At 43.5% G+C, this 140,599-nt stretch overlaps 13 protein-coding genes, 3 long non-coding RNA genes, 1 other non-coding gene and 1 pseudogene across 44 annotated transcripts; 12 read left to right on the top strand and 6 right to left on the bottom strand.

The window, feature by feature from the left end:
* Positions 1-7,762: 7,762 nt before the first annotated feature.
* Positions 7,763-10,844, top strand: LOC107281153 (uncharacterized). Its single transcript, XR_001546315.3, has 3 exons — positions 7,763-7,901; positions 8,279-8,352; positions 10,710-10,844. It is a non-coding gene; the product is annotated as an uncharacterized lncRNA (long non-coding RNA).
* On the bottom strand, positions 8,385-11,255 carry LOC107275954 (uncharacterized). 3 transcript variants are annotated; one of them, XM_066310754.1, is made up of 12 exons: positions 11,065-11,255; positions 10,865-10,980; positions 10,686-10,780; positions 10,533-10,590; positions 10,209-10,403; positions 9,930-10,009; positions 9,762-9,844; positions 9,545-9,599; positions 9,382-9,450; positions 9,131-9,217; positions 8,988-9,052; positions 8,385-8,894 (listed from the first exon to the last, which is right to left on the bottom strand). In XM_066310754.1, the coding sequence occupies exons 2-10, from the start codon at positions 10,974-10,976 to the stop codon at positions 9,152-9,154; spliced, it is 813 nt and encodes a 270-aa protein (XP_066166851.1). In that variant the 5' UTR covers positions 10,977-10,980; positions 11,065-11,255; the 3' UTR covers positions 8,385-8,894; positions 8,988-9,052; positions 9,131-9,151. The 3 variants fall into 3 exon arrangements, with proteins under 3 accessions (XP_066166851.1, XP_066166850.1, XP_066166852.1); XM_066310753.1 differs by having other exon boundaries at positions 10,865-11,115; XM_066310755.1 differs by having other exon boundaries at positions 9,382-9,446; positions 10,865-11,115.
* LOC136356583 (uncharacterized) lies at positions 11,201-15,679 on the top strand. The gene is made up of 3 exons (XR_010741553.1): positions 11,201-11,449; positions 11,543-11,653; positions 15,375-15,679. It is a non-coding gene; the product is annotated as an uncharacterized lncRNA (long non-coding RNA).
* On the bottom strand, positions 15,249-18,571 carry LOC4338935 (uncharacterized). The gene is made up of 11 exons (XM_015785352.3): positions 18,329-18,571; positions 18,098-18,192; positions 17,928-17,985; positions 17,594-17,788; positions 17,166-17,245; positions 16,982-17,064; positions 16,800-16,851; positions 16,606-16,674; positions 15,999-16,085; positions 15,853-15,917; positions 15,249-15,774 (listed from the first exon to the last, which is right to left on the bottom strand). The coding sequence occupies exons 1-11, from the start codon at positions 18,456-18,458 to the stop codon at positions 15,624-15,626; spliced, it is 1,065 nt and encodes a 354-aa protein (XP_015640838.1). The 5' UTR covers positions 18,459-18,571; the 3' UTR covers positions 15,249-15,623.
* An 11,117-nt stretch (positions 18,572-29,688) lies between these two features.
* LOC4338934 (protein TRANSPARENT TESTA 1) lies at positions 29,689-32,081 on the bottom strand. Its single transcript, XM_015785256.3, has 2 exons — positions 31,163-32,081; positions 29,689-30,526 (listed from the first exon to the last, which is right to left on the bottom strand). Exons 1-2 carry the CDS (start codon positions 31,841-31,843, stop codon positions 30,038-30,040), a joined length of 1,170 nt encoding a protein of 389 aa, XP_015640742.1. The 5' UTR covers positions 31,844-32,081; the 3' UTR covers positions 29,689-30,037.
* A 12,744-nt stretch (positions 32,082-44,825) lies between these two features.
* Positions 44,826-53,675, bottom strand: LOC4338933 (transcription factor TGAL5-like). Of its 26 annotated transcripts, none has more exons than NM_001420422.1 (14): positions 53,448-53,675; positions 50,869-50,953; positions 50,440-50,569; positions 48,874-48,992; positions 48,477-48,559; positions 48,117-48,341; positions 47,502-47,549; positions 47,356-47,415; positions 47,191-47,268; positions 47,042-47,087; positions 46,672-46,943; positions 46,324-46,563; positions 45,332-45,474; positions 44,826-45,214 (listed from the first exon to the last, which is right to left on the bottom strand). In NM_001420422.1, the coding sequence occupies exons 4-14, from the start codon at positions 48,899-48,901 to the stop codon at positions 45,124-45,126; spliced, it is 1,314 nt and encodes a 437-aa protein (NP_001407351.1). In that variant the 5' UTR covers positions 48,902-48,992; positions 50,440-50,569; positions 50,869-50,953; positions 53,448-53,675; the 3' UTR covers positions 44,826-45,123. The 26 variants fall into 26 exon arrangements, with proteins under 26 accessions (NP_001407351.1, NP_001407350.1, XP_066166348.1 ...); XM_066310251.1 differs by having other exon boundaries at positions 44,968-45,214; positions 48,117-48,344; positions 50,869-50,976; XM_066310256.1 differs by having other exon boundaries at positions 44,968-45,214; positions 50,869-50,976.
* Positions 53,676-53,759: 84 nt separating this feature from the next.
* LOC4338932 (cell division protein FtsZ homolog 2-2, chloroplastic) lies at positions 53,760-57,456 on the top strand. The gene is made up of 8 exons (XM_015783585.3): positions 53,760-53,964; positions 54,095-54,831; positions 55,119-55,418; positions 55,893-55,983; positions 56,327-56,451; positions 56,710-56,802; positions 56,946-57,005; positions 57,107-57,456. The coding sequence occupies exons 2-8, from the start codon at positions 54,208-54,210 to the stop codon at positions 57,230-57,232; spliced, it is 1,419 nt and encodes a 472-aa protein (XP_015639071.1). The 5' UTR covers positions 53,760-53,964; positions 54,095-54,207; the 3' UTR covers positions 57,233-57,456.
* A 247-nt stretch (positions 57,457-57,703) lies between these two features.
* LOC4338931 (uncharacterized) lies at positions 57,704-61,128 on the top strand. Its single transcript, XM_015783587.3, has 5 exons — positions 57,704-57,937; positions 58,908-59,040; positions 59,172-59,822; positions 59,983-60,103; positions 60,497-61,128. The coding sequence occupies exons 1-5, from the start codon at positions 57,861-57,863 to the stop codon at positions 60,520-60,522; spliced, it is 1,008 nt and encodes a 335-aa protein (XP_015639073.1). The 5' UTR covers positions 57,704-57,860; the 3' UTR covers positions 60,523-61,128.
* Positions 61,129-62,180: 1,052 nt separating this feature from the next.
* LOC4338930 (ferredoxin-6, chloroplastic) lies at positions 62,181-63,641 on the top strand. The gene is made up of 2 exons (XM_066310310.1): positions 62,181-62,275; positions 62,894-63,641. The coding sequence occupies exon 2, from the start codon at positions 62,904-62,906 to the stop codon at positions 63,348-63,350; it is 447 nt and encodes a 148-aa protein (XP_066166407.1). The 5' UTR covers positions 62,181-62,275; positions 62,894-62,903; the 3' UTR covers positions 63,351-63,641.
* A 2,164-nt stretch (positions 63,642-65,805) lies between these two features.
* Positions 65,806-69,348, top strand: LOC4338929 (glucan endo-1,3-beta-glucosidase 14-like; annotated as a pseudogene).
* A 2,188-nt stretch (positions 69,349-71,536) lies between these two features.
* Positions 71,537-76,899, top strand: LOC4338928 (protein transport protein SEC23 D). Its single transcript, XM_015785147.3, has 14 exons — positions 71,537-71,991; positions 72,099-72,170; positions 72,517-72,570; positions 72,682-72,857; positions 72,941-73,127; positions 73,282-73,427; positions 73,518-73,672; positions 73,791-73,872; positions 73,952-74,067; positions 74,205-74,300; positions 74,589-74,712; positions 75,150-75,415; positions 76,059-76,273; positions 76,371-76,899. The coding sequence occupies exons 1-14, from the start codon at positions 71,664-71,666 to the stop codon at positions 76,595-76,597; spliced, it is 2,244 nt and encodes a 747-aa protein (XP_015640633.1). The 5' UTR covers positions 71,537-71,663; the 3' UTR covers positions 76,598-76,899.
* Positions 76,900-77,404: 505 nt separating this feature from the next.
* On the bottom strand, positions 77,405-77,812 carry LOC107275424 (classical arabinogalactan protein 7). The gene has a single exon (XM_015783138.1). The coding sequence runs from the start codon at positions 77,810-77,812 to the stop codon at positions 77,405-77,407; it is 408 nt and encodes a 135-aa protein (XP_015638624.1).
* Positions 77,813-78,461: 649 nt separating this feature from the next.
* On the bottom strand, positions 78,462-78,541 carry TRNAL-UAG (transfer RNA leucine (anticodon UAG)). Its single transcript has one exon. It is a non-coding gene; the product is annotated as a tRNA-Leu (tRNA).
* Positions 78,542-100,164: 21,623 nt separating this feature from the next.
* LOC4338926 (NAC domain-containing protein 90) lies at positions 100,165-101,798 on the top strand. The gene is made up of 3 exons (XM_015782855.3): positions 100,165-100,440; positions 100,563-100,873; positions 101,138-101,798. The coding sequence occupies exons 1-3, from the start codon at positions 100,281-100,283 to the stop codon at positions 101,489-101,491; spliced, it is 825 nt and encodes a 274-aa protein (XP_015638341.1). The 5' UTR covers positions 100,165-100,280; the 3' UTR covers positions 101,492-101,798.
* A 2,920-nt stretch (positions 101,799-104,718) lies between these two features.
* LOC136356594 (uncharacterized) lies at positions 104,719-105,659 on the top strand. Its single transcript, XR_010741597.1, has 2 exons — positions 104,719-105,174; positions 105,287-105,659. It is a non-coding gene; the product is annotated as an uncharacterized lncRNA (long non-coding RNA).
* An 8,834-nt stretch (positions 105,660-114,493) lies between these two features.
* LOC4338925 (transcription factor DIVARICATA) lies at positions 114,494-115,749 on the top strand. Its single transcript, XM_015782734.3, has 2 exons — positions 114,494-114,988; positions 115,257-115,749. The coding sequence occupies exons 1-2, from the start codon at positions 114,627-114,629 to the stop codon at positions 115,441-115,443; spliced, it is 549 nt and encodes a 182-aa protein (XP_015638220.1). The 5' UTR covers positions 114,494-114,626; the 3' UTR covers positions 115,444-115,749.
* Positions 115,750-118,712: 2,963 nt separating this feature from the next.
* Positions 118,713-120,155, top strand: LOC107280875 (transcription factor DIVARICATA-like). Its single transcript, XM_066310349.1, has 2 exons — positions 118,713-119,205; positions 119,600-120,155. The coding sequence occupies exons 1-2, from the start codon at positions 118,847-118,849 to the stop codon at positions 119,640-119,642; spliced, it is 402 nt and encodes a 133-aa protein (XP_066166446.1). The 5' UTR covers positions 118,713-118,846; the 3' UTR covers positions 119,643-120,155.
* Positions 120,156-128,156: 8,001 nt separating this feature from the next.
* LOC9272510 (protein GL2-INTERACTING REPRESSOR 2) lies at positions 128,157-129,139 on the top strand. The gene has a single exon (XM_026025406.2). It carries the CDS (start codon positions 128,263-128,265, stop codon positions 128,659-128,661), a length of 399 nt encoding a protein of 132 aa, XP_025881191.1. The 5' UTR covers positions 128,157-128,262; the 3' UTR covers positions 128,662-129,139.
* The last annotated feature ends 11,460 nt before the right edge of the window (positions 129,140-140,599 follow it).

Below are 140,599 nucleotides of genomic sequence, written 5' to 3'. Positions count from 1 at the left end.
TTTTTAATAACCGTATCCACATCTAAAAATACTTATATTCTGGGATGGAGGTAGTATCAATTTATAATGGAGTTTACAGAAACTTATCGCTGTCCTGTGACACCACAAAACACTCCTAGATCTGCCCCTGGCTGCAGTAAAAGCAGTACCTGAACAAGAAAAACTCTGTCCACTGAACATCATCAACAACCCGTCAGGCCACAACTAGTCTTCCAAGTTGCAAACCACCCGGGACGAAGGGTCGAAATGCAGTGATTCACCGATCTGTTCCGAGAGAAACCATGGGCGGCTCGGCTGCTGCCCACGATATTTTCCCCGTCCCTCCCTAAGACAGTGGCAGCGATCGATCGCACGCTGTAATCCAACGCAGCTCCACAGTCCGCGTCGCATTCAGATACAGCAATCGTCCGTCCTACAAGCAGCGACCAACCATTACGTACAGACGCTGCGATACGGACACGTGCATGGTCTATACCAATATACGCGGATGACTCTTTTCAAACACAAAACTTTTCATCAGCTTTTCGCATGATGTGTACGTAGGAGCATCCACCTACTGTACTCTGTAAAGAAAAGAAAAAGCTAATCCTAATTATGAATCTGATACATATGTGTCCAGATTTATTGGCAGGATTGAATTTTTTATAAGACGGAGGGGTAAGGTATCACCTTATTCTGGAAGAACTGAAAAGGTAAAGTAGAGCGTCTTTTTGCGGGCGAACCGTACTGGCGTCTGACACGAACCGCAGCGAGGACGCACGACGCACGGGCGGGTGCGCTCGATCGGTCCAGGACTCGAGGCGAAGCGAACAGATGAAAACGCAATCCTCGTCATCATCATTATTATGTCGTGTGTGTGGCCCTCTCCGACAGGAGCCGGACCGGGTAGCTTCAACTTGACATGTGAAGCGGTGAAAGCAGCAGCAGCAACAACATCAGCGAGTGCGTAGGTGATTCCGCCAAGACTGGACGCATCGGCCTGTGCAACCCAACAGTGACTCCGGCCGGCCTAGCTAAAGCTAGCTACTGGTACCATTCCCGCAAAAAAAAAAAAAAAAACTAGCTACTGGTACCAGACAAACCGTGCAAAATTGCACGAGTTGGATCGGAGTAGCTAGCTTTCCGAGGAGGAGGAGGAGGAGATGAAGCCGATAAGGTGGGAGTAGTACCCGTTTTTTTTGACAATTTGGTCATCTAAGAAAACTTATTTCGAAACTAACTCTCGTCAAAAACTTCAACCAAAAATAGGCCGTGGACTCAGCGCCAATCCCGTTGGCGCTAAGGTCCAACGTCTCAGCGCCAAATAATACGGCGCTAAAATTTACCACGCTAGCAGAGTTAATTGTGGACGTGGCATGGGTCAGCGCCAAAGTGTTTGGCGCTGACCCCATGTATGTAATAAGTAATAAGTAGATAGTGTGCTATTTTTTGTCATGATTTATTGATAGTGCAGTGGTTGAACTACTTGTATGGTTTTCACCATGTCCCAAGTTTGATCCCCCATGTCTGCACTCTTTTTTTGGTATTTCTCTGTTGCCCATATAAATGCGAAAAAAAAGGTGCAAAGCTCAAGATTCGAACCCAGGTCACCAACTAGCCAAGGGATGGGCTTCACCACTGCGCTACACATCACTACTTGATATCAAAAATATACTTCACATACTTAAGAGCTATACGGAGGTCAGCGCCAAATGCATTGGCGCTGACCCTACGCTACGTCGGCAATCCGATCAACTGTTGATCCACGTGGGCAAGGGTTCAGCGTCAACGGAATTGGCGCTGAACCCACGGCCTATTTTTGGTTGAAGTTTTTGACGAGGATTAGTTTCAAAATAAATTTTTTAAAAGGACCAAATTATCAAAAAAAAAAAAAGAAAAACGGGAGTAGTACTAGGTTAAACACATGTACAGCTACACGTGTTCTGTGCTCGGCCATGTGCGGCATCTCGCTTGGATTTCCTGGCGCGCGGGGTCGCGGCAGCGGGCAGAAGGTGACGCCTCGCTGTTGGGTCCGGGGCGCGGTGGGCCGCCGCTGGTCCATTTGCGCCATTTGGTGAGGGGTGACGGTACGGCGGCGCACTGTGAGCCGCTGGGCCGAGGATTCGACGCGCGGTTGACCTCGCAACAGGGGAGGCCTCGGCTGGAGCAAAAGCTACGTACCACTCGTACTCCACCACCTACCCTATCTATCCCAAATAAACCAAATTAATATAGAATGTGACTCATTTTATTATTATCAATTTAATTTTTTCTAAATTCGTAAATGTTAGTATGTACTATATCCGACGGACTACCTTATCTATACATTATATAAAGTTATAACCCACTAAGTCTAAAGCTCAACATACAACCATGTCACATCATCACCCACTAGCAATAATTGCATGCAAGCATACAACATCATCTATAATATATTTAATTCTACAAATCAACATACAAGCATATTAAATCATCACCCTTACATCATTTGCATAATATTTTAACAAATCCATCTATCATTTTTATGGTATTTAACATAAACTTATCAATATGTTGAAAAAATATAGGCAGCATTGCTTAGTAATCCCGTAGCAAAACGCGGGGAATCACCTAGTTTTCAAAATAAAGATGTTTCTACATCAACATCTCCTCTTTGTTGGAGTTAAGATATTAACTTTAGCCTATAAACTAATCACTCTTAAATTACAAAATAAATTCTCTGATATGTCGGATTTGAAGCCATTGAGTCTTCTTGCCTTTCTTCTTCTTCTTCTTCTTCTTTCTATTTCTCTTCTCTCTTCCTCGCTAGATCACGCCAGCCATCGGGTTTCCACCAGCACTGTCCTAAGACAGCCGAACGAACCCCTTCTACCACTTAAGACAATCGGTCGCGAATAAGGGTTTTAGATTAGATAGCGCAAGAGTTGAGCGTCTTCTCCTCCTGCAATTGGTTTTCTTTTATAGCACTGTTGGGGTCCGATAGCTTATCTCGAATTTAGGAATCAAGAGTTGTTTTAACCAATCACAAAACAACATGTACAGATTTGTTGTCCTAGGATGGGTCAAATCATAGGTAGCAATATTTTGAGATGGAGGAAATATCTTCTTATTTGGTTCGGGTTGTGGGCTCATCCGAAAAATCAACCAACACTCTTAACCAATCACAACCATTGTTCATTTAATTTTTTTACCTATTTTTTCTCTTATGAACCAATAAGAACTTTTCTCCTATCATTTTAACATACTTTTTTAATATTTATATTTTAGGCTAGAGATAATAGTATATTAGTATACAGTACTAGATATTAAGTTGATTTATTCTGATAAGGGCATAAGGCCATCGCTCGTTGGCTGCGAAGATCCACGCGAATCGGACGACGATAGGGACGGCCTCGTACCCTCGTACGTACCGCCGGCCTGTGCATGTGACGTGCAGGGGAGAGCCCGTCGATGTGGAGACATTCTGGGCGCGGGTTTCGTTCGATTTATAGCTGAGACATCAATTGTTTTCGGGCCGGCCGGTGTGTCGTGTCTCCCCTGTGCGTGCGTCGCGGAGTTCCGGGACACCGTACACCATTATTGCGTCCATTTGTCACGAGGGCACACTGTTTGAAAAGCAGACGGCACCAGAGACACAGAGAGAGAGAGAGAGAGAGAGAGAGAGTACTGCCAGCGACAAAGCTGGAGCATCTTGTGATATCTACGGCCTCGAGCCCTATTTGTTCTTATTTTGTGTAATAGTACTATATATATATAACTTCACCTGCATATATATGGAGTATGCTCTATACTTACGTGGTAAACGTACGAGTACGTATAATTTGTACGGCATCATTTGAAACTTTGGAAAATTTTGGAGAACAACATGGGGACGCCCGGACGGGGGGGTTGAGTTGTCACCATTCCACACGTACGATGGATGGATGGTGAAGTTCTCTTCCCAGCTACTTTCTCCGTCTCAAAAAAATAAATCTAAAATTGAATGTGACACATTATAATATAATGAATCTGGACAAAGATATGTCCAGATTCGTAGTACTAGGTTGATTTTTTATAGGACGGAGAGAGTAGGCAGCTAGTTGTTGGTGATAAATTAATTTCTTTTCGTTATTGAGGAAATGTCAAAATACGTAATAATCATCTAAAGTGGAGTGAAATTGGACAACGCCGGTTTGACTTAAAGCTTCGATGCCTTAAGCTGTGTTTAGTTCGTGTGCTAAATCTTTTTTAAGTATATGGATAAACATTCGAAGTATTAAAAGTAAATTAATAACAAAACAAATTACAGATTCCGCCTATAAATTGAGAAACGAATCTATTAAGCCTAATTAATCCGTTATTACCAAATATTTACTGTAGCACCACATTGTCAAATCATGGCGTAATTAGGCTCAAAAAATTCGTCTCGCGATTTACATGTAAACTGTGCAATTGGTTTTTTTTCCGTCCACATTTAATGCTTCGTGCATATGTCCAAACATTTGATGTGACGAAAAAGTTAGAAGTTTGAAGAAAAAAATGTTTAAATCTAAAGACGGTCTTAGTTTGTGTGTGTGTGTGTGTGAAGGGAATGCCTTAGATGTGTCTAGCATTAATTTCAACCTCAAGCCTGACCTGCTGCAGTTTATTTTGCGCATAGAATCACCACTCAATTCAGTGGACACGACACAATAGTGCTTGATTCTTTTAGCCTTCTTTTTTTTTAAAAAAGGATACTTTTAACCTGAAAAAAATATCAGAGCAGAAAAGGGCACAATAAAAATCAAGCTTGTAGTTGGGGGCGGGTAACCTTCAATTCTCGCGTGCATGGCTAGCCTGAGACCAGCCCATATCAAATTCGTAATGGGCTAAATCCATTCTTAAATGCTGTCCTAGATGGGCCCAGTCTGGCCTAACTCCTCGAAGGAATAAGCTCACTAGAGGTCCCTCAACTTTACAGCGAGATTTTTTGAGGTCCCTTAACCATAAACCAGGTCCTATGGCAATATATATGTGTGGTTTCGCTGACGTGACATCCTAGTCAGAAAAAAAATAATAAAAAAAATACATGGGGCCCACATTCCAGCCCCATCATCCTTCTTCTCTTTCCTTCCCCAGCCTGGGAGAGAGGGAAGGCAGCCCGATGCCAGTGGGAGAAGGGGTGGCCGGCGCGGGAAAGGGAGGGGGAGGCGGTAGACGTAGCCGGCGGGAGAAGGGAAGAGACGGCCGGCCGCGTCGGCGGGAGAGGGAGGAGAGATGGCCAATGGCCGCCGTTCTAGCTTGCGGAGAAGCGCGCCCCGCGACCACCCATGCTGCCGTGTTTTGGGAGCCGTCGGACGTGTCGTTGTCGGTGGGGTGCGGCGCCGAGTTCCTACCCGCGTGCGGCTGCGACTCGGTGCCAACCGGCTCGCCGGCCTCCTCTTTCCCCTCTCCCACCGGCACAGCCGGCTGCCGTGGTTTCCTCCTACTCCACGGCAACAGCGGGGGCCTCCTCCACCGTGGCAACCGCAGGTTGAGAAAAGAAGCAAGGAGAGAAGAGAAAGAGATGAAAGAAAGAAAGAAAGAAAAAGAATAGATGTGGGACCCATGTCATTTTCTCTCACTTATATGTGGATCCTACATACTTTTTTTAAAAAACTTGTTTGCTGACTAGGATGCCACATCAGCGAAACTGGACATCTATACTGCTATGGGAGCTAAATTGCATGATTTTATATAGTTTAGGGGTGAAGATTTCTAGTATTAATGATTAGGGATGCCAAACAAACTCGGTATAAAGTTGAGGAACAGTAGGTGAACTTATTCCCTCCTCAAATGCGTACTAGGCCTGAGACAGTTGGGTCGAATATCGATCTCCCTGAAGAGAAGACTGAGGCAGGCGTAGAGAGGGTTATACGCAAGCTCCTTCGAAGGTGTAAACTAGGTGTCAGGTGAGCTTACAAACTGCAAGTATTGAAGATGTAAAGTAGAGTAAAGTGTATTGTCGCTCGGTCACTTCCTAAACTTGTTTGGTCTCATCCAGATTCTTGAAATCTTAAAATGTATATTTTAGGTTCTCGAATTTATTAAATAGTATCATTTCGGTCCTAAATTATGACGACCCATTTAGGATCCTACTTGGTGTTTATGTGACGTGCCACATTGACACTAAAGTGATATGTCACAGAAATGTTATGGTCACAAATTTTCTTTTGCTTTCTCTCCATGTTTCCTTCTTTTTTCCCTCTTTTTTTCTACACCAACGGAAGGAAGAATATAAGAAATATGGGAGATTAAGGGGTTGTTGAGATTATAGCTAAAATAAACCTTATAAAATTTTGACAATGTTACTAAAATTTTTGCAAGATTTTCTATGTATTTACTAAATTTTGATAGCAAACTAAATATAGTCACTTTTTTTTATAACTTTGTCCAAAAATAATATCGTTGAAAATATCATCAATCTAAATATGCTCGAGACAATAAGTCAATGACCGCATGGTATGTCAAATGAGCACAATATAGGATTCCGAAGGAAACATGATAGTAATTTGAAACTGAAATGGAACACTTTAACAAGTTAAGAGATTTGAAAATATATTTTGAGAGTCTGAAAATCTGGATGATACAACGAACAATTTTAGGACTGGTAGGGCACGTTACTCTAGACAAAGTAGACATATACTCCGTAACTCGTCAGTCACTCGTTCGTTGTGTTCGATGGGCTCACGCCTCCCCCGCGATCCTCCGCCCGTCCGCCGCCGGCCGGCCGCCGCATGTGCCATGACCTCGCAGCGCCGTCCTGGTGCACGGCATTTTTCCTGCACACGCAGTGTGGAAATCCAATCCAATCCAATCCAATCCAATCCAATCTCCGCTGACATCTCCCCACCCCACGCCCACACACCCACGCTCTCCGTAGCATGACACCAAGAACGGCGGCGGCGCTGTCAGGTCGTCTACTCCGCGGCAAGAAGGCAGTGAACCTCGCACCAGAGCAGGTCCCGAAGCTGCTAGCTACGCTCGCGTCACCTGCACGGCTTGAGGAGGATGGCGCTCGTCTCCGTCATCCTCCCGCGCCCGCCACCCGTTCGAGAAAATTCCTCGCCGGGATGACGAGGTGGGCGCCATCCGCGTGCTCTTCGACTATATGCGCCGCGCGGGATGGTCTCTCGGAGGTACTGTGGATCAGTTCTCTGCCGCGCGACGCGGCGGCGTGCCCGTTGACGGCGCCACGGTGTCCTGTGTTCTCAAGGTTTGTGGGTTCGGTGCCGGACAGAGTTCTTGGGTAGCAGCTGCATTGCCTGTGCGTCGAATGTGGGCATGATCGAGGTGAGGTCAGTGTCGGTACGTCGCTTGTACATGAAGTGCTGCAGCGTCTGTGAGGGGAGGGAGGTGTTTGAAGGGATGCTTAAGAAGAATGTCGTCACGCGGACATGCTGACAAGTGCGTTGCTCACACAAATTGCATCATGGTATCACACAGAGATCAGTGTTAATACTAGAGCATTGGTTTGTTAGCATTGCCAGTGAAAGTCAGGTTGCCACAAGTGGTATAATTGCTTTGTGCAGAAACAGTAATAAGCTTGCTCTCATTACCTTCTCAAGTTTCGGCATGCTGGATTACAGGAATCTGCAGCTACATTGGACCACATAGATATAAAAGTTCTTTTCACTGGCTCTGTTATGCATTCATAATCCACAACAAGCAGTTTTACTTGTGTTTTAATACTGGAGTGGCTCAGCAATGCCTGTGTAAAGAACAAAACTGTCCTAATTTTTAATGTATCGGCAATTTGATGGCCTCAATAACAATATAGGGCATTGTAAACTGATGGACTATATTCAACAAGGACAGGTTTAAAAAATGCCATACAGTAGTCTCTGCAACATTTTGTTTGAGGTAAACAACTCATGAGAAATCACCTCCAGAAGCTCAACTTCACTGTAACTAGTCAGATCCAGGTAATCCACATTTTCTATCTGACTCAACCATTGCAATGGCAGTTTCTCCTGTAGGAGGCTTCAATTGTGCTTTTCTATAGCTGCTGTTGCCTCCAAACTATAGCTTTAAGTTGTCTAGAATAGTAGAATGCATGTGAGACATTTATAGTTAATATCCTCTTGGAAATAATTGGCATACTCAGTCCTTTAAGTTGAATGTACTCGTATATATAAATAAAAGGATAGAGTACATTGATAATCACATATTCAGCTGTATTAAAATTCTTTGACAAAACTCTTTGTACATATATTTTGATGCTCTTGTTTGCAGTAGAAACATTGTTTCTTCCGCTGTAGACTTCTTCCTTTTTATTATTTTTTGGTATCTTTTGCTTCAGGTTTACTTTGGAGGGTTGACAGGGGCAAGCAGGGAAAATTAGAGGTGAACATCATAAAGCTATTATTGATTACGGTATGATTCCTATTGTCCTATGTTCAAATATGTATCACCATGTTTGTTTCAATAATATGCTTAAATGTGCACATGTATACATATATGGACCATTTACAATCATTATTTGGGAAATTGGAGTTGGCCTAAACTTTGGCCTGGTGCACCTCCTATCCTATTTCCTCACACTTCAATATAATGCATATGCTACTGTCCAATTTTAAAAATACAAATTTGCAAAATTTAAGAAGCAGCAATGGCTAGAAAACAACTGAAAATTTCTCACATGAACTTGTCTGGTTCCAGGGGTAGGCCCTATTTCACCGATCCATGGTTACAGTATTTAATATACATGCTCTGTCATCACATCTGAATTTTCCAAAATAACATTTTCCATTGCCTGGAGCTTACTTTTCTTTATTAACCCATTAACAGTTGTGATCTTCCTGATTGTTTGCCAGTCCTAAACAGCACCACCAGTTTATTCACATAAAAGTTGTTCATAGTCATACTGAGTTTCAGTTTCCATTGTACTTGCAGCTGTCTCATCATCTGAACTCTCGCTTCATAGATCACACGCAATAAGATGCATTTGGTTTGATTAGTTTGAATGCCATATCCATAAAAACTTTGAGGAAGAGTTGAATCCAACTTACTTTATGGAGTAGATGATCAATCCAATGGCTACCACTGCAAAAGCTAGATAGTAGAGCCAATTAACCTGCGGTTGCACATAACAATGTTGATGCATTATACATCTAATTTACCCCGCACATATTCAGAACTGGAAAATTTTCACCTGCTGATGATAGAGGAAAACTCAAATGGCGACCGCCCAAACATCAGTTGTTAAAAGTGAGAGGTTAAACATAGTTGCTCCACTCATCTGCAAGAGTTGTGCTATCAGAAATTCAGAATGGCTAACTGAGACACTGTTAGATGACCATGGAAGCCTTTTTGAACTAGTAAATGGGGATGTGATATGTCCCAAGATGTCATTTTCATCACTAAAAAAATGTCTGAAGTCTGAACAACTTGTAGAAACTTAACCTTAAGAACGAAAGGAGCAATGGAGCTGAACACTAAAGATGCTACTGCAAATCCAATGAAGAGACCTATCTGGAACAAAGAGAAGGGTTGCGTTTTCATGCCGATCAAATCAATCAAATGCATGATTCATAAATAATTGTACGGTAGGTTATTAGTTTCTTACCATTGTTGGTGACCACCAATTAATTGTCTCTATATTCTTCCTCTCAAAAAGAGATCTAAGGTTTATTTATGTAGGGGAACATGAACTTTGCTTCATGAGATTGTTGATCCAGCAAAATTGTCATGACAATTAAACTAATGAAAAAAAAAACAAAAAATAGTCCTGCTCCTGCACCTATTCATGCCAATTTTAAGAAATGATATTTTGGTAAGGATACAGCTGAATTCCAGTGACAAGCATCCCAAATATTCCAAGCATCGCAACGAATTCAATCCTGTCTTTGTTCTTGACACAGTATTCCTGCACATTAAGGTAGAAGATTTTATTTTAAATCATGAGAAATTGGCACACATATTGGTGACATTTATATATTGACACCACTAACCTCCCCAACATTGCTAAATGCAAAACAAAATGTCGCCACAATGATAAGGGCATCCCCCAGAAGTGGTCTTTTACTTTCATCTGCAGGAATTTTTGTTACTCAACCTTTATTGTAGTAAACTTTGCTCTGGAAATCGGACACAACATTCCTTGCTCATAAGGATCATAATTTTTTTTGCCTCGTCACATCCTATATTGTTTTCTTGCCATTTCTTTTATGATCACATTACAGAAAACCACATGTAGTTCACATTCTGAGAAGCTAGAAGTACCTACTTACCCTGCACATCTGAATAATTTGAATCCGAGAGGAGTACCAGGGCAAGTCCAGTCATGCAAGTCCCTGCTCCTACAAATTGCCACAAAGAATATCTTGTGCCTAGTGCAAACCTGGTGAGGATCATGACCCATGTGATGGTCCAACAGTTCAACAAGTTTACGCTGGTGATATATGAGTAGTGATATGCCTTGATCGCTGAATCACAAGTTTTTAAATGATGATTATTCAGATAAGTGAAGCATTTACAGAAATTAAACACTTCTTTTGTACATATCTGCCATTTGGTGACAAAAGTTCAAACTTTATCATGCATAATGTACTTACCTAGACAATTTCCCTGGACATCAATGAAGGCCAGGGCGAGGTACCAATACCATGGCATCTGCAGGGCAGATAAACAGATCAGCGAGTTATGATTTATCATCTATGAATCATGTTAACAATTGAAAATTCATTCTTGTGTGCAACCATGCTTACTAGAAACTTGCGTTGTCGATGCAGGAGAACTGGTCCATAAACCAGGGCCAACAGAAGGTACGAAAGGAATGATTGCGTAAATGGTGCATCAGCTCCTGCAAATGAGGGTCAAGCTTTAGCTTTATAAAATGACTTTGTGATGGATTATAAACCGGTGAGAAGGATAGATTATTCAGTACCGAGGCTAGAAATCTGAGACGTGATAAAGCTGCATACTGCCATGGAGAAGGAGACTAGCTGCCCGAGGAACACTAGGAACATCATGCTCCACGGCGCGCTCTTGTTCTTCATGAGTCTGAGTACGGTTCAAGGAAATCCAAGGTTATAGTTGGTTCAGAAAAGCATGATATACCTTTGACCATGCTTCTTTGAAGAACACCTTTCACGTGCTTTCAGAGGAGGAAGGAAATGGTGAAGAACACCCTCTGGTATTATAGCCTTTCTACTTCTTCTGATCTTCTCAGCCCTCTGAGCTACGTCTTAATGAAAAATTGAAAATCCTTTGGTTTTAGGAGAAGAGAAGAGCAGGCGATGCTGCACTGGCAGGAGAAGCGTGCTGTGAACAGGGGGGAGAATGGAGTTTCGAGTGGTTGGTATATTACAAATGCTTTGATGTGGTATACTCCAAGGTTTTCTGTGCTCAGCAGGTCGGCAGCCGTCCAACTGGTAACCGCTCTACAGGCTAGAGGGATCCTAGGGCCATGCTTCCACAAACTAAGGACCTTTTTCGATGTTGGATCAGCCACAGGAGGAGGAGTACCCAGGTTAATCTCAAACGATCCTAAGCTACCGAACAGATGAAAGCTCACATTCTGACAAAACGCAGCACCTTTTCCCTCTGAAACAACACTTTGCAGATGTCTTTCTGATGCACCATGCTCTTGCTTGACGTACGTCGTAATGGCTATGGGTTTCATGCACGATAGCGGAATAAGATTCACATTGATTTTGCTGAATGGTGCCCCCAGGTATGTGGTTTTGCCTTTTTTATGGTTCCTTTGCCTGGATATTTTTTTTACATTTTAGTCCTTTTAAAAACTTATTTTATAAACTAATATATGAAAAGACTCATTCTAGTAATTGGTTCTTTTTCTCGGTGCCGAGAAAAGTGTTCATTCCTAAAATAAGTTTGTTTAGGGATCAAAATAAGTTTTAAAAATGCAAAAAATCCAGTCGGCTTGCGTGTGCCTTTATTTTTGTTATGCGTCAATTCCTATGTTTTGGCAAACAAGGACTCTTGACTCTTCTTGAGCCTTGTAGCGTCAGTGTCTATCAATGCAGTATCACGTTGTTCTCACCAAGGCCATGCTAACGTCAAATGTCTATCAAGGCATTCGAGGTTGCTAGCTGGATCGGCAAGGCTGTTGAGGCCACCGTATTTGTTGCTTCGTGACATGCGTGATAGCCAGCAAAGCATGGTTATCTTGCTGACACGTGTGCCAGCAACCAGCCTACAGGCATGGATGATGGCAATGATGTGGACGGCAGATAGGAAGAGTTTTAGCCGTGTGGATCCAAGATGGATTCAGTTTTAGACCCCATTGATTAAAAGGAAATTCATAGAAATTTTAAAGGATTTGATTCCTATAGAAGTTTTTTCTATATAGCCCTTTGAATTAAAGGAATGAATCATATGGAATCCTATGAAATTCCTATGGAATGCCTCTTCCCATGTAAATTTTGGAGGAAACTTAACATGAGGTTCTAGAATCCTTTGAGTCTTTATCTCTCTTCAAATTCCTATGTTTTTCCTGCGGCTCAATCAAACGGTCATTCCTATGATTTTCCTGTGTTTTGCAATCCTCTGTTTTACACCTGTATTTCTATCAGAATCCTATGTTTTTCCTATTCCTCCGTTTTTTCATTCCTATGATTCAAAGGGGCATTATTGTTGCATATTATCTGTAGGATAAATTAAATATTTTAAGAAAAATATGTAATAGCAATTTTAAAACAAGTGTTCCAACAATATAAGTAGAAGAAAAGTTTAGGACTTGGAGTTACGACGACCGGCCGTGAGTCGTCGTAACTCTGATACGCTGTATATGCTGGATCGGGGAGGAGCGCCCGTAATCAGTGCCCCGGAGATGTAGGCTATGGATGAACTCCGTTATCAAATATCGTGTCCCGGTGTCGTCATCGTGTTTGGATCTCCTATGGCGTTTCTTCCGCGTTTGGTTTCCGATATGATTTCGGGGCCGGTTTTATAACAAGTGGTATCAGAGCCCAAGGTTTGAAACCCGGAACATTTTCCATGGGTCACATGGTCGAAGCCCAGGAAACAAGTCTTCGGGGTCACATGGGTTAATGTGACGGGGAAGATTGTTGGGCCCGATATGTGACGGGGGAGATTGTTGGGTTTAGTCCCACATCGGTAATTGATGATGGGGGAGCACGGCTTAAAAGGTGGGGGCGGTCCTCACCCATCAGACTAGTCTTTTGGGTTGTGTAGGCTCAGGACCTAAATTTGTGGCTCCGGTTGGGTCTATGGTGGAGCAGGCCCAATGTGACCTGGGTGGCCCACAGTTGGTGGGCCGGGTGGCGCACACTAACATCACCTGTGTCGAGCGTCACGCTGGACTGGCCTATGGCCGCGGTGCAGGAGTTGAGGCGGACGGAGTCCGCTGGCAGTTGGTCCGCGAGCTGCGACGTGATGGCGCCGATGCCGGCCTCGGTAGCTCATTGTCCCCGAGGGCGAGGCGCTTGAACACGAGCTCGAAGAGGCGAGACAACGTGTCGAGCGCTGGGTCAAAGAATATCCGGCTAGCAACAGCCATAGGAATCGCTCCACGATGGACGGTGAGAATCCAAGCTTCTCCAGGTGCCACGGCGTGGTCGTCTCTGGCGACGACGGAGAGGATGACCTCGTCTCTCGCAGCACCTCGCCAGAGCCGTACGAGCTAGTAATTTCTCTCTCCACTGGTTTTAGATGGGGATCGAGTGGAGATTGAGCAAACAGGGGCAATCTTGTCAATTTTAAATTTCTCTCTCCACTCTTTTCTCAAGTATAATAAAATAATGTCTCGAGTGTCCAGTAGCTAATTACCACATTTTTATAGTATCCACAAGAAGATACACGTTTTTTGGATGTCTCACGGCAAATGCCACAAACTTTGAGTGTCCTGTAACAAATTTTGCCAAAAAACTTGATATGCTGACAATACGGCACGTGTATGCCAAAGTGTCTACCTTTAATTTTAAGTCACTTGAAAATACCCACAAATTTTAACTATTTTAAATGGCTGAGATCATATCAAGATTTGTGCAAGAATAGTGATCTTATCCTCTTTCCTCCCTCCTCCTTCCCATAACTCAAGCGAAACGACGATCCAGCGTCGCTGCCTCCCTTGGCCTCGCTGTCATCGACAAGCCTATTTGATTGGCCTCCTCCCTGCTTCTTCAGTCTTCACCCTCCTCCTCTCCAAGCTAGGTAGATTCCCCCTCCCTACCATCTTCCCCACTTTCCGCGCCCCGTGCTGCATCACACGTGCCCTTGTTCATCGTTCCACCACAAGGGCCCTAATAGAGACACCACCCTCTTCGCCCATGACCATCCCTCTAAGCCTAGAGACACCACCCTTCTTCGCCCTACCCAACACCATCCCCCATCCCAACCTTAACCCCAAATTCTAATATTTAGGTCCTCTACCAGAGTTAAGATATCTCTGACATAGGCAAAGAGTAGGAACTAGCCGTTGCTAGAAGAAGATAGTCGTTGTCATCATTGTCGAAAAGTTACCCCTCCTTCCTCCCTCCCCCCTCCTACCTTCCTCCCGGGGTTGAGGCATGAGATCTAGAATGGTTAGGATGTAGGAGTGATAGTGGTGTCTCCAGTGGCATAGGGAAGACTTGCGGGGTAGGGACATCTTGCTGTCATTTGGCTTTTCCGCAGTAGCACCCATTTTTCGTGTCACGTTGTTAGTCTACTGATACAACGGAAATTTTTTCATTTTTCTTCTTTTTTATAAATGCACACAAGTATACACTATATTTATGGATATGGGTAGAACCCATGACTCTACCATTGCACTAATGGTGCTTTCACATTGATCACACTACGAAAAAAAATATTGTGTGCTTTAAAGCATGGTACGTACTGCTAGCTCCATGTTGCAGATGTTAGGACCGAGCCATCCATTTGTACGAGTACAAGTGTATGACTCTATTAGGGCTCATTCGATTAATCCCCAAGAGGGAGGGATTCTTGGGGATTGAGAGGGATTAATTTCAATTTCAATAGGTGAGGAAGAAATCTTCTCCAAATCCCCCTCAATCCCATAGAGGGAGGGGTTAACCGAACAGCGCATTAGATAGATTGCCCTTAGCCTCTATTATATGAATTGACGAAGCAAATTACACCAATTGCTAGAAAACTCAGATAATTTTGGCAACTACTTTTATATCTTCCAATTATTTCTTTACAACACCAACAATTATATATGTGGGGAAGCATTATCTGTATGGTGGTGCCATAACATAACTCTACCCACTGTAGTTCAAATTATGGTATCCACAAATATGATAGTGTGCATACTTGGTTAGTGCAGAGATGGAAAGTTATACTTTCATTTAAAATAACTTGTATATGTATCCATGCCTCCAATATGTTCAATTTGTTGTTGCTTACATTTGTTTTTGAAGGATATATAGGGAAAATAAATTGCCTAATACACCCTATTGATAAAGCAGGGGTTTCAAAAAACAAAGGAAAACATATATATACAAGGATTCTAAAAGATCTCTCACAAAACACTTAAGAGAGCTGGACCTTGGTGGCAGGCAGATGACAATGGATCATCAACTGGTTGTAGTTATAGAGGGCAAACAAAACTCCGGTGCTTTCCCCCTAGCATATTCTTTTTTTTTTTTGCCCTTTGTAACCATATGTAATTATGCCCAAATTCAACACCGGGAGGTGACTTTGTACATTGACCCCCACTAACAGATATGAACTTCCTCCTCTTGTTTCCTTTCTTGGCTGTCGTTCGAACCAATTCCTGTTGAATTATTCTCTCCTGGAAGTTGCTGGTATTGGGCTGCTGCTTCTGTATTTGCAGTTGTTCTTGTTCCACTGTCCGAAGAATGGTCACTTCATAGATTCCACAATTAAATTTGTTAGGTTTCTACGACATGAATGGATGATCTAGAAATATTTGAGCAAACTTACTTCAGCGAATAGATGATCAATCCAATGGCCACAACTGCGAACGCTATATAGTACAGCCAGTTTATCTGTGGGTTCATGCCTGAAACATGTTAGCATACAGTGTAACACACTATAATCTCGTCCAGGTATGTGGCAGAATTTTTCACCTGTTGGTGATAGAATAAAACTCGAATGGCGACTGCCCACATGTCGGATGTTAGGAGTGAAAGGTTGAACAATGTTGATCCACTCATCTGCAGGCATAATGATCGTGAGAGATTAAGAGCTGAAGTCATATTTACTGTAAAATCATAATGAAAGGGCCTTCTGACTGATATTGATTTCTGCATCCTAGCTAGGTAATATTATCTCTTCTTCATATGATCAGGTTATTCAAGTAAATGACAACTACTGCTACAGTTTGAATTATAAGACTTTTAAGTTTGTCCTAAATTAAACTTTCAAGTTTAACCAAATTTATAAAAAAAACTTAGCACTATCTACAACACCAAATTAGTTCCATTAAATCCTCATTTGAATATATTTTTATAGTATATCTATTTTATATTAGAAATGTTGCAATATTTTTTTTATAAATATGATCAGACTAAAAGAAGTTTGACTTGGAATAAACCCAAATCGATGTATAACATGAAATGGAGGAATTACTTGATTAGACCATACTCTTTTTTTTCTGTGATCCCCTACGAATTTCCTTCCTAACTCATCCCTACTTGCGACCATTTCCTGCCTAATATGATAAAGAAACTTAACCTTAAGGACAAAAGGAGTGATGCTGTAGAACATAAATAGTGCCACTGCAAATCCTGCGAACAGACATAACTGAAAATTGCAAAAATAAAAAATAAGAATAAAAAAAGACAAAGCAAGAGTGAGTCCAACCAGTTCAAATGTATTGCATGTAAAAGAGTGTCTATCTAACTTAATTGCAACTGTAGTTTACCTACCATTGTTGGAGACCAGGCAATTGCAACTAAGTTCTTCTTTTCAAATATTAATCTAATTTTTGTTAGTTAAAGGTAACGCGATTATTTGTAAGGACAAGAGAAAATATAAAATGATGATCATGGTAGTGCAACGATTATCTGTAACAAGTAGAGTAGTGAATTGTGCTTTGTTGAAAGGATACATCTGAATTATACTGACAAGCAACCCAAAGAGTGCAAACATGGCAACAAATTCAACTCGATCTTTTTTCTTGACACAGTATTCCTACACATTTGAAGGAAGATGAAATGCTTGTTAGAAATTATGAGAAAATATCGCTGGCATCAGCAGGATATATAGGAGTACAGGAATAATGTATTGCTAACCTCACCAACATTGCTAAATGCAAAAAATATTGTCCCGGCAATGACAAGGGCATCTCCTAGAAGTGGTATTTTACTCGGATCTGCAGAAAATTAGTTTGCAGAAGTTATTCATATTCACACAAGATTTTTTATGAAATATCAGCAGTATTCATCCTACTGTTGCTAAAGAAAAGATAGCCTAGTACCTTATAGGTATTCTAGAGAAATTCAGAAGCAGATTTTAGCATGTGAGGTTCACTAAGTTACTGTCATTACTTTTTGTTCAAAAGATGAAGCACAAGTCTCGGCTCTACCTATTCTCAGAAACTTCATCTTAAATTATTTATTACATTGCTGAAATTCTAATTTTATACCCTTTTAATATGTTGGAAATGACATCCTAATATTATCAACTGTACTGAGCTTTTAAGCAGCTATTTTCCAATTACCTTGTGCATCTGCTGATTTTGAATCTGAAAGGAGCACAAGAGCAAGCCCTGCCACACAGGTCCCTGCCCCAACAATTTGCCAGAAAGAATATCTTGTGCCCAATGCATACCAGGTGAGTATGACGACCCAAACAACAGTCCAGCAATCCAACAGTGTTACGCTGGTGATGTACGAGTACTGGTACGCCTTGACGACTGCATCAGAGTTGCAGGATGACAACATGTTGAGTTATTCATCACCATTCACCAGGAGCTAGCACTAGCAAAATCACGTTTTACTATCTAACTGAACAGTTTTGGTACTATGGATTTATACAGAGCAAACTGTACTCACCAAGATAATTTCCTTGGACATCAATGAAGGCCAAGGCTAGGTACCAATACCAAGGTATCTGCAAGACAATATCCCCAATCTCAGTGGCTGCAACTGCAAGATACGAGTCGCGAGACTCACAACAGTTTCCCTTTGTCTGTGATTCTTGTGATTTGTGAACCTATGCTTACCTGCAGCTTTTGCCGTCGTTTCAAGAGGATTGGCACATAAACCAAGGTCAACAACAAGTACGCGAAGAAAGACTGCGTGAGCGGCGCATCAACCCCTGCACAAGTATATCCATGAGAATGATAATCAAATCACCAAACCGCTTTACCAGAAACTGTCCATTTTCGTGCGTGCGCGGATATCAGCGTTGAATGGAAAATTAACCAAGATGAGTGAGTGATTTGAGTGAGTACCAAGTGTGGCAATGAGGGAGGAGGTGAAGCTGGAGACGGCCATGGAGAAGGCGACGAGCTGGCCAAGGAGGAGCACGAGCAGTAGCCCCCATGCATCCTTCCCCTTGGCCTCCATGATCGTGAGCACCATCCGCGGAAGCCTCGGATCGGGCTCGATTTCAGAGGCGAGATTTTATACGGTTTGCGAAAGAGGAGGAGAAGCTTTCTCTGGAGCTTAGCAGGAGAAGAATGGAAGGTGAGTGCAGGACTGTTAGGTGGGGCTCGTGCCATTAACTAAACAAACAAAGGTTAGTTGAGCTCGAGAGCATCATGTGCATTTCTCTCTCATCTATGCACACACAGAGAGAGAAAGAGAGAGTCTCTCTCGCTGTCTCTCTCTCTCTCATTGTTGATCTGGATCTTGAAATCTTGTAATTAGCTAAGCAGCTCGTCATTTGCAATAGAATAAGTATCTTGTACCTCAATTGGCTTAAAAAGTATCTCCCCGTCTCAAATATATTTCTGAAAAAAATATATAAGATGAGGATTGAGATGAAAATTAAATAAAAAATTGTTGTGATTGTTTAGATGAGGAGGTGGGTGGAGAAATTAAATGAAAAATGATGTGATTAGTTAAGGTGAAAAAGGTACTATATTTTGATACTCCATCCTTTAATTACTTGTTGGTTTATCTTCTTTTAAGTCAAATATTCTATCTTTGACCATCAACTTTTAAAAATTTATGTAGTTTAATAATATATGAATTATATATTATGAAAAAAATTTATAGTTGTTTTATCTTTTTTTAAGTCAAATATTCTATCTTTAACCATCAACTTTTAGAAATTTATGTAGTTTAATAATATATGAATTATATATTATGAAAGTATTTCTTATAGTGAATCATTACTTCTCATATACCAAAATGTATAGATTTTTAAAAATCGATAGTTAAAGATATCAAAGTTTGATTTAGAATAAAGCGACAAGTTATTTAAAACGGAGTTTAAACTTAAGCATTAAGTTACTATATTTTAAAACAGAAGGAATATCTTACAGCGCAAACATCATGGGCCCAATCGATTCATCAGTAGGTCTCCTGTGTTGTTTTGGATTATCAGAGGCATGTTGCTACAATTAAAGACCAAATAATAGAATTGTTGCGTCAAGAGATCTATACCAGATAAAGAATACTAACAAAAACATTTCACATGGAGGCTGTCTTGTCTTGTGAGTATCAGGCTATTCAGCTTCTAATTTGATTCTTCGTGTCATACCTCCGTGGTGGGTCCGGGGGTGTAACCATGATGTGAAATGCAGCCCTGAATTAACGCAGACATAGACGTTATGCAAGTTGCAATACGGTTGACCTTTCCTGTCTCATTTCTGGGCCATCCGTTCAGGCCAATCCTCTTGGTTATCTCAAGGGAAGTCCAATTTAACTCCCTTATTATAGGTCGATCTAACTCGTATCCTCAACTATAAAACTGGGTATATCAACCTCTCCAACTACTAAATTTGGGCAAAACGATTCTCTCAGCTGTTTTGAGAGATATTTTCGCTGACACATCTACGTGACAGCCTAATCAACAAAGAAATTAAAAAATTATAGATAGACCCTACATGTAAATGAAAACCTCACTTCTTCCTTCACCACTCACCCCTCCTCTCTCTCTATCTCAAGTTACTCCCTTTATTTCATAATATAAGACACAACTATTTTTTAGATGTTTCATAATATAAGGCGTGCATGCATGCATAAAATTAACTAGCACATCTTTTCTATTAAATTATTATTATTTTAAATCATTCAATCTCTAATTCTATTAGGTGTATGCATTATATTTATTAAGGAGATCCAAATTAAGAGGTGATAATAATTGTTTCTCGATCTTTGAGTTAAGAGTGGTTATGCCAATCTTGATCTTTAGTTAAGAGTTCATAATTTGACAAAGCCATTATGCCAGTTCACTGTGCCTGGGCCATGTGGCCTGGCCCGTGCCAGGTGTGACATCAGAATGGACCAACGCCCATACAGCCCAGCCTAGTTTGGGCCTCATGGTGAAAATTGCCAATCGGCACTTTATAATGGCCCTAGAGTTTATGCCACTGCTGTCTAGGGCCTTTTTTTTTTTAGAAAATGGATTAAAATTAGGCCTCTACATCCACAATGGATACACATAGCCTAAAGTCATACTAGAGTACTTAGACCCGAATTCCTTACAATAAGGATAAAAAGTACCTAAGTGACAACACTTAAAAGAAAAAAGAGAAACATAAGACTACTACTCCAATATCCTAAGGTTCCACCCATATTTTGCATATAACTCCATGACCCTTGCCTCCAACATCTTGCAACATTCTTTCAATTTGTAGCCATTCTCTTACTTAAGCAACAAAGACCATTGACGCGCCCAATAAATCCCCTTGAAGATCACCTGTAAAAAAATAATTTTGGAGCCATTAAAGACCACATCATTTTTATTTAACGAAACCGCTTAACATCATGATGTCCAGAAAAATATTTTAGTCTATGTTGAACATCATTTAACTAACTACCAAACATATTAGCAACACTAGTGGGTGGTCGAATCACAAAAGTTATAAAAGGGTAATCCAAACACATATTACCGAATGATAATTAAAAAAAAAAGAGGTGTTGTATTTTTTCATTAGAATTACAAAAACAACATTTAATGCTACCCTCCCACTTTCTTTTTGCTAGATTGTCTTTGGTTAGAATAATCCCACTCCTTAAGTACCATAGGAAAATCTTAATTTTCAAAGGAATTCTAAGTTTCCAACTGAAAATCTTAATTTTGCTCTGAAAGGTTATCTGACACAACTTTTGACACTAGGTCATACCAAGCCACTAAATTATCCCCTACTATGGCCCTCCTAAAAGAGACATTAAGAGGCTCTGTGTTTAACACATCAGGAACAACAACATTTTTCTTCCTAACTATATTATAAAGTGACGGATATAGCTTAACAAAAGATGTGGCACCAATCCATTAGTCCTCCCAAAATCTCAACTGAATACCATTGTGAACCTCTAAGATCCACATGAGAAGAAGAACTCCTTGACAACCATAAGCCCTGACTAGAAATGAGAGTCCCCCGGTTGCTTTCAACTTGGGTAATACATTCTTAGCCAAATACTTATTCCTAAGAAAGTTCTGCCACTCACTCTTCATTAATGAGCTTATACACCCATTTACTAAATAAACACTTGTTTTCTAGGCCTAAGTTATGCATACCAATGCCCCCACACTCCTTTGGTCTACACACAACACTCCATTTAGCCAATATGGATTTTTTTATGGTCATCAAATTGCCAAAAGAATCTAGATCTATAAATAATCTAGCTTCTTGAGGATAGAATCTCAAGCATGTGTAATGACACACGGTGCATGACGCATCTTAAATCGTAGAGCCCGTGGGTTGTACTTCCTAAAAAAAAATCAACATCGTACTAGGATGTGACAACGAATCTAAATATAAAGTATGTACAGATTCGTTGTAATAGGATGTGTCATATCTTAATACAAGATTTTTTTTTCTTGATGGAGGGAGTATATACTAGTAGTATGTGTAGTATGTATCTTCATTTTTTTTAAAGTACGAATGTAAGATGCTAAGCTTGCGAGAGAATCTTGCAACAGTTTGTGTTATTCTCGTGTTATATCTTGAGAGTGGAACTGTCCATTTTGATGCTAACCTTCATTTCTTCATAAATGTGGAGAGTACGTTAACTATCGTTTGTTTTCTCTTTCAACTTGGATGTGCCAGGGTTCCAAGCAGCACTGGCCAACACACACATTACGCCATTGCAGCTGCAGTCTGCAGATGCATCCAATGCAATTTTCAGACATGTCTTTCTCAACCATGTTGCACTAGAACTGTTGTTGCCGACAAACAGTGTTTCTCCCTCTTCGCTCAGAGTTCAGGCCAAGAGCAGAGTGCACTCCTCCGTCCGTTGAAATTTTGCTCGTGCAGCCCATCGTCACATCCTGCCTCCGCGTTGAACCTCTGTGCAATCTTCTGAACATCTTGCGGCTGCCAAAAGTGTGCAACAAACAGAGGCCAGCTTGTCCCATGCAGAATCGCGAGCATTGCTCGAATTTGGGGTCAAACAGTTAGCCGGTCTATCACATTCATATCGCGTCTCCATGCAGTTCTGCACCGTAGAACTGACCATCAAATTCTTCGGTCAAGGCATAGCCGATTCAGTAGCAGGTGCACATGTCGAGCAGTAGCTATTATCGAGATATTGGTGCCCACAGCAGTATAGTACTATAGTAGTGGTAAACTGCAGGCGAAAATGTTGAACTTCCAGAGAGCTTGCAAGGCCAGGTTTCACATGATCACATCCTCGCCCAGATGATCAGATGACATAAATCACACGTCTCCCTTGCGTCTTCGTGACTTCCAGGTATAATTAAACAGGTAACACTAAACTAATAGTAATACACACGTATGACACGCCTGCAGAGTGCAGAGACTGGCTCATTTTGTTTAAGGTTTTGGGCACATCAAGGCAATTACTAAGCAGGTTTGTGTCAGTTGCGTGGCAAGTAGCAGTAAGGAAGAAAACTCGGCGTCCTAATCAGCCCATCCGTGTGATGCTGATTGTTGTGCACTAAACAAACAGTTTTTTCGTCAGGGCACATGATTCCATTTCCCAGTTCGTTGCAGCTAATTGCACGCGCCGGCGCAACGCTTATGGCGTTTACACTGTAGACTGGATATGCTTTGGAGTTGGAGACGTACTTGGATTGATTTATAATCAAATATGGAGTAATTATCTTTGTCAAGAACTTAATCATATCGCGTGGTCTGACGCAAGGTGCATATAGTACATTAATCCAGAGGGCAAGCGTGCAACGTTAATTAATTGCTCTTTGATTACTAATTCGCCGTAATCATCTGTACGTGGCAGCCTGCCGCCACCAGCTGCCGTCAAAGAACACACACGAACGCACGCCTCACTTTGGTAGGAAATTCCCAGTTGCAACGATGCCGTTTATTTGGTGGTTTTGGTGACGCTACCTGCAACCTTCTCCTCCTAAATTTTTCTCCCCTCTGAATGAATTTCACCTGTTCTTGTGTAGTGATCATTCACTTAACCGTTTCTCATTATATTGCTCTATCAACATGGCAGGTTTGGTTTGTTTAACGTTCACACATCGAGCAGGAATCAACCAGTTTCACGTCTGATGTAGACGGGGCAGATGCTATAATTGATCGAGCATATAGGGACAGCAAGACAGCAAGAGGAGCTAGCTGATTGTGCTGTGAAAGCTACAGAAGCTGATCATTGTTTGTGCCGGCCGTCCAATCGGCAGACCAAGACAAAACCAGGAGGCATATACAAAGTGGATGCTTTCCTTTGCATCGGGGAGAAACTTAATAAAGGGAATGAATCGCCTTATCTCCACTTTGAGAACAGCTACCTTCAGAAAAGATGAGCCGTCTATTTTAATTCTCTGCGTTAACGATCATATAAAGCTTGAGATTCAGTACTAGCTGATCCAGAAAAAACAAATGTGTGCACCAAAAAAGAAAAACTCTTACAAACGTAATAATGTAGTACTACTAAGTACTTTGGCTGATGTCCCGGTGCCTTGCCTTATCTCACCATCTTTCTCGCTTGATCTCTAGTTTTTTCTATGCAGCGGCCGTGCCTATCAGATTATCTGATCTCATCTCCCAGCATGGATTACATAATTATCATATTTTGATTGAACGATTGTGAACTCACAGACGCCTCCAACACTAATTAAGCCCAGGTGTACGTGTACGTTCTCCAAAGCTAAATGAGCGTGTTAAACGTGTCCAGTTACGTATACTGATCACTGATCACAACTAGTCAGTAGTCAGTACTAGTTCAGTTAGCTACATGTTGGCCAGAGCAAATGGGGCTAAATGCGATCGAAGTGGACGTCGGCGGCGGCCGACAAGACAAGCGCTGGTGGTGGCGCGATGGCAACACGTACATATTCCCTTAGCTTCTTCCCCCACGATGCAAGCTAGCTAGGGAGATCGAGAAAACCGCAGGCACGCACGAACGAACGTAAATGCGTTAACGATCACAAGCTAGCGTTGTCGATCGATGGATCGCTCGCTCTCAGAGCCCCAGCTAGTTGATGCGCATGATGCGTCCAGCTATATCTCTCTATCTCTCTCGCGTCGTCCTTTTTGACATTCCTCGCCACGGAATTCCCCATGCGGTGCGGCACCGTCCCTGGCCGCGGCCGCGAGCGCGTCTTCTGAACCGTTCAGACTCTCTCTTTGCCATGCTTGCAGGTCATCCACTCCCCGGAATTTTGACATTTTGAACTTTTTTGAAACTTTTGTGTAGAATGGACCCTGCACAAAACCTTAACTAAAATTAGACCCCCCATGTCAGCATGATAGTCTTTGACGCTGAAATACAACATCTTAGCGCACCATGCACTTTGCCGCTGAGAACTTCGTCACGCCGGGCACGGGCATACTATCCATGTCAACGCCTGTTAGAGTTTGTAGCAAATATGTGTACAAAGTCGGTTACAGTTTAAGACTTTAAGTTGTAACAATAGGGTAAGAGTTGGATTATATCCTAAACTCTCTCTTAAATATGAAAGTAGACTTGTTTTAACCGTAGAACTACTTAGTATATTGAGATTGAGCAGTTGCCGGCGACATCTGGCCATGAGTCGTTATAACTCTAATACGCTGTAATATACTGGATAGGGAGGAACCCTTGTAATCAGTGCTTGGGGGATGTAGGTTTCGACTGAACCTCGTTAACAAATATCATGCCTCGGCATTGTCACCGTGTTTGGATAATCTATGGCGTTTCTTCCGTGTTTGCTTTCCAATGCGATTTCAGGGATGGTTTTATAATAACGCCAATGGTATTGGTACTAACCTCGCACTTCCAAAGGTGAATGTGCTTTATCATTCACAAGAGATGACAAGTATCTTGGTGGTGAGATGGCCTTCATGTCACACTAACGTCGTCGAGGCTCGATTCATCTGTTCATATGTTCGCTTTTAAAAATATAGTTCATAGCCGGTGGAAAAAAGGCCATTGGAAAAGAAAAAGTGTTTTTCCCCTCAACAGTAGGTATAATTCAAATTGAATTTTGTTTTGGTTAGAAAAATAATATTTTCTTTTAAAAATATTTTTCTACCACTGGTGAAGACACAGCTGGAAATGAAAAGAACGGTGAAAAAAAGGTATTTGTATCCACTGACAAGTAGAATTCTGTGAAAAGTAGGGCTGAACCATGTATAATTTTTAAACATCTATTTTTTGTGAGCGTCTTTACGGTCCAACAGTCGGTACTAGTATAGCTCGGTACCAAAATCTTGGTTGTTGGATCTGGCTCGATCCAACGACCGGTAGAGTTTGGTACTGTGAGGTACCAATTATGTCCCTGATGCGGTACCTCGCGGAGGATAGAGGTGGAAGGGCAAAAATGTAACTTTGCGTGCAACAATGTACCGCGATCTGCCGCCGCCTGTAATGCGTCCAGTCTCCTTCTCCGCCCGTAGACGCCGGGATGGACTCCTCCTCCCGCTGCATGCCCGGCCCATCGGCACCGCGATTCCTGCTCCTCCGCCAGGCCAGGATCGACAAGTCCTTGCCGCTGGATCGACCACTTCAACACCGCCGCCGCCGCCTAGATTTCAATTCCGCCACCACTGGGAACGACGACTTCAATCGGCGGCCGCCTGGAATGCCGGGATTGACGATTTCAATGCCACCGGCGCCTTGGATCGGTGACGCCGCTGGCTGGATTTCCACTTCACCGCCACCGGGAACGTCGACTTCAATCGGCGGCCGCCTGGAGTGCCGGGATCGACGAGCGCATCCACTCTTGCTCATTTTCTCTCCCGATCCTACCCATCCCGGATTCAACGGTTTGATGATTTTGGTACCGAGCGCTGGACCGTAAAACGTAAAATTCATTGGTTTTTCCTTTTTTTTTTCGCCACTGTTAAACCCAAGCCCCGTCCATGCTTCTACCGTAAAGAGAGAAAAAATTAAAAATAAAATGTCCACTACATGTAGAATTAAACCTTATACCTCAAACATAAAAGGGTACGGTGGACACCGCACCATAATACTGTACGACGGTAGAACTGTACTGTTGTTTTAACACTATATGTAAGGTCAGCGCTAGCAGTATTAGTACTGAGCCATGGTGACTTGGACGCTAAAAACAATGGTGCTCAATACTAAAATATATGGCGCTGAGATGTTATTTAACGCCAAAAACAATGGTGCTCAAGGTAAGTTCTTTTTTACTACTAAAGTTTTTCTGCAGGATCTATTCATTAAAAAACTTTTTGTGGAGGGTCAAAGTGTCAAATTTCAGCGTCCACTCCATTACTCCGGCTGCTTTTAGCCTTTTACCCCCTCAGTCTCAATCTGTCTCCCTCCCTCTTTTCTCATATGCCTTGTGTTGCTCGCGGTGCTCGCGCGTGCGGATTCAGAGGCCGCTAATTTCAGACGGAGGGTGCGGCGGACACGTATCCAGGCCAGAGTACGAAGTAATGGTGTGCACAGATCCTATGCTCACATCGTCCTTCGGAAACTTCAGTAAGTTTCAGGTTCGGCCGATGTGCATGCTCGCGTGTGCATATGTATATGCAAAGTGTCAACGCAGAAATTAAAGTTTAGTTCTACTATGCCCGAGGATAAATTCAGCCCATTTATATATTGTTTTGATATAGTGAAACTGATTCTATTCTATTAGTTTTGTTATGGATTAAATAAATAGCCACATATAAAATTAAATTGAGGTAAATATTTCCTACAGAAAATGGTAACATATTTTAGTTAGGGATTAATTATAAAAGATAGAACCATCTTTTTATAAATGAGTATCTCTTTATGGCTTGATAGGTGCAGTGCGTACAACAGCTAACTTGGTTTCGCTCACTTACAAGTTACAACATGAGGCTGAACCAATTAGAAACAAGGTAGTCCGTGAGTTTCGAGCTTTTGTTTTTCCACCCTACTAGTAAATGCTAGCGTGTAAAAGGTGTGTGTGGGTTAGGGGGTTGCATTGGTAGGTGGAGAATTATATTTTTGTTAGATTTAGATCCAAGAAAATCAATAACAATAGACACAAAAGCCAATTGATTCATAAATAATAATAGTTATATATCCTACTCCATCCTAATATTAGCATTTCATAGAGTTTTAGCACAATTAAGATTAAAGTGAGAAATAGTTTTTAATTTTTTTTACTGAAAGAGGTCATAAATAGTTGTGTGATTGGCTAAGATAAGGAAGTGGGTGGAAAAAATTAAATAAGAAATAGTTATAATTTGGTTAAGATAAGATAAGTAGTTGTAGAAATGCTTATATTATGTGATAAATTTTGAATCCTATATATATTTTAGAATGGACAGAGAGTACCTTCCAACATTCAAAAAAGAAATTAATAACGAATAAATTTGGCCACCTCATCTAGCTAGGAGGGACTAAATTTCAGAATTATTAAAATACAAAGAATACAATTGAGATTGCAAACAAGTATAACTTTGTGATCATATATATTGCATATTGCGTATTCAGTATATGACACCGCTAATTTTATTCTGTAACTTTGATTTGAAAAAATTAAAATTATATAGGTAGATTTTCTATACAAGTATTTTTACAATTGCTATAGATATCATTGTTATATAATAGAAAAACAATAACTAAAGTTATAAAACCAGATATCAAATTAAAGTCAATGGTGCTATATACTACCTTATTTTTAAAACGTATGATGCTATTGACTTTTCACACAACGCTTGATAATTCGTATTATTCAAAAATTTAGTATAAAAAAATATAAGTTAAGATTATATTTTATTTGATGATAAAACAAGTTATAATAAAAAAATAATATTCATGTTTTTTTAATAAGACGAATGATAAAAATTATGTAAAAAGTCAACGGTATTATACATTTTAAAATGATGGAGGGAGTATTTAACATGGAGGAAGGTAATAGCATTTTCACCTGGCCAAGCGCACTAACATACGCAATTAGTGATCTCTAAAACTTTTTTCCTCCTTTCGGCCTTTTTTACCACCCCACTTAGATCAACTCACTACGTCAAGGTTGGAATGTATCAAGTAACGTGTGATCTGGTTCAGAGTCCAAAGAGCCCCAAAGTTGGACTTAGTCGAAAGGTTAGTACTACCTCTCCTATAAAAGACTTTGTGGAAAAAGGGCATGTCGTTCTGCTTACTTAACTAATTTTCCCTGCACAACAAATGCATATATCTTTTGAAAACTCTTTTTAGGACCCTGTTGGTGCATGCACAATCTGGATAGCTGATTATAATTAAGTAGTGCAGTCCTTGTGTAATTTATCCTTTAACGTAATTTATGTCTAATCCGCGAGCGTGCAATGCATTCGTCGTTTTCTTGACTTCCAAAAGTTCCAATATCTGTGCCTTTGCGAATGTTGAAACTTGAGACTAATTTATTCATGAATGACGACATACAAGCGTGCATCCACAGGAAAGGAAGAAAGTTGTATACTCCTGAACAGGTGTTGTTTCATAATCCCATCTGTGTGCTTGTATTTTAAATAGTTTATTATAAATATATTATTAGGAATATATTGGAGACTGTAGTGATGTTTTTTTTTGTGAAACAAGAGTGTAATGATGAATCTAAACATTTTTTTACATCTAAGTTGTGATATTTTGGTTACATGTACAACAATCTAAAAAAATGGCATATATAATTTGAAATCAATCGGGAATGTACATTGGCCCTCATATCTACTCCAGCAGATAGCCTAAGATGAACCCTCAGCTCCTACTTTAACCTGAACAAACCAAACCTACATAGTCTGCAGTTAGTAGCTCTAGATCAACCTTCCTACTAATTAATTAACCTGAAGAAAGCAAACCTACCCTGATCTGCAGTGTCTATTCAGATTTTTTGTGTATTAATTAATCTGTATAGAGTATTCAAATACCTGATCGAGGTGGGGAGCAGTTCATGATTTGATAACTCTCATCCATAATTGTTTACTGGCGATACACTATATATGCAGGGATATGGTCAGTAGTGCCTCTCCTAGGTTTTGACCAACATATATTACATCTCATTTTAGTTTCCTTGATAATGATATCACCACAATGGTCCAAATGGACAGATATTAGTGTGATTTAACTTTTTGGAACAGTCAAGTCAGTGCATTAATAAACCCATAAAAACAACAACATATATATAACACATATATGGACGAAACAGGGCATACATACATTATGCTGCAAGAAACGTATGATCCATGCAAACATAATGTAATCAACCATAGAGAAGCTTGCAAAAAACAGCAACGATCAATCATTAGATGCTGACAACTGATTAATTAACAGATCTTCTTAAAATTAAGTCATGCACGAGTGATACATTGATACATTTGGCTGCCAAACCAGCATTAGGCTGTGAAGCTGACAAATTTTCTTCCTTGCAAATTACCAAGCTACGGGTAACTAACAAACCTTATGTGATCAGTCAGTCCCCCGATTGCATGCAAACTCCGGTCATCATCCAGAAGAAAATTCAGCTGCTTCACTGCCTTTAGCTTCTCCTCGGCAACCTAGCTCCATAATCTTATTGCATTTTGTGTGGGTGTGTGTGTGTGTGTAAACTAAGGGGGAAGTGTACATGCAATTAGCTATAGCTAGCTAACGATCAAGAACAATTAACACTGTTAGTTCATTAATCCGCCGCCATGCATTTGCGCCATTGCGTCGTCGAAGCGTATGATTCGCTGCTGCTGCTTGGGCGGCGCCGCCGCCGCATGTGCGGCGGCGGCGGCGGCGGCGACGGGGAAGTGGCCGCCGCCGAAGGAGCGGACGTGGTCGTTGAGGGAGCGCTTGTGCTTGAAGTCGGAGCCGCAGGCGCAGAACCAGCGCTTGCCGCAGTTCTTCTCGTGGGTGCGCCAGTCGCCCTTGACGGCGAACGGCTTGGCGCAGCGGCGGCAGGCGAAGGGCTTGGCGCCGTGCTTGCGCTTGTAGTGCGTCTGCAGCGTGCGGAAGTCCTTGAGCGGCCGCGCACGCGGGTGGCCGACGTTGTTCCGGCAGCCGGCGGCGCAGCAGTAACACGGCAGCTTCAGCATCGCCAGCGTCGCCGTCGCCTGCGTCCCCTTGAGCGACTCCGGCCCCTTCCTGTACTCCCGACCGTGCCCCCACATGTGCATCTGCAATACATATACATGCATATGTATCACACCAAATTAGTTTAGTTGATCTCTTTGGATAAGTACATGGCATATGAAAATTATTACCACGTGCTTTGCAATTAGCCATGCAGTGTGCAATGCACAACATGGAATTTCTAGGCAGGTTCTAATTAATGTTTAGTGTGTATGTGTGTCTGTCCTTGGTTTGATCATGCTGGAGAGAGAGAGGAAAGGCATGTGAATTGCGTGGTTTTGTTTCTCTTTGCTTTTCTATGCATTAATTGGATTCCTTGCGGGTCATGTGGGGTACATGTCTACATGAAATACTTGCTTGGTATAAACGGGAATGACGAAGAACAGCAAAAGGAGATAAGCAATTGAGCATTCTCATGTGTACACACACAGCATGCACGCGCGTGATGTATATATGCACTAATATTAAGATGCATAATTATTGAAAGCATCCGCAAGACGCAACATCTAAAAAGAAAAGAAGAATTCCAAACAGAGATGCTCGAACTCGAAATAGTTAATTAATTATAAGAGGATCAAAACAATTAAGAAAAGAGGACATGGAGTCTCACGGACGAGACATCCAAGTTAATCAAGATGCATGCATGGATGGGTAGTGTATCGATCGATGCAATCAATCACCTGCATGTTGTTGTATCGATTGAAGGCCTTGTTGCAGACATGGCAGACGAACTGCACCGGGCCGATGAGTATCTGCGCCGGCGTCGGGATCCAATACCGCCGGCCACGGCAGGCGGCGCCGGCGTCGACATCGCCGGCGTTGCTGCTCTGATCTTCCCCTCCTCCCACGGACACGTAATACTTCGATCCCTCGCTATGTACTTGCTCTCTTTCTTTCTCCTCCACCTTGCACCCCTCAAGCCCAGCTGCTTTCTCCTCATCATCCTCCGTCTCCTCCTCCTCGTCGTCATCATCGTCTTCTTCATCCTCATCCATGGGCGCATCTTCAGAGCTACCCCCGCCGGTCGTCGCCGGCAAGCCGATGTTGAGATCAACACCGGCATAGTCGTCTGTAGTATTGCTCACCTCTTCCTTGACAGGAGGATTGTTCATCGCCCCGCCATCGTCAGCATCAACGGGCTCCTCTCCGAGCCTGCCAAGAAGAGGCAAGCACAGCATGGTACCAGCACCACGCGGTTGTCGTTGGGCGGTGAGGGACGATGACGTCGTAGTCGTCGACGAGGAGGACGGCGACGGCGGCGGCGAGGACCGCGGCTTGAGCCACTCGAAGAACGGCACGCCGCCGCCGCCGCCGACGACGAAAGATGACCCCTCCACCATTGTGCACGCCCTCAGCACCATCCCTACTTCAGCTCGATCGGCTCCTCCGATCCTCTCTCCCCCTCTATATACAAACGTAGACGCGGCGCGATGCGCGTCGATCTCACCTACGAATTGAGAGCTACAGCTAGCTGGTTTGCAGTGGAGACTGCTTTATGCCGACGAGGAGGACGACGGCGACGACGACGACGTACGAGAGCGTCTGTGTCAAGCCGTGCATGCCACGGTCTGGAAGAAAGAGAGAGATGGAAGAGAGATTGCTGCGTCGTTGGTGTTGCTCTCCCTTATATGCATGATGCCCCTCGCGCTGTGCATGTGTGTGCTCTTGTCCCTTTGGAATTCTGAAGGTTATCCTGTCGCTCGTGGTCAGCGTTGGCTGAGGTAAGCGAGCGAACACACACACACAGCCGCGCCGCGAGCGTCGCGCGTGCTCGCGTGTGGACACAGGCGCGTGCGCGCGAGCTATGCATCAACCTGCAGGGCATCCGGCTGCCGCGTCGTGCGTGCGTGGGGAGCAAAATTCGTTGCATGACAGTAGTAGCTAGCTAAGGTTGGGGAATGGGGAATGTGGTGCCGCGCGGGCGACGGGCGGTGTTGTGGTCGTGGGTGGGGTGGGGGATATACTAGGTTCTCTGTTTCTGCTTTTCTGGTAAACTATATAAAACAGGAGTACGCCGTAAGTGGGAGCGCAAGTCGGGTCAATTCGAGTATACTAGTGGCCCAAGAAGAGGAAAAAAAAACGTGTGCCAACTACCAAAAACAGCTACGAGCCGATGTTTGGATAGGAGAAAGGTAAAACCCCTGTATACTCTGTTTTATACGAGGATGGATTCTAATATCTCGAGTGGATATCCATCCGTTTCTTGCATGCCACCTAAATGATTATGAAAAAATTCTTAAAAAAATTACAAGATAGATTAATATGTAATATATCACCTCACAAACATGTAAATTTAAATTCGACTTCTACAAGTTGTAAAAAAATAATAAATTAAACTCTAACTAGTATACGTATATTCACAGTCAAATTTGTTATTTTTGTTACAACTTGTAGAAGTTGAATTTGAACTTACATGTTTGTAAAGTAATATATTACATATTAACCTATCATGTCAGTTTTTTTTAAATTTTTTCATAACTATTTAAATGACATGCAAGAAACGGATGGACGTCCACCCAAGTGTTTAAAACAGTTTCCCATTTTATATACCGCCAAGAGAAAAACTTTACTGCCATGCGTGCATATTGTAAACGATACTTATAAGCTAGCTAGAAGCATAATTTTTATATGCTTCTCCACACCGGTGATCGATTAATTTTTATATGCGTCGACGACTAACGACAATGGAGACAGCAGAGGCAGAGCACGGGCAGCCACCCGATCTGATCTCCACTGCTGGTCGTGTCGTGGTTAGCTCTCGTCACCTCGTAGAAATTAAAGTTATGTTCTATTTGCGCATGTGACTTAAATAGTTGTATAAATGGTTAAGAAATATAGAGATAAACTAAGCGAATGAAATGGTGACCGAAATTCCCGATCGGCTCAACATCGCTTAAAAGTTTTTCTACCTTTTTCTATTTTAGCCGTATATAAAGATTGATTTTTCTAAAAAAAAAATTCAATGTCATGTTGCAATCACCACTAAATAATTAAATGGGTTACTATGGAAATTCCTGACCAGTCAAGCATCATTTCCATATGCCATTTCAACCATTTTCCATTCTAGCCATATAGAACATTTGATTTTTCTTTCTAATTTTAATTTTTCACCGCAGTGTTGCAATCGCCACTAAATAGTTAAATTGGTAAATATGTAAATTTTTGACCAATCAAAAATCATTTTCATCGTTTTCAACTGTTTGCATCCCTAGTGTGGATAGTATGCACACTATGACACTAACATAAGTGTTTGTCCCCTTGCCTCAAACACCCAAACTAGCTTGTTCGTATGCCAAGCCAGGTGATGTTAGCAGGCTTGAGGTTTCTTTTTAAAAGCTCAAGCCTGGTAAACCTTAAACTTTTTTCTATAATTAGAAATTAATTGTTGCAAATTACTGTTTTTAGATACTTTACCAGGCCAATTCAACTAATGTTTTTAGATACTTTACCAGGCCAATTCAACTAATGCTGCCATTAAGAATGTGTCTTCAGGATTAACTCCGACTTGTACGTACCACTGATATATATATGGACCATAGGACTCACAGGTCAATGACACACATGTGGGTTGGGAGACCCACAATAAAATTGTAATATTCAAATTAGCTAAATTGACTCAATATATTTTTTAATGGAAATGCTTTTGTTGGGCTTTACTGGGTGTGTTGGATCATTAACTAGGCCCAAACCCAAAACATTAGGCCAACCCTCCCATGAATAATTTGTGTCCAAAAATCATGTGAGCTCTCAAGTCCCCATACAGGGAATTTTTTTAGAAATAATATTATTTTAATAGAAAATTGCAAAAGTAGAATCTGATCGGCTAAAATTGCAAGTTTAACACCCTATCGAATAACCACAGTTCTGTTGAACTGTAGTTGTTCGACAGGGTTGTTGTTGTTCACTTAAAAAAATAGAAAAAGGATAAGAAAGAGCATGGCAGGGGGCCTATCGAACATCCAAAGTTCGATAGGTCTGCATGCACAGTGGTGCACAGTAGTAGTGTACAGTGCGCATAGTGATTGATCTCTTTTTTTTTCTATCATTTTTTATCCCCTATCGAACAGGGGCAGTTCGATAGGGTATTTTTTATACCCTGCCGAACAAACACAGTTTGATAGGTACCCTGTTGAAGACAACCGCAGTTTGATAGGTACCTTGTTGAATTGTGGTTGTTCGATATGTACCCCTGTCGAATTGTGGATGTTCGACAGGGTATTAAACTTGCAATTTTAGCTGATCAGCTTCTACTTTTACAATTTTCTATTAAAATAATATTATTTCTAAAAAAAATTCTACAAACAGGTGGAACCCGCCTAAAAACGAGGAAAGCCATAGTTGTAGGGGGCTGCTTTGCATGGTGAGCACTAGGGTTGGCAACGGGACGGGTCGGGGGCGGGTTGGGCTGGAACGCCCCTGCCCCCGCTCCCCAACTTCTCCCCTGACCCTGGCCCCGCAGGTGGTCGGGTGGAAAACGTCACCCGCCCCCGTCCCTGTAGGGGACTCGGCGGGTGAGCGGGCCCCCACACTACCCAGCTGGGCCGGTGGACAGCGAGTTGACAACAACGACGATCGAGGACGTCGAGCTGGACGACGGCGAGCTGGAAGGCAATGAGGCGAGCCGCCGTGCCCCGCGCCCTGGCCGCTGCCCGCGGATGGCTGTCGACGCCGCCGCCCGTGCCCTGCCCGATGCCGCCGTCGACGCCGCCGCCGCCGCGCGCGCCTTGGCTGCCATCGCTGATGCCGCCGCGGCGCCTTGGCCGCCGCCCGCCAGTGGAGTCGTGGAGATGGTGGCTGCCTGGGTGGGTGGGTGAGAATGAGATTGGGGATAGGGTGTGGAGGGGTGGGGAAATTAGGGTTTGGATGTGTATATATGATAGGCCAGATGGGCCTTTTGGGCTTACAACATGCTATGATTAATAGTCTAAAATGCATCCTCGGGGCTCCGCGGGTCACCCGCGGGTGAAACGTCTTCCCCATCCCCTCCCCGCCCAAATACGGGGTCCCGACCCTGACTCACCCACGGGTCTGAAATCGCCACGCCCCTGCCCCCACAGGGGACCCGGCCCCGCGGGGAAAATTGCCATCCCTAGTGAGCACTGTGGATAAATGACTATATATATATAATTATCTTATTTTCTATAGTCCTTTGTCAGCATCAATAAATAATCGGTCGAGAATCACAGAAAATATTCCTTGGCCGGTGTAATCTTTTCTTTTGCCGAATATATATGATAAAATCTCCTGTGTACTCATAAAAACTCACCTAATCCCTTCCATACCTTCGAAATCTCGATTCCTTCTATACCATTGAATTTTCGCTTTTTTGCTTTGATCCCTTCCATACCCCTCCCATTGTACACTCATTTCACAAGTATATACGCACAAATAGGATTGGTACCAGCAACAAATAGTTTAGGGCTTCGAATCCCAGTAACCATATATAGTTAACAATATATGCAAAGAGTTCTTCTAACATGTAGACAAAGTTATCCCATCGGTTGCTTGCTAGCTAGATCGTGGAACTTTTGGTGGATATATTTTCACACCTTCGAGAGAATTGAGAGACAAAATAGAACAGTACTCCCACCCTATAAAAATGTAATGGCTATTTATTTAAGGCTTTTGTAAAGGATATAGGAAGCGCACACATTTTTTATGGTACCTTTGTATAGGTTGTTTACCTCAATAACCCTATACCTTCTCTATACTCTTCTTTTTTAAAAAAAAAATCAATGGGCATAATGAATCTGCCATCCACCAACTCTGTCGTATATTTTTTACTACCTACACAATGTACTTAACAAATTACAGAATAGACCTTCTGCATATTGTCTTATTTCATCTCTAAAATACAAATTTATTATGCTAAACACATCCATAGGGTTGAATTGTTTTAAAAACCTCACAACTGATTTGTTCTTAACAGTACTAAGGATGCGTTTGGAACCACCTTTTTCTAACATTTACTCTCTCATTTTTCACACGCACGCTTACCGAACTATTAAACAATGTGTTATTTTTTCAAAAATTTTCTATAGGATAGTTCTTTTAAAAATCATATCAATATTTTTTTAAATTTGTTAATGGTTAATACTTAATTAATTATGCGCTAGTTGAGTCACTCCCTTTTCATCCTAACACAGCCTAAAAGGAAAGTTTTTGAACCCTTTTATCCTAACACAGCCTAACATGTGTATAATTCATATTTAACAGTGTAGCAACGCCTAGATATTTAGCTACTAGGTTATAAATGGACGTGACTATACAGCTAGTGGTAGCTGATTTGTCTAAACCGGCTACCACTCCATCTATTAGAGACACTATCCACATATACTTCAAATACAATTTTCTCTTAAACTACTCATCCGATCTATGATCCGATTATACCGTTATGTTCGTAACAATTAAATCTTTATAACAAGATCCCACAAGATTATATTTTGATGAAAAATTATAAATTACTTTTATAATATATCTAAATTACTTTTAGATTTCACTAAATTACTTTCTAGACATATGAAAGTAAATTCAATAAAGCCTAAAAGTAATTTACATATATTATAGAAATAACTTATAACAAAAAGAAAGTAACTTTAATGAATGCCCTTTTTTATTAGACGTGACTACACAGCTAAAAATAAAAGGAAAAAAACAATCGATTATTAAACAGATTTATAGAGAGTTATTTTTAACCATGCAAAAGTTACTTCCAATTAACATTGAAGTTACTTTTAAAAATTGTTAAACTTACGTGTGTTGATATATGCTGATTAAATTTTATTTATAGATAAAGTCATATTTTTATCTCTACAACGAATTTACTTATAATGTCATGACAAAATTACTTCCGTTTTGTTTTAAGTTAGTTTTATAATATATGTTAATTACTTTTAGACTCTATTGAATTTACTTTTATATATCTAAGAAGTAATTTAGTGTAGCGCCCGTTCCGTCGTGGCGCCAAGCGGGAAAATTATCTCTTAAAAACCCTAATTGCAAAATTTGTTTCTTTGCTTGTTATCTAGTGTCCGTGCCATCTCAGATCTCAAATCCCCGATCTATCGTCGAGTTCAATTCCGAATCCAAATCCTTCCAAATCAAATTCCTCCGCAAAAGTCTAGTTTGCCTCCCCCGGGGTCGATGGGCCGAATCCCTCTCGGCCCATCTCCCCCTCCCTCCCGGCGCTCTCTCCCTTTCCCTCTCCCTCCTCTCCCTCCGCCCCGCTCCGCCCGCGCACCGCACGCGCGAGCGCGTGAGCCGCGCCGAGCGCCCCTCTTCCGCTCCCTCCGCTCTGTCTGCGCGCGCGTGAGCCGCCACGCCGAGCGCCTCCCTCCCCCTCCGCTCTGCCCGTGCGCGAGCGCGTGAGCCGCCCGCGCCGAGCCGAGCCCTCCTTTCCGCTCCCTCGCTGCCGCTCCCCGCGCTCGTTCGCGCGCGCACCCGCGTGGTTGCCGCGCCGTCTGCGCCGTCCGCGTCACCCGGTCCCGCTGCCCTGCCGCCTGCAGCCGCGCAGCCGCTCGGCCCCGCAGCCAGCGCGCGTGCCCGAGCCGCGCCGCTCCATCCGCCGCGCCTCCCGTTGCAAGCCGCGCGCGCGTGCCGAGTGGCCGACCGCCTGGTCGCCGCCGTCGTCAGCGCCTGCCCAGTGTCGCCGCTCCGCTCCAAACCGCCCCGCCGTCATCGCCGTCGTCATCGCCTCGGTCCCGCCACTCCGCGCGCAAGCCGCCAAGGGACGGAGGCATAGCCCTCCTCCCTCTGCCACGACGCCCCCGCTCCCCTCCTCCTTTTCCCCAAATCAGCAAGGGGGCAAGCCCCCTTTCTCTCCCTCCTTTTTCCCTTTTTCCTCCCGCCGGCGTCATTCTCCCTCCGCCCTATCGCCGATTGGACGCGAGCGCCGAGCGCCAGCTCGCGCCTTGACCGCCCAAAGTCGGTTTCCAAACCGACATTGCCGCCCTTTAAAGCCCTGGGCGCCCTCCCTCTCTCCTCCTCCCATCGCCTCCACTCCATCGTTGCCGCCCCTCTGTTTCGCCGTCGCCGTTCGTCGTTGCGCGCGTCGGAGGAGCCGGCACGAGCGAGGACGCGGAAGGGGACTCCGGGCGCTCGTCTTCCTCCTCTTCCCCGGCCCGAGGCCGGAGAGATTACTCCCGCGCCGTCGGCCTCTCGTCACAGCGCCCCTCCTCATCTCGGTAGTGCCTCCCTCCATTCTTCCTCCTCGCTCCATCTCCCCCCCTTAGTTTTCGGTAGTAGCTCGAGTAGCCTCCCCGTAGCTAGCCGGCGCCGCCCCGACCGTTGCCGTCGCTCGCCGTATGCTCGCTGCCGTCGCCGCCCGAACTCCGTAGCACCCGCTTGTCGCCGGCCTCGCTCGGCGTAGCTCCGCCTAATCCGACGCTAGCAACGGATTCCCGTGGCCGCGTAGATGCTCTCACCGCCGGGAATTGGCCCCTCGTGACCTCATCGCCGTTTCCCCCTTTTCTCTCCGCCGGGTGCCACCGCCGCAATCCGCCGCCGACGGACTCCCTCCGGCGAATCCGAGCCGTTGGCTCGCTCCCTCTCACTCTCCCTCGTCATCCCGGTGTACACCCCGTCGCCTCTCATCATCGCAAGGCGTCCCGGAGAAACCGCCGTCGCCCGCCGTCCATCCGCGGCCGACGCCTTCGTCTACCTCCCGCCGGCCCGCGTGGCAGCCACGTAGGCGCCACGTCGGCGCCAGCTCGGCCGAGGTCGGGTCGGGCCGACCCCGGTCAGCCCCTCCCGTGCGCGCGTTCCACCGCGAGCCGTGAGGCTGCGCGTGGGCCCGCCGCATCCGTTCCTCCGCGAACCACGCGCGTGCACCGCGTCCCAGCCCCGCCCGCGCGCGCGCGCCGCGTGCTCGCTCCGCACGGTGAACCAAGTCACCGACAAGCGGGTCCCACCCGGGACCACGCGCGGTGAGCCCGGTCCAGCGGCTCTCTCTCTCCTTCCTCCCGCGCGAGCGCGCGCCTTGGGCCGCCTTGGGCCGGCCGGCCCATTTAGCTCGGCCGGACCGCCCCAATTCTCTTGGGCCACGCCCTAGCCGCCCGGGAAAAGTCTATATTCCCTCCCTCTTTTCTTTTCTTTTATTTTCTTTTTCAAAAAGGATTTAATTAAATCCTTTTTCCTTTAGACCAAAAATCCAATAATCTTATAAATTCAATATCTTCCCAACCGTAAATCAGTTTGACTCCGTTCAACTTCCAAAATTCCTCAAATCTCGAGATCTATCTAATGGCACGCTTAGAGGTCTTTAATAGGGCTTTATTTTTGCCGTTTGTTGAGTTGTCCCGTTTCGCGTGTAGTTTCGGAGCCCGAAGACCTGCAGTGCGAGGATTTCGAGGATCAAGCTCCAGATCTCGAGCAAGGCAAGCCACCTTTGAACATCTTGAGCCTATATTTGAAATTTAATTATGTTGCTTGAAAAATATTATGCATTACTAGGATCGCACTTAATCTGTTTGTCCCGTCTGCAAGGCAGATTGGCGGACCTACCTAGTTTGTTGCATTTGATCCTTCCCTTGTTAATTGTTATATCATGTCCCCTTGTAACCATCTAGTTGCGTCTCGATATTCGCGCACCCTGTGCGAGTATCGACGGACGCCTTCAAACTTAAAATCTGAATAACAACTTGGGTAAAACTTGGGTTTTACAAAAGACTTGGAAAACCCGACACTGAGGTCGGTGCTTGCGAACTAAATGAATTTCCAAAACCACGGACCGGGGAACGTACCGGGTGTACGGTTTCCCGCTCTCGCACTTAAGGACCGATTCCTTAGAATTTCATCCAAACATAAGTCAAGTACGACCACATGGGTGGAATGTGACACCCCTGGCTGAGTAACTAGCTTATCAGGGGAGCCTTGATGCCGAGAGACATGTGGATTCGCCGGGGTGGTGTCGGGGAGGACCCCTGGGCTTCCTGGCACAGTATGGTCTGGGACCTAACCTGTTGTTGGTCTGGGACCCCTCTCGTCGGCATATGGTAAACCTGTGTCGGCTTTGGAAATGCCTTGTCATGAAAGCTTGGAGGTCTCCCGACGTGGCTGATCCCCATGGGCTGGGTGATCCGGGTTAGTAATGTCGTGTGGGTAAAGTGTACCCCCTCTGTAGAGGTTAACAAACTGTTCGAACAGCCGTGCCCACGATCATGGGCGGATGTGAGGTGATTCCTAACGTAGTTTTGTTTGACTACTGCTTGTGAAATTGCTGTTGTGGAAAGGAGTTCGATGTCTGAAAAATCTGCAGCTGATGGGATCAGCTAGGCCCGGGTGGCCGTTTGAAAAGTTGTTGGCCCGGGTGGCCGTTTGAAAAGCTGTTGGCCGGGTGCCAACCTTGATTCAATTCTAAAGACTGATACATTGCACATACTCCGACCGGACGAGACGCACTATCTCATCCGTGTCGTTTGAGAAGCACTCACTTAGTTGTTTTTAGAAAAGAGTTCAAATAAAATCAATTGCAAAAACAACAGCCTTTCCTCGAAGCCTGCATTAAACACTTATTTCCCTTGGCTTGCTGAGTACTCCCGTACTCACCCTTGCTCTATATAAATAATCTCCCCCCCAGTTGCTGAAGAAGATGAAGCGGATCCTGCTGATGAGGAGTTCTTCCAGGAGCAAGCCGGCTACGATGAGTTTTAGGGTTTCGGCCTAGTTCCCAAGTCGCGCCTGTGTTGTTTGGTCCAAGTCCCGGCTTCCGTTTCCCTTTTGTAATGCAGTTGTGAGCTCGGGATCTGTCCGCAGCCCAACATGACTGTACCTCTACTCTATAATAAAGAGACCTCTGTTGCTGTGGTATTCTGTCTCCCTGTGATACCAGCACTGTTTCCTGGGACTGGTATCGAATAACAGGTTAATTTGGAGCGTCACGGGCTAGTCCCGGTCGGGACTAGTTCGGGGCGTGACATTTAGTCAAAACTAAAAGTAACTTATATATATATGATAAAAGTAACTTACATATATAATAAAAGTAATTTATAAATATAAATATTTTTTCATCGTAATATAATCATGTAATATCTTGTTGTGAAGATTTAATTGTAACGAACACAATAATGTAATTGTATTGTAGATCGGATAAGTAATTTGAGAGAAAACTTTGTTTGAAGAAGAAAATAACATACATGTGATGTAGTAGACTTCTCAAAAAAAAATGCATGCATGTAGTACACTATAGTAGATTTCTCCACACGTTCTGGCATCGCTGGTTAAGGCAAAAACGAGAGGACTCTCTAAATAGATTTTACGGTTATAAATACATGCAACTAGTACTTTGTTAGTTACATGTATTTTAGTAAACAAACAGGTTTTCTTAGTATAATAGGCAAACTACTCCCTCAATCCCAAAATTAAAACATCCCTCACATATACATATATAGAAATTAAATAGTATTAACAGGTTGATAGATAAGAGGTATTAAAATGAAACTACTTAAAAAATATCACGGATGACCCTTATAGAGATCATGGCTGGGTCGTGAGAAGGCCTGCCTGTGATAAGTTCGGTCTTTGGGGGAGGAGGCACAAGCCACGTGTGTAAAGGAATTATCACAGGTGGTCCTTAAAGAGAGGCGGCTGAGTAAGGCAAGCAGTTATGTGAAAATTGTTTTCACATGCAGATTACTTTGCATAGCTGCATGCGACAGTAATCTTCGCAGGTGGGTGGGTAATGCGGCCTATCTTAGATAATTGGTTTTCATATGCGGTCGGACGATCCGTCTAAGAAAATTGCCATTTCCATACATACTTGCTCTTACGGACCGATTGGCTATCTGCGAAAATGGAATATATACTCCCTCCATCCTTAAATATTTAACGCCGTTAACTTTTTTAAACATGTTTGTCCATTCGTCTTATTCAAAAAATTTAAGCAATTATTAATTCTTTTCCTACCATTTAATTTATTGTTAAATATACTTTTATGTATACATATAGTTTTATATATTTCACAAAAGTTTTTGAATAAGACGAACGGTCAAACATATTTTAAAAAGTCAATGGCGTCAAACATTTAGGGAAGGAGGGAGTATATAGTAGCGGGGATAAATCTTCTTATTTGTAGACAGTCACATAGATAGATAAGACAAAAGAAATTAATTTATTTTAAGATAAGAGTAAATTAAAATCTAGAAATCTTTATTTAGGGACGAATGAAGTATGTGACTTACATTTTTATACGGGTCTTCTGTGTGCTAGCTGATCAAATTTAGTCACACACACGGTCGCATATCATTATCGTGATATGATCGATGATCGTTGACCAAGCTGTTAGCTGTTGACTATATATACTTATATATCCCTGCAGGCTAATTGTGAGGCCTATATCCATCAAAAAAGAAATAGTGAGGCCTACACATACCAGAACCACTATAAATTTGGCATGTTCGCTAATAATCAACGTGCGTGGATTGACCCATCTAAAACTCATGGTATTAATTTGAGCTATAATTAACTTTTCCTCAGGACGAGAAGTTGCAAAAACTGATAATATTCAAGTCACCGGCACTTTAGTCACACCTCTCAGGTGCAACTTTAACCGCTTTATTTTAGGACAAACCATGCATCTGTCAGTCGAAATTTCACATCAGACTCCGTCAAGAAAGAACCTGTACTACGCATGCAGTACGCGCCTCACGGTTGACATATATGCACGCATATATACTCCCTCCGTCCCTTAATATAAGTGATTTTGACTTTTTTATTTACACTGTTTGATTATTTGTCTTATTAAAAAAATTAAAATTATTATATATTTATTTGTGACTTACTTTATCATCCAAAATACTTTAAACATAATTTTTTTGTTTTTTATATTTTTATAATTTTTTTAAATAAAACGAATGGTTAAACAGTGTAAGGAAAATGTCAGGGAGTGTGCGTGCATGAGAAGACAAGAAGTTCAGTACCATTAGCAGCTTGTAGTTTATACATGTACGGGTGTGTTCTTTCCTGCGGAATAACTGAATAGATGGATGATTTATGATAGTTATTTAAAATATATAATGAATTAGCTATTATATAGTTGAGAAATAGATTTAAATCAATATCCCAAGAATTTCATATATAAAAGCTTTTTACAAACTTCCCATCATCTAGGAATTCAGAAAACGTGCACATTCATTGCATCCGCTAAGAAAAAGAAAAAGAATGCTGAATCCATCTAGAAGTGGACCGGTTGCTCTAACTTGGTGAGCTACACATGGAACCACGGGCCTCTCCTAGTCACCTCTCGTAGTGGAGGTCGCAGTACCGTCAGGATCGAGTAGCTACAAGTTTTACTACATGCCTGGACGTCCAACTCAACGGAACAAATAATATGGCAACTCAGGAAGGCTGCAGCTGAGACCGGCGATATATACATCGTCGACCGACCGAACGAGCAAGCCAATGGCTATGTGTGAAGGAGCTTACGTTTTCAAGAAGCAGCTGATAAAAAGCTAGCTGGTGAAGGTTCTGGTTTCTAATTCATTTTCTATATTCTACAACTATAACTTCTTAGGGTGTGTTCGACACCACATGTTCCCAACTCCTCTCCCTCGTGTTCCGCGCGCACGCTTTTCAAACCGCTAAATGGTGTGTTTTTTTGCAAAAAGTTTCTATACGAAAGTTGTTTAAAAAAATCATATTGATTCATTTTTGAAAAAAAAGCTAATGCTTAATTAATCATGCGCTGAAAGGACCGCTCCGTTTTTCATGCGTCGGAGATTGGTTCCCATCTCCTTCGTACGAACGCAGCCTTAGTATTTAAGTGAAAATATAGACTATTTGAGGTATTGGTTCCCATCTCCTTCATACGAACGCAGTCTTAGTATTTATAAGTGAAAATCTAGATTATTTGAGGTAGCTTCTTGTAACCGAAAATTTTTAGGACAAGCTGGAACTTTTTAAACGACCCAATGGCAAACTCGAGTCCACAGCGCATGCGCGATACATGCATGCATTGATGCATGTGCTGATGTGTGGCGTACTGGCGTGTGAAGGTCCGGCCCGGTCGATGCGTGGTGTCACTGGTTGGACTAGTTGCTATAGCGATCGAGTAGTTAATTCAGAGAGACCAGACTTTGGTAGGCGAGAAGGCGGCAGGCCAGCTAAAATCTATCTACCTCAAACGGATCAGACACGACAAGAGCCGACGGCGACGGCCGGAGACCACCACTCCGGCAGGGCCGTCGTTGAGGCCCAATACCTCAAGTCCTAGGTAGATCCGGCGGCCCAATCCATAAGGACTTGGGCTTGGGCTGGAGTAACACAACACTGGGCCTTAGATGATTAATTTCACTGCCTAATTCATTTCCCAAATCCAATTGCCAGAAAAGAACATATGCACACAATTTAGGTGGTCTCATTGGCTCCTAGCTTTTGTGTTCATAGTCTCTTTTGCTTTGCACCAAACTTTTTTTTTCCTTTTTTGCTTAGAGCTAACCCTTCATTCAATTCAAGAGCCATTGGAACATAGCAAGTGATCGAGCCGCCCCAGTTTCCAACTTTCTGCCATCTTTTTTTTTCCTAGTGATGTTCCTTTCTCAATATCATAATGATAGAACATTACATTCGCTCTCTCTCTCTCTCTCTCTCTCTCTCCACCTTGCTACTGGCAGAAATGCAGAATTTGTACCCTCCTGGAGAAGAGGTCTCAGAAACCGGAGAATTGATTTTGCTGAGATTGCTGAATAACCTGAAATTCAGTTCCTGTAGGGCTGACATTCTCTGTCGCAATGAAGTTTCTGCGGGATGAAAAATGCAGCAAACCAGATCAGATGCGATGCAAAAAAGAAAAGGATGAAATGAGGCATGACTCATGGGTGTTCTGTCGGGCGAATAAAGAGAAACTGTTTACTTACTCGCGAGGACGTGAAGCCCAGAGGGAGCTGAGAGCACGGAGACGGCGATTATACTCTCCAATGGAAAGAAAACACCGAGCTGTCTGTCTGGTTGTGAGAATTCGCCGCATGTGGTGCAACGTTTCCTGCCTCAGATTATCAGCCTTCGCTTGCAAATGGCATATGGGGGAGAAAGAGATATTAGATCAGTTTACATATGTGGATATGGCAATGGTAGCATGATAATAAGAGGCTCAATACAATGTTGCATATTGTAAAATTAGATATTATTTCGTACATATCTGAAGAGGGGAATCAGAAAATAAGTGGGGGCAATTGGAGGTCCTAATCACCTTTTATTCGAATTTTTAAAGGACAGAGAACAGAACAAATAGAAAGACAGAACTGCCTATTTAATACTCCTTTGATGACGCAGGTTCATACTAGTTTAATTGAAGGAACCTCTGAGTCATCTCCAAGTGCTGAAGTTCAGGCATTGTGTCCTTTTCTTTCCTTTACTACGACTGATGAATTGAACAGATAGGCATCCATAATACAACTTTTCATACATATGTTTGTGTATCTGGCTATGTTTTAAACAAGAAATATGACCAGAAAAAGGAGTATAGCCCACAGAATAATTTCTACAAGCCAAGGTGACCAATAATACCTACTTTGGCTTTATATTAGAAAGTGATATGTGTTTATGCATACGGGAGACATTTGTTTTACGTGATAAGATTTAACACCAAACAATTAGCACCATACATATTTCTAGTAAAATAGAAGAGATAGAACTACATTTTTTTTAAAAAAAAAGAGGAACATATTAATATATTTGTACTTCCTTAATAATTTTAAGCTTTGGATAGTACAGTTTTATCTTACTGATTATCGCTCCGCACATTGAAAGCAGTAAATTTTCTGTGTATTTCAGAAAATGGTTAATCATCCTGCAAGCAACGATGGTGACAGCAAGGATGTACGGACTAGGAAGAAGAGGAAATACTGACCTGACGATAAAAGCTCTCGAGGTTCTCAAGCCTGCCAAGTGCTAGGGCCATGAGGCCGGTGTAGTTGGCAACATCTGCGCCGTCGTTGAGAGGACCGCCGCCCACCGCGTCGGCCAGTGACTGGTGCAGCTGGTGAAGCCCCTGCGCGAGCGCCTCCTCGGTCTGCTCCGACGACTGCTGCAGGCTGCACATCCCCATCAGCTGCTGCTCCGTCAGTGGATCGAGCTGAGGTATCAGCATCTGGTGAAAAAGGCAAATCATAGACAAAAAAAAAAAAGGCCAAGAATTTAGCATGCCTTAATAATCGTGCGTGTCTTACTGAAAAAAAAAATTATGTTGTGTGTCTACTTTGAGAATTTCTGATGGCCGGAAACCGGCCATCCAGAGGAAGCACCGCTCGGCCGGCGCCGCCCACATGCCAGTCATCAGGTGGAACACGTCGGAGCTGGCGAGCACGGCCCTAAGGTGGAAGAGCTCGTCGTAGTGGCGCATGCATTCTTCCACAATGGCACCAAGGTTTCCGTCGGGGAGCTGGGCCTGTAGCGCGCCCTGGAGCTCTGCCATGCATTTGCTGTCGTCGTCTATCCATCGGGTGTAATCCATGTCAAACATTACAGCACCTGCAAAGGTGAAAAACGCAAACCCGAGTTGTTCAACCAAAATCTGTTTTAACGTCGTGAAGCTGGTAATTGCTAGTGTACGGATGAGATGTGGTTACCCGAGCTCATATCTCCAGGTGCACTGCATCCTCCAGGAAACAAGCCCTGCAATAATTGGAGTTTCATAGCATAAGACCATAAGCTAACCTTTTGTAAGTATAGTATTATTAGACGTTGCAATCTTGTGAGGCTTCCGGAGAGTTGGAACCTGTGAGCGTGCTCTCTGAAGCTCTTGCTCGATTTGCTGAAGCCTTATGCGGCTAGTCTCAAGTTGCTGCACATAAGCCTGCAACATATGTGTAAATTCTTTGTCAAACATAGTTTCTTTTTCCTTATAAAAAAAACTTAACTTTGCTATGATTTTGTTTCAAACCTTTTTCCTCAGCCTGCTCTTTCTTGCAGCTTCTCTGTTCTGAGCCAATCGCCTTTCAGTCTGAGGGTATGGAACTGTACAGGTTAGATTATGGTACAAATGCAGGGCCAAACAAGGCATAACTCTGACACCAAATACAATCACACCTTGGCATCTAACAGTTTTCCGTCTTTTCTAGTGGATCCATGCTTCCTCTGCACCAAGCACACCAAGGGTAGTTAGAACAGTGTGAAATGCTAGATATACAGTGAGAAACCTTTTCCGACATACTATATTGGAGCTAAAACTCCTGTTCAGTTTTACTATACTACCTTTTCACAACTGTTTACCTGTTTCTTCCTTCTAGTAGTATAACAAGAGTAACCATTTCTAAAATATTGATGCATGAGCTATGTTGATTTGCTTCGTTTTCTCTTTCCAAAAGTTGCAGCTCATGGATAAAATCATACCGCTTACATCCATCATGGCCAAGAGAGAGGATCCACCGAACCATTAGGACCGCCTGGATCATCATCATTGGGGGTTTGCCATGGACCATGCTTAACATATGCTATTGCCTACTCTCTAATTGTAATACTATGTTCCTTTTAAGAACAACATGAATGCTCTATTCATGAGCTAAAAAGGCTGAAGCCAAATTAAAGCTTCTACAATCAAATCGTGGTAGCCGAATCCAAAGGAAACAAACAAGAGCTCCAGTTTGCATTGGTTCAATACACGAAGACGACAAGATTGACAAAGTATCAGAATGTCACTGTTACCATGTCTAGGCCTCCTGCATGTTGCTGAAAGCTTGGTGCAGTAGCTATTGCTGCTCCAAGTCCTTGTTTGTAGTTGTAATCATCAATGGTCACCATCAATACCTCCTGTTGTTGCTGTTCCTGCCCAGAGTCGGACCTCATGCTCGCTGGGGACACCAACTCGGCCTGTGACATTGTGTTCTGAGCTGAGCTAGAGTCAGTGGTGCTCCCTACTGACTGCGAGTTCTGCTATAAAGCAATTAATCAAAGAAACAAGAGGAGCAGACAGTGAGCAGCTAATTAAGCAAGAACACTTTTTTTCTGTTGCAGTCAGTAAGAAACTGTAGGAGACTGTTACTGATCAAGAGAAGCAGTGCTTACACTGTATGGCTCCTGTAGATGACTCATTGGCCATGAAGGGAAGATTTCCAGTGTGGGGGGCCTAGCTGCAAGATATCCTGCTGCTGCATACATACAAATGGAATTAAAGGCCTTGTCAATCGCTCTCTTTTCCTCAAGAGGTTGCAAAAATGTAGACAAAGAAAGAAGACAGAAGCAAGATGTAGGGGAGTTGTGGGATCACACCATTTATGCTGCCTCCTAGTTACATGTATGTAACCAGTGTTCATGACTGTGTATGGCAAGGAAAAAGGCAAGACAAGCTGTGCCTATCTATATGTGGTGCTGTTGGGAGCGAAGAAAAGAAAGAACCTTTCTGTAGGTGGTTAAGGTTTGGAGAAAGAGAAAGATAAGAGGTGTAGAGAAAAGGCAGTCTTACACTCTGTGTACGCGTCACTTTGGATCATGCCATGATCGACACCAGCACCAGCACTGGTGCCATGGATAAGGGCCTTCTCCAACTCACCAAAGTAAGCAGCAGCTGCAGGTTGCAACTCCCTGGACCAAGCAGTAGAGCACAGCATTCAACACCTGTGGTAGTCAATAGCCATATGCAATATATGGACGAACAGATAAAAACTGAACTTTTCAGGAATGTAAAGGCAAGCACTGAGGGTGTGAGCCTCTGAGGTTAGAGGAAGGCAGATAAGGATGAGAGCTAAAAAGGATATGTAGGATGAGGGTAAGCAAATCACTTACAGGATCCAGGCCTTAGGCATTAAGAAACTATTTGGATTGCGAGAAGAGGTGTAATCCAATGAGCGGTAGCTTGGATATATATATATATAGCAGGGGAGTTAGTTATAAAGATAGTTAAAAAGAGGCAAGGAGAAACGATACTTTAAAGCAACTGCAGGGCTTGAAAACTACTAGTGCCTAGTTGAAAAAGAACTTTAGCTGTGTTGTCTTTGCATGTACTATTAGTTGAAAGAGAAGAACAGTGTAGATAGGGAGATGGAGACTAGAGAGGGAAGCGGCAGTACAGGAAGTTGGCAGGTGGTGCAGCAAGAACAGCATGGCCTTGGATTCCATATGCAACCGCTTGGCTGTGTGGTACTGCTCTATCATGATCATTTGCCATCCTCCAAGAACTCCCCTCACCTTGCACCATGCCAATGAGCACAACTCTCAACTTTACAAAGAAGAGGCTAGTAGCAGCAGTAGAGACTAGTGAACTAGGTTCACACATGCATGCACCATGCATTCAAGTGTGCTAGTATACTCAAGAGAAGGGAGATGGAGGAAGGGAAGAGCATATATAAGTACCACATGATAGGATGTTGCTTCGTTTCCTGTTTGTCTTCTCCCACACTGGCAAATCGAATCCCCCTTGGAGTTTCATCTACTACTGTACCACAAAGAAGATTTTGTGTCCTTTTGAACATGCCCTACGAGCCTGCCTCTCTATCTTTTCAGTTTTCACAGGCTACACTGAGAGAGAAAGAAGTGAGATGTGTGATAGCCTAGCTAGTAGCGTTGTAGGCCTTTTCTCTGTCAGGATTTCTGTCTCCTACTCTACCGCTTGTAACCACCTTTCATTTCTCGCTGGCTGCCCTCTCTGGCCTTCCCTCTGAGACAGCAAGTACTCTCAGCAAAATGATCATTGAAGAAAGGAAAGGAAGAGAGGGGGGGGGGGGGGGATGAGAGGCCTAGGAGCTTGCTTCCTTTTCCTAAGAACAAATTGTCCATGAGGATCCATGCATCTCCACCTTGTCATGCACCAAATACTGAAGTTTTTCCTGTCAAAAGGAAGCTTCATTCCAGAATGGCCTTGTTTCTCTGTTTGGAAATGCTATGGATCACTATCGATTATGAGAATATGTGTAGTGACCAAGTTGCCTCTTAATTAACTTATTAGTGCTTGACCTTTTGGATAAAGTAGGGCCTCGAGTATATATATGAGAGATAGTGTGGTGCGGTGAAACGAAGATGCATTTATACTCACTGGAAAGCTCCTGACTCGTGAGGTCTTCGCAGATTTGCTGAATCCTTTGGCTACAGAGGCCAGTAGAGATCATTTACTACGATTTCTTTGCTTCCACCCTCTGACTCTTGTATTGGAGTCCAATGCGGCTCTGGGAAAAGGAGAATATTTGCAAAGAAGAAAAAACATATTTGTGGATAATGATGAATAACCTGAGCATAATAACAGCAAATGTATAATGCAGACCAGCCAATTGTGTTCAGACACAATACTTTTGATATTTAAATACAGCATAAGAGGTGGTAAACTTTTGTAAAGTTCTATAGATTCCCAAACACTTCCAGCCAAAATTTCTCATGGACATACCTAAGTACCTAACAATGTGCATGTGTATCTATGCACAAAGATAAGATATTCTTTTCGACAAAAAGGTAACACAAGAGATCAAACCTTGCATCTTAACCATTTCACTTCACACGAAGTTGTAGAAATTTGAAGTTCATCTCAGCCTGTAAACTGCATTGATATCTGGACACTGGTAGATCAACATTACTGAAACTGAAGTTGTGGGCGTTAAGATCGGAATATGATTTTAGAAAGCCAACACAATCCTCATCTAATCACAGGGTTCAGATTTCAGAGCTGCAGGATGCGTTTCGTCATTAAATGGTAAAACATGAGTCTTCAAAAACGTAAACCAGAAAAGATAGAAGGGATCGTCATGCATAATACTCCCTCCAGTCAAGATTATTTGACGTTTCCGACAGCCAAAACCTATTAAGCGCAAGTCATTTTCTTTGTCCAAAGTGTCAAATTAACGTCCAGAGGTAGTAACACATTAACAGAAAAGTATAATTTCAACTACTTCTAACCTGCTTTTGCAGACTGAATTCCTTATTATGTCAGTAACTTATTTTCTTGACAAGGACTGATAAAGATAAAGCCAAAGGATGGCATGAGGGCATGAGAGACATATCCTATATTAAAAGCAAAAGAATGGGTTTAAAGGAAAAGAAAATGATATACTTTTTTATATACTTTTCTTAAAGATATACTCTTTTCTTTATGATATACTTTATATTAAATGTTCATTGGGCTCTGTTTTAGCATCAGAAAATGGGCTTACAAGCTTAGTAAATGTTAACTTGATGATATATTGTCCTTTTCTTGTATAGTTTGATGTCGGTAAATAATTTTTGGGAATTGTGACATGGTGATCAGATATTTTTACTCTTCCAAATTATTTTCCATCTTATAAAAGGAGTTGGGGCTTACAATATATTTCTACACCTACTACTCATAAAAATTCTATGGCTAAACATGTAAATGTTGTTTAAATAATTTATTTGAAAAAACGGCAATCTTTGCATGTGTTTATGTCATTGGCTTTATCTGAATTAATCACGTTAGAAATTTTAACTTATATTTATTTGTCATCGGTAGCAATAAGGAGCACAAAGCTAGTATGTATAAGATTTTATTGGAGAATAACCAAACAAAAATACCTGGCCCTTCTGTCATGGGATTAAGAGCCTCAACAAAATTTTCTGAGGCGAAGTTGCGAAAAATTAAAACAATGTAAATGAACTCGAAGTCTCAAACAATTAATACAGTTACTATTCCTCAAAGAAATATAAGACATTGAAGAGTTAGAAAAATATAACTAGACAAGAAAACAAGTAGTTTCTTTTTACCATAAAGAAAATAAGTAGTTTTGTAGAGCTATAACTATTGTGGTCCATACATGGCCAAAATTTGCAGCCCTAGTGAACAGTGAGATTCACCTCAATAAAACTGAAAGCTAGTGACCAGAGAGAAGGTAGCAGTCAGAAGGACATGAGCGACAATGGAAACAAACAAGAGAAAAAGGGCCCAAAAGGAGTGGATTTGCATGCCTGCAGGGCTGCATAATATAGTAATCTTGTTGGGAAAATGTTGCAGAAATTGAACTGTAAATAACTAGTCAAGCTTAAAAGCAAGCGTGAATTCCAAAACGAAAACCTTACAGCATAGAAAGAACCTCAACTGAAGTAAGGCATGGTTTAATTGAAGTTGATGAAATAACAACGGTTTCAGATATCTTAAAATGTGGTTAAGCCTGGTAGCTTGCTATTTTCTCCATTTCAAAATATAAGGTGCATTTTGTTTCATTAGGATAAGACTTTGACCAACGATTACTCTAAAATTAAATTTATTAGATTCATATTCAAAATTACTTATGATTATAATTTTATATCACATAAATGATATTCTAATAGAGTAGTTGTTGGTCAAAGTATTATCCTAACGAATCAAAATACACCATATATTTTGAAACGGAGTGAGTACCATCTTGTGCTATTCAAATGCTTGCTAGACTCAACGAGCACCATGAATGGCATGCTTCTTTGTGATATACGGACCCATGGTAACTTGCAATCATTCCAAGGCCGCATAGTGTGTGACAGTGTGAGGCTGTGAGACTGGCTGCATAGTGTGACAGTGTGAGGCTGTGAGACTATGAGGTACTCGCCCTGCCATCCGGCATAGTTCTGCCAAATTCTCAAATGCAGAAAGTACCCTTGCAGGCCTAAATCGTTTCAAAGTTGCTCACATGCACCTACTCCCTAACAAAAGTTGTATTTCATCGACTGCTTTAAATGTTAGGCCAATTTACCACACACACATCAGGTTCAGCAGGACACAGACAAATATCAGGACGCGGTTTTCACAGTGCAAACAGACCCAACGGGAAATCTCCATGCTTAACCTACAATTTGGTAAATTCATGACCAAGCGGAGACTACACTACTAATGTAGCACTCCTATTTCCGCCTGAATATGGAGTATTAATCTCGCAAACGGAGAAAAAAAATTGTACAAAGCAGAAGCGGGAGAAAAACAACCCCCCCCCAAAAAAAAAAAAAATCTCAACAAGCAGCATCCGTGATCGCGTACGTACAGTAAGAGGACTCACAATGATTCATCCGAGTCTCGATAAACGAGAAAACTGCAACGGAAATTGGGGTTTGCGGGAAAGGGAGCCGTACCTTGCCGTGCGATCGATGGAGCCGAACGCCGCCGGCGGTGGAGGAGAGAAGGCGAGCGGTGGATTCGGTCGCGGCGAGAGGCGGAAGCGGCCGGATGTTTAGCGTGTTGTTTCCCCCCTTTTTCAGTGGTAGCGGCCGCCGGCGGCCGCCGGCCACCGCGGCGGAGGGTCGGCTAGACCGCGAGACGATCCGAGTGGCCGGAGACGAAGCGTTCAGGTATAGCCCCTTGGGCCAGTAGGCGACCCTCAGGCCCATATATATGATTCGATGGGCCTAACATGTATCTCCCCAGAAGCCGGACGAGCTCGCACCAAGGTTTAACAAACCAAATCATTTCGTTAACCTCGTCGCCGTCGCCGTCAACCGGCTGCTCCGACCACCGGGGAGAGCTCCTCCTCCTCCTCTCCACGACTCCACCTCGTCTCCACGCTCCCCCCTCGCCGGCGGGCGCCCGTCGATTCCGCTTCCCCGCTCTCTTCTGCAAGCGCGCAATAATCAACAGGCGAAAACCCCGCAGGTAAAAACCCTCACCTCCCAAACCCCAAGGGAAAGGAGATCTAACAACAATCTGCGGCATTTCGCTTATGTTTTCTGTGTTTTTTTTTACTTTTGGTGATTTTTTTCCCCATGTCTTGTCACATTGTCAGGAGGGATCCAGCTTCCTGAATTTTTTGGCAAATTTTTGAGGTGTGAGCTCTTTTTTTGTTGGGAATTTTGAGGCACCGCATCCACCAGAGCCGGCCGCCATACTGAATTCAGGATGTCTACGCAGCTAGTGTTTCCCAGTGCTTCCAATGGCGGATGCCCATTGGGCGTTTCGCGGAACAATTTTAGGAAAGTGGTTCTGGGCGTCGGTGCGGGGCATCTCCAGGGAAAGAAGTGCTTTTCTGGTGGCTCTTCCCGCCCTAGCAAACTCGAGTGCTCTGCAAACTCGCGGCGAGTTGGGCCACGGCGCACCAAGGATGCCCTGTATGACCTCCACCCTGAGATCTCGATGCTGTATGGAGAGGATAATGGTGCAGTTGCTGCCCCGGGCAAGGAACAGGATATTGTCAAGACCACCGAGAGGCTGGAAGATGTATCTGCGTCGCACCGCTACAGTGAGCCGAGGATCAAAGTCATTGGCGTTGGAGGTGGTGGATCCAATGCTGTGAACAGGATGATTGAGAGCGACATGAAGGGGGTGGAATTCTGGATCGTGAATACTGATTTTCAGGCTATGAGAATGTCACCCATTGATCCGGATAATAAGTTGCAGATCGGCCAGGAGCTAACACGAGGTCTTGGTGCTGGTGGGAACCCGGAAATCGGCATGAATGCAGCCAAGGAAAGCCAGGAGTTGGTAGAACAAGCAGTTTCTGGTGCTGATATGATTTTTGTGACTGTAAGTCTGTGCTGCTCATGTAAATTATATTATTTTCTGTTGCTTGATTGATAAAGAATGGCATGATTCTCTTGGTGTTTTTTTTTTGGGGAGATTTAGCGCATATATGAATTGATCTATGTATGCGCATATATAAATTGATCTATGTATGTAAGTTGAGTCATAATATGCTAGGGCAATATCTTCTGTTCGATTTACATCTCCATGTACCAAAATATAAACTTTTCTCTTCTTTAGTTGGAAGGAGTACGTTGTGCTCTTCATTGATCCTTTGAATTCATTTTTAGGCTGGAATGGGAGGAGGGACAGGCACAGGCGGGGCCCCAGTTATAGCAGGGATTGCAAAGTCCATGGGTATATTAACTGTTGGAATTGTGACAACCCCGTTTGCATTTGAGGGAAGGAGGCGTGCACTACAGGCGCAAGAAGGAATTGCGTCCTTAAGAAGCAATGTTGATACACTGATTGTAATTCCAAATGACAAATTGTTGACTGCTGTTTCTCCAAATACTCCTGTGACAGAAGCATTTAATTTGGCAGATGATATACTTCGGCAAGGTGTCCGTGGAATCTCAGATATAATCACTGTAAGAAAATATGTTGCACCTTAACAACTCATGGCACTATGGATTAGCGAACCCCCATGAAGTACATTTTTGTTACATATTGAAATCATGCTACTAGAGTCGTTAAATTTTCTGTTTCCTTAGCTACATTGATGTCCCAGTGGTTTGTTGTCGCTGATGCCTATATTTCGATAGTCAAAACTACAAGTGAGAGTAATCATCTGAATTCCAATTATCGTCTTTAATTTACTGGTACTGATACGAGTGAGAGTAGAATATCAGTGATGACTATCGTGATAAGTTCCTTGATCCTGTCCATAGCCATCCTTTATGTTTAGTCATTCACTGCTTGTCATGCTATCTGCATTACCAGCTCATGGGTCTGAAAGTTTAAACAATTTGTAGGATATCCTTTGCCAATATGCTCACCAAATGACAATTCATGTGATACATTTAGATTACTGGTAATTTACTGCTATATTCTTTTGCTTGCAGGTGCCAGGTTTGGTCAATGTTGACTTTGCTGATGTCCGATCAGTTATGTCGGATGCAGGGTCATCTTTGATGGGCATTGGAACTGCAACAGGTTGGATTTCAGAAAGCATTATGTGTTCAGCTTCAGCATCAAATAGCATAAAGGGGGCACTCCACATATATTCCTATCGCATGGGTTCATTTACAGAATTACAGTGCTTTTTACGGAATTCCCAAGCATGCGTAGTTAGAGTTTATGTTAGCTGCATTTATTTGATGCTTCTAAGAGATACAGTATAAGGTTATATGGGATCCTACTACCGCTGAGGCGATATTTACAATCATCAGAGTGCCCTCCCCCAACACACACACACACACACACACACACACACACACATATGATACCCTTGATCTCTGATTGTTTTCCCCTGATGATCCTTATGCCCTCTTTGCAGGTAAGACACGTGCCAGGGATGCTGCGCTTAATGCTATACAGTCTCCTCTTCTTGATATTGGCATTGAAAGAGCAACAGGAATTGTATGGAATATCACTGGAGGGAATGATCTAACCTTGACGGAGGTATTGCAGAGTAGTTTGCTATTGCATTCTTCTGGTACAGGTTGCTTGTTTGATTAGATCTTGATTTTTTTAATGGCTAAGTAGTTTAGCTGCTAACCGCAGGTAGCAGACCTCATTTTCTAAGTTTGGTAATAAATAGGCCTTTATTGCCTTCAGTTTATGCTGACTATTTAGATGACATAACACATCACAGAATTGTGATATGACTTCTTAAATTATATATTTCTGCTAAATTCCACTGGTATTCCTTTGTTTTAGGTGAATGCAGCAGCTGAAGTGATATACGATCTTGTTGATCCTGGTGCAAATCTCATTTTTGGCTCTGTTATTGATCCATCGTATACTGGTCAAGTAAGCAACCATATAAAAAGAAATAGGGGTAGTATTATTTTTTAATCAAAAGCTATGGTGGTGATTATGCCATCCATTTTTCTAGAGGTCATTGAATTTACCACGCTATTGCCAAATATAAGTATTATTATCCCCTTATCCAGGTGAGCATAACCCTGATTGCAACTGGATTCAAGCGTCAGGAGGAGGCTGAGAGTCGACAGGTACATTCTACATTGTTATGCCTACTTTATGCCCACTGCCATTATGTATTCTGATGTTCTTCATTCTACTCTCCCTTGCGTCAAACATCGACGACTGTCAGGCTGGTGGAGATAACAGCCGGAGCCACAGCAGTTGGTTTTCTTCATCATCCCAGGAAGAAGGTCCAACATTGCAGATCCCAGAGTTTTTGCAGAGGAAAGGGCGTTCAGGGTTTTCCAGAGGCTGAAACTTCGGCTTGAAGAAAAAAAAAAACTTAGAACTCTCACTAGTTTAGCGCACCAGCTTTCTTTCTCGTGCTTTCCTCTTCTTCTTTTTTTAATTTTGTTAGGAGTTCGATATGTTTCAAGTTTATTTTTGCTGCTCAGATTTAGATGATAATGTTATGAGCAGATATTTGATTCCTGAACCGTACTGTGCTTCCTGAATGGATAAACTGGAATTCTTCTCTCTTTTTCACAACTCACATGGCCGCTGCCGTGAAGAAATTAGCACGTCGCAACATCATCGCACATCGTGTAATATCGTGACCAGTAATAATGTTAATCAACAAATCAATTTTAATTAGGGCTTTGTTCGAATATGTTAGGCAGAAAAGTAGAATTAGCAACTACCACAGGGACTAATCTGCAAAGCTTTCCACCAGGCCAGGTTGGCTGGCATGAACCACCAAAACCGGGAGAGGAAAGCGTACGAAAGCAGGAGGAACGCAACCGAAAATAGGGGGGAAGAGAGATTTCCCTCGCGCGCTTGTCGTTCGCCTTCTTCCCCTTTGCGGATTTGAATCCGCTCGGGGGCGCTATTACCTATTGGCGCCGCGGCGGCGGCGGCGGCGATTTGAGTCGGGATCCCGCTCGATGGCGGAGGGCTTCGGGCGGTGGGAGGCGGATCCGCTCTTCCCCGCCGCCGAGTGCGTGCAGGACTCCGCCGACAGGTCCGTGTGCTTTTCCTTTCCTTAACGTTCTTTCTCTGTTTCTCGATCTGTGGCTCTCTGCTAGAATTGTGCGCGTACTTTGGTTTACAAATCTCGGGGGGAATATGCCAAGAAATGTGTAGTTGGAAGGATTCGCTGCGTGCTCGACGGGATTACGTGGCTCCTGTTCTGGAGCACGGGAATTCTTCGATGCGGTTTGTTCCGTTCATGTGAATCTGCGTGGATTACTGGATTGGCTTCTGCGACTAGGAGATGCTAGGCTGGGAATTGGTGGCAAATGGCAGACAACGTTTTGTTTCCCAGGGTTTCATGGCCGTCTTTCGGATGGGAGATTCTGGAGATGTCAGCTTGGATGGGCACGCTCCGTCAGGATTGAGCATTGTTTGGGGAATAATATGCAACTTCACTCAACTTTGAGAAACTTCTCTTATTTTGGGGCACGCCTTTCTGGGATGCATGAATGACTGTCTTTCTGTTGCAAGAGCTTAGCATAATGGTACCATGTGCCTATAACATTTTTTCCATGTAAATAGGAGTTGTATAAATTGAAATTAATCATGTTTTGTCGTTGTGGTGCTAGTCTTGTGTTTGATTATCATTTACCTTATAGCAAAACCTGGTTTGTTACCGTGGTAAATAGTAAATACTAGCCATCAACTTATGTGTCTATGTTCCACCTTTCTATGGGAGTTGAATTTTGTATTTTAGTTCTAATAAGAGGTAACCTATACGCCTCCACATGGTACCACCGTACCAGCCAAATCTAAGTGTTTTCTCCATATGCACTTTTTTGCACTGTCATGCAAATAGTATAGATTTTTCTCTGTCTTGATCAAGCTAGGAGTTATAATGAATTTTCTGTCTTGGTTAGTGTAAGAGCAATTAGTGAATTACTGACCCTACAAGTAATGTATACAAATAAGATCCTTTTCTAACAAGAAGTTATAACCATAATTTTGGATTGGGACAGGATGGAGGGTGTGTACCGCTTGCTCTTGCATGAAAGAAAACTGATACAAGATGATACCTCACATACAAAACGTCGTGTATCAATGCAGTATGAGAGAGATGTGTGCACTGCTCTTGGAACAACAAAGTGGCAGGTTTGCATAGTCAAGCTCTCCATTTTTAACATATTTTTAATCATTCTTATCCATATATCATATGTTTTTCGGGTTATCCGTCCACTTCTGCATTTAAAGTTCTAAGGTCTTTATTCTCCTAAAACTGGCAGTTGGAGCAATTTGAGCGAGAAGTGAATGCAGCGGCATTGTCTAATAAGTCAAATTCAAGGGAAAATGCCATCTTGCAATTTAGGCAATTTATTAGAGCTATAGCGGAGCAAATTTCTCAGGTGGAAGATAGTTTGGAGAGTCTTAGGAATGATTCCATTAGAACACCAAAACATTCATACTTGACTGAACATGATGGAGATGAATTGGCATCTTTTCTTTCTGGTAGTAATAGAAAGGATAATCATGTGATTTATTCCACTGGAACAGATGAAATTGTTGAGCTCAAGCTTGATAGTGTTCCTGCAGTAAATGGTTATCATTCCACCCAAGAACGTACATCATGTGAATTCAGATATTCAGGAGAAGATGTGGAAGGAGCAGCCAAGCCTCAATGTTCATGCGGGGAAAATGCATGTGAAGGAGATCATAATGGTAGCAGTATGCGTGGTTTGGATTCTGATGATTCAATAGGTAGGAAGCATCATTTCAGGAGCAAACTGAGCAGGAAATACCACAGTTTTATGCGGAATTTATGGTTTACAAATAGAGGACGTGAGAGTTTTACAAAGAGGAGGAAAGATGGAGAAGTTATGGATAGCTTGAGAAATGGAAGTACATTACCTTCATTCAATCTACCTCCAGCTGGAAGGGTGTGTTATATCCTATATTTGCTTTACTTCCTGGTTGCTTATATATCAAAATAGCACAATCTATCTACTATTTTAGCATAATAACAAGGCTGTACTCCTATAAGGAATATTGATTTCTTTTGATTTCTCACGTAATAACTAACAACCTTTTTTTTTGCAGGCTATGTATTTCTGGCCTGAGCTTATCAAGAGGAGATTAAGTAAATTTAAATGCTCTACACATCACAAGCATCTTCAAGTCCGTTTAGCAACAGTACTACTAATTGCCCTTGCTGTACTTGGTGAGTTGCACCAAAGCCATCTGTTCTTGAGCATTTCTGATGATTAACCATTCTGCTATTTAAAAAAAATGATAATTTTCAACTTTCAAGTAGCATACTATGTTTTGCATCGCAGTGTTTGGCAGTTTTAATACCTGAAAAAAAATAAATGGAACTGTTTGGTGGTTTCTTGCAGTCGATGCATCCAATTAGTATTTCTCTTAGTGTCCATAATGTTCAGTTCAAATCTTTGCAATAGTTAGTGGTAGTATACCTGGAAACTGGAAATGCAAGCACCAAGGTTGTAAACTCTAACACCATGGACATTCTGTATCATAACCTGCATCAAAACAAGATAGTATTTTCAATGAAGTGTAAGGTTCTCCATCTGAAATGATTTTGCACATGCTGCAGGCTTGCTGGTTTTGCATGTGAGATGACTGGGAGCAGTATCCGGTTTTGGTCCCTGTTGTGTACGTGCCAATCGCCATGTTGCACTGTACCAATCAATCATTTTCATAGTTCCTGATGGAGGAGGATCCGTGTGCTATTGAGCACCATTTGCTATTTTATATTGCCATTCGAGGGAGACATAGGTTTGGCGTCATTTGATTGCTCCTAAGTAGCCTGGACCAGCACTGACATGAGCTGTGATTTTCCACAAATCCACATTTTTTGTTCAGAACTGCCACGTGAATACACGATGTATTGTATTGGCTTGTTTGTGATACTTGCACAATCAAGTAATCAACCATTGTCTGATCAGTAAGATGACAAAGTCTTCTCCAGATTTTTACGGTAGCAATCCTGTTAATATATTCCACCCAGAGAAAGGTGCACTCTAATGTAATGCCAACTGTAGCATAACCTAGGGGCTCTGTAGCTAGTGAAGTTCTCAATTCCGGTCATCCACAGGAGATGTCAGATGTGCTATTTGTGTATGTGTTCCAGTTTGATTCCCTGATTGAACCTGCAACTTTGTCTTTGGCTGCAAAAAGATTGCAGCACTTGAATCGAACTGGATTCAATGTACAAGTTCGTGTGCTCGTTCGTGGCTGTCCCTGTTTTGTTCTTAAATTTGCTTGTTTCTGGCTTGTGGGCGTGCAACTCCACTCTAGTAGTCATTTTTTTAAGAACTCATACACTTTATTTGTTTGAACAGAGTTTAGAAACAGATAGGATCAGTTATGGTTACATCTCCCTTAGGAGTATTGAGAATGCCTCTTGTACTCCTATGTCGATTCATCTTAATAAGTTTCGCTTTCCGTTTTGTTCGTTCGACGTGCTAAGCCGAGAGCTATCGCCTTTTCGCGATCACAAAGTTCTTTTAAGGATGTGTTTAGTTCGCGAAAAGAAAATTTTTGGACGTCACATCGGATGTTTGATCGGATATCGGAAGGGGCCTTGGGATACGAATTAAAAAACTAATTTCATAACTCATCTGGAAACGTGAGACGAATCTTTTGAGCCTAATTAATCCGTCATTAATACATATGAGTTACTGTAGCACTTATAGCTAATCATAGACTAATTAGGCTCTAAAAATTTGTTACATGATTTTCATGCAAATTGTGCAATTATTTTTTGTTTTTATCTATGTCTAAATATTCGACGTAACGTTTTTAGGAAAAAAATTTTGGAACTAAATCAGACCTAAAGAAAAATTCGACAGAGATCAGTGAGATGGCTGCGAAGGTACCTGTGGGCTGTGGTCACCGGCGCGTGGGTCCCTCTGTCAGATGTTTTCCCTTTGGGAACACTGGGCCCATCTGCCAGTCCCAATACCGGCCTCCCGCCCTACCAAGGGCCGCGCCGCCGCCGCGCCCGCCGCACGCACAGGCCGCACAGCCAGCGTAAACCAATTAGCCAAACCTAAAAAAAAAAAAGATAATAAAGGAGAAAGTAATCAAGTCGTCTTGGCAGCAAAAAGACCTTTTGGTTCTGTACGGCCTTTCGCCCACGCCGCCAGCCACACGGCCCAACCGCCCAACGCGAGGTCGAGGCGTGAGCCAGCCAAGCCGGAGCCGGAGCCGGAGCCGGAGCCGCGCGAGAGCAGAACGAGCCTCCTATTTAATACGGCCCTGCACTGCAGTGCACCACCCATCTCACTCGACTCGGCTTGACCCAACCCAACCTACCTCGCGATCCCCCCCTCCTCCGCCGCCGTCTCGTCGAGAGAGAGAGAGAGAGAAGGTACGCCTCGGTTGATCCGCCACCTTCTTCTTCTTCTTACTTACCCTCCCTTCTGATCCCCTGTTTCCCCTGGTCATGGCGGCGAGATCTCCGTGTAGGAGTGAGATCGCCGCCTCCTCCTCATGGTGTTTCCTGGTGCGGCGCGCGTGAGAGCTCGGCCCGAGCCCGAGCCCTCTCGCTTTTGCCGTGCCGGATCTGATTCTGTCCGTGCTAGTGTTAGTGTCACGTTTTGGTGTAGACAGTAGACTCATGAAACGAGGAGAGGCTTTTTTGTAGGATGGGTCAACTTTTAGGAACTTGTCCAAAGTTTAACAACTCTCAAGGATGAACTGGGAATAGTGGCGCTGTTATACATTAGGAGTTGGTCTGCGAGAAATTTGGATGGGATTAGTTGCGGATCTTCCATCAGCTAGTGGAGCTTAAAGATACTGATGTGTTGTCCGTACTGAAATGCACTTCTTTGCCTTGGCAAAACCCCAGTCTCCCCCATAAATTTAGTTTTGTTTGCTTAGCTTTACCAAATGCCATCAGCATACATGGTGTAAAATCATATACTTTTGTAACGAACGAATTGTGTTTATTTGCATTTCAACTAGTGCTTTCTTCCTAATTTATCAGGACTATCGAGATGGCAACTGCAACTGCTCCGAGATTGTGCTTTCCTAAACCCGGCGCGGCCATTGCTCCGGCGACCAAGAGCCCTTCCTTCATTGGTTACGCAAAGCAAACATTGAACATGTCAGGCCTAAGGATCTCCAACAAGTTCAGGGTGTCCGCGACAGCGGTGCACAAGGTAAAGCTTATAGGCCCGGACGGTGTCGAGCACGAGTTTGAAGCCCCTGAAGATACCTACATTCTCGAGGCCGCTGAAACTGCCGGGGTGGAGCTGCCATTCTCATGCCGTGCTGGATCATGCTCCACATGTGCGGGTAAGATGTCATCGGGAGAAGTTGATCAGTCGGAAGGATCCTTCCTCGACGAGAACCAGATGGGCGAGGGATACGTTCTGACATGCATTTCGTACCCTAAGGCGGATTGCGTCATTCACACCCACAAGGAGGAAGAACTCTACTAGGTCGCTCTTTTTATGCTTCTGTGGGCACATTTGCTGATTTCAAAGTGGACTCGCTGTTCAGTTAGTTTTCGCTATCCAAAAAATGGCCATATCTTTGTATTAGTCTTTTGATGGGACCGTGTCATATGAGTTGTGACAATAATTGTCGTAGTCCTGTTCAGCATTTCAAATTGCGTTTGTTCAATTCACAGCAGGTCCAACTTCCAACGATGACATGTTATCAGAAGTTGTGTGTAATGGTATTATTGTGGATCACTTCCAGTAGGAAAAAATTGACTTGTCCTTTCTCCACATGCTATTTTGCAAGATGAATCAGAAGTTCAGACATTGTAGAACTTTCTATTTACATACTATGTTCCTGAAGGCTGCAATATGCACATCTGAAAGCTGGGATGCCTAACAGTTCTGTTATCCTGTATGGCTGCGCCTCACTATTTCTTGATGTTTCAGACTCTGGAAGGCAGGTTAGAACTTGTCAACCTGACACTTAAATACTTCATATTTGTTTGCGTATGTTTAACTGTTTATCTAACACTGTGATCAACGCTAATTGGCTAAAGTGGTTCTGTGAAACTATGTGTATCCGTTATTTCAGTTGAGCAACTTACACATGGACCCTGAAGCAGCACCCACCCAGTATTTTGCAGTGAGGTACACATTTCTGCTCTCCAAAGGTCAAGCATCACCCCGTACTGTGAATGATTGAATTAGCACTGTGCACTGCAAATGATGAAACAAAGTCAAATTTTATTCACCGAAAATGTAAACTTGGAATCAATGCAGCAAATGCCGTATCAAACTGCCGCCCAGCAAGGAGTCTAGGTTCGATTAGATACGACAATTTGGATTTGTAACCTACTCCTACAACGCTACACGGTTGAAGTACTTGCATCAGTTGCTTTCATAAGTCCGTATGTATGCATGTTCATCCACCGTTGAACAAGAAAAAAAAATGGGGAGAGAAAGAAGAATCACCGGACAACTAACCAACATATACAGAGCTCCTAGCTCTGATTTAGTTTGTTTAATTATTACTCCTATTTCTTAAGCAAATGAGATAATAAAGTAGCTAACCTTTCCACTGCGATCATATCAGGGAGGGGCCTTTCGTTTTCAGGTTTACCGTCCGACGTGACGCGCTGACGTGGAGGTTTTAATACTGGTAAGCGACCGCCACCGGCCGTCTGCCGCCGGGGAAGGTAGCAACCGCCGCCGTGCGCGTGCGGCTGACGGCGGCGGTCCGACCCGGCGTGCGGATGACAAAGGGCACCATCGGTTGTCGTAATAAGTCAAAGCTAAAATTTTAAAGTTTAAATTTAATTTCTTAGTTGATTTGTAAGATTTTCTTTTGCCGAGCCCGCCCAAGCTAGATCGGCCAAATTTACATGAGATTGAGATTAAGGAGATTAAGGATTATGTACAAATTTTTAAGATTTTTTTAACATAGTTTCTTCTTCAGTATTATCTTTTCAAATTGTTAAGTTTTACCTATAAATTAACTTTTATTTCCTATACGATTTATTAGAAAATATTAGCAACCAATGAGACTGATACATGTGATGTGGATTTCTTCCGTCGGAACATTTATTTTTCTTCGTCGTTGCGTCGTTTTTGCTTCCAGGATTTTTCTTCAAACCCATATGTTCTATTTAGTGTGTTCTTCGACAGTTTGGACGTCACCAAGCAGGCCAAAAACAGGTTGGACCTTGTGACGGAAGGTAGCACCACTGCCCGTATACGGTGATGGATTTTTGCCGCTCAGGATATCGTCTTGTTTTTCATATTCCCCATCTCAAAATATAATAATTAGTATAGGATGGGACACATTCTGATAACACGAATATATATATGTTGTTATTTTGAGACGGTGAGAATATGCTATTTAAATACTTATAAAAGAATTAATTGTATTAGATTAATTAAACCCTACAAAGCAAACAAGTACTTAAAAAATAAGAATTTGAACTCTACCTAGTGCGTGTACTATTATGTCATATTTGTTACTAGTATTTCTTTTAGTTTTGGTACCGCTAGTATAGGTTAACTTTGACCTTGCATATTATAGAATGCTATATTGTGCATTGATTTATTTTTTTTTAAAAAAAATATATTCATAACTTTTTAAATAATAATATGAAGGAAACTACTCCATCCATCCCATAATATAAGGGATTTTGAGTTTTTGTTTGCATTGTTTGACTACTCGTCTTATTTAAAAAAATTGTGCAAATATAAAAAACGAAAAGTTATGCTTAAAATAATTTGGATAATAAAGTAAGTCAAAAAAATAAATAATAATTCTAAATTTTTTTGAATAAGACAAGTGGTCAAACAGTGCAAGAAATCTCTTATATTATGAGACGAAGGGAGTAGAAGACACGAGCGAAAGAAAAAAGAAGCTTCCCAGACTACTGTTTATCAGAGCAGGCGAGTTGCCACCGCTATAAAGAGCATGGAAAGGTCGCGCGAGCCGGCCCCCGGCATGAGAGAAAACGCACGACCTTAATAATGCATGCGTAACTGTTCTCCCGTCACGACCTCAAGAGAGCTCAGCCTAAGGCGGGCAGCAGCTAAGCCAGAGGCCGGGATGGAGCTCTGCGCCGTCTTCTTCTCCTCGGTCTTCTCCCTCCTCCTCCTCCTCCTCCTCTCAGCAGGTAGGGATACTCATGGCTCCTTCGTTTCATTCCATTCGTGCGTTCCTTGCGTGTTTTTGTCAGTGTGGATCATATGGAAGACTGAAACACAAGGATCAAGGATCGATGGTTTAGTTCCTTGTGTTCTCTGTTTCTTCTTCTCCTTCTCGTTTCATTTCGAAGAGACCATTGATGGCTTGGAGCGCTTTGAGTGCAGTTTTAAGAATTTAAGGGTGTTTACGCAAAAAAATAAAATAGAATAAAGGAGAGTAAATTTGAGCGTGGAGAAATGCGACCTTTGTACTACCGTGCAAAACAGCTGTGCTGGTGTTATCGTCTACAGGAAGTGAAAAACAGTGAATTGAATCAATTGATGATGATGCAGTTGTCTACAATGAGCCTATGAGGTCGTTTTCTTCGATTAATCAAGCATGTTTCAGGCGGCTGGTCCGACGTGTACTGGATAGTGAAAACATTGAATATTCCGCACCACGCGGTGATCCTGATCCTTTTGCTGAAAATTTTCACGGCCATTTGATTTGACATTGTTTGATATTTTTTTCTCCCTTTGATTGCAAGCTCCGTGTTTCTGCTCGTCGAAAACGACCTCCTACCCAAGATCATTTCATGTAGTTTAATTATGTGATAGGGAAACTTCCCCCCTGGATTAACTTCTTACTATCTCTTACGATATTTCGAATGACTGGTTAAAAAAAAGATATTTCAAATGCCTTGCTGATTATAGCAATTAACTGAGCTTGAAATGGTAAGCATCATGTTCAGACATGATAAGCTCTCTTTCCCTGACAAAAACAAGTACCATTTTTTTTCTTTTTACGTAACTGGCATAAAAACAGGTTAAATGTTGCCGATGCAGCGCTGCTATACAAAAATGCAAGTGTAAATTTCATTTTTCATTTCTGCCCTCCTTAATCTTGGTATTAATCACCGCAGCCAATGACGTCGTCGTGTCGGCGGCGACGTCGCCGCCGCTCAAGTTCGGGATCAACTACGGCCAGATCGCGAACAACCTGCCGCACCCGACGCAGGTGTCCGGCCTCCTCCAGTCGCTGAGCGTCAACCGGGTGAGCTCTACGACGCCGACCCGGCCGTCCTCGCCGCCTTCGCCGGCACCGGCGTGGAGTTCATCGTCGGCAACGAGGACCTCCACAACCTGACCGACGCGCGCAAGGCCCGGGCGTGGGTGGCGCAGCACGTGCAGCCGTTCCTCCCGGCCACCCGCATCACCTGCGTCACCGTCGGCAACGAGGTGCTCTCCGGCAAGGACACGGCGGCGATGCAGAGCCTCCTCCCGGCCATGCAGTCCGTCCACCAGGCGCTGCTCGACCTCGGCCTCGCCGGCAGGGTGAACGTCTCGACGGCGCACTCCGTCAACATCCTCGCCACCAGCTACCCGCCGTCCGCCGGCGCGTTCCGGGAGGACCTCGCGCAGTACATCCAGCCGCTGCTCAACTTCCACGCCGAGGTCGGCTCGCCGTTCCTCGTCAACGCCTACCCGTTCTTCGCCTACAAGGCGAGCCCGGCGAGCGTGTCGCTGCCGTACGTGCTGTTCGAGCCCAACCCGGGCGTACGCGACCCGGCCACCAACCTCACCTACGACAACATGCTGTACGCCCAGATCGACGCCGTGTACGCCGCCATGAAGGCCATGGGCCACGCCGACATCACCGTGAGGATCTCCGAGACCGGGTGGCCGTCCAAGGGGGACGACGACGAGGTGGGCGCCACCCCGCAGAACGCCGCCGCGTACAACGGCAACCTCATGAAGCGGATCGCCGCCGGGGAAGGGACGCCGCTCAAGCCGGCCGTCCCCGTCGACGTGTTCGTGTTCGCGCTCTTCAACGAGGACATGAAGCCCGGCCCCTCGTCGGAGAGGAACTACGGCCTGTTCTACCCCAACGGCACGCCGGTGTACAACATCGGCTTCGACGCCGCGTCCTTCAGCCCGTCGCCGACGACATCCACGTTTTCCTCCTCTTCCAGGCCAACGGTAACAAAAAAGAATTTGAATTTTATTCTACTTCGAAATTTTGAATATGCAAATTTGAGTTTCATAGAACAAAGAGAACTTCTAATGGCCATGTCTTCTCTTATTGTCTTACCAGAAAAAATATCCGTGCGTTGCAACGGGTGAAAACTATTTTAATTTTATTATAGTTAAGATGAAATTTATTGTGGGATTTCACTTGGATATATATATTTTTAGAAAATCATGAGCTGCAATTAGGAGTCTGTTCGTCTAAAGTTATCATGCAAGTTTTCTTATACAACTCCTTATGTATTTCCAAAAGCGAACGAACTTAAAAACCGACTCATACATGAATGACATATCAAAGTACCAACAAAAACATCTTCAATTTTTATATATTGTCTTATTAGAAAACGTACATTTTTTTTTTCGCCAGACCTTAATATAATGGTAAGTTTCTGATTGCAAATTATTTTGCTTATGTTCGTTCTGCAGAGTACATTTCTGATGGGGGTGGTTGTCCTACTCGCCGCATTCCTCCTCTGACAATTTTCTCCACAAGTATATTGCACGAATGATTTGGGATTGTTTTTTGACCGATATAGTTCGATTTGTGGTTGGTTGCATAGCACAGAAAAGCAGATACATTGTTCTAACCTCGAGGTAAGCTTGTCTTGACCATGTTCTTGTTCAGTTGCTCACACAGTTTTCAGAAACCGTTTTTTGTCAGTAAAATTGCCATCTTACAAGTTACAACTAGGTTATTGCTTACTGTGTTAGCCATGAAATTGATTAGTTCAGCATAATTTTGTAGACATAATGGTAGGTGATGGGTCGATCCTATCTCAGTGGCAAGATATGTTTGGACATTTTCGCATCTGGTGCGTCATGTGAAAGATGTCGTTCAGTTAGCGCATTTCCCAGGGAGGTAGGCCGGTGGTTGATCGGTTGTTGCATGTTTTAGGATTCTAGCTCTGGCTATCTCTTCAGAACTCTAAACTGACCGACCAACCAACGCCCAACGAGAAGATTCTAGTTTGCGTCATGGGCAAGAATCGAATAAGCATTTGGCACAGAAGTGGGCATTATTCAGAAGCCATTGATTGTTCATCAATTTCGTCAGGAACAGAGCATTAAACTAACTAAATCCTCAATAATTTTCTCATTTCGTTATCTTAATTGTGGAATCTTGGAAGAATTGAATTGACTGTTTGTTGTAGAAAATTAGGTGGGCTTTTTTTTTTCATTCTAGCATATGGATGTTTAGGCAGATCTCTTACTATTCCTCACAATTGAATTAGGTAGGAGTAAGAAGAGTACTCTGTCGCTAAGTTGACAAAATGTGGAATATATGCGAGGACAGCGTTTTCATTCATTGTATAGTGGAGATGATCAAACAAGACTGTACTTTACCTGCTTTTGTCAACTATTCGCTTATAATCAATTACTCTTCCGGTACTAAAATATAACAATTTAATATTGGATTAGACACATCATAGTACTATTAATTTGAACTGTTATATCTTGGGACAGAGGGAATAATTGGTAGCTCTCTTGCTGTTAAGTTAAGAAAAAGTCAAACAAAACAATACCCCTCTTTGTTTTCATATATGGCATGCTGCACCAAAATGACAAATTTATTTGAAGACCAGTTTAATTTCTACCAAGCCTAGGGAAACAAGTTTCTGTCTGAAACTTGCATGTAAAATCTGCAATTATGCTGCTAATTTTCATGCCAACAGGCCAGCCAATATAGCTCCTGATAATATGTTGCTCCATTCATTTATAATGCAGGATAGCAGGGTCCATTTTTCATCTATAGTTTGGATTTTAAAGATTGTAATCATAGAGCACAGGAGAAGGGTCATGCATATCATAGGCACTCCTACACAGGAAATCGTTTTCCCCAAGGAATCAGATTCAAGCCAAGAGTTAAATTGGAAACACAGGTGGCAGTGACTTGTTCTGTAGCTGTGGTGATTCACATCACTTGCTGATAGAGAGTGATAGTGTTTTGTTTGCTTCTATTATTGCTGTAAAAAAAACAGTAAGTTTAATAGTCTATTCATTTGGTTCCCAGTTATACGTAGATCAGCATGTGGTTGATGATATAACCGATCGAAGCCCAAAGCCCAGTTTTCTTGGCGGTTAATTCGAAGAGATTTATTCTGGTTCAGCAAAAAAGTACCCCGAAATACCGGTATCTCACGGTACCAAATTATTTTCGGATGTTGGATCTAACAATGTCCATTCTACCTAGCTAGATCCAACGATAAAAACAATTTGATACCGTGAGGTACCAGTACTTTGAGGTACTTTTTCTAGACCGGAGCAAATCTCTAATTTGAAATAATCACATGTGTCTAACAGCAAAAACTTACTAGCATTAAGTCATACTCCCTCATGCCTCCTTAAAAAATATTTGGTGGGACGTCTCCTTCCAAATCTCCTTTTTTTGTCAAGAGTAAGTCACCAAGACATTAAAAACAAGAATATGAGATAAGCTAGCACGAAGCAACGCAGCAGCTACCTGTGTAGTCCACGATCATGTGGGTGCACTCCCTCCGGTACTCCGGTAGCAAGGTGCGGAGGACGCTTCCCGAGAAATATGGCATTGTGCCATCGTTAAAACTGGATTTCGTTAAAATGCTACTCCGTAAAAGTATTTCGATAAAATGCTACTTTCAGGGCCCCTTTGAATCAAAGGATTTATGTAGAAATTTCATAGGATTCAAATCCTATAGGAAATTTTTCTATTTGGCCCTTTGATTCAAAGGATTGAAGCTTTTCAAATCCTATGAAATTCCTATGGAATGACACTTTGCATGTAGATTTTGGAGGAAATTTAGCAAGAGCTCCAACCTCATCCGATTTCTGCGTTTTTCCTATGCTCCAATCAAACGACCATTCCTGTGTTTTGCAATCCTCTGTTTTACACTTCAATTCCTGTCAGAATCCTATGTTTTTCCTATTCCTTCGTTTTTTCTACCCTGCGATTCAAATGGGCCCTCAATCCATGGCTATACACTATAATACTATTCAGGACTGAATTGCCCTTGGCTTCTTCATTGTCATCTTCTTTTCGAACTCTGGTCAACGAGGTCCTCCCAACGCGCATCGTGCCTCACTCCTCTCCCATAATGGAAAAAACCGGACCAGCCCGACGGTTCGATCGAAAAAATCGGAATCAGTGGTCAGTACGGTTTGGTTGGATGAAAAGACCGGACATACAGTTGACCCGTTTTAGACCGCTCTAACCGGCCGGCTCTTAGGTGAACCGGTAATAAACCACTCCGGACTGGCAGGAGTTGGGCCGCTGGCCCGTTCGCGTGGTAAGCCTTAAATGGGCCTGACGGAAAGTGCGTGCAGTTTTCTCGGCGGGCTTGGCCGTGGTTGCGAGTCCGGAGTTGGGCTGCAGTAGCGACCGGATAGACTACCCTGGTGAAGTAAGTTGAGCTCCTTGCCACCGTCAGATCACGCATGTACGGTTCAGATTAATCCCACACCGGTGTAGAGGGGTGGCCACAAGCCAGTCTCCCCGACTCGGCGACTCCGCGTGCTTCGTGCGACCGAGCCTGTGTGCGTCAGATCGTCGCGGTCGCGGCTCGCGCGGCGCCCATCTCGTGTACTCCCCACCCTACCCCCACCTCGCCGTCGCCCTCGCCCTCGCCGGAATCCCTCGGCCTCGCGATGGCGGCGCGCGCTACGTTCTCCCGCTTCCCCGTGACGGCGGAGGCGCTGGAGGCGTGCGCCGTGCAGTGGGGCATCGCCGTGACGCCCTTCGCCGCCGCCGACGAGCGCGGCCAGGCGCCGGCCGCGGGCGCCGGCGGCGACCGGGTCCCGCGCTGCGAGCACTGCTGGGCCTACCTGAACAGCCACTGCGACATGGAGCGCTGGGGCTGGTCCTGCGCCCTCTGCGGCACCCTCAACGGCTTCGACGACGACGCGCTCCGCCGCCTCCAACACCCCGAAGGGTGGCCTGAGCTCACCTCCTCCTTCGTTGACCTCGAGATCCCAGGTTTTATTACCTCTTTTCCTTCCTCCTCCTGCGTCAGCGTGGTTTCTCTTAGCTGGTAGTACCGTAGTGAAATGTAACCCGACAACCCATGAATTGGGTTTGTGCAGTGGATGGCTCGGAGGGTGCAGGAGACGGTGTGCAGGCGCGCCCTGTGTATGTAGCGGCTGTCGATCTTGCATGTAAGTGGAATCCTTCGCGTATTGCACCGTGATCATGGAATTTTTTGAATATTGCCCCCCTCCCCTCTGCAGTTTGTAGTGGTGGGAATTTAATTTTGCTTGTTATATAATGTAATCTTACCCAAGTAAACCCAACTATATGAGAAACATAGAGAAAGGAGAGAAAAAAAATGAAATCGTGTAGCTCAAATTTGTATGCTGTTATTTGATAATATCTGCAGGTATGAGTCTAGGAGCTGAGCATTCGATGATTATTTAGTTGCATTTCATCTTCAAACAGTCCCCTCAGTTCGTGCTCATATGATTTATTTTCAGAATTGTTATTGTAGTGTTTGAATGTATTCAGGTTCTGAAGAGTTCCTGGAGCTTATTAAGAGTGCACTTCTGGCAGCTCTAGAAGGTTACTGTTTTGAACACTTGAAACTTACTGAATTATTGGCTGCCTGAACTGTGAATTGTCAGTGAGTATAATTTATGTTGCTCCTCAGTTGGCTTTTTCTCTGTGCAACAGCTCTGATTCCAGGCTCCCTGTTTGGGCTTATGACGTTCAGTCACAAGATTGGACTGTATGATGTACAAGGTCCAATTCCAGTTGTAAAAAATGTTTTCATCCCTCCAGACACAGAAGAAGATGGGCTGCCTGTTGCCCTTGAAGATGCCATGCCCCTACTTTCTTTTTTGGCCCCTGTATGTTATGATATTATAATAAGTGTTACAGTTTGCTGAGTCATTTTGAACATGTAATAATGGCAAGATAAATTTATGAGCAGATCGACACATGCAAAGATCGAATTGCTGCTGCCCTTGATACATTGCGACCTACATCTTCATGGGAGCGAGGTGCTGCTTCTGGGCAGGAACCTGATACTGTTTTGCTTGGTGGCCGAGGTTTTGGAACAGCCATGTCTGCTCTAACTGACTACCTAAGTTCAGAGTATGGAACTACTTTTGCTTTGGGTATGGTAACATATATTCCCAATGTGTGCATTTTTTTTAAATGATTCTTGTCAGTCATGCATTACTTTTCTAAGATAAGATGATGTACTTGCTGATATTTTTATTAAATCTTTTTAGCCTAACTACATTTTTTTTTTAAAAAAAATTCAAACAGCTAGGGTATTTGCTTTTCTGTCTGGTGCTCCTGATTATGGAGATGGTCAACTAGACACTAGGAGATATGGTGAACAATATGCTAGCAAAGGGGAAGACCCTGACCTTGCATTACTTCCTGAACAGATACCATTTTATAAAGACCTGGTAAGCTCCGAATGATTCTGGAGGGAAAGAAATTACATTTTTGGCTGAACATGTTTGGCATATGTCAACCTTATTGAAAATTTGAAACAGGCAGCTGTCGCTGTTCAAGCAGGAGTATGTGTAGACATATTTGCTATAACCGACGAATACACCGATTTGGCTTCGTTGAAGTTTTTAAGTATTGAAAGTGGTGGCTCATTGTTTCTGTATACAAATACAGACGATTCAACACTTCCCCAGGACATGTGAGCTTGATCGTTTGTTTGTCTTTTTTTTTTCTGCACTTCATTCAAATTCCATATTCCAAATTTTCTGATCCACATGAATGGCCTTTGCCCCTTGGTTTGCCTTTTCCTCTAACAGATATCGCTTATTGAGTAGACCCTATGCATTTGGTTGTGTTCTAAGGTTGAGAACATCTTCAGATTTTGAACCTGGCAATTCTGTAAGAATTCAAGCTATTTATGTTTAATAACTTTGATGTATTGTCAAGTCAATATCTAATGCATCTGTCATTTTTACAGTATGGCCATTTCTTCCCTGATCCTCAATATGAACATGTGCAACATATCATCTGCTGCGATTCATTTGCTACTTATGCATATGACTTTAACTTTTCACACCCTGAGGGCTTTTCCAGGTATGATTTTTTTTTCTCAGTATATATTTCACTCAACCATGGGACTTTCCAACTTTCTGCCTTGATCCTATCAATTTAGTGAAGACATGTGATACTTGTCATCAGTGATCAGATAATATGTTTTACATTTTTCACAGGCACACAGATCCTGCTGTTGTACAAATTGCATTTCAGTATAGTGTTATTGAACCTGTCAAGCATACATCAGAGAATGAAACACAATCATCTACAAGGTATGCAGGATTTTGGCATTCCTTAGTTTACCGTTAAGTTAGTCTGTTCCATGCCTAATTGGCCTCCTTTCTGGCCGAACATGCCAAGCCTCTTGTGCTATTAACATTTAATATTTCTGTTTTTCTACTACTAGTTCCTGTGCTTACAATGATTAATAATGCATGAGTGAGTATAGTAATGTTACATAGCTTCATTTGTTCCTTCTTCAGTTTCATCTTTGTTGCTGTGCTTTTGGTCAAGTGATGTCTAATTTTCAAGTTGATTAATTATAATGTCACATCCTACAGTAACATGTTTTGTCTAAAGAGGCGGTTGAGAATAAGGACATTGCAGTATCGACCAGCTAAAAATATCAACGAAATATATGACAGTGTTGATCCAGAGACTCTCCTACATATTCTAGTACATAAGGTAACCATGTTCAGTTTTCTTGAAATCATACCACTTCATTTCAAGATGTTCGGCAGTTTGAGAAGAAAAATCTTTATGGTTCATTCGGTTACTCTGTTGCATGATATGTTGTCAGGATTAGAAATGTAGTGAACTCAAGACCATTAAAATAGTGTGCTATGGATTTCGATTGGTGAAGGTTCTATTTAAGGAAGATTCCTCTGTAGATTGAATTCTGTAAGAAAATCATTAGGAAGACGTTTTTTGTAGCTTTTTTTAAAAACAATTTTGTTGAATGATTATCCAAGTTTTTCTTGGAGCTCCATGTTTACGCCTTTTAACTAACAACACCTGTGAGGAATATCACTTTTCTTTCTTGCCCTAAATTAACTTTGATTTCTATACTTTTACTATTTTTGCTCTCCTAACTTAAGTCTATTCTGAAATGTTGGCATCAGGTTATTTTAATTTCATTGGATAAAGGAGTTAAAGAGGGCAGAAGTTTGGTACATGATTGGCTGTCTCTCCTTATAGCTCGGTATAATCAGGCATTGAGATCTGATGCACGAATTCCAGAATCACATGTTGATGTTGACTTCTTACAGTGCCCACAGCTGCAAATGTTACCTCAGCTTGTGTTTGCATTGTTAAGGAACCCTCTTCTTCAGTTGCATGAAGAAGGCATTCACCCAGATTACAGGATATATTTGCAATGCCTTTTCAGGTGGGAAATCAAAATCTAAATTTAGGGCTTTGTACACTGTTCATTAAAAAAAGCATCTAAAAGAATGATGTTGTAGAATATTTGCACTAGCAATTACTTAAAAGAATCATAGATGTTATACATGTTAGAATATGCACGCTAGCAAAAAAAACGTTGGGAAAAATTATAATCATGTATACTGTAGGAAACACAAGGGGTTTGTAGCCAAACTTAACCAAGCCAAAATCTTGGCAATGCCCAAAAAAAAGTCACTTGTTTGGTTTGTAGCTAAAAGAATTGGCATTGCCAAATTATTTGGCTTAGTTGAAGGCCAAATGCAACTTTGGTAGTAAAGCAAATGAGTGCCTAGCCAATTTTTACCAGAAAAAAATTGGCAAAGGCCAATTCTTGCCATTGCCAAAAATTGGTAAGGCTAGGGATGACTATGAACCAAACAAGCCCAAGATTGTACACATTTTCTATAATCATGTGTACTGTAAGAAAGGCAAAATATTGACCACTCTGAGAACTAAAAGGAAAAGATAAGAATAAATTGCTGCTGCTGCTGCTTTGGATCTATTTTGCTTTATTTGGAATTGAAGCCAATTTTCTATCTCCAAGCGTACAAGTTTTTTATTGAAACTCCTTTCCGTTGTTATTACAGTGCCCTGGAGCCATCTTCTCTAGCCAAAGCTATATACCCAGTTTTAGTTTCATACTCGTCACCCGACAAGCAAGCATTCCCTCGGCATACGTTGAGCCGGGCTGCTCTAATCATGAGTGAGAGCCCCATATTTCTTCTGGATGCATTTACGAACCTTATTGTTTACTATTCACCGTCTGCTGATCCTTCACTTCCTTTTCCTCCACCTCATGACTGTAAGTACACCATTTCACTGTTTGCATGGTGTGCATTGTTTTTTTCACTTGATTGCTTCATCTACTTATTTGTTTCATATCTTTGCATATCACGTAGGTCTTTTGAGAACCATGGTTAATGAGTTGAAGCAGGGCAGGTGTATAACACCAAAGCTGACATTTATCCATGGAGGACGAGAAGATCCAGCATTGTTTGAGAGGTATCTTATTGAAGAGCAAGATGTTGACGGTACAGGGTTTACAAGTGGTAAAGGGTTTGTATCGTTCCGTGAGAGCATCAGGCATGCTGCAACAGACATCATCGAGACAGAAAGTAGTATCTAGTTCAAGACGTAGCACAATTCAGCTCCAAAATCATGGAGTAGATTGTATGAAGTCATCATAGCCTTCATTCCTTCATATAGATATAGCCTTGGAGCAATAAAAGGGGAGGGGATCTTCTGGCATCATAGTTGCCTGTGTGTCTGTGTCACTGTCAGTAGCTTAACTTTGTGGCATTTCGTGTATATCCGGTACCTCTTTTATTTTGTATACTCTTTTTGTTACGGAACACAGCGATACAAAGAATAACACATCAGATTTATACAGTATAAGTAAAATGATTAATTATATTGTTCAGGTTCCCAGGACTATCTCATATCCCAGTATAAGGAATTTACCGGTTATTCTCATCTTTAAGAATCCGTATTTGTATACCATGCATTCTGGTTCCGGCTCATTTTTGGCTTCTCCTTTTCTTTTGGAAGCAATGATGATCGGCATGGATCAACTCATGCTATATGTAGAGTTCATATGGTTTTTCCCCCGACATCGTCAAAATGTCAAGCCAGATGACAATGTGCAAGTGCAACAAAGTGCTCCGGGAATCGTCCACAGAAGATAAAAAAAACATGACAACCATTCAAAACACAAGGAGAACATCATATATATATAATCTTTGCTTCTTTTGGCGAACCATAGCAAAAGGGGAAGAGAAATTAGGACTCGCCAAATAAAATATTTGGAAGGCAAACTACTCCGAACACGCAGCACAGACCAGACAGCACGGTAATCTCCTATGCTTAGTTCCTGATAATTTGCTAAGTACGTAGTCCTCGAACAATCGAGGTGATCAATGGCGCGTTCAGACGCTCAGAGAATCAACGTCGTAGCCACGCCGGCGGCACCGGCGAGCACGGCCGGCCAGGTCATCAACGGCGGCGCAGCTGCCGCACCACTACTCTTGCCGTCCGCCTCGGGCGACGGGGCAGGCGCGGTGGCGGCCGGCGCCGCCGGGGCGGGGGTCGTTGTTGCTCCGGCAGGCGACGAGGACGGCGCCGGGACGGGCTCGCCGGGACGGCATAGCTCGGGCGTTGACAGCGGCGCCGGCGACGGCGCCGGAGCGTCACTGGCCGGAGACGCACCATGGTGGTGCCTGAGCTGACGCGCCCAGTCCACTTCGGCCGCCGGCACGGCGAGCGCCCCGGCAGCCGCAGCCGCCGCCGCCGCCAACGAGCACAAGAAGAGCAAGTGAGCCCTCGACATCGACAAGGGCGCCATGGACCGGAGCTTCACTTCACCTCGATAATGGCATATAATGGGATTGTTAGCTTAGCTCGAGCTGAAGCAATCGTAAGAATGTAATGGCAGCGTATGCGCGCGTAGAAGCTGGTGATCACCCAGTGCACGGCTCGTAGGATCGCGTTTATAGAGGAGTCAGGAGTGCGAGCGAATGCGCGGAGAAGGCGAGCAATTGATGCCGGTGCGGGCGCGGAAGGTCTTGATGGAGCATTTGATTGATTCCTCGTCGCGGGTTTTGTGTGCATTTGCTTGAAGCCTTGAATCATGCATCCTGGGCGAAGTTTTCGTGCGGAAAATCTGTGCATGAGACGGGCCAGAATTGATGGTTTGATGTGCATTCTGTTTGCCCAGCTGGTCCCGGAGATTGGCGTATAGCTGGGTAGCATTTGTTTCCAGGGTAAAATTAAATCCGAGCTATTTCTAGGCATCAACGTAATCTTTTTGGACAGCTCGACTTTCTTGAGAGGATAGCTCGCTAGCCCAGTAGTAGCCCTGGCCTTGTGACGAGTGTGAGTTGTATCGAAATTAGACGGCAGTAATTGAAGTCTTATGGCCCAAGTTAAAATTGGTACAAAATATCCCCGCAAAATAAAATCGTACAAAATATAACAGTGGAGGAAAAAGAAATTGACAGCTGTGGGATTTGAACCCACGCCCTTTCGGACCAGAGCCTAAATCTGGCGCCTTAGACCACTCGGCCAAACTGTCACTTGATTAATTTAGTATCGTCTTGCATTTATGCAATTTACTCAGAGTATAGAATGAAAAGACTACAGGCGCGCATATCCCTTTCTCTGCAGACTCTAAAACTTTTTGTAAGGCCGAGTTTAGTTCCAAAGATGACGACATATATGCACCTTATACATTTGGATTGCTCTGTTGAGCTTCACGAGAAAATGGATCATTGATAGGTTTTCCCTTCAGTTTTATGACTGTCGTGAGACAAGATTGGGGATAGAGGGTAAAATACCTTTTTCCCGCCTATTCTAAGAAATGAGCCCAAATTCAAAATGAACACACACTTTGACCGACGAGATTTTAGTATTCCAATATGTCCTGTCCGCTACAGGCTTTTTGTCTGCTTTATATAGTTCATAGCTATACATATGAGATTACAATTGTGCCCCTCAATGGGCCTATGTAAGATTACAATTGTGCCCCTGCCATATGAGCAACCCTGAGGGCATTTTGGTACATTTCAGGGGTCTTTATAGTCTTTTGGTATCAACTTGATGGAGTGGTTGAGTGGCCCCCGGGAATATTCTCTTGGTATCTTTATTGCTCAAATTGCCTTCTTCATGACAAGGAGCTTTTTCCACCACCAAAGGTCTTCTCCATGGCTGAGAGTCTTTTCCACGGAAAGTAGTCTTTTCCATCTCGACCACCCTTCCTGGCTTACTTGGTAGTTGACCTGTCATTAACTCAAGAAACAGTCAAAAGCGGATGATTTGGCTTAATGGCAGGAACTTGCTCGAATGGTGTTTTCCAACTCGAACGGCATTTTACCATTTCCCTGTTCGAATGACTCTTTGCCACTCGGATACTTTGAATAAATACTCAATCTTACTCAATCTCTTCCTCTATAGTGTTTTGGGCCGAATATGGAGGGATGGTGGTGACCCCCTGCTACAACAAGCCCCTCACGGGTAAGGGCGATGTGTGTTTTCGGCCGAAACCGTGTTCGAGTCAAAAGCTGGGGGAGATGTCCTCCTATTCGGTCGAAAAACACTAGGATAGAAAATTTTGAAGTTCAAAGGTGGTTATTTTTGTTAGTCATTATGCATTTATTTGTTTATTATATATATATATATTATTTATTATATGTACATTTTTTTTGTATAAATATTTACATTTATTATTATGCTTGTATGTGTGCCATGTGTCAGCTTTGCATTGGGTGACTGGAAAGAAACGCGCCGCTCCTCCCGGACCTATATAAGGTCTGCAAGGGTCGCTCTCAAACGGCTACTGTACCGTCCTCTACTGACTCAAATCCTTGTATTTGTTCGAAAACTCCCTTTTCACTCGAAAACACCCTTTTCGCTCGACGTTTCACTTTTCTTCGTGATGGGGAAAGATAAGCAAAAAACAACCAAAAAGGGCAAGTCAAAAAAGGTCAAAAAATCCGAGAAAAGTGCTATTCTTTTAGGCCCTTCGGCCATCAAAGACAAGCATTTGAATGACCTTGTCAAAAATGGGGTTATTTCTAACCGGAAATCCCTGGTTTGACCCGTTGGCGAATCAGATCCTTCTCCTAAGCCTGGATACACACTTGTCTTCGAAGATTTCTTTGAGGCCGGCTTTAGGTTTCCGTGCAGCTCCTTTTTTATCGACATTTTGAAGGTTTTCAAACTCGGGTTCCCACAACTCACCCCTAATGCGCTTGTGCGCGTTGGGATATTCAAATGGATGATTCGCAGCTGTGGCGGGAACCCTCATGCCGAAGATTTTGCATATTTCCATAGCATCAGCCGCTATACCAAGCAAAATTCCAAATTCGGTCGCCTCAACTTCTACCCTCATTCAAAACATGGATGTCCTTGGCCAGCTGTGCCCGCCATTCGAACTAAATGGGGGAACAAATGGCACTCTAAATGGTTTTACCATCAGATCCCTGCCGACCTGCTTGCCAACAAAGAGTGTCCTTTCACTTTCTCTTGCAAAACTGCTAAGGTTGTAGCCGAACCGTCAGTAGCCCTTACGGCGGATTTTCTTGCTATTCGTTCTCGAGTTGAGGAACTTGTTTCGAAATTTAGTGTTCGAGACTTGTTTGAAGAATTTGTTTGTCTTGGTATCCAGCCACTCACGGCCGGATGGAATATTTCCCTAGGGCAGGTGCCAAGCGAAGCCACTTCGACTTTGCCTCCCTTTGAAGTTGATCTGAACAGTAAGTTTTCATTTTTCCCTTGGTCTAACACATTCTTGTTGTTTATTAAGTTCGAATAATTTTGTTCGAGTATTTTGTACTTATGTATGTTTTTTGTTTGCTATAGCTGTTATCCCTGCAGACATTGTCTGCCCCTGCCAGACATATCTTGGTCCTTATACCAAAGATGAGCATGCGAAGTACCAATCTTTGCAAAATGGTTCAAGGATGAATCGAGTGTGTCTTCCCTTGGGCTCGAGATTCCTGCTCGAGTTCATCCTGAGATAGTCCCTGACTCGGGCAAGAAAAAGAAGAAGGCTGCGAGGAAATCGTCTTCCGATGAAGACGATGTTGAAGTTGAAGAAAATGAAGAAAATTCGGATAATGAGGGTAATGATGGGAATGAAGAGCTTGGGGAGAATGAAGAAAATGAGGGGAACGAGACTGGCGAAGATAGCTCGAGCAGTGACGACGACTCGAGTGATAGTTCGAGCGATGACTCGGATGAGTCGTCGGATGAGGAAACTGCCCTGGCCGTTCTTCCTGCCCAAGCCGCTCTGAGTGTCTTGAAGAGGAAAATTAACCCAAGCGGTTCCCTTCCGGGACCAAGTTCGAAAAGGATTCAAATCGTTGTTGACAGTGATGACTAGCTTGACGTAGAGAACATTCTGGTTGACGTGTGTGCCATAAACGTCACTCCTCTTCGAGCTGATGCTAGCCTTGTTGTTCCTGCTAGCACCGTCGCCCCTTTGGATGTGCTTGCGTCGGCTGCGACAGTGATTGAAAAAGAGGCTACCATCAATCCAGCTCAAACAACTGATTCAAGTGATTTTGTCCATGAAGATGACAAAATTCCTGCTGCTGAATTGCAAACCTCGGCCCTGGTAGCCCAAGACCTTGAAACTACGAGAAAGGTTGTCGAGGAAGCTGTTCGAACCGACCAAGTGGGAGAAAAAGATGATGAAGCACATTCTCCTCCTTTTCTGTCAACTCCTTCGCCCCAACTAATTCAAGATGTTCTCGGTGGATTTAGCGAGCGGTGCGCTAAAAATGGTCGATGGCTAATGGGTTTGCCCAATTTCTCCGACTTGGGAGAAAGTAGCCATCTTGGCTCGAACTTTTGCATAAACGACTTGAAGTACCATTGTCGTGACCCAAGGTCATGGACAAGATTGGGGATAGACGGGAAAACACCCTTTTCGCCTATCCTGAGAAATGAGCCCGAATACAAAATGAACACACACTGACTGACAATATTTTTAGTATTCCAATATGTCCTGTCTGCTACAGGCTTTTTGTCTGCTTTATATAGTTCATAGCTTTACATATGAGATTACAATTGGCCCTTAATTGGGTCCACATGAAATTACAATCGTGCCCATGCTAAATCAGCAGACCCTAAGGGCATTTTGGTACATTATGGAGGTCATTGTGGTCTTTTGGTGCCAGCTAGATGGAGTAGTTGAGTGGTCCCTGGGAATATTCTTTTGGTATCTTTATTGCCCAAGTTGCCTTCCTTATGACCAAGAGTCTTTTCCACCACTATGGGTCTTTTCCATGGCAAATAGTCTTTTCCATCTCGACCACCATTTCCGACTTACCCGGTAACTGACCTGTTATTTGAAAGTGCAGTAATCCCCCTAGTGGGTTTTGGTGATTAATGACAAATGTGGTTAAGGGACTAATGAGTTTATTGAGTAACTTTCAGGTGCATTAGTCCAAGGTGTGGAAGATGGATGCTTGGAGACCCCCCCCCCAAAGTACAAAATCAAAATGGACCGGAACTCGAGAAGTGCATAGGATAGTTTATCTATTGAAATCGAGTTTTTAGGAAAAACCGTACTATTAAGAGGGGTTCCAGGTGATGTTCTGAGATATATCAAGTGCTCTTAGTGTGAACCAAGTGTCAAGTTTCCCTAGGAGTCATTTTTACAAATACTCCATCTGTCCAAAAGTGCAAGTCCGGAACTTCCTGTCTTCTAGGTCCGGAAGTTCCGGTCTTGTGAAAAAGCATCTACACTACCTTTACTAACCCAAATAATTTTGTTTTATTTTTTTTGTCCAATCCCCTATTGTTAACGACCGAATTTGGTAAATTCTGCATTGGAAAAGAGGATTAGATCGAAGTGGAATCAAAGGCGAAGATCGATTCAAGAACAGAGTAAGAATCGGCTGGAGTCCGGATCGGCTGGGTCCGAGTCAGACTAGGTTAAGTGATACAGCCGATTCCAACAATATGACTTGTGTACGACATCGGGTTGAGTTGATATGCTTCAAGATGATTGCCATGCATGGATAGAGTCCTGAGAAGGCAATTGTATCTATTAATTAGGATATTTTATGTAATTTCCTTAGAGATATGTTTAGGCAAAAGTCTGCTGCAAAGACTTATGGTATCTTAGAGTTTGTTAGAGATGAGAGTCGTGTCCGACATGGACATAGTTTGTAATTTTCGGGTATAAATAGACCCTGAACCCTATGTAATCAATGAACACACATGTTCAATACAATTTCGGCGCATCGCCACCCTTTTGCTTTAGTTTTATTTCGACGAGTCCTTGCTTCGGGTTGAGCTGCATCGGTTTCGATCTTTAACAAGAGGTAAAACTTGTTATGACGGCTTGCGTTCTCAGGATTAGTGCTTCCATCTTTATGATACTATAATCTTGTTTATATAATTCGTCGAGTTATCATATGTCTTACATAATCTCTGGCAATATCGTTATCTAACCTACAATTGGCTAACATCTGTTGGAAGAGGGCAGCCGATTAAGTTAGATTTTGACGTTGATTTAGATTATATAAGATATCTACCACTCTATGAAACTTCCAGCGGCTTGATTATCTAGATATTGTTTTCTTTTCATACTTAATGCTGCATCAGTTGAGTTTGATCTATTAAGTCGTGCTTAGAATATTAATCTCTAGCCTGCCTTTTGGTTGCTGATTAGGGTAGCATCGGAGTTTCAGCCGATCTTATCTGATTTAACTATATTTGCTCTATATGCTTCGTTGATATGTTAAATCTGCCCTTTATATTAAGATCTCGTTGCATTTAAGTATGTTAGTCCTTTGTTTGATATATTCTAGTTGCTTTGATATCTTAATATAGAGTTGTATCGGAGTATTAGCCGATACATGCTAGATCTATCTGATCGGCTATGCTATGAACATATATAGTCCTGTTATTAATATATATTTCGATTTAAGTGATTTATACTGTCTCGGCATGGCGACCGATCTATCCCAATCACTTGATTTAAGTATATATCGATATGAGAATTATATATCGTTAATATCTACAGCCGATCGAGTAGATTTAGTTCTTCATTATCTATTTACGATTGCCGATCAATTTACATATGATATCGGCTCAAAGATAAATGATATGTCATCGGCATTTAGCCGATTGACTATCGTTTATAGGTTTAACCGCGGTTCCTTTGTCTTTATTTCTTGTTGATTGCAGGATCAAATCAACTGGCATGCTAGCATACCCGAAGGCTAGTTTTGGACCTGCACTGGAGTTAAGCAGATCTCCCAGGCTTCGTGTTTTACGTCAACACCTATATCTTCCATCTTCTTCTTCTCGGGGTTTGTGTGGAGGTTGCCCCTTACACAAGAGTAGCTCACATTTTCTTTCCTTATTTATTTCCTTCCACATTATCATCCAATCATATATGGTATTTTTAGGGGCAGCGCATCAAGCATCATAGTACTTGCCCGTAGAGCAAGTATAATAGAGGGCTATAAAAAAGATAAATGCTGAGGTGGATGAGAGAGGAAAGGAGAGAGATGAGGAGTGAGCTGTAAGTTTACAGCCTGCTTAGGCATAAGAACTAAGAAAATCTGTGAGACAGACAGGTGGACCATATATTTATAATGAAAAGTTAATCACTATATGAGTGAGCTGATAGATAGGTTATAGATAGTGGCTTTATTATTATCCTTGGTCCTAGGATCTCTGGAGATCTCAACAACTGGAGTAAAAGCATAGTCAAAACACGTTCCTTAACTTTCATTTAATGCAGCTCACCTGTGTTTTTTAGACTGAAGCAGTAGGATCTCAAAAGCTAAACAGTGTAGTAATGGTTATATGAAGTCACCACTATATCTTTGTCTCATTATAAATGTATTTGTAGTATCTAAAACACAAATTATTAGGGAAGAAAAATTATCCAGGTGCGTGAAAAGGAGATGGTTAAAAGTAGGAGATAGCCGGGGATAAAATAAATTTAAATTTAAATGAGCGGTGACTGGTGAAACAATTAGTAATTAAACATATACTATTTATAAAATGAATTTAAATTCAAGAAATACAAATATTGTGAAAGAGAGGTAAGAGATATACGGACACACATTTAGGCTACAAATATTGTGAAAGAGAGGTAAGAGATATACGGACACACATTTAGGCTGTGTTTAGTTCGTGTGCCAAATTTTTTTAAGTATATGAACATATTTGAAGTATTAAACGTAGACTAATAACAAAACAAATTACATATTTCACCTGTAAACTACGAGACGAATCTATTAAGGCTAATTAATCCATCATTAGCAAATGTTTACTGTATAGCATCACATTGTCAAATCATGGCGTAATTAGGCTCAAAAGATTCGTCTCGTGATTTACATGCAAACTATGCAATTGGTTTTTTTTCATCTACATTTAATGCTTCATGCATGTATCCAAATATTTGATGTGACGAAAAAGTTAAAAGTCCGAACAAAAAAGTTTAAATCTAAGGCTGTGTTTAGATCTAAAGTTTGCATCCAAACTTCCAACTTTTTCCATCACATTAACATGTCGTACACACACAAACTTTCAATCACACCGTTTCAATTTTCAACCAAACTTCTAACTTCGGCGTGAACTAAACACAGCCTAAACACGGGACTGCTAGCTTTAGACACAATCGCGTCAAACGTCAAGCTCCTCCCAGGACACAGCTGTCAAGTACTGTAGAATTCATGCCTGTCTGCCACCGGATTATGACCAAAATTAGGCTGTGTTTAGATTCAAACTTTAGATCTAAACTTTTAACTTTTTCTATCACATCAACCTATCATACACATGCAACTTTTCAGTCACATCGTACCAATTTCAATCTAAACTTCTAACTTTGGAAGGAAAAACGCAGCCTTACACACTTTTCCACGGTTTGTCAAGCTGCTAGCTCTAGCTCCATGTCCACGGTCAACCGCTTGACGCTTGCTCCAAGCTGCCAGTTGTTGTATCGCCTTGCTGTATACATGTCGTTGACGCAGCAAAAGCACTCAACCATCCATCGGTCGGTCAACACGCACCTTCTCTTCAGAAAACGCAATATATCGAATTGTCGATATGCTCCTCTCTGCCGTCGGATCTCGGTCGACGACGACTGCGATCCTAACTCGCGTCTGGTGGAGTGGTGGTTTCTCCCATCGGTTTCATGTATCACTTTCGAATATGCCCGCAGTGCTTCGCCCGGGTGAAGGTGAGCAAAGGAGAGCAACAGGTACAGTTAAGCGATACTTTGATGTCTTCCTCGGTCTTTACTATTAGCTTCCTCCATTTTTTCCAAATAAGTTTACTTTTAGAGTAAATATTACATTGGAGTTTATGATATTAAGAAATAATTAACTGGGAGTAGATGAAGTGATGAATAGTTGCATTAGGATTTGATAAAGTAAGGATATTCTAGTATTATTTTTATTTTGGTATTTGTGTAATAGGTGGAAAATAAAACTTATTTTGGGATGGAGGTAATAGCTGTCAAAATGTCTATATAATATATGCAATGATACTACAGTACTCAATTATTTACCGTAGGATCTAAATAGAAATGTTGGCGGTCGTAATTCTTGCTGTTTTAGGTAAAAAAACGGTACTCTCCTTTTGCCCCAAGTTATAGAGCATCCTACTTTCTAAGAAAATCAAACTCGATAAATTTTGATTAATAATTACACTAGCAATATTTATGCTAAGCATTATGTATTTTATATCAATATATTTATATTTAAAAATACTTTTATGTGGTACTAATTTTATAATTGTTTAATAATATAATATGAAATAAACTAATTATTAAAATATGTCATTGAAGGTTGTGTAGAAAAAATATACTCCCTCCATCCCAAAATGTTTGACGCCGTTGACTTTTTTAAAAATGTTTGACCGTTTGTCTTATTTAAAAAATTTAAGTAATTATTAATTCTTTTCGTATCATTTGATTTATTGTTAAATATACTTTCATGTATACATATAGTTTTACACATTTCATAAAAGTTTTTGAATAAGAAGAACGGTCAAACATATTTAAAAAAGTCAATGGTGTCAAACATTCAGGGAATGAGGGAGTATGCATTATAGTTTGGGATGAAGAGAGTATATTCCTACAGTGCGGAGTATATTCTTGTCTTTACCAACCATATTGTCCTGAAATAGTAGGGAGTTTTTTTTTCTGACTGTTTTAGTAGTATATTGTTTTGATCTGTATCGATAAACCATCAGAACCGGAAGAAATATAACCTTAACCCTGGATGTTGTTAGTGTTGATGCTATATCAATCATTATAAAGTATTCAATTTAGCAAGTTCCATCTTTCAATATTCACAAATATATATAGTTGCATATGATGTAAATTTATTACCTAAACATGCCTATAACTTGCTTGTCATTGTAGTGCGGTGTTTCTGAGACTAGTTCCGTTTCCAATATGTTTTTCGACGTTCCAGTAGTTACCAAAGTGTCATTTTATTTTTTGGAAAATAAATGGTTCTAGAAATGGCTTAGAGTTTTCTTCTACCGTTTTCTTTTTTTTTAACGAATCGGTACTAAACTGTGCCCATTTCATTAAATATAGTGGGAGAACAAACTGTACAAAGCAAAAAAAAATGAAAATTTACATATGGAAAGGAGAAAAAATTGAGGGATTATCTCGGTTAGCATTTTTGCGCCGGGTAGGGTCCAGGTATTGGCCTCCTCCTTTATCTTTGCGCAGAGCGATAGTGTCGAGAGTTCACTCTGTTAGAAAATTCTTTGATTTCTCTCTTTTCAAATCTCCCATGTCCCTAGCAACAAGAAGGTGCGAATTCCTTTTCTCGGTGTCTCCCTGGGTGTGTTGCTATTGCTGTCCACCAGTCTTTGAGCGATGTAGGTTCGATGTGCTCTTACGACGTATAGCAAGCCAGATTCTCCCAAATGCTACTAGAGTATCTGCAGTCTACTAGGAGGTGGAACACCGTTTTATAAGTATATCTACAAAACGAGCACTTTGGCCATCCACATGTAGTCAGTCTATCTGCCGTCCAGACATTATTTTGGTTCACCGTTTTCATCCACTCGAGATCTGTTCCAAGATGTATCTTGTCGCTACAATAAAAGATGTACTGGGTCTCAGTTCCACCAAACCTTACGAATCGGAATCCTCTGCATTACAAAGGACTAATGAAGAGGCACGAAGCTGTGGGCATTAGCCCGTCCTATACACGGTTGAACAAAAATGAATGGACTCGATTAGATACTACAATAACGAAATGCAGTAAATCGTCAGTGTTTTTAGAACGGTAAGTTGGGTACAGTCGTTGCTACAGTTCTGCTACGGTACAACTACTGCTAATCTCTGTTCACATAGATGGGAAAGTATTTCATTCTTAAGGGATATCCTCTCTTTTTTTAATCATTTTAATGATAATAATATCTCTACTATTATAAAAATTAAAGATGTTTTTGTCGGTACTTTGGTACGTTATCCATGTATGAGTCGACCAGTTTTTATGTCCGTTCGCTTTTTGAAATATATATCCGTATTTGAGTCTGTTTTTAAATTTGTTCGCTTTTGGAAATATAGAAGGAGTCGTCCAAGCGAATTCTCACTGTGAACTTCATCTTAACTAAACCATATAAAAATAATAAGGTTAAAATAGTTTTTACCCGTAACAACGCATGTGCTTTTTTTTCTAGTAAATAAAAACATTTAACATGATTGATCGATATGAATTTTGTTAATTTTTTATCCACTTATATAGGTCAAATTTAAACTTGCACGAAGTGCCACATTACATGATATATCTTGCCAACTTTTTATATAAAAAATAATAAATATTTATGCGATATGTATAAAACGATAGGACGTCCTCTTGACGAAAGAAAATTTGTCTTTTACATAGACTCAAATTACTATCAAACAAGTTCTCTCTGTATTACTTCCTTTGTTCCATATTTATCATTATATAAGTTTTTTTAACTAAGGTTAGAGGAGTATTAATTTTTACTAGTACTATTAGAGCAGGTACAATAGCAAGCTATAAACCAGCTATAAACATATTTTAAAGAGATAAAAAAAGAGAGAGAAAAGCAGTGGGCTACAGATCTGTAGCCAGTTGCAGCACAGACTCCAACGTAATGTGTGTATGAAATGTGGGACCATGTATTAATAGTATAGTAAGGAACTATTATATGAATTGGCTATTACATTGGCTATATATGATTTGGAGCTAGTAGTTGGCTATACTATTAAACTTGCTCCACTACTAGCTCCAAATCATCTATAGCCAATATAATAGCCAATTCATACAATAGTTACTTACTATACTATTAATACTTGGTCTCACTTGTCATACACACATTACATCTTGGAGCCCGTGCTGCAGCTGGCTACAGATCTGTAGCCCGCTGCTCTTCTCTCTCATCTTTTGTCTCATTAAAATATGTTTATAGCTGGCTAATAGTCTGCTATTGTACCTGCTCTTATGCACTAGTATCGGCCATCGGAGTGCGTCAGTTCTTTTAGAGCAGGTACAATAGCAGACTATTACCCAGCTATAAACATATTTTAATGAGACAAAAGATGAGAGATAAGAGCAGCGGGCTACAGATCTGTAGCCAGCTGCAACACGGAATCCAAGACGCAATGTGTGTATGACAGAGACCATATATTAATAGTATAGTAGACAACTATTATATAAATTGGCTATTAAATTGGCTATAGATGAATTGGAGCTAGTAGTGGGATGTACTATTAAACTTGCTCTAAGAGCACCCGCATGGTAAAGTAAGGTGCTCTCTGTAAAACACGTACATCTCAGGAATAGACTAGATTAATAGTAAACCACCTCAATAGTACGTCTACATGTGTATCTATAGCTCTCTAATGCATTGCCTCGTTTTTCTCTATAGACTATCTCCAGGTTAGTAGATAGTTTTACTCTCTCTCTTCATTTAATCTCTTCAAAGTAGGAAAATATGCTGACATGGATCTCTTGTAGAGAGCCTATAAATAACCATTGCGGGTGCTCTAAGAGAACTTACCTGCGGATTAGTACTAGTAAAAATTGGAAAGATTGGAAAGATATGCAAAACAAGGTGAGCCATTAGCGCATGATTAATTGAGTATTAACTATTTTAAATTTCAAAAATGGATCAATATGATTTTTGAAAGCAACTTTTCTATAGAACATTTTTACAAAATACGCACCGTTTAGTAGTTTGGGAAGCGTGCGCGTGAAAAACGATGTGTTTTCTCACCCATCTCACAGGAACAAACGCAGCCAAGAAGCCAACGCGCTGACTCCAAAACTCCACACAAAAAAAAGAAGCCAAGAGTGCGACGTTAGACTGGGTCACACATGATCATTGGACACATGCGCACAAGGCCAAAAGTACTGCACTTTTCACACTTTTTTAGTACTTCCCCCTGCACGCGTGGGTCGCGGTCCAGGCCGTGAGCTGTCCCCTGCTAATAACGATACGGGAATTCGCGGGGCCGCATGGGTAGGTGAGAACCATATGAGATCGAGTCGAGCGTACGCAGCTGAGCAGCTCGTTGCTCCGCTTTTGCGTACGCCGCGCACTCCGTAAACACTTGCCGTGACCGGGTCGCGGCGTCCGCGGTTGGACGGATGCATGGACGCCGTCGTCCTCGCTAGCTGTCTCGCAGTGGAAGCCGAGTGGGACGCGAGCGAGCAGTGCGGGCGGGAGGGCGTCCCGCGCGCCGGCCGCGTGTGCAGCCGGAAGGCAAAGCGAGCACGTCGAGGTCACTCACATCTGTTCGGTATCTATCACTCATGATATGCTCGTTTAGCCCAAGATTGATCCGTGGTTTGCCTAAACCATAGGGCAAATGAACTTGATAACACTCCTCGGTGCCTAGCTTAATTTCTTGGGCAATTGGGACAAGTCTATTGTCCCTAGACCTGTTCAAACAGGTTGAGCTGGGTTTTGTGTTGGGCTTGAAAAAAAATTGCATTAAGCATGAGCCCGGCTGAGCCAAGCACAAGCAAAAGCCTGAAAGCCAATATTATGGGAATATGGCTAGAACGCCCATTGATGAAACCAAATTTTAAACATTAATACAACAAAAATTAAAAACTTGATATTTCAATCATGCAAGAGATCCCACATCACACAGACCAAATAACCACTTCGAGATTTTCTTCTCATCGAGCCTAGCAACTTTAATATAAACCACATTTTTCATTGGAGGTCGCTTGAAACATAGACATAAGATTTTGTAACAAATAGATATAAGATTTTGTAACAAATATTTGGACCCTAAACTATCTCAAATGGAAAAAGTTATAAATTATAAAGTTGTCGATCTCATCGAGTTCTACAATTTTGATATAAAGTTTTATTTTCACTCGATCATATGAAAAGGTTAAATGCAAATATTTGTTTTTTTTACTTCCTCCGTTTCACGATGTAAGACTTTCTAGCATTGCCCACATTCATTTAAATGTTAATGAATCTAGACATATGCATGTGTTTAGATTCGTTAACATCTATATGTATGTGGACAATGCTAGAAAGTCTTACATTGTGAAACTGATGGAGTAATAAAATTGATTTATATAAAATTGTAAAAAAAAATTTACAAACGAGTCACCATCTTTATAAACAAGAACATTTTCAGAGACGGCTGAGACTTGAGTGATTGTTATTGAAATTGGTTTTTGGATACGGTCAGTGACTAGCTTTTCTAGCTTTTTTAATAGGCCAATTTTTCCGATATAATCGTGATCGGGTTTTCTGACTTACTTTATAGGACCCGTTTTAAAACGGGTACAATAACATATTATAAGTCAGCTATAAACAGATATCGAGAAGATTAAAGAAGAGAGAGATAAGCAGCGAGCTACAGATTTTTAGCCAGCTACAGTACGGATTTCAAGACACAATGTGTCTATGATAAGTGGGACCAGATATATATAGTGTAATATATATTTATATGTTGCTATTGTATAAATTAGCTATTAAATCAACTATAGATGATTTAGAGTTAGTAGTTGGCTATACTATTAAACTTGCTCTTAGATCATCCGTATAAAGAAAAGGAGGATGCCATTAAAGATGGGTATTAAGGCCGAGTTTAAGGCCTGTTCACTTTGGTGTCATTTTCAACCTTTTTAAATTTTGGTAAAGTTACCAAAAAAAGTGGCTAAATTTAGTTTGCTGCCAAATTTTGGTAACTATATAAGAAATCCTGCAAAAAATTTGGCAAGTTACTAAAATTTTGGCATAGTTGCCAAAATTTTGGCAAAATTTGGTAAGGTTTTTTTGGCAGCAAAGTGAACACCTTAGTTTCAATTTTTTTCTTCAAACTTCTAACTTTTCCATCATATCAAAACTTTCTTACACACATAAATTTTTAACTTTTCCATCACTTCATTTTAATTTCATCCAAACTTTCAATTTTAACGTGAACTAAACATACCCTAAGCAGTGCCGAATCCTATGACCTATTGGTCCAATCAGAAAACGTTAGGTCCTATGCTTATACTCCCTCCATTCACAAATGATTAGCATGTATGGTTTGTGCAGCGATATCAATACACTCCCACATGTCAGATGTCACTTAAATTGGCATCGATCAGCATGCAACACCGTTTTGTATGTCCTGCACATGCATTTGGGTCGTCAATGATATTGCTTAATTGCATGCATGCATGCACCACAATTAGAGCATGGCTAATGATTTCGCTAGCAGTCGGCTGTAACGCGCGCCAGATCACCACGCGGTGGTGACGGACCCGCTAGTATTTAATGCACATAAACGAGTCTAAGCCAATAGCAGCGGCAGTAGCGCGTATCCGCCGGCCTCAAGCAGGCGCGTCGCGAGTCGCCCGTCCAGTTCTCTCTCTTCGTTTCTCCCTCCTCCACGTAGACATCAGTCTGCTTACAGCCTGTTGTAATACTTGCTCTTACAATAGCAGTTACAACAGCAGGCTATAAACCAGCTATAACCATGTATCGAGAAGAAAAGAGAAGAGAGAGAAAAAAGCGGGCTACAGATTTGTAGCCAGCTGCAACACGGACTCCAATACATTATGAGTGTATGAAAGGTAGGACTGGGTATTAATGATGAAGTATATTTTTATAGGTAATTATTGTATGAATAGGCTATTAGGTTGGCTATAAATGATTTGGAGCCAGCAGTTGGCTATGCTATTGAACTTGCATGCAAATGACCATTTAGTACTGTACAGAAAAACAAAAGTCACATGTAGGAAGTACCAAATGTATGTATGCATGCATGAAGGCATTTAGAGATAGTTAAGCGCTCGCTTCTCGTGCATATGGGGAGTTAAAGTCTACATGCTTCTTGATTCTCCCCACATATTCACTTGAAATAAAATGTAGGGTTAATTGAATCCATGTCACTACTATTCAAAATATCGGCTACGTGCCATTAGAATTTGAGAAAATTGAAACCATACCACTCCATCATATTTTCCGTCAAAAATCTCCGTTAGCCCCAACTGCACGTGGGACCTAGTTGTCGGTTCAATCTTCATCTCCCTCCCATCTTCTCTTTACCCTTCCACTCTTCCCACCACTATCGTCGACCACCACCGTCGCAGCCACGGTTATCGACCACCTTTGCGGAGGCCTCGGGAGCCACTGCTGTCGTCGCTATCATCCGCCCCAACCGTGGCAGGAGGCTTAGGAGTCTTCGCCGTCACCGCCGTTCGCAGCGGTAGGCTCTGGAGCAGCCATCCTCAACGCCATCCGCGCAGGAGGGCTCAGGAGCCGCTGCCGCTGTTGCTATCCTCAACCCCATCTGCGACGGGAGGGCTTAGGACTCGCCATCGCTGCCGCCACAGCCGTCCTCGACGCCATCCGCGCAGGAGGGCTCGCGACCCACCGCCGCCGTCGCTATCCTCGATCCCATCCGCGACGGGATGTCTTGGGAGCCGCCGCCGCCACCGTCCTTGACGCCATCTGCGGTGGGAGGTCTTGGGAGCTGCCGCCACCGCCATCCTCAGCGCCATTTTTAGGATACCATACTCAAACCGTGTATTCCCACATACTTGCTCTGATACCAAGTCTGTGGGGATGCCTGATTTGAGTACGGTATCCTGAAAAATCAGTCTGTGGGGATACCCTATTTGAGTACGGTATCCTAAAAAATCTAGTATGTTACAGCCATCCATGCGGGAGGGTTCGGGAGCCGCCACCGCCGTCGGTGTCCTCGATCCACGATGGGAGGTCTCGGGAGCTGTCGCCGCCGTCCTCGATGCCATCCGCGGCGGGAGTGCTTAGGAGCCGCCGTCGCCGTTGCCGCTGTCCTTGTTGCAGTTGCACGGATGGAGGAAGATATGGGGAAGTAAGAAGATGGAGATGGAACTGACATGTGGGACCCACGTCTAGGGGTCTGACGGAAAACATGATAGAGTGGTATGGTTCCAATTTCCTCAAATTTAAGTGTCATGTAACCGATATCATTAATAGTAGTGGCATTTTTTTAAATAGCATATTTGTAAAGGCATGGATCCAATTAACCCTAAAATGTATGGTAATTAAGTTTTTTTTGTCTTGGTGAAAAATATCATTGAGTACTAAACAAAAGTGAAAGGTCGGACTGCATAGAAAGTAACATCATTTGTTACACCACCTTAACGCACAAACCGGTCCTAAGCGATCAGTATGGTTGTTAGACAGCAGCATTAGAACAAGTTTAATAGTATAGCCAACTGTTAGCTCTAAATCATCTATAGTCAATGTAATAGTCAATTCATATAATAGTTGCTTACTATACTATTAATACTTAGTCTCACCTATCATAAATACATTACGTCTTGAAAACCGTACTGCAGGTGGTTACAGATCTGTAGCCCGCTGCTTTTCTCTCTCACACTTTATCTCTTAAAAATATATTTATAGCTGATTTATATCTTGCTATTGTACCTACTCTTACTGTACTATTGCCATGTCTCCCTGCTTCACTTATAGGACTTGATGTACTTTGGACTATCATGTATGACTCGTTAAAAACTGGAAAAAGAAGAAAACGCACGAAGAAATTAAAATAAAGGAAACAGTAGTCAGTGTCGTAGCAGCGTAGCTGATTTTGTAACGCGTGGAGTTCACTTTATTCGTCTCGTAGTCCCTTCAATTTCCATCGATAAGTACACCCAATGCGCGCAGCAAGGTTGACAGAGGCCGTTTTACGCGTTTCGTTGGGTAAACGAGTTGGCGATTTAAGATTTGGTAACATGTACCATGTAGTTTTTGCCTTTATGAAACTTATGCTAAGGATTCAAGTATTCAACCCCATCAGAAAATAATTCTGATGTAAAAAAGAATAATTATTCCCTTCATTTTTACATAATTGTCAGTTAGACCCTATAACACATTAACAATTAGCGCACAAAGCAATAGTACTTCTTATCATTGACTTGCATACACAAAAAGCAATACACCAAGGGTAAGATAGTCGCATACCATAGAAAAATGACCATATATAGTTTTTCCCCTGGTTAAAGAAAACATGCAAATGAAAACGGACACTTGGTCGGTGTGTGTGTATATATATATATATATATGTATATATATATATATATATGTATGTATATATATATATGTATGTATGTATATATATATATATATATATATATATATATATATATATATTAGCTTCAACGACCGATTATATGATTTTATCAACTATAATTTTGAAATATATTATGATTATGATGCATCAAAGTGTCATTGTTAGACAAAAGTATTTCACCAATATTCACTTTTCTAGAGTTTAAAAAAATCAGTGGCTAAAATTAAATCCGTTAAAGTCAAATTTGGCAAATATTCCTACCGAGGTCGGTCTGTGTGTCGGAATTCGGTGACGTCTCTTTCAATGGGTAGCGGTCTACTCGCACCCTAGCAGGCTAGCACTAGTGCATTTGATCTCGTGTCATTCTCTTTTGCTCTTTGCTGCTGTACGGCAAGATCTTGATTAGCAGGTCACAAACCGTATCTCTACTATGGATCATTGAATCAGTCAAGAAATCAACAAGTTTGCGGGCTGTTTGTTGCAGCAGATTTAGTACTCCTCTGTCCAGAATATGTTTGCGGGCTGTTTGTTGCAGCAGATTTAGTACTCCTCAGTCCAGAATATAAAAAGTTTTAGAGTTAAACATGGTAATTAAGAAAATAGGTAAAAATAAATGGTGAAGAGTTGTGATTGAATTAGTAGTGGAGATAGGTGAGAAAAGTGAATGGTAGAGTGTTGTGATTGGGTGAGAAAAAAATGTTGGTGGTGAAATTGTTATATTTTGGGACAAATCTTAATAGCTAAAAGTTGTTATATTTTGAAACGGAGGAAATAATAATTAACACACCAACTGTTTGATGGCGCCTCAAGTCCTCAACCCAATAAATAGCTACGGGTGGCAAAACTATTTATCCGCACAAACCGGATCAGCTGACACACACACACCCACACACACACACACACACACAGAGTGATCGATCGAAGCATCGAATGATACTGTGGCAACATAGATGAAATCGATGGATTAAGTGATTGCCGTTTGAATATCTGAAATTGATGGCCATTATTAAATAATCTGATTTCTATAATGACTATATGAGGGTATAAATGCATGAATTGACAGCTACAAAATTAAAATGTTATTTTTGAAATCAAACCATGGAATTTTATATAAGTCATTTTTATATGAAACACACTGTTGTTTAGGAACTTAGTAGGCGTGCAAACGAGAATTCAAATTTCAGAATCAGAAAAAAGAGCATAGCCTGAACCAACCAAACCATTATGGCTTATTGAAATAATTAAGTTAACATATATTTTTATGAGGTGTTTTACAACTGTCTATATTAATATTAGAATTAATTTAAACCATTTATTCCAGATGGTATATATTTGTACTACTGCATTACTGGTGGTAGAATAATTTCTACTAATAGTAGAAAGTTCATAAATTAAGGTTTAATACTACTTCTATCGGTGATAATATACTTACAGTAGAATATCATAAAGGTACTCAAATTTTTACATAAGTCAAAAAAGACCGAGTATTTGCAACCAAAGTTCATAAACATCATCACGACTGTTCGCCGAATCGTTACCCTTCTATCCCCCGTGTCGCTTAGGGGCAGGGGCGACACGAGCGGCGACCACCGCTGCCGCGCTACACACCCAGCTTCCTCCCTCCTCCGCCTTGCCGCCGCCCAAGCGGGGCGACGAAAACCGCGTGGATGCAAAGACGACGGTGGTGGGGCCTTCCTTTTTCCCCGAGGTCGCGGGGTCAGAGCCCACGACCTCGAGCTTCGGGGTGACGGTGGTTGCGGTGGCGGCAGACTGGCCACCAGCGTCGAAGAGGCAGTGTCAACAGCTAGGTGGACCAGGGTGGTGACGGCGAGGTGGCGGTGCCGGACCTGGTGTCCCCCGCCAGATCCGGCCCCTCCCATCAGCATCCGGCCTCCCTGGCACAGGAGGCCGGCACTCGAGCCGACAGCGGCGGCGAGGCGGTGGGGTGCGGCAGTGTGGAGGCGGTGGGGTGACAGTGGAGGCGGCGAGGCGATGGTGGAGGCGATGAGGTGTGTCTTCCGGGCTCCTTCCGCTTGGATTCGGCTTCCCGCGAGCGACGGCGCGGGCGTCGTGGCGCCATGGCGACGGTGGAGGCGGCGGGGATGTTCTCCCGTCCTCCTCCCACCTGGATCCAGCCTCCCTCGGGCGACAGCAAGGCGATGCCAACGTAGAGGCAGCAACGCGGACGTGGAGGCAGCGGGGCATTGGTGGAGGCTGCGAGGTGGGTCTCCGGCTTCCTCCCGGTTGGTTTCGGCTTCCCGCGGGTGGCAGCGGCTGCACGCATCGCGCGTGAGTAGCAGCAGTGACCAGTGACAGGCCTCAAGCGGCTGGCAGCAGTGGCGCCGTCTTCTCAATTGCCGGCCGACCAATATCCTCTTGTGGAGCTCCTCCTCTCCTATGGCTGGATTTCCTGTTCTGGTCGTGGGAAGCTCTTGGAGAAGGGTGGAGGGGATGGCTCTATGCAACAGAGGATGGCAGCGGCATGGCGGTCTCGTGAGCTTGCCTGTGTTGTGGTTGGTGGGCTAGGCTTGATGGCTAGAGGGACAATGCGGTGGTCCGGCGACGTTCGTTGTGCGGGTGGGTTGTGTAGTTTTGGATGAAAATCGCTGGCGAAAGCCTTAGCTGGCTTGATGCGACGACGCCCTTAGACGTCGTTTTCCTCCTTGGAAGCATTGTTATGGCATCCTTTCTCCCTCACTGCCAAGAATCTTGTCTGTGCAACGATAGTCGTTAGTGAACTCCTGGGTTGAAACTCTATAGGCCTAGCTGTTCAGCGAGGCCTTCGCCTTCTGGGTTCCATTTCTTGGATGTGGCGAGCGCCTAGCTTTCTTCGTTTCTGCTAGGTGAAATCAAAGCTGCTTCGTTGTGGTGCGATGAAGCTCGGCAACGATAACACGTTGTAGTCTTCTAAGGATGCTGGTGGTTGCTGTACGCGAGAAGTGGTGCTTTGGTGGCTTGGGTTAATGCTCAAAGTTGGTTGTCGGTGTTGTTTGTTCATTTTGGCGATGCATTTGGCAATGATGATGCGATAGATGTGGAGTTGGAGCTACTGTGTCGCTAGGTGACAAGCTCGTCAACGATAACACTTATCTCGCGAAGTCAAAGTCTTTGTGTCGCTTTACGACGAGCACTTTTTCAGCGTCTGTTTCTTTGTAGTCTTGGCAGCTTGAGTAGTTAAATTGTGGTTGTAGTAGTGGTTTTCGCCTAATTTTTCCTAATTAACTGTGCACTGTAAGGTTTGGTCCCGTTTTCTCCTTAAAATGGGACACTTTCTTTTTTATATAAAACGTCTGCAACGGCCTGACCGTTCGAAAAAAAAAATATTAGCGCACTGCTTATACTGTGACTTTTCTGTCCTAGGGTGTAACTTATTCAGTGAAGCTGCAAATTTTGGTAAGACATCAAACCACAAATATTATCACAAACTTCAAGCTTACCCAAAAATTATTAATAACTTTTTTTGAGATATAAAAAAATGATAATACCAAAATTTTATAAATGCCGATTTTGACATTAAACCAAACATTGGCTTATATTTTTCATTCCATTGTTTATCTATGAACCCATTCCCATTTGGAGCGTCCATATCGATCAAGATGGTACAATCAAGGGCAGAGACATGTCTAGGGCAAGTGATGAGCCTTAGGTTTATTACCTCCATGTTAAAATCATCTTAATTAGATCAATATTAATATAAATTCTGGAAAGAAAAACTAATTGAGTCCTTGCTTAGCCCTACACTGGCTGTGTTTAGTTCCCTTCAAACTTCCAACTTTTTCGTCACATCAAATGTTTAGACACATGCATAGAGTATTGAGTGTGGACCAAAAATGCTAATTGCACAGTTTGCATGTAAATTGCGAGACGAATCTTCTGAGCCTAATTACGCTATGATTTGACAATATGGTGCTACAGTAAATATTCGCTAATAACGGATTAATTAGGCTTAATAGAATCGTCTCGCAGTTTATAGGCGGAATCTGTAATTTGTTTTGTTATTAGTCTACGTTTAATACTTCAAATGTATGTCCGTATGCATAATTTTTTTTTTGAAAAGTAACTAAACACGGCCACTATACATTTAATTAGTATGAAAAATATTTGGATGTCTCTGTTTTTTTTCTTTTTACACTTTCTGTTCCAACTGTAAAAAGGCACACCACAAAAATCGAATTCGCTTGTCCTCATGTTTACTGATCCTGCGATGCCAGTGCGGCAGTGGCGGGCAGTGCCACAAGCAGCGTCGACCATCTGATGTCACAGTGCAGCAAGGATAGCGAAGGGCGAAAGCAACCGATCGAGCTTAAATTCGTCAATCGTTATAAAGCCCTAATCCAAGGGGTTGGAATGACTAGTTATTAACAAAAGAAATTCAGAGAACGATAAGACTGACCCAGTCCTCCTCCCTCCTCCCGCCACGGTCACTACACACGTCGTAGTAGTGTAGTACTACACCGCACCATGCAAGTATGCGACCCCCAACACTCCAAAAAAAAAAAAAACTTGGTTTCCACGACGACCATCTGCTGAAAATTTCTTCCCCAATTAAGCCGCGCAAATTATACCGATCGCCATGTCAACAGACGACCACACCTCCCCCCCCCCCCCCCAGCATCCTATATAGCCTCGCGGCCAGTACTCATCACTCTATATACGAGCCTTTGCTACCCACCACGAGAGAGACGCCCACCGTACATCGATCCATCGCCGGCCGGCCGCACACGGGGTGGATTGAGATCGATCGATCGATCGGGCAGCGGCGGACATGGGAGAGCTGCCTCCGGGGTACCGGTTCTACCCCACTGAGGAGGAGCTGGTGTGCTTCTACCTCCGGCACAAGCTCGACGGCGGCCGACGCGTCCCCGACATCGAGCGCGTCATCCCCGTCGCCGACGTCTGCTCCCTCGATCCATGGCAGCTCCCAGGCACGTTGATCGTCGTCGTCGTCGTCCTTGCAGCTAATTGTATTTACACCTTGCGTATGCCGTGCAATGCGTGTTCGCGCCGCCGCTAGCTAACGGGGGTCGTTCTTGATTACGTTGTGCAGAGGCGCACCAGGGCGCGTGGACCGGCGACGGCGAGCCGTGGTTCTACTTCTGCCCGCGGCAGGAGCGGGAGGCGCGGGGCGGGCGGCCGAGCCGCACGACGCCGTCGGGGTACTGGAAGGCCGCGGGCACGCCGGGGTGGGTCTACTCCTCCGACGGCCGCCCCATCGGCACCAAGAAGACCATGGTGTTCTACCGCGGCCGCGCGCCGGCGGGGGCCAAGACCAAGTGGAAGATGAACGAGTACAGGGCCTTCGAGGAAGACGACGACAACGCAGCCGCCGCTGCTCCGGCACAGAACCATTATCTCCAGGTAAATTGAACTTAGAGATGCCTCTTTTTTTTTATCCTATCCTATTTTTTTTAGATATGGAATTAAGTCCTATATAACAAACCTAACATCATGGTCAAGTTGCAACTTCAATCATTTCTCATTCCAAAACAAAACATACTCCTTTATGCTCTAGTTGCAATGGTGATCGTGATGAGAGGCGGCTAGCTACTGTAGACGCACGAGCCGTGAGGGAAACTACAACTTGGAATATAAAACGTTAATTTGTGCTTGTTAATTTCGCAGACGAGGAGTGACTTCAGCTTGTGCCGGCTGTACACCAGGTCAGGGTGCCCCCGGCAGTTCGATCGCCGGCCGCCGAGCTCCTCGGTGGCAGGCGGCGGCGGCGAGAACCGGGCGGCGCCGTCATCCACCGCGGCTGCGTTTGCCAACGAGGATGCTGCTGAATCCTCCGGGAAGAGTCAGAAGAGGAAAAGGAGCGCGCCAGATGACAGCCTTGACAGCACCTCATCCAGCGACGACAATGGCGGCTGCGATGGCTCTATGCTGCAGCAACAGCAGCAGAGGCAGAGAGGAACCGATGAGGAGCTTGTAGAGTGCAGCATGACGGACTGGGCAGATCTTTTGGACTGGTTTTGATGTAGGAATTCGATTTTACGGTCGGTCGTAAATTCAAGAAAACGGCGGTCGATCTCTAATTTTTGTTGCTAATTTTCATTATTTTTTTCGTGTTGCCAAAAAATATTTTAGCAGTCAAATGGTAAATTTTGAGAAAGATCTCAGACAGTTGGCAGCTCAAAGACACAATTTTTTAATGATAACGGAAACTAATAAAAGCCTGCTGAAAATCAAATTGTAGCGTTTGTTGAATTAATTGTTGATGCAATTTTTGACAAGAGCAATTGAATCATTGCCAGGAACAATAAAATCCAACAAAATATACTTATCAACTTTTGGTGTGATTGAACAGGCGAGAGACAAAATGCATACGGCCGGAATAGAGTATTTATGTGATGACTTGTTCAGACACTAAAACATACGCTCAATATATAGGAAGATCTGAAGTTCAATTTATCACATAATTAATTTCTACCCAAACACATTTTCATAAATGTCGATACTTTACTTATCATTTATGTTATTGTGAAACAAAAACTTTGTACTACTAATTGTTAGATTTTTTTTGAGTTGAATAATAGTTAAAAAAAATACTTCCTCCATCTACTTTTGATAGTCATATTTTCAAATCTGAGAAATTTATTTTCGATAGGTGTATTTCAATCCAACAACCTATCATCTTAATGACTTTCTCGGATTTAATGCGTGACTCTCTATTCTCCCACACAAGATTGGCTACATGGGCATCGAGAAATATAAATATTAATGAATCGTTTGTTTACGAGGAATGACTAGTAGCATGTTTAAATGGATGATAAGTAGAATTATTTATCCTTGGTCTGTGTGTTAAGATGAAATATGACTATCAAAAGTAGATGGAGAGAGTATGTTATTATCCAACTGTCATATTTTTCCTTAATTGTTATATATCTTTATAGTATAAGATATTACCATTTTGCGTACATATATTTAAATAAATGAATACCAAAAACCAAAGTGTTCTAAAGTTGCTAAACGAGATCATCTTAATCCACCACCACAATACTAAAAGACATTATCCGCCTTGGATGTTTTCGTTGTTTTAGTAGCTTCTTCTCTCCCCTCTCTTTCTCTCTTTCACCATTTTGGTTAGGAAAAAGTACGAATTACCCCCTCAAAGTATCGCGGCCGTCCGAATTACACCCCTAAACCACAAAACCGGACATTCTTCACCTCCAACTATGCAAACCGAACGAATTACCCCTCTCAACCCAATCTGGGGTGGTTTTGGTCTACGTGACGGTGTCAGTAATTTATTTATTAAAAAATAGGTGGACCCTACCTGTCAGTCTCTCTCTTCTATCTCACACACTCTCTCTCTCCTCCTTCAGACGGCGACAGCGGAGGCAGCGGCGCGGCGAGGCGAGCGTGACAGCGGAGAGGCGAGCGGTAGGGGCGGAGGAGGCGAGGCGGCGGCGAGGCGAGCGACGGGAGCGGACGAGGCGAGGCGACGGCGGAGAGGCGAGCGCGGCGGCGGAGGAGAAGGCGCGGCGGCGAGGCGAGCGGCGGGGACGGAGGAGGTGAGGCGGCGGCGGAGAGGCGAGCGACGGGAGTGGAGGAGGCGAGGCAGCGGCGGAGAGGCGAGCGCAGTGGTGGCGGAGGAGGAGGCGCGGCGGCGGAGAGGCGAGCGCGGCGGCGGAGAGGCGAGCGCGGCGGCGGAGAGGCGAGCACGGCGGCGAGGCGAGCCGCGGGGGCGGAGGAGGTGAGGCGGCTGCAGCGAGGCAGGGCGGCGCAGGGGCGGGTGCGAGCGGCGGCGGCGGCTTCTCTCCCCTCTCCCACCCGGGTGCCGAGGAGGCCGTCCTCCGCATGCTGCAGGTGTTGGAATTAATGAATGGGCCTTAGCCCACTCGAAGATTAATTCTTTGGAAAATCACAAAAGCCCACCTCATGGGATGGCATGCATGTGGAGTTTAGTACCACCTTGCTTATTCTAGGAGAGGGGGACCTCCTTAAAAGGGAGGATGCCCTCCTAGCCACTTGAAGCATGTGTGGTGGAGAGAAGAGGGGAAACACACGCGCGCGCTCGCTCGCCTCGCCTGGCCTGGCAGGGCAGGGCGCGCGTGCACGACGTACGCGTCGAATGGTCCGAAAAATTGGCTCCTCACCCTTACGCAGATGCAGCCTCCTTTTGCAGTTTTGTTTTGCTGCAAATTCGGATTCGTTTTTGTTTTGGAAACGTTCCGAAAAATCCGATGCGTGCAAACGGCGTGGAGTCCGGATAAGTTACGCGCGACTTATCCGGTTCGGTTACGCGCAGTAGAGATCGTGCGGGCGCCCTGATCAAGCGACCCTTCTCTATATAAACCGACCCGACGTCTTCACGCAATATATGCGAAAATCAATCTAGGGTTTGCCTCCTACTCTGTACTGCGCCGTCGCTCGTAGACTACTCCATCCCGCTCGCCGGCGTGCACCAGCGATCGGGAGAGCAGGTCTCCGGAACCTCTGCCTTTGACGTCCTGCACCGGGAGAAGGCGGCAATAAGGTTTTTGGGAAGCGCTTCGCGCGACTGCTCTCTGTTCGTTCGCGACGGCTCGCCTTCCTCTTCGCTCGCGTGTTTCGTGCCTTCGTAGACACCTGCGAAAAGTTTCGACCAAGCAGCCGGTCTTTTCGTCACCTCGGTACGTGTTCAATATGTTGCGCATATTTGATCTGTTCATGTTATTCTGCATAGTTTACATGTGTAGATCTAATGATGCGTTCATGCTAGTTTTCATCTGTAATGTCATGATTTATTTATGGAATAAATTAAATCATTATATGCCCATAATCTCAACAATCCAAAAACCTTATTATAGGCACTGTGATTTTACTATGGCTGGTTTTGCCGATGCACTGAGGCCGGATAAATTCACCGGTGTGCATTTTAAGAGATGGCAGATCAGGGTCACTCTGTGGCTGACAGCTATGAAATGCTTCTGGGTGAGTACTGGCAAACCTGAAGGAGTTCTTACTGCTGAACAGCAGAAGCAATTCGAGGAAGCCACTACTCTCTTTGTGGGATGCATTCTTAGCGTTCTTGGCGATCGTCTGGTCGAGGTGTATATGCATATGACCGACGCTAAGGAGTTGTGGGATGCACTGAATACTAAATTCGGTGCTACTGATGCTAGCAATGATCTGTATATCATGGAGCAGTTTCATGACTACAAAATGGCTGACAACCGTTCTGTAGTCGAACAGGCTCATGAGATACAAACCATGGCTAAGGAACTCGAACTCCTTAAGTGTGTCTTACCCGACAAATTTGTGGCCGGGTGCATTATTGCAAAACTACCTCCATCTTGGAGGAGTTTCGGTACTGCACTCAAACACAAGAGACAGGAATACTCCGTTGAGGGGTTGATTGCGTCTCTTGATGTTGAGGAGAAAGCTCGGGAAAAAGATGCCGCGTCTAAGGGCGATGGTGGGCAGTCCAGTGCCAATGTTGTGCACAAGGCCCAGAACAAGAGCAAGGGGAAATACAAAGCTCAGCAGACCACCAACTTCAAGAAGCAGAAGAAGAACAACAACAATCCTAATCAGGATGAGAGGACTTGCTTTGTGTGTGGCCAAGTTGGTCATCTGGCTAGGAAGTGTCCACAACGCAAGGGGATGAAGGCACCTGCAGGGCAGACTTCTAAGTCTGCTAATGTGACCATTGGCAACACTGGAGATGGAAGCGGGTATGGTAATTTACCTACTGTTTTTTCAGTTAATCAATCTACTAATTGGTGGGTTGATACTGGGGCCAATGTACATGTTTGTGCTGACATCTCATTGTTTTCTTCTTATCAGGTCGCACGGGGTTCCACCGTCCTAATGGGGAATGGGTCACATGCTTCTGTTCATGGTGTTGGCACGGTAGATCTGAAGTTTACTTCGGGAAAGATCGTGCAGCTGAAGAACGTGCAGCATGTCCCTTCTATCGACAGGAATCTTGTTAGTGGCTCCCGTCTGACTAGAGACGGATTTAAGTTGGTTTTTGAGTCTAATAAAGTAGTCGTGTCTAAACATGGATATTTTATTGGTAAAGGTTATGAGTGCGGAGGCCTGTTCCGCTTTTCCCTTTCTGATTTCTGCAATAAGTCTGTGAACCATATTTGTGGCAGTGTGGATGATGAGGCTAATGTTTGGCATTCACGTTTATGTCATATTAATTTTGGCTTGATGTCTCGGCTTTCCAGCATGTGTTTAATTCCTAAGTTTTCCATTGTCAAAGGTTCTAAGTGCCATAGTTGTGTGCAATCGAAGCAACCTCGCAAGCCTCACAAGGCTGCCGAGGAGAGAAACTTGGCACCACTAGAACTCCTACATTCAGATCTTTGTGAAATGAATGGGGTGTTGACGAAGGGTGGAAAACGATATTTCATGACATTGATTGATGATGCTACTAGATTTTGCTATGTGTACTTGTTGAAAACGAAAGACGAGGCTCTAGACTATTTTAAAATTTATAAGGCAGAAGTTGAAAATCAACTTGACAGAAAGATAAAAAGGCTTAGGTCTGATCGTGGTGGAGAGTTTTTCTCGAACGAGTTTGACTTATTCTGTGAGGAACATGGCATCATACATGAGAGGACGCCTCCCTATTCTCCCGAGTCTAATGGGATTGCTGAAAGGAAGAACCGCACACTGACTGACTTGGTGAATGCCATGTTGGACACCGCGGGACTGCCTAAGGCATGGTGGGGGGAGGCATTGTTGACCTCAAATCATGTGTTAAACAGAGTTCCTAACAGAAATAAGGACAAAACACCATATGAGATATGGATTGGTAGAAAACCATCACTTTCTTATTTGCGCACATGGGGGTGCTTGGCGAAAGTCAATGTACCAATAACGAAGAAGCGCAAACTTGGACCTAAGACTGTGGACTGTGTTTTTCTGGGATATGCTCATCATAGCATTGCCTATAGATTTTTAATAGTTAAATCCGAGGTACCGGACATGCATGTTGGTACAATTATGGAGTCTCGTGATGCTACCTTCTTTGAGAGCTTTTTCCCAATGAAGGATACACATAGTGGTTCGAACCAACCCTCTGAAATAATTCCCAGTTCAATCACACCACCAGAACAAACTGAACATACACATGAACTTGTCTCTGAGGAGGATGTCAGTGAAGCTCCTCGAAGGAGTAAGAGACAAAGGACGGCTAAGTCTTTTGGTGATGATTTCACTGTGTACCTCGTGGATGACACTCCTAAGTCAATTTCAGAAGCATATGCATCTCCTGATGCAAACTACTGGAAGGAGGCTGTCCGTAGTGAAATGGATTCCATTATCGCTAACGGGACTTGGGAGGTGACAGAGCGACCCTATGGGTGTAAACCTGTGGGGTGCAAGTGGGTGTTCAAGAAGAAGCTTAGGCCTGACGGTACTATTGAAAAGTACAAGGCTCGGCTTGTTGCTAAGGGCTATACTCAGAAAGAAGGCGAAGATTTCTTTGACACTTACTCACCTGTTGCTAGATTGACCACAATTCGTGTGCTACTTTCCCTAGCAGCCTCACATGGTCTTCTCGTTCATCAAATGGATGTTAAGACAGCTTTTCTTAATGGAGAGCTGGATGAGGAGATCTATATGGATCAACCTGATGGGTTTGTACTTGAAGGTCAAGAATGCAAAGTGTGCAAATTGTTGAAGTCTTTGTATGGTCTGAAACAAGCTCCTAAGCAATGGCATGAGAAATTTGACAAAACATTGACATCTGCAGGCTTTGCAGTCAATGAGGCAGATAAATGTGTGTACTATCGCCATGGTGGGGGTGAGGGAGTTATTTTGTGCTTGTATGTTGACGACATACTGATATTTGGGACAAACCTTGAGGTGATAAATGAGGTTAAATCATTCTTGTCTCAAAATTTTGATATGAAAGATTTGGGAGTAGCTGATGTTATTTTAAACATTAAGCTAATTAGAGGTGAGAATGGGATTACACTCTTGCAGTCTCATTATGTGGAGAAGATCTTGAATCGCTTTGGCTACATTGATAGTAAGCCTTCTCCAACACCTTATGATCCTAGCTTGTCGCTTCGCAAGAACAAGAGAATTGCTAGGAATCAACTGGAATACTCCCAAATCATTGGCTCGTTGATGTACCTGGCTAGTGCAACTAGGCCTGATATCTCCTTTGCTGTGAGCAAGTTGAGCCGATTTACCTCTAATCCGGGAGATGATCACTGGCGTGCGCTTGAGCGAGTAATGCGCTATCTGAAAGGTACTGTGGAATTGGGGCTTCACTATACTGGGTATCCTGCGGTACTGGAGGGTTATAGTGATTCTAACTGGATCTCTGATGTGGATGAGATCAAAGCCACTAGTGGATATGTTTTCACACTGGGTGGTGGTGCTGTTTCATGGAGGTCTTGCAAACAGACAATTTTGACGAGGTCAACCATGGAAGCAGAGCTAACGGCACTGGATATTGCTACTGTTGAGGCAGAATGGTTGCGTGATCTATTAATGGATCTGCCTGTTGTTGAAAAACCGGTGCCGGCTATCCTTATGAACTGTGACAATCAAACGGTAATTGTCAAAGTGAATAGTTCTAAGGATAATATGAAATCGTCTAGACATGTGAAAAGACGATTGAAGTCTGTCAGGAAATTAAGAAACTCCGGAGTTATAACGTTGGATTACATCCAAACAGCGAGAAACCTGGCAGATCCCTTCACGAAGGGACTATCACGAAATGTGATAGACAATGCATCGAAGGAGATGGGTTTGAGACCCATGTGAGTTATACTATGGTGGTAACCCAGTCTATGTGATCGGAGATCCCGTGAATTAGATCCTGGGAAGAACAAACCATTAATAAACTAGAGGAGAGTACCAATATATATACCCTCTCTAAGTGAAGATGCATATACTCTCGTGAGCTGCAAGGCAGGTTGGCTATGCCTTAATGAGTTCTGTTGGCTTTAATTAGCAAAGATGTTGTCCTGCAGAGCATTCTTGAAGGAACTCACCTTTGTGAGCTTGACTGTTGGTCGCAGTCCATGAAGATTTTGGGTGAATCTTCTAGGAAGCTTACTAAAGACCTAGGAGTATGACTTATACGCTCCACCCGAGGGGTAGTCTACAGACGGTCTAGTACCAGATAAGACTTTGAGTGAAACTTGCTTGCACAAGACTTGCAATTCAAGGCGTAGTCCATTGTTCAAGTTGTGAGTAAGTGTAGCTTGGAGTTCTAGGTGGATGTTCAACCTTAATTGGTCTCCATCGAATCGCTGGTATATAAACAGTACATTGGAAAAGGCAAATCTCAGTGGGATTTTGAGATTTGGTGGGGGATTGTTGGAATTAATGAATGGGCCTTAGCCCACTCGAAGATTAATTCTTTGGAAAATCACAAAAGCCCACCTCATGGGATGGCATGCATGTGGAGTTTAGTACCACCTTGCTTATTCTAGGAGAGGGGGACCTCCTTAAAAGGGAGGATGCCCTCCTAGCCACTTGAAGCATGTGTGGTGGAGAGAAGAGGGGAAACACACGCGCGCGCTCGCTCGCCTCGCCTGGCCTGGCCTGGCAGGGCAGGGCAGGGCGCGCGTGCACGACGTACGCGTCGAATGGTCCGAAAAATTGGCTCCTCACCCTTACGCAGATGCAGCCTCCTTTTGCAGTTTTGTTTTGCTGCAAATTCGGATTCGTTTTTGTTTTGGAAACGTTCCGAAAAATCCGATGCGTGCAAACGGCGTGGAGTCCGGATAAGTTACGCGCGACTTATCCGGTTCGGTTACGCGCAGTAGAGATCGTGCGGGCGCCCTGATCAAGCGACCCTTCTCTATATAAACCGACCCGCCGTCTTCACGCAATATATGCGAAAATCAATCTAGGGTTTGCCTCCTACTCTGTACTGCGCCGTCGCTCGTAGACTACTCCATCCCGCTCGCCGGCGTGCACCAGCGATCGGGAGAGCAGGTCTCCGGAACCTCTGCCTTTGACGTCCTGCACCGGGAGAAGGCGGCAATAAGGTTTTTGGGAAGCGCTTCGCGCGACTGCTCTCTGTTCGTTCGCGACGGCTCGCCTTCCTCTTCGCTCGCGTGTTTCGTGCCTTCGTAGACACCTGCGAAAAGTTTCGACCAAGCAGCCGGTCTTTTCGTCACCTCGGTACGTGTTCAATATGTTGCGCATATTTGATCTGTTCATGTTATTCTGCATAGTTTACATGTGTAGATCTAATGATGCGTTCATGCTAGTTTTCATCTGTAATGTCATGATTTATTTATGGAATAAATTAAATCATTATATGCCCATAATCTCAACAGCAGGTGCTCGCCGCTGCTCCGCTCCTGTCCGACGACCACGTGGGCGAGGCGAGCGGCGATGGCGAAGTCGGCAAGGAGACGGAGGCGAGGCGCAAAAGGCCGTGGGCGGCGGCGAGGAGACGGCGGCGAGGCGGTTGGCGGGGGGGACGATGTCGCCGCCTTCTCGTCTCGCGCCGCCTCCTCGTCTTTCGCAGCCGCCTCACCTCGCGCCGCCAGTCACCACCCAGCCGCACCCACCAACCGCCTCGCCGCCGCTGCTGCCTCGCCTCCTCCGCCGCCGCTGCTACCTCGCCTCCTCGCGGAGACGTCGTCCCCCCGCCAACCGCCTCGCCGCCACTGCCGCTCGCCTCCTCCGCCGCAGCCTCGCCTCGCCGTCGCCTCCTCCACCGCGCTCGCCTCGCCGCCGCGCCGCTGCCTCCGCTGTCGCCGTCTGAAGGAGGAGAGAGAGTGTGTGTGTGAGAGATAGAAGAGATAGGGGAGAGAGACTGACAGGTGGGGTCCACCTATTTTTTAATAAATAAATTGCTAACTGGACTGTCACGTAGACCAAAACCACCGCGGATTGGATCAGAGGGGTAATTCGTCCGGTTTACATAATTGGGTGTGAAAAATGTCCGGTTTTGTGATTCAGGGGAATAATTCGGATAACCGTGATAGTTCAGGGGTAATTCGTACTTTCTTCCTTTTGGTTATCTTGTAAATACTTTTTCCTCCCGTACTTAATATAACACTAGCTTTGCTGGCTTCGGTTTTCAAAAAAAGAAAAACAATACTAAAAGAGAGCAAGAATTATATGCATCTACGACTCCACCATCACACACCAGAAAATGTTGTCCCTACTAACGTTTTGCTGCAGATTTTGAAGATATTGTTTTAGGCTGAGAAAATAAGTTTTGAGAAGCAATTAATTGGTTAATATTTAGGAGCCATTTAGAAATTTGTGCATCTCATAATTAAGAGCACATTTTCACTAATAAGGGAAAAGCAAATGTCAGAAAATCTAATTTATTCTTGGGTTTGTCCACCAGTTATTCACTCATGTGATTCAACGATGTTTCCATGGAACTAACCATAATGTAAGAGAATACACGCGCGTGTGTTTAATTTTCATGTGATTCAACGACGTTTCCATGGAACTAACCATAATGTAAGACACATAGTGCAGCTTGCATTTTGGTCTTCCATACAAAAACATCTCTCTCCCTCTCTCTATAATTCGATGAGTAAGCTCAAAAGAACATGTCCAACTCATTTGACATCAATAACTAATGAAATGCAACTTGTGCTTTGGCCATGCATACAGAAAGATTCGTCTATCGATCGTGACATCTTATAATTGTTTGCGTCGGACCAAAGATACCCAACATGACGCAATGCGTCATTTGTCATAAATTTCCCACGCTGACTATCCGTTGAACTCCGCTTGCTGATAAAACGCAAACATTCCCGTGTCCATTTCATTGCACGATGTATCATTTTGTCATGCTGACAGTTGCCAATCACATATACTAGCAGGACTGCTAGGAGCAGTCCATGCATATGCCCTGTTTTGGGGAATTTCTGTAGCCTCTCCTAAAATCAGAAGTTTCTCAAACAGTACAGTTTTTGGTCCAGATTCTAAGAAGTTATAGTAGTAGAATCCAGAAAATAAAGTAGAAGCCAGAAGCTGTGAAACCCAGCTTTTTCAGATTTTCAGAAGCTAGCATACTGGCTACAAACCAGCTACTTTTCAGAATCTTAAGTTCCACCAAACAGGACCATAGGCACATCCGCACATGCACAGCCACAGCTCGCTGCAAACATACATATCGTATGCAAGGTTTTTCTGAAGATTTTACACAAATCAAGTTCTTATTATATATGGAAAGAATAATCAGTGGGGGTATTTTTGGTTGGCATCCCAGTTCACCAGATGCATATTGTGTGGCTAAAATCACTGTTCGCACGCCATACTACTAGTGTCAAATTTGTTTGAGAAACCAAACAGATTCCTCGTTTTGCACGGTTAAGGGCCTATTCGGTTTGGAAGAATTTTAAAGGAATTGAAGTGTTCCTGTAAAATTCCTATATTCTGAAGAAACCCCAAGTGAACCGTGCCAAAGATAGACTGCAGGGGGGCTTCATCCAGGGATGGGCCAGCTTTGGACTCGGATCGGGTTTGGGCCACACACACGCACACGGACTCGTGCAGACAAGCGGGCGCGGCCTGATTAGCTGCACTGCTAGGCAACTTCCGAGCCGAAAGGCATTTCCAGCAGTCACCGTCCACCGAGCCCTTGCGCTGGACGGATCCTGATCAATGATCATCACGGCGCTCTGGAATCAGATTCCGACCGAATCGACCTGCATTTCCACGCCCGAACCTTCACCTCATCTTCTCGAGCCATCCATCGATCGATCGATAAGCGAGCATGCTTGCTTGCTGCCTCTGCGTGCAGATTCCAGACGCATACTGAGCATGCGCACAAAAGAGAAACGATCGATCGCGAAAGGTTAGGCATGCACCAATCGGCACCGGTCGATGATGAGGAAGCTTCGGGTCTCCGGCGATGCGTGTGCAGACATATCCAGTTTAATTCACAGCTGCAGTGCAGTGCAGAGATAGACCTGATTTTACACGCCCCAGGTTTAGTTTAATTACATGGCCGGCCGCGAGAGTTGGCACGTACGTACGTGCACACGTTCTTCAGTAAGAAAGGGATCTTAGCTAGGCTTCTTACGGCTGCGAACGTCGTACAGACGATGAGTCGATGATTCCTCCCTACTTTTGCAATGCACGCTTGTGCCAGCGATGTGAACGAATCACGGTGAGGCGAAATACGCACGTTGATCAATTGCTGATCGCATCTTAGGATGACGCACGCACCGTGTAATAGTCCATGATTCCATCTTGATCGGCCGAGATGCTTGTATGCCTTTTTTTTTCTTTAATCATTGAACGTTAACTGGTTGGCTAATCGATTACACCGATTAACGAAAAAAAGGAGTGATCCATCGATGGATCTCCCTTTCCTGTCAGCATACACGCGCGTACGGCTGAAAGTGAAGAACCAAATCAGCACAACCACCGCTCTGGGATGCAAGCATGCAACTTGCCCGATCAGGCCCGCGGATAAGGTAAACTAGTGCGTCGCACAGGCGTGCACAGATACGTGCCACAGATTTATCCAGAGCTCAGGCAGATCCGGCGCCTTTACAAGAGATCACACACGACACGAGAGAGAAGAATGGTTGTTGGGTCCCAGATAGTACTCCTACTGGCTGCTGGCATCCGCGGATGAGCCGTGAGCGTGACGTGTCGTGCGGCAAAAGAGGAGGGGGGGAAGAGGAGACGAGTGGTGCTCCGCGTAATTCTGGTGGGCTGCGTGATCTTATCCTGCCCGCTGCGTTGGCCCACGCACGCGGCCCACGGCACGGCGGTTGGGATCCGGTGGTGGGATGGGTCCGGCGCTCGCGTCACTCGCGCGGGGGGGAATCCAAACGTGGGCGGCGCCCGCCGCCCACCGATTTTTTTGTTTTCTTGTTCTTCTCGTTCTCGTCCTACGCGCGGTGCTGCAGATGCATCATTTGGCGCCCGCATTCGGAACGTTCCTGTGGAAAAAAATTAAGCACGCGCGCGATCACCCCGTGACCAGAAGATGCGCGAGACAAAATATATCATGTAGCCCAAACATGTGCATATAAGAGAAAAGGAGTGAATTTAAGTATTGGTGTTTCAAAATGCAACTGATAAGCTTTTGGTGTTTTATTAGAAGGAGATACGAAAACTTTATAATAACATAAGAAGGAATAAATTCCAATTCCCTCAAAAGGAAAAAAGAAGAAGAAAATATTCCAATCGAAATAGCCCAAATTATCCGCCGGAACCAGCAAGCTTGCTTCCTCTGGTTTGGACGTGGCCACGGCACGAGCAGATACAACGCGCTGGCGAGCACGGGCGCGGATCCCATACCATCATACGGGCTGGGAATAATCCCCCAAGTGCCGATTGATTCGTGGCGTTGGAATCGGCCGTCCCAATCCTCCTCATCATGCCCGGAAGAGGATTTTGATCCCTCGAGAGGATATCCCCTCGTTGTTTGCATGTCACTCAAATGATTATAAAAAAATTAAAAAAAATTTAAGAAGATGTATTAATATGTGATATATCACTCCACAAACATACAAGTAAAAATTCAACTTCTATATCTCGCAACGAAAAAAATAAATTCGGCTCTGAATATACGTTAACTAGCTGTGGTTCAATTTGTTTTTTTCGTTACGAGATGTAGAAGTTGAATTTGAACTTTTATGTTTGTGGAGTGTTATATCTCATGTTAATACACCTTCCTAATTTTTTTAAAAAATTTTTATTACTATTTAAGTGACATAAAAAGAACAAGAGGATATCCCCTCGAGGGATTAAAACAGTTTCCCATCATGCCCCCCTTTCCCGCACTGTTGGTTTGGCTGCGCGCGGGCCTGCGGCCAAGGAGAGAAGGAAGAGGTCGGCGCCACGCGACCGTATCACCGAATCCATCCAAAAAGCGGCTGGACACATGGCGCCCACTAGACCCGCACCGCGACAAGGAACTCTAGCTCGTACTACCAGTTCTCGGTTGCTCTCGCTCATCACTATCTTCTGAGCTAATCTCTTCCTTTTCTTATCATCATCCTGATCAAGACAAATGCAACAGAACCAAATGATGTGTACATGGCTGAGGCTTGCTCCAAATCTCTATATAAGCTGCCCATTGCCTCCCGTTGTGCCACAAGATCCAAGGCTATCTAAGCACCGGCATTTGCATACAGCCGCCTAAGCAAAGAGCACAGCAAGTATACGCGAATCTGAGTGTGTGAGAGAGACTAGTAGCACAGACGAAGGTATGGCGTTCTACCTCGGCAGCATGGGTGGCTCGCCATCGTCATGGGGGGTGGCGGAGGTGCCGGTGCCGAGCAGCAGGCCGTGGAGCAAGGCGGAGGACAAGGTGTTCGAGAGCGCGCTCGTGGCGTTCCCGGAGCACACGCACAACCGGTGGGCGCTCGTCGCGTCGCGGCTCCCGGGGCGCTCGGCGCACGAGGTTTGGGAACACTACCAGGTGCTCGTGGACGATGTCGACCTCATCGAGCGTGGCATGGTTGCGTCCCCGGGCTGCTGGGACGACGACAACAACAGCGCCGGCCACGGCCGTGGCAGTGGTGGGGATGAGCGTCGTCGCGGCGTGCCCTGGACTGAGGAGGAGCACAGGTATGTGTCCAATACGTGCCATCAAATCCCGGTTCTATTCCATGTTATTTTTCATTTTTTCTGTTATTTTCGGTGCGCTCTTTGAGATCCTAGGTATTATTATATTGTTCTTTTCACATCGGATTACTTCCCTGGCCCACATCACCTGTCTCACCAACACGCAGGCCCTAGATTTCCCTATAGCAACAGTACCTTGCACTACACGTCTACTATATCGAGTTACGGCTAATTTCCTCTTTCTCTCTTTTTCTATTATTATTATGAATAGGCTATTTCTTGAAGGGCTAGAGAAATATGGGCGTGGCGACTGGCGCAACATCTCGCGCTGGTCGGTGAAGACGCGGACTCCGACGCAAGTGGCGAGCCATGCGCAGAAGTTCTTCATCCGACAGGCCAACGCCAGCAGCCGTGGCGACTCCAAGCGTAAGAGCATCCACGACATCACTGCCCCATGATGTGTGGTCCGATCGAGGATATGCATTATGATCCGGTCCAGTCTAGGTTTAGTTGTATTTCCATCAATTCCAACTAGCTTTCAACCCCATTTCAAAGAGGAGAGAACGAAGGGAGTTTAGTCGTCGGCCCTCCCTGTTAGTTCCTCTCTCTGTGTTGTGTAAAATATAGCTAGGCAATAGCTAAAACTAAGCTTGGCTGGAACCTGAGATCAATTGTTGTGATACTAGTTTGTGTACTTGTCAAATAATATTTGTATCCGTTTAATTTCACCGTGTGCGTGCGACATGTAAGCTAGCATTGCTACACATGTTTGATAGTACTTAATAGGGGTAATAGGGTTATACATTCAGCTATCACATTTTCATAGTTGTAATGATAAGTTTATTAAATTGTGTTCACCCGTATAACAATAATAATAAAACTAAAATAGCCTTCACCCGTTGCAAAGTACGGGCTTTTTTCTAGTACGTAAAATATATATCTTGACTAATTAAAATATTCATAATTTTCCTTTCGTCACCTAAATTTCTGTCCATGTTAGCGCTAATTTTTCGTCCGTCAAGTGAGTGTCCTCTTTGCTCATGATCTCCCCTGCGCGTCTTTCGTCTGTCTCTTCGTGAGAAATGGACCGTATCAGATGCACCACAATACAAGGGAAGAAAGATGGAAGCAGTGAACACGTGAACAAATATATGACTATATCAAGAGAAGAAGGAAAACTAAAAGATTAAGAAATTCCTAAATCGAAGGAGAGGATAAACTAGACTGAAATTGCTTAGCAATAGAAGTAAGAAGAGGGATTAAACTAGATTGAAATTTCCCGAAATCGCCAAATTAAGAAATCCCAAATCAGTGACACCCTAAATTCCTAAAATATGCAAATCAAATTAAGTATCTGCTAATCAATTTAACCTCTTTCGATTCGGTTACTCACCGTTTTCTTGGAACCCTAAGCCACCTGGAAACCCCAACACAGTGCGGGTTTTTGCCGTGAAGCGGCATCGCTGCCGTCGCCGTGTGGGCCTCATCTTCGCCCGCGCGTGCCTTGGTGCCGTCGCTGGCCTCCTCGTCCTCCTCATGGATGCGCCGGCTTCACCGTGCGCGCGATGTCTTGGACCCCCGCCCCCCACCATCACCGCCGCGCTGGGACCAGAAGGTTCGCCTTGACGCTGCCCTGAGCAGCGCCCTCCTCCGCACCCTCCAAGCCCCTCCCAGCAGATGATGTTGGAGCCGCCCGGCGGAATCACCTTTACCCCCGCGAGCCACTTCACTGGACCACCGTAGCTGCCATCGCCGCCGTCCGCTCTCACGCTCGTCGCCGGTAGAGGCCAAAGGGGATCGGGAGAGAGTGAGGGTTAGGGTTTCCCCATCCACATCTTCAGTGGCGTGAAGGCGATCCAAGCCGTCCATCAGATCGGCGGTTCATGCATGTAATATGAATACATAGTTGTACATAGAAATTTTTATATGTATGAATACAAAATTTATACATATAAATAAATAAATAAAGTATACATATATACATTTAGAAGATACATAGTTTATACATAAAAATAATAAATTTTATACTATGCATATAAATATAAAATCTATATGTATATATAAATTTTATACTTATAAATACAACGTATAAACTATATATACGTATACGTATAGGATAGAGGGGATGGGTTCCGGCCGCGCATCATCCTCCTCCAATCCAAATCCTGACTCTTCCATGTTACAGAAGGACTCGGTCCAACGAAGTATTCCTCCTAGTGTAAGTGCGGTACGCATCAAAGATCACACAATTCACCAATGCACGTGACGGCAATGCCTCCAGCGGTCCTGCCTCCCTGCAATACGCACGTACGCACACACGGTACTCCCAGAATAATCTGCTTCGATCGTGTCTCTCGAGTGGGCTTCAACTACCTAGCTTGGCATATCTGACCGGATGATGCATCATTATCCACAAACCAAAGCCTCTAATTATCTAATAAATATCCCTTTTACACGTCCAAACCCAACAACAACACACTTACATTATCCAACTCTCACCCAGGTTCTCACTCAGCAGTAACATACTTCCAGAAAAAAAAAACAGATAGCGACAGGGAGATCACGCGGGGATGAGCGACGATGACGAGCTCGGACGATCGAGATCTCTGGATAAGAATAAGAGCAGGTACAATAGCAGGCTATAAGCAAACATATTTTAAGAAGATAAATGAGGAGAGAGAAGGACAGCGGGTTGCAGATTTGTAGCCAGCTGTAGCATGGACACCAAGACGTAGTATGTGTATGACAGATGGGACTAGATATTAATAGTGTAGTATGTAACTATTGTATAAATGAGCTATTATATTAGTTATAGATGAATTAGAGCTAGTGGTTGGCTATATTATTAAACTTGCTCTAAGCCCAGTGCAAGCGCGCGCGTGCGAAAAATCTCCAGAAGGCTGGGACGAGGACGGTACGCCGGCCCGCGCGCGCACTTTTTTGCGTGGGCCACGCGGCGAACGTGGCCTCGCGTCCTGCCACCCGCCCGCGCCGCCAACGGTTGAGGCTGATCTGAATCCGATGCTCGCTCGCTCGCGGGGGCGGCCCCCACGCCCACGTCGAGGCGCGATCGATCGATCACGGCTAAAGTGACAGCGGCAGGCCACCGATTCTACTATGTGACGACAACGCGAGAGATTCCGATGAACGTGACGGGGACATGTACACAGTAACACAGCCGCGCAACGTACGTCAAATCGAGAGGAAACGCATGTGTTACAGGTTTTATACAGCCGTATGCCCAGGATTGCATGGTATGTTTGTGTGGCTTTTTGTGTCCAATCTGTATAGATTCCTGTTGATCGATAGTTTGATACGGGTTCAACGGGAGAGAAAGCGACTGATCACTACTGGCTGATTCGTCGGCACTCGGCCGGCCGCGGCCAAAGGAATTAATGTAGGATTTTTCTCGCGGTTCGCAGCACATCGGAACAGTTCTCTGGTCACTGCTTCGTTCAAGATTTGCTGAAAAAAGTTGATTCTGTGCTACCCCATCATCAAATTTACTTTTCGATCGGGGGAATCTGTTAGCCATGGTTAGGGAGCACAAGAGCTGTACGCAATTTGGATTGATCTCGGGTCGAAATAACAAGCCATGCGGCGAACGTGGCCTCGCGTGCTGCCACACACGCCGTGCGCCGCCGCCGATACAGCGCGCGCCTTGCGGGCTTGCGGCTGAGGCTGGCTCCAAACCTTTATAAGCCGCCCATTAATTGCCTCATAATGTGCTACAAGATCCAAGGGGAAGCACCGGCATTTGCAAAACAGCCGCCTCCACAAGAGCACGGCTTGTTACATGCGAACCTACGTGTGAGAAGAGACAGAGAGAGAGAGAGAGACTAGTAGCACTCAAACAAAGGAATGGCGTTCTACGGTGGCGAGATGGGTGGCTCGTCGTCGTCGTGGGTGGCGCCGCTGGTGCCGAGCAGCAGGCCGTGGAGCAAGGCGGAGGACAAGGTGTTCGAGAGCGCGCTCGTGGCGTTCCCGGAGCACACGCACAACCGATGGGCAATCGTCGCATCTCGGCTCCCAGGGCGCTCGGCACATGAGGTCTGGGAGCACTACCGGGTGCTTGTGGATGACGTCGACCTCATCGAGCGCGGCATGGTCGCATCCCCGGGCTGCTGGGATGATGGCGCCGGCCGTGGTGGAGCGCAGGGCGCAAGCCGCGGTGGGGATGAGCGTCGCCGTGGTGTGCCTTGGACAGAGGAGGAGCACAGGTACGCATATGATCTATGCCGTTAAATCTCGGCTCTATTCCATACTCCCTCCGTAAAAAAAACAACCTATCCCCTCCTATTACAACGAATTTGGACAAAGGGCTATCCAGATTCGTTGTGCTAGGAGGGGATCCCCTCTTAGGTTGAATTTTTTTGGGACAGAGGGAGTAGTATTTTTTCCTTTTCCCCTGCTATTCTTGGCGTGCTCTTTGAGGTTATTATAGATACTTCACCTTCTTTTTATGTCGCATTACTTGCCAAGCTCACACCACCCATCTCACTTATACGCGGGCCCTAGGTTTTCTAACGGCTATAGTACCTAGTACTATACGTCTACTACACCGGATCGTGGATAATTTCCTTTTCAAACATTTTTTGTTATTATTATGGATAGGTTGTTCCTAGAAGGGCTAGAGAAGTATAGGCGTGGCGATTAGCGCAACATCTCACGCTGGTCGGTGAAGACGCGGACCCCGACGCAGGTGGCGAGCCACGCACAAAAGTTCTTCATTCGCCAGGCCAACGCTGGCAACCGCAGTGACTCCAAGCGCAAGAGCATCCATGACATCATTGCCCCGTGATGTGTGGTAGGACATGTGGCATGATCCGGTCCAGTCCAGATGTAGTTACATTTGCTCCGATCCCCAAGTAGCTTTCAACCTCATTTCAATGAAGACAAAACGAAGGGAGTTTTGTCATCGGCCCTCTCCGCTAGTTTCTATCTTGCTGTGTAAAATGTAGCTAGACTATAGCTGAAGCTACTTGGCTGGAACATGAGATCAAGTGTTGCAATAGTAGTTTGTGTACTTTTCGAATAATATATGTATCCTTTTAATTTCACCGTGTGTGTGATATGTAAGTTAACTGTTGAAAGGGGTTTAGCAGTCTTGCACATGTTTGATACTTGTTAAGGCCAATGGGGTTATACATTTAGCTGTCATCTTTTCAATACATCTATAAATCATCGTAATAACAAGTTTATTAAATTGTGTTAGATGACTGTTTACATTACTTCTCGCACACCGCGGTCCATCTTACTGGAGAAGCATATATAAAAATCATGTCGTTAGCGTTGTCGTGTCGGTTTTGCAACAGACACATACATGAGATTTGAAATGGATATTGATAAGAATGTTTGTACCGGTATGATTTGCTCAAGGGTAAGCCTAGTGTCTGCATTGGTTTAAAGAAAGATCTATGTTATCTTTGTCAGGTTAACGAGCGTTTGTTGACTAACATCCCTTTTCCCTAGATAGTGAGTCCTCATCACCTCACTTGTATCATCTATTATATGTTTCATGCTTACCTATTTTCTAATTTTGGCATGTTCCTTGGTAAGGAAAAAAAGTTATATATGATGACAAATATGGCTTGTATTAATTCAGGTTCGATAACCATATTTTGAATCGTTTAAATGCTATCTTATCCAGGAAACAAGGGTCATACTCCGTTTCATATTGTAAGACTTTTTAGCATTGTCCATATTCATATAGATCTTAATGAATCTAGACACATATCTATATGAATGTGGACAATGCTAGAAAGTCTTACATTGTGAAACGGAGGAAGTACTTTTGTATAGATCATTATTACACCTAACCTTATTTAAGCAAGGAGTTATTATGGACTGATATTCTTGAAACAACACTATCATCAGAAGTAGTGTTGAAGACCACTATTGCAAATTAAGGAGAGAATTGCCATCTATATATTATATGTTTCATGCTTACCTAGTTTCTAAGTTTGGCATGGTCCTTGATAAGGAAAAAAATTGTATATGATGACAAACACATATTGTATTAACTCATGTCGGATAACCATATTTTGCATCGTCTAAACGCTATCTTATCCAGGAAATAAGGGTCAAACTTTTGTATAGATAATTACTACACCTAAACTTATTTGAATAGGGAGTTATTATGGGCTGATATTCTTGAAACAACACTATCATCAACAATAGTGTTGAGTACCACAGTTGCAAATTAAGGAGAGAATTGAAGCACTTGTTTTGCATACTTTACACCTTCTCACCTTGGAAAAAACGAGGTACATGTCCACTAGTGGCTTTGTGTAGCTAACATATAACAAACGGTAATATTCAATATTAAAAAACCATATAAAATGTTTCTCAATCATAATAACGGGTTATTAAGAAAAAAGTAGCCATTCCTTAGGGCACTACATAGTGTTCAAAGTGCGGTGGCATTGCTATCTAATATCGTTGTGTATTTCTTGTTACATCAATGTTTACCTTGTCTCCCTCATCAATGTTTACCACTTTTTTTTTACGAATAAGACAAGGAAAAAGCCACAAATATACATTTTCTAGTTGCATGATACTGTTGTTCAATATCAGAACGAGAAAATTCATTGTACTTATATCCAACACTAAGAAGGTTTTTATTTTCCCAAAAGAGAACTCCTAGATGATCATTATGCAATCTCATCATCAAATCAATGGCCATATGAAAGATGATATGACTGGAACTCCATTCACTCTCTTCAATCAACTAGTCCACACAAATCGTAACTAAGGGAGAAAACTTTAAAACCCAGCTAACCACAAAGTTTGTGTTCCAGATTTACTCTAATTAATGTTTATCCTAAATGACTAATCCTCATGTTACTCCCCTTAGTCACACTTTAATGTAATTCCTAAACTATTTAGTTTACGCATCATCACCATTCCATTATGCAACACGCGTAAGCTTATCCCGGTGCTCTCATGCCCAAAACGTGGTGCGTCGCAACGGGCACGCACATTGTTGGACCACACTTCCTGCGTGCCGGGTTGGGCCGACCACCTGCTCCAAATCTTTATAAGTGATCCATATTTCCTCCCGATGTGCCACAAGATCCAATGCAAAGCATTAGCATTGGCATATAACCACCTCCACAGGAGCATATGGTAAGTTGTTACACACGAATCTTCGTGTGATAGAGACTAGTACGTAGCACGGAGAAGGCATGTGTTCTACTGCAGCAGCATGGGTGGTTCATCATCATCTTGGGCAGCGGCTATGATGGCGGCACCGCCAGTTCCGAGCAGCAGGCTATGGAGCAAGGTGGAGGACAAGGTGTTCGAGAGTGCACTCGTGGCATTCTCGGAGCACACGCACAACCGGTGGGTGCTTGTGGCTTCGCGACTCCCAGGGCGCCTAGCGCAAGATGTTTGGGAGCACTACCAAGTACTCATGGACGACGTCAACCTCATCGAGCATGGCATGATCGCGTCCCCGGGTTACTAGGACGACGTGGCTGGCCGTGTTGGGGCGTAGGGCGCGGGCCGCAGCGGTGGCGGCGATGGGGATGAGTGCCGTCGTGGCATGGCCTGGACCAAGGAGGAGCACATGTACATATCCGATCCACGCAGTTAAATCTCGATTTTGTTCCATGGGATTTTTTTTGTCATTTTCCCTTGCTATTATCGATGAACTGTTTGTGGTCATAGATACTTTTTCTATTCTTTCTTTGTCGGATTACTTCCCTAGCCCACACCACCCATCTCACCGACATGTGGGCCCTAGTTATCCACATGGCTATAGTACCTAGTACTACATGTCGACTACACCAGATCGCGGCTAATTTCCTTTTCTCCTTTTTTTTTGTTATTATTATGCGTAGGCTATTCCTGGAAAAAGGCTGGAGAAGTATGGACGTGGCGACTGGCGCAATATCTCACGCTGGTCGGTGAAGACATGAACGCCGCCGCAGGTGGCGAGCCATGCTCAGAAGTTCTTCATCCGTCAGGCCAGCGCCGACAGCCGTAGTGACTCCAAGCACAAGAGTATCCACGACATCACTACCCTGTAATGCATGGTCCGGTTGAGGATATGCAACATGATCCGGTCCAGTCCGGGTTTTGCAACGTGATCCAGTCTAGTCCGGGTTTAGTCACATTTGCCGCAATCCCCAAGTAGCTTTCAACCTTATTTCAACGAGGAGAGGACGAAGGGATAATATATCATCCAAAATGATGTCTTATCTTGGAACAAGTGTCATATTTTTGTGTGGATAATATAACACTAATCCTTATTTAAGTAGGGAGTTATTATAGACTATCTTGAGACAACACTATCATCAACGGTAGTGTTGAGTATCACTGTTGCAAATTAAGGAGAGAACTGAAGCACTTGCTTTCCATACTTTACACGTTCTCACCATGGAAATAATGAGGTACATGTCTACTAGTAGATTTGTGCCGCTAACATATAACGACTGGTTTATTCATAATTAAAAAAACATATCCATTGCTTGATTGATCACCGATAATTAAGACAAAAGTAGACATTCCCTAGTATACTAGGCTGTGTTCAAAGTGTGATAGCATCGCTATGTAATATGGCTGTGTATTTCTTGTTGCATTAATATATATTTACCTTGTCTCCCTTATCATTGTTTTTTTTATGAACAAGACAAATAAAAAAAGACACAAATATATTTTTTTCTCTGTTGTAATCGCGTCGTATGTGTGTTAGCTAGTATACAGATCGATATGTCAAAATGCTTGTTATTGAAGGAAAGTTAGATATATAGGTAGAAGAAACCGATAGTAATGGCGCTAACGAATAAATTGCTGATGTTCTTTGTAAAAAAAAAAAGTACTTTTAGATTATATGTACATTTGCACCGCTGCTGCTTTCATCATAAAAGCTTTAGTTGCTCTTTCTTTCTTTTTTTTTCTACCGACCTTACCATGCCTACTAGTATTTGCATAATTGTAATCGGCTATACACACCATAATCTGTAACTTTCTTTATAGGCACTATCCTACGATGATAATATCACTAACACATGCCCAAAATTCGTAAGGTCCATAGAAATAGCAGATGAGTTGTTGGCAAAAGCGAGATCGTGAATCGAAACTAAGATGACTCTGGCCCCTTACTAGTGATGAAGGCACAACCACAAGGTGATTGTGGTCAAACCGTCTAGGAAGAGAGGTGTAGAGGAGAATTAATCCTCCTGATCAGCGTTGTTCCCAGGTATGAACCATTGTGTTGTGCCATCTAGAGCCTGCTATATCACGCCAATCCTTTGTTGAGCGAACCAGGGCTAGATGATGCCCATGGAATCACCGTTATCTAATTCGGTAGGCCGTGTGCTAGGGAGTAAACAACATCTCCGAAACTGTCCACGCGGTTCGACGAGGAGCGACATCATTGTCGTCCGGAGGCCGGGAAGGAGCTAGCTCGAGAAGCCATGACGCTGCCATGGGACGCTCACCATCTCTATTCATTGTGATAGCATCGTTGCTCAGATTCAATACTTCTTTGCATAGAAAGATATTGTGGTTGCGGTGTTCTAGCAAGTATATCCTCCGTTCCAAAATAAGTGTATATTTCTAATTTTTTTTTATTTTAGAATGGATTGAGTAATATGGAGTAATAACTATACGGACACCCGTTTTCTTTTGAGGTTTGTCTTTGAAAAAAAATGTTGCCCAAGTATGAAGATCAGTATAGAGATTGTTTGTAGGAAATATATCTTATGCATACAAGGTTCTCGTGCACACCAACTAACAAATATCACAGAAAACTCTATAAAAAATTGGCAATGTACTTCCAATAATATTACACCTACCTGTGAACTCTTATCTTCAAATTCATTGTATTTTAACCTGTAACAAAAATGACAAAAATTCTAATATATTTTTACATTAAAACTGTCAGATTTTTCAATTTTTTTTGTTACGAAGAAAAAATAATGAATTTGAATGTGAAACTTTACAGATATGTGTAATACTATTGTAAGTATGTATCTAACTTTTTATAGAATTTTTTGTGATATTTGTTAACTGGTGTGCATAAATAGTTTATGTGTATAGGATATGTTTGGAATGTAATCATAACCTCTTACTTTATTCTCAAAGTGGTGCCAGCAATTCTTTTTTCCCATGGCACCAGCTCTCTGTTTTTGGGAACGTTAGCGTCAAAGCGTTCCGTTTCACCCCTTCATTTTACCGGACCGTTTGACATCCGTCAGAAAAAAAATACTAAAACTATACTGTACTCCCTCCGTAAAAAAAAAGATAAACCCTGGTTTCCGTGTCTAACGTTTGACCGTTCGTCTTATTTGAAAAAATTATGAAAAAAAATTTAAAAGATAAGTCACGCATAAAGTATTAATCATGTTTTATCATCTAACAACAATGAAAATACTAATTATAAAATTTTTTTATATAAGACGGACAGTCAAATGTTAGCACGGAAATGGTTTTTTTTTTTTACGGAGGGAGTAGGTAGTAAAAGCCTTCCGTTTCAAGACGAGAACGGGGTCAGAACCAGCGGACTTCCTCAGGTTTTTTTTTTTTTGGGGTCAAGTCTCAAGTTACCAAAACTGTGCTGCGGCGGCCGCCGGTGGGCCCAATTCGACGTGAGCGCGGCAGGTTCGGCCCATCCAACCACGCCGATCACGCAAGCCTGGCGCAATGTGAGGCACAGCCTCGTATGGGCCGTTGGAACAGCCTCCTTCAATTAACGAATCACGGGCTTATGGCCCATCCGATCTCCTCGTCACGCGATCGAACTCGCCAGCTCAAGTCGCATATATAGCCATATATATACACTCAGCATGGACGCATTATGGTCTCATTCAGGATCAGTGGATGATGGTGATTACTCACACGCTGAGTCACACTGTACGCTCCTCTCGCCGCCGGGCAGGCTGCCACACAGCAGCAGCAGCAGCTAGCAAAGCATCTCATCAACTCGTGTCCGGCTTAAGATTCCTGGCGTGACATAAAGGCCGGCACATGGCGAGCTGAGCTTGCAAAAATACACCAAAAACTACACCAACCACTATCTCGCAAGCTTATTTATGCACCTCCACTAAGTAAGAGCGAGCGAGCTGAGCATGGCTGCCATCGTATAGGAGGAGCGCAGCAGCAGCCAGCAGCGGCAGTAGTGTTTTGCTTTGCTTTGCGCGCTGTGGCCCGTAATGACAACCACGTCAGTGCCATTTATGTGCTTGTACACTCCCCTTTTGGGCCTCAGTGACAGCGCTATGTTGAGTTGAAGCGTAGTAGTGGCGCGCGGAAGCATTCCGGACCGAAAATTTATTTATGGCCTGTTCACCAGGAGGAGGCAGGGGCCTGAACCCGATTATCCCATGGAGATCTCGCGCGCGCGCGGTGACCTGCGCTTTCAGAGACCAGGGTGAATGTGGGTGTGATTCTGACTGGTGCTCATCGTTGTCGTTGCAAAATCCAGTATAATTCCAATCGTCTCTAGTCTCGCGTGGTCCCGAATTTGACAAGGAAGAAGCAGAGAGAGCCTACGACGGTCGACGACGATGGAGTCAGCACAAAGTCAATTCCTCCCCGGTGGTCAGGGATAGACATGATGCAATGTGGTGATGTTGCTGAACTTAATTTGGCTAGCTAAATGTCTCTGCCTGCCTCCGGGAACTATTCAGTTTCTGTTGATTGTTTTCTAAGCAATCACCTCTTCACAGTCAGCGTTCTGTTCTAGCTTCCCCGAGAGGTGTATGCCACCTAGCAGTCGTAAAACCCTGATGTACCCTCATCATGTGTGATGAGTGATGTGTCAATATAATACACTGCTGTTTTCCCTACTAGCTAGTACTCCATGCAGATTGACTTAAATTTCGTTCTTAATTGGCTTGTACGCATGCCATTAACTCGCCAAAACAGAAGCGTGCCAGGAACATGGTGATCTTTTATTATGCGGACGATGTGCATGCACATCTTGGGGACAACTGGGCAAGTTCTACTCTTATGGAGTAGTATTTTTTTTATCAGTAACATTTTCCTAGCTTGTTTTTTAAGAACTTTCCTGGCTTCTTAATCTGAGCCAGAGTCTATGCCAAAGTCTTACTGAAACTGAAATCAATCGCACGATTGCATCACCACTTCTGTCTGCACAAACTGCAGTCTGTTAGTCAACAGCCTGGCTGCATCTTCGCTAACTCGCGCGGAAACAGGGATGCATGAATGTTAGGGAAATCAGAAGCAAGAAGGGAAATGAACAACACTGAAGAGCTAGAAACCAAATCAATAAGACAATAACAGATCAAACAGAGGGTCTAGCTGAGGGATTCAATATTCGACAGCTGGGAATATTCAGAGGCCAACACTATACGGTCTTCCTCGCAAGTCGCAAGCAAGTGCTACGTACAGTGTACAGATCTTATCTGAATTAGCAACTGCATATGTCTATTTTTTTATTCGAAAAAAGAAGCAACAGTAAATATATTTATGCATGGAAAATGAAAGATGATATACTACTCCAGTATAGTACGGATCCACGCACTGCACTAGCCCCTGAATGCAGTTGCAGACTTTCTGTTGAACGTACAGCTCCGGTATATGCTCTACCAGGTAAATATTTACTGCAGTCACAGCCAGTCCAGACAGTAACACCAATGGGCCGTACATCCAGCTAGCTCATTGACGCATCCTCCGTACCTGGCCATGCATGCAATGCACGCACCATGCGTGCCCTCTCACTTCCATTTCAACACGGATGAATTACCAGCATGGATGAATGAATGGATATATTGACGTATATATACGAGTCTATGTCATCAGTAATAATGTTCGCATGACTCTTCCCATCCGATTTCGCAATCCAATTAATACATTAAAATCCTCAACCACAGGAAAGAGAAGGAGCTAGCTGTGTGAAGTGTGTAGTGTGTCATAGTGTGCTTACTTTAAAACCAAAATGGGGAATCAATCAAGCAGCTGTTTGCTAGCTAGCATCGGAATACAGTGTGCGAGGAGTGTAGTGATGAGAGAGCTAATTAAGCTCCCTAGTCGTAGCAAGCAAGGATGTAAATGCGAGCTGCTGCTGCTCATCGATCGGGCAATAAAGAAAACCATCACCTCCACCTCAACGCCGGCCCTAGCGATCGATCGATCGAGCGATGCAAAGCGCCTCGGCCTCGGCCTCGTTATATAACACAAACTGGAGCTGCACCACCACCCCACAAAAACCCAGGCACGCACAAAGCCCACCTCGCGCGCGCGTGCTTGCAGAGTTGCAGTGCGTGTGCTAGCTGCAAGAGAGCTAGCTAGCTTAGCTTGGGTGCAATATGAGCAGGAACAATGGTGGAAAGGGGGGGAAGCTGCAGGAGGCGCGGGTGAACCTGCCGTCGACGCGCGGGAGAGGGGGGACGTCGTCGGGGGTGGTGGGAGGGAGCAGCTCGCCGAGGAGGCTGTCGTCGTCGTCGTCGTCGACGGCGTCGCCGCCGAGCTCGTGCGTGTCGTCGGAGGGGAGCCCGGAAGCGGGCGGCGGCGGCGGCGGCGGGGGGTCGTCCGGGATGATCCTGGCCGGGTGCCCCCGGTGCATGATGTACGTGATGCTGTCGCGGGAGGACCCCAAGTGCCCCAAGTGCCACAGCACCGTGCTCCTCGACTTCAACGACGCCGCCGCCGCCGCCGACCCGCGCCAGGTCGGCGCCGGCAAGAGCAAGGGCAAGCATCGCGGCTGACACAACCCCTCTCACCTCGAGCGCGTACGTGCATGACGTCGCCGCCGGCCGGAGCCGAGCTAGCTGACCTGGCCGCCGTGGTCGCCATGACGCTCTAGCTAATCAATTATTCCAAATTAAAGCTTAGACCTTATCTCCAGTACTCCAATCGTCGCCGAGCTAGCTTCTACTGCATGCGTCTTCGTGTTCTTTCTTCTCTTATCTGTGTGTGTGTGTGTGTGACAGTGTGAGTTGATCAAAAAACGGAATTATCACGTAGACCTGTTCTTCCATGGATCAATTGGGTGGTGCCAATGGAACGGGTCTAGGTAATAATTTCGCGTGCGTTTAATTACTGCGTTGTCGTCGTGGTGATAGTGTTGTAGTAGTAGTAGCGTGCAGCGTGCTGTACGTACGTACACATGTCCTGGTGACTGAAAGTGATCGTCGATGATGATTTTAAGATCTGTACGGGGGCAGTACTACTGCTACGGATTAAGATTTTGTCTCTCGGGGGATTTCGCGCGGAACGTAATGCCCCCCTGTCCTTCGGCGTCAGGCGGAAACATGCAGGCTTGACGCGCACGGTGTAAATTCGGTTCAGTGGAACAGAGCGCGGTCGGTGCAATACTACTGCAGATGCACCGTTCATTTGTTCTTGAGATTTAATCCGGTCAAAAAACAAATATCTCAAGGGTACCAGTACCTCACAATAACAAATCGTTTTCGATTGTTGGATCAGTTAGACCCAACGATCGAAAACGATTTGGTACCTCAAAGCACCGGCATCTCGAAGTACTTTCGTTGGATCGAAGCAAATCGTTCGTACGTAGGGACGTAAGTGGACAATCCGGCGCTACCTGCATAGAAACATGTTTCTTAGGCCTTGTTTAGATTCCAAAATATTTTGGTCAAAAACATCACATCAAATGTTTCGACACATGCATGGGGGATTAAATGTGGGAAAGAGAAAAACCAATTACACAGTTTGCATGTAAATTGCGAGACAAATCTTTTAAGTCTAACTACACCATGATTTGTCAATGTTGTGCTACAATAAACATTTGCTAATGACGGATTAATTATGCTTAATAAATTTGTCTCGTAGTTTACAGGCGGAATCTGTAATTTATTTTGTTATTAGTCTACGTCTAATACTTCAAAATTAAGTTAAATTGCATGTTCCACCAGAAAACTACGAGACGAATTTATTAAGCCTAATTAATCCATCATTAGCAAATATTTACTGTAGCACCACATTGTCAAATCATGGCGCAATTAGACTTAAAAGATTCGTCTTGCAATATTCTAGCGAACTGTGTAATTGGTTTTTTTTTTGTCTATATTTAATACTCCATATATATATCTAAACATTCGATGTTACAGCGCGAAAAATTTTATTTGGGAAGTAAACAGCACCTACCTAGCCGAGCCAAACTTAATTATAAGCTAACCTTCGACGGAACTAAGGCTCGACGACCTTGGACAGTCGTCAGAAAATTTTGTGAGTCATTTAGGCCTCGTTTCGTTTCCAATAAAAAACTTTTCACTAATCACATTGAATGTTTGACACATAACTAGAGTATTAAATGTGAAAAAATAAACCAATTACACAGTTTGCGTGTGAATTGCGAGACAAATCTTCTTAGCCTAACTGCGCAATAATTTGACAATGTGGTGCTATAGTAAACATTTGCTAATAACGGATTAATTAATCTTAATAAATTTGTCTCGCCGTTTTCCTGGCGGAATCTGTAATTTGTTTTGTTATTATACTATATTTAATACTTCAAATGTATATCCGTATATCTCCGATGTGATAACCAAATGTAAAAGTTTTCCCTAACTAAAACAATGTGAGGAAGGTCAGGTTGCATTATACCTATTTTGACTATGCTAGCGGTCAACCGTATTTTTTTTTATCAAACTAAAGGGATATTCCCCCATTTCTATTCCTAGAAGCGGTAAAAAGTACTTGCTACAAGATCAAGGATTCAGACAATTACATGGGCTAGAGCAAGGAGATCCACCGTAGTGTGTCATTTAAGCTAGTACAAAAAAAAATTAACGTTTGTCGTTGTTACCAGCTCGATCGATGTGCAGAATGTACGTCCCACGTGGATGGACTTAACCGAATATATATCTACTACTTTCTTCGTAAAAAAAAAACAAGTCCTAGCTTTATTGGTTTAGAATAGGGGCGGATGCACAAAGAAAACGTTTGGGGATTCAACATACCGAGTATATCGGAATAAACATATCATCTTAGTATTAAACACACCATCTCAACATACCAATACATGGTTTCTTCAACCTCCAGCTATTCAGAGACCTTTAGTACCTCCTATCTTATCAACTATTGCAAAAAAAATTGAAGGTGGGGACTTGGGGGTATCCATGGGTCCAACGGGTGTAGGGGGACTCAAGTCCCCTCTACACACGTTGAATCTGCCCCTGATTCAAAAGTTGGTGGTTTTGTTTACTACTCCTTCTGTCCCAAATTATAAAGTCTATATTTTTTTACATGATCTTCAATAACATACTTTGACAATTATTTTATTTCATTCTATGTTCCCAAAAAATATGAATTTAGCGTCACATGAAAATACTTCAAAATATGAATCTCGTGATATAACATGCATAATACTTAGTATAGATATAATTAGTATGATTATTAGTAAAAAACTACTGAGTTTAATTTTCCTTAAAAAGGGGCGCCCTATAATTTAGGACGGAGGGTACTGCCTCTGTCTCACATATTTAATTTTTTTCACATAATATTAATTATTAACAAAATTGTCCCACAATATAATTACTTTTTCACCTAGCTTGTTGAGTATGTATCTCAACCAACTACAACTTATTTAATTTCTTTATATATACTTACTCATTTTAATCAATCATAACTATTTATAAATTAATTTTATCTCATTCGACACTCTCTCCAATAAAATCCAGAGGTAGGCATATTTGGTTAAGCTTCAGCTCGACGCTACCTCTCCTGAAACAGTTTTAGTTCCAACAGAGATAGTAAAGTTACTTAAAGTGTTTTTACAAAATAAACAGAGGTAGAGATGAGTTTAGATTGTTCTATAACTTTATTTTAGATTTAGCGTTTAAGGTAAAATTTAGTAATTAGAGTACTACAATCCAAGACAGTACTACTAGACAAGAATTTGGAGTGGAGCCGAGCCAACACCCCTGGTGCGTACGGATCTGATTCGAGGAGCTAGCTAGCACTGTAGCTAGCTATGCAGCACTAGCTGGAACCCGACTGTACGCAATATGTACTTCATAAATACGTATACCGGCAGAAAGAACTTCTGAATACATGCATATATCCGCGTATCTACGTATAGTTGTACAACAGTACATCTACATCTGATCCGTTCGCATCTGATATATGCATGCATGGAGGTGGAACTCATGCAAATGAAGGCGAAGCCAGGATTGGTCAAAAGGCCGGAAATACGTCTATACGTACTAACTTTTTCTTACACTAAATTCTTACTAACACTTATGTGTCATGCTATGAGTGTATCTAGATTTTTTATAACATCCATCTAATTAAATCAAACGGTTGAGATAATTGTTAGTAAAAGTTGAATAAGAAAAATTTAGTACGCGTAGCATTGCTCTTTTAAATATATATGATAGACTATTTCTACAAAAATTGACCAATAATATTTGCTCAGTTAGTACATTGTTAAGCAGTAATGAAAAGAGTGCCACCGCCTGATCTTTTAGGGTGTGTCCTTTTCAACGACAAAAAGAGAAAGTCTCTCGTTTTACATAAGCACGTTTCCGGACCTACTAAACGGAACCTTTTTTTAACCTTTTTTAAATTATATTAATTTAATTTTTAAATTTAAAATGATTAGTACTTAATTAATTATGTGTTAATGGTTTACCTCGTTTTAGTATCTATATCTTCTCATTAATCTTCTCCTTTCCCCTATTTTAAACACGCCCTTAGATCAAGTTTAATAGTAGTCTATAAGCCAACTATAAACTTACGTGAAGAAGTACGATAAATAGAAAAAATAATAGTATTAGCTCTTCAAATACTTCAAGATAAATGCATTAAATGTATATATGAGAGAAAAAAAATAGGACAAAAAACTGAGACAATCTTATAGCTCACCTACTATATACTCCCTTCCTATAAAAAAACCAACCTAATTTATAGTACTAGAATGTGTCACATCCGGTTCTAGATTCGTTTTTATGGGACGAAGGGAGTATATATTAACTCTAATATGAACTTTCCAATTAAACTTGCTCTTAGTCTATATATATTTGAAGTGTGTTTTGTATGCTTATCTATTAGACTATTACCATGAATATTTATACAAAAGATGAATAGTCAAATAGACTTAATAAAGTTATCAGCATCATATATTTAGGGTGTGTTTAGTTCAGCGCAAAGTTTGGATTTTGGTTGAAATTAGAGATGATGTGACTGAAAAGTTGTGTGTGTATGACAGGTTGATGTGATGGAAAAGGACTGAAGTTTGGATCCAAACTTTGGATCTAAACACAGAACCAAAATCCAAACTTTGCGCTGAACTTTTTTTTCGCGAACGCGCAAAAGGATTGCACGTCAATATATTAGAAGAAAAGAATTTAAGTTACACGACGCAATCAGCCAGACCGGCTTATGCCAGGGGAGGAAGAAAAAGCAAAAATAGAAAACTAAAGCTTAGAAAAGAACTACGACTGCTAAAAAACAAAAAAAAACTCCAGAAAACTAAAGACAACGGGAGGGTGCTAAGGCACGCTAAACTCCCAAAAAAATCCCCAAAAGCGGCAACGCCAGCTAAAGACCACAGACGACCCTCCGAGTGGATGGACTCCAGAACCACTGAGACAGAAGAGAGCGCAGAGTCAAAAACCCTAGCGTTCCGCTCCTTCCACAACTGCCAAGAAACTAGCAGCACCAGGGAGTCGAAACCGTCGTGGAGATGCTCAGGTAAGCAGGCCCTGCAAGACAACCACCAGTCCTGGAACCAGCTACCACGGGAGGGGGGGGCGAGAGAGGGCAGCCCACCCAGGAGGCGAAAGCACGCAGAGCCAGACCTGCCGAGCAAACACACAGTCGAGGAGGATGTGATTCGTCGTCTCAAGATCCTGGGCGCAGAAGGGGCAGACCAAGTGACTATCGATACCACGCTTCTGGAGGAGATCAGCTGTCCAATAGTGCTGCTAGAAAGCAAACTAAAGAAAGAACCTGCATTTAGCAGGACCCTTTGCATGCCAGAGAAGATTAGCACATGCAAAGGAATGCTGGCCATAGAAGAATGCTTGGTATGCCGAACGCGCTGAGTAGCGCTGGTCAGACGTCCAGCGCCAAATGAGACGATCCTCGACACCCACCGAGAGCTGCACGTGAAGCACCGCATCCCAGATAAGGAGAAACTGGGAGATGACTGGGACAGTGAGGACACCGCGGATGTCAGAGACCCAGGAGTTGTTCGCTAGGCCAGAAGCAACCGTGCGCGAACCTCGGAGACGCTGGGGAACGGCGAAGAGGAGATCCGGGGCCAAGGATGCCACTGAACGGCCGTCGATCCATTGGTCAGACCAGAAGAGCATGGACTCACCATTTTCGGGCACGAAGAAAGTGGATGCCGCGAACATGTCGAAGACGGTCCGCTCGACTGGAGCCTTCTGGCCATTCCAGTAGGGGTGCCCTGAACGCTGAAGCCAGAGCCAGTGAACGCGCAGGGCAAACCCTGCTAATCTGAGGTCAAGGATCCCCAACCCACCGTAAGCTTTAGGACGACAGACGTTTGTCCAGGACACCCGACACTGTCCCCCATGAGCTGAGTCCGTACCCGTCCACAGGAAGGCGCGACTCTTCTTGTCAATGGCCTTAATAACCCAGACTGGAAGGCCAACCGCCATAGATACATGGACTGGAATAGAGGAGAGAACCGACTGGACCAGCACAGAACGGCCCGCCAGAGTGGTAAGTCGTCCCTTCCAAGGCGGAAGTCGATGGGAGACTTTATCCACGAGTGGCTGCAAGGCTTCCTTCGGCAACTTGCGAACGAACAGCGGAATGCCGAGGTAGGTGCAAGGGAAATCAGAAACCGAACAAGGAAAAGCAGGACTGAACCAGCTCCAAGTCCTCAGCCGAGCAACGGATCGGAGTAATTGAGCACTTGGCAAAGTTGGTGCGCAGCCCGGACGCAACACCAAACACAGAGAGAATGCCCTGGATGAATTCAAGATCCTGACGGACCGGGGAGAGAAAGAGGACCAGATCATCAGCATAGAGGGAGGCACGGTGTCGCAAGGCGCGGTCATTTAGAGGAAGGAACCCGCCTAAGTCGGAGGCTTACGGAGACTAAACACAGCCTTACGGAGACTTGCAAAATTGTCACAAGTTAAAGCCAGAGGTAGTAGTTGCGGTCGCTTTCAGACTAATTTAATTCAGATACAGGTCGGCCATGCATGCAAGATTTCCTGCAAATATGTTTTCAGACTTTCAGTATTTCAGCGACTGTTCAGATTGTGTCATTTTGTTGTTCGATAAAATTGACAAATGTATGATTGTATTTAATTTGTTACCAAACATTGGTAATGCATAAGAAATTTTGATAACAAACACATTGATTTTATTCACCAAAACATTAGTTGATTTTGGCAGTAATCTGTATAACACTTCAGATTCTTAATTTGACAAGCAAAGGAAGCAGATATATGCAAGCTTGCAGGCGCAGGGTTGAACCCAGCCAGGTAGCACTCGATCTGGCCGTCCGGACGGCGAGACGAACGGCGATCGTAGGATCGAAGAGGCTGGGTGAGGAAGATGCTGGGTGGTTAGGATCATTCAAAGGGGAGACTATTGCGGATTAACTCGCTTTTAAACCCAAATAAATGCACGAGTAATTGGAGACAGTTGAGGGCAATAAGAAGGGGGGATTGTGTCAGGGTGATGAAACCACAGTTCATGCCAACCTTGTCGCTTCAATGCATTGTTGCAAATTAAGGGTCGAATTGAAGCGCACTGCTTCCAGTTCCAGCCGGCCAGCCACTTAATGCTCTCGTAGGAGTACTGCCACTAGCTTGGACTTGTGTTCAGCATTCTGCTTTGCTAGCTAGCTAGCCCAGTGCTATAAAAAAAAACTCTAGAATTTGAATGCGACGGAATGAATTTAGATATAAACATGTTTAGATTTATTATATTGTACTAGAAAATATTATATTCTATTCTATATTGGTTTTTCATAGGACGGTAGGAGAGCCGTGCATTGCTCCGTGACTCTCTCTGCCTCTGCAGCAATTGATCGAGCAGATACAATGCTATTGCCTAGTAGTGGAGGAGTGGTGCCTGTACCAGTAGTCAACACACAGGCACAGCTAGCTACCTGGAGTAGTAGTACGTATTACCATTGGGTATTATACCATCGATCGGTCGATTACTTCATGGCTAGCTATTAAGTACTAGTGACTGTTTTGCCTGTTGGTTGTTGCATCATCATTTTAATTAAGAACCAGTGCTCGTACAGTGATCAGGAGCAGTGTGTGTAGCCAAGGCATTTGGGCTAAACTAGTGAGACGTTTCATGCTCTGCTCTGCTCTGCATGCATGCAGACGCGCCTCTATCTAGCCAACGAATTAGCGCTATCCAAGTGTCCGTCAAGCCACGACCTACTGTTCGTTATAGTGTGTTCTAAGAGCATGTACAATAGGAGACTATTAACCGACTATAAACATATTTAATAAGATAAAAGATAAGAGAATAGCAGCGGGCTACATATCTGTAGCTAGCTGCAGTACAGACTTCAAGATGCAATGTACGTATGATAGGTGGGACCATATGTTAATAGTATAGTAAGCAACTATTTTATGAATTAGCTATTAGATAGACTATAGATAAATTAGACCTAGCAGTGGGCTATAATATTAAACTTGCTCTAAGGGCATGCAGATGTGCAGCTAGCAAGCAAGCCCTGCTTCTCTTACTACTGGTTATCACGATAATCGGGCTTGTGCTGTAATTAATGGTAGGTGTCCGATACGTTTATAAGAAATTTATACAGAAATTTTTTTTTTATAAATTTTGTCCAATATGTTTTCCTAATATTTATGATGGCAACTGCATAAACAAAAAAAATATCCTAATGTTTTTTGAACAAATTTTGATAGATGTAATTGAGCTTACCGTCGATGTATTGTAATGGGAGGGGTCCGAAAAGAATTTTAAGTTTAAAAATGTATTATTTTTATAAATTTTGTCTCGTCTTCCTAATGTTCACCATGGTAGCTGCAAGGTTACAAAGCTTATCACCAGCTACAATAATTTGTCCTCCCCGGTAAGATAAACCCTAATTCCTCCGTCCCTAAATATAATGGATTTTGGTTGTTGTTATATCCAATTAAAATTCCTTATATTTAGGGACGGAGGGAGTACCAATTAAGCTCTACAGCTAGGTGGCGCACCGTACTACAGGATTCCACGTTTAACGGAAACACAATATTTGTCTATGTGTGTCCATTTTATTCCATCCATGCATGGGTGCATCCATGTGATGAAGCGAAACAAGGGGAGCAAACGCAACGCAATAATCAAGGTTCGACCAACCACTCGCCCCCTTAAAATTAATCCCAGCTGATCGATCGATCCCTCCTAAAAGATCAGCTCGTAACCTCACGGGAATTAAAAGCCACATAGTGCCTGGAGAGAAGATACAACAGTACGGGGGTACTAAGTGCTCATGAATAAGAGTTGTTGCTTGGCCAGGGTTACAGCTAGCCAGCATTGCAATGCTGATCTCCAACTGAGCTGTACTGTGTGTTGGACGACCTTAGCTCTCTCTTCTCCCGTGCATGGATCCATCGCCCCAACGTCCACGACATGCAAATGCTGACATGAATGAATGCAAGAGAGTGAGTAATGCTAACTGATCATCAGTCGTAGGCCCCGTATAGATTTCAACTTTTTTTCTTTAAACATTTAACTTTTCCATTACATCGAACTTATATACACACATAAACTTCTAACTTTTCCGTCACATCGTTTCAATTTTTTCAAACTTCCAATTTTAGTTTGGAACTAAACACAGTCATAGTAGTCCACTTGGCATTGCTCAAGTGTGTGGCCATCTAGAAGCTTGGGACTCCAGCGTGCGATCAAGGTTTTTCTTACCGTTTGGGAGGGTATACCCTTCCTTGACGATTAGCTCGATTAAAATAATAAATTGATAAAAATAAAAAAAACAAAGTTCATTTTCTTTGAACTTGGTCAAGTTAATTATCAGGATGTTACTATTTCCATATCCCGGCGATAAGGAAAACCCTGCATGCAACATGTGGGATGAATGAGTTTACAGAGATGTATTACACAATGCTCCTTGATGAAGTTAGGTTACACAAGTGAGATGGAATTAAGGACTGATATGATCGACAAGAGGAACATATATGTACAGCTAGATCAATTGACAGTATGTATCGATCATGCATGCCATATTAAAGGGGATAATTAAGGGCAAATTAAGCAGTGTGGGTGCAACCACACCTCAGCAGTGTAGTTGATAATACGCGAGTGTACAAAATACAGCTCGCAAAGTTGTTGCGCAAAATCGCTATATATTTATGGGGTCAATGGTCCCTGCGTGTTGCTCGCCACATTCCATTTGCTAGCTAGCTACTCCGAACCTCCACCTCCTACTGGAATCAGAACACTGCAGCTATGGCCCAGAGATCACTGTTCCTCGTTGGTTCCTAGATTCTCGGTCGTTGCTTCTTTAGGTCAATCTATCCCTTTTTTTTAAAAATAATGGATTTTCATTAATTCGGCCTCTATATCCACGAAGGATATACATAGCCAAAAAAAATACGAGAGCACTTAGACTCACATCTTAATAGAGAACACAAAACTAAAAGAAAAAGAAAAATCAACTACCCTGACACATCCTTGCTTTCCGACATCATCTCCTAAAACAACGAGATTCGGCGAGTGGAAGTCGTCTGGTCGTCAACGCTCCTAGTGCGTCATCGCTGCGAGCCTCCGCTGATGCCATCTTCATTCGCTTCAGATGAGTTGATGCCAAACGTCGCCTGGTTTAGCCCACTTTCATCCGTCATTGCCCAACCAAAACAAGCTAACCAAATGCAGGCCGACAAGATCCATTTCCGCTTCGCTGAATTCCTAGGCCTCTGCCACCCCTAGGGCCGCCACCATCTTCGGGATCCTCCTCCCCCTCCTGGACTCCTAGCTCGTCGCCGCCCCAAGGGCCGTTGTTGGAGACCTCTGCAGCCGTCGTCGAGGAAAATCTCTTCCACCCGGACTCCCAGGCATCTGTCGTCCCTAGGGCAGCCACCGCCAACGGGATCCGCCTCCTCACTGCGAACCTTGCACCGGCACTCAGGCCGCCACCGTCTCGGTTCGATCGCTGCCCCTAGGGCCGCCGTCGCTGCCGGAGAAGTCTTCCGCCCGAACTCCCAAGCACTTCTGCCAGACGCCACTGCGAACGATACCACCTCCACCCAATCCCGCCGTCTCCTTGCCAAGGATACGCTGCCGACGTTTAGGCCACCGCAGTCCGAAGGGACACCGCCGTCGACTCCAGAACACCTCAGCTACCGCCCTTAACAATCACATGGCTAGATCTGGGCATAGAGGTCACACTAGTAAGCTGCTACCCCTAGGAACATCACTGCTGGTGAGCATACCTCCATCCTCCGTCGCCATCTTCACCACCACGCCGAAGGGGACAGGCCACGCGCAGAGGAATCTGCCGCGGCGCTGCCAACTGCCTAGCAGCGGCAGCATGCCACCCGTCGTCCCCTACTGCCCTGAGGCCGTCGCCACTCCCCCACTTACACTGTCCATCTGCCGCTTCCATCACCACCGCGCCGCCCCACCAGAAGGAGCCAGCACCACCGCTTCACTAGCCGGAGCTAGCGCCACCGCCCACCTCCAACAGCGTCGCCGCCACTCTGCCACTAGGAGAGTGAGTCGCGAGTTCTGCTCCAACCAGACGTCGTCCTCGCCGGAGCAGCCGACCTGCCGACGCCACGCCCGAAGCCTAGCCGCCGCTCCCGCCTGCACGCAAGAAGCGGCCATAGAGAGCTGCCGAGAGTCGAAAGGAACCCCGCCACCACTGTCCTTGCACCCGCATGGAACTCCGGCGGTGTGCTCAGGCAGCGCCGAGGTGGGGAGGAGTCGAGGGGTCGGGGGAGTCGAAGGGGCGAGGTCAATCTATACTATACTAATTGGCTGGCTCATCGTTAAACATTCCATTGAAATTTCAGCGTTTGAGAGGATTGATCATAGAACTTTGTCCATGCTTAAAAATTTTTCTGACTCCACCACTACTATTTGCACGTTCTTTAGTAGCTGACAGTTAACAAGAAAGATCTGATTATTAATTCAATAGATCGTATTGTCGTGAACGTAAATCATGCTGATAATGCACATGTTAAATAAATCACGCAACGGAAAATTTAACACTTTTAAAATTCATACTTTGTAAATATGATATCGTACATCCTGAACTACTCTCATATTTTTTATTAATTTAATACTAAAATTTAAAATTAATAATTAGTTAAGGAGTAACTGCCTGAACTCTTCGTTTTAATATAACCAGCTATAATTTTAAAGCTAACCAACAAGTTTAACATAATTTTAAATATTTAAAATTCAATAATAGAAAGTGTAGCATATGGGTTGACGACCAGTTCTCTCGATTACCAAGTGACAAAATGGCATGCTAGTTATTGTGTTGCAAAACATGTAGTAGTAGTAAAATGAAACGTGAAGTTCCCAAGGAAAACAAAAAGGAAATGTGAAGATCTTCATGGGCCAGCTGCAAGCTGGCCATCCTCACCTTGTGCCACCTTGGGCCCTCGAAGGGCATGCTTTCACTTCCATAAGTTTGCAGGCCCACGAGCTACAAGCTGATCACACACAAATAGTCCCGATCCGTTGCTATCAAGCATCGAC

The sequence above is a fragment of the Oryza sativa genome, chromosome 5 (genome assembly GCF_034140825.1).
Source record: "Oryza sativa Japonica Group chromosome 5, ASM3414082v1".
Taxonomy (NCBI): Eukaryota; Viridiplantae; Streptophyta; class Magnoliopsida; order Poales; family Poaceae; genus Oryza; species Oryza sativa.
This window is presented reverse-complemented; position numbering and strand designations above follow the sequence as displayed.

Bases quoted from the DNA above. Each gene is read 5' to 3' on its own strand.
- LOC107275954 (XM_066310754.1), bottom strand. From the start codon at position 10,976: ATGAAGAACAAGAGCGCGCCGTGGAGCATGATGTTCCTAGTGTTCCTC. The intron at 10,781-10,864 runs GTACTGAATAAT...CCTCATTTGCAG, and splicing joins GTCTCAGATTTCTAGCCTCG to GAGCTGATGCACCATTTACG. The intron at 9,218-9,381 runs GTTAAGTTTCTA...CAACTCTTGCAG, and splicing joins TTGCTCCTTTCGTTCTTAAG to ATGAGTGGAGCAACTATGTT.
- LOC4338935 (XM_015785352.3), bottom strand. From the start codon at position 18,458: ATGGTGCTCACGATCATGGAGGCCAAGGGGAAGGATGCATGGGGGCTA. The intron at 18,193-18,328 runs GTACTCACTCAA...ATACTTGTGCAG, and splicing joins CTCCCTCATTGCCACACTTG to GGGTTGATGCGCCGCTCACG. The intron at 15,918-15,998 runs GTGAAAAATTCT...ATGAACCCACAG, and splicing joins TTTTATTCTATCACCAACAG to ATAAACTGGCTGTACTATAT.
- LOC4338934 (XM_015785256.3), bottom strand. From the start codon at position 31,843: ATGGTGCTGAGGGCGTGCACAATGGTGGAGGGGTCATCTTTCGTCGTC. The intron at 30,527-31,162 runs GTGATTGATTGC...TATGTATTGCAG, and splicing joins ATCGATACAACAACATGCAG to ATGCACATGTGGGGGCACGG.
- LOC4338933 (XM_015783577.3), bottom strand. From the start codon at position 49,698: ATGCATGGTGCATGCATGTGTGAACCTAGTTCACTAGTCTCTACTGCT. The intron at 48,993-49,477 runs GTACTGCCGCTT...TGCTTGGTCCAG, and splicing joins GCACCACCTGCCAACTTCCT to GGAGTTGCAACCTGCAGCTG. The intron at 46,944-47,041 runs GTAACCACATCT...TCACCTTTGCAG, and splicing joins ACCTGGAGATATGAGCTCGG to GTGCTGTAATGTTTGACATG.
- LOC4338932 (XM_015783585.3), top strand. From the start codon at position 54,208: ATGTCTACGCAGCTAGTGTTTCCCAGTGCTTCCAATGGCGGATGCCCA. The intron at 55,419-55,892 runs GTAAGAAAATAT...TTTTGCTTGCAG, and splicing joins GAATCTCAGATATAATCACT to GTGCCAGGTTTGGTCAATGT. The intron at 57,006-57,106 runs GTACATTCTACA...GACGACTGTCAG, and splicing joins AGGAGGCTGAGAGTCGACAG to GCTGGTGGAGATAACAGCCG.
- LOC4338931 (XM_015783587.3), top strand. From the start codon at position 57,861: ATGGCGGAGGGCTTCGGGCGGTGGGAGGCGGATCCGCTCTTCCCCGCC. The intron at 57,938-58,907 runs GTCCGTGTGCTT...GGATTGGGACAG, and splicing joins GTGCAGGACTCCGCCGACAG to GATGGAGGGTGTGTACCGCT. The intron at 60,104-60,496 runs GTGAGTTGCACC...CACATGCTGCAG, and splicing joins AATTGCCCTTGCTGTACTTG to GCTTGCTGGTTTTGCATGTG.
- LOC4338930 (XM_066310310.1), top strand. From the start codon at position 62,904: ATGGCAACTGCAACTGCTCCGAGATTGTGCTTTCCTAAACCCGGCGCG.
- LOC4338928 (XM_015785147.3), top strand. From the start codon at position 71,664: ATGGCGGCGCGCGCTACGTTCTCCCGCTTCCCCGTGACGGCGGAGGCG. The intron at 72,858-72,940 runs GTATGTTATGAT...ATTTATGAGCAG, and splicing joins TACTTTCTTTTTTGGCCCCT to ATCGACACATGCAAAGATCG. The intron at 75,416-76,058 runs GTGGGAAATCAA...TTGTTATTACAG, and splicing joins TATTTGCAATGCCTTTTCAG to TGCCCTGGAGCCATCTTCTC.
- LOC107275424 (XM_015783138.1), bottom strand. From the start codon at position 77,812: ATGGCGCCCTTGTCGATGTCGAGGGCTCACTTGCTCTTCTTGTGCTCG.
- LOC4338926 (XM_015782855.3), top strand. From the start codon at position 100,281: ATGGGAGAGCTGCCTCCGGGGTACCGGTTCTACCCCACTGAGGAGGAG. The intron at 100,441-100,562 runs GCACGTTGATCG...TACGTTGTGCAG, and splicing joins CGATCCATGGCAGCTCCCAG to AGGCGCACCAGGGCGCGTGG. The intron at 100,874-101,137 runs GTAAATTGAACT...TTAATTTCGCAG, and splicing joins CACAGAACCATTATCTCCAG to ACGAGGAGTGACTTCAGCTT.
- LOC4338925 (XM_015782734.3), top strand. From the start codon at position 114,627: ATGGCGTTCTACCTCGGCAGCATGGGTGGCTCGCCATCGTCATGGGGG. The intron at 114,989-115,256 runs GTATGTGTCCAA...TATTATGAATAG, and splicing joins TGGACTGAGGAGGAGCACAG to GCTATTTCTTGAAGGGCTAG.
- LOC107280875 (XM_066310349.1), top strand. From the start codon at position 118,847: ATGGCGTTCTACGGTGGCGAGATGGGTGGCTCGTCGTCGTCGTGGGTG. The intron at 119,206-119,599 runs GTACGCATATGA...TATTATGGATAG, and splicing joins TGGACAGAGGAGGAGCACAG to GTTGTTCCTAGAAGGGCTAG.
- LOC9272510 (XM_026025406.2), top strand. From the start codon at position 128,263: ATGAGCAGGAACAATGGTGGAAAGGGGGGGAAGCTGCAGGAGGCGCGG.